This window comes from Carassius carassius, chromosome 45 (assembly GCF_963082965.1).
Source record: "Carassius carassius chromosome 45, fCarCar2.1, whole genome shotgun sequence".
In the NCBI taxonomy this organism is placed as follows: domain Eukaryota; kingdom Metazoa; phylum Chordata; class Actinopteri; order Cypriniformes; family Cyprinidae; genus Carassius; species Carassius carassius.
Window position 1 is genome coordinate 3,533,007 of NC_081799.1, and position 135,894 is coordinate 3,668,900.

The window sequence follows — 135,894 nt, forward strand, 5'->3', positions numbered from 1 at the left end:
TTGGAAAAAGAGGTTGTGGAGTGTTTAAGGAGGAGAGATAAACAGTTGGCGAAACAAATGAAGGACAAAAAGAAACTTCCAGAACCCACTGTTTCCCCTCACACCGAAACATTAAAACCTGTGCCAGTGATTTTGTGTATTATAGAGTTTAAATTGGTTTACATGTTCTTAAGGCCATTTTATGTCTCTTATCTGTTTTAGAGTGTGTGTACGTCTTTAAGAACTGTGTGGTTGGTCTGTTAGGGAGGCCATTCACAGCTTCCACTCACACCCGGACTGTGGAGTTACTTTTATTGGACTTACCTTGCCGGACACTTGCAGCCACTTAGATTTCACTCAGATTGGATTGTATATACACTGCTGGACACTCACATTGGGACACACGGGGATTCTTGGACTGTTTTTAGGGTATGGACAAAATAACTGTATTCTTTTTACAGACTGAGTCTACCAGGTTTTATTGTGTTGTTTTGAAGACTTTTATTATGAACCTATAAATACACCAGTCTTATTAACCGTGTTTCTGTTTTATGTCATTCTTTTAAGACGTTTTAACTCTCACACAGAGAAATCAGACCCCATTCTGCTGGGCTGAGCATTACAAAACAATAAGCTTAAAGCATGTTTAGATGCTACAGTCAAAATTACAACCATGCATACCAGAAAAAGATCATAGTTGTAAAACTGTATGAAAAACGGTCTTGTTAAGACTCACTAGTTTTATCAAAGAGTGATTCTTCAGCATGAATCCAGATGACCCATGAAAAGCTGAACAGTGTTTCAGTTCAGGCAGATTTCCATCAGTTTCTGTTGTCAGAGAGATTCTGGGTTTTGAGCGGAGATGGGCTGCGTTTTCTCTGTGGAGGAATGGCAGGAAGAACTTGAATGTTTCATAAAGGTTCTCCAGTCAGCGGTGGGAAGGAGTCGAGCGACTGGTTTTGAGCAATGATGGCTCGGTGTGGTTTGGATGCAAACGGAGGTGGAAGTACAGCCAGACCTGCTGCTAAAGAGGATTTCGACTTCTTCACTCCCTGAGAGACCTGGTCAGGTGGCAAGGAAACTGTGGACCACATTTGTTAAACTGAAGATGTGAACAATGCTCAGGTTCGGAAAAAAAATACCAGTTCCCTTTCGATACTTCACTCATACTGCGTATGGGAAAAGCTCCTTTTTTCCTCGATACTGAAGCCTTTTCAATAACGCAGTGCAACTGCACTGCCATTGGTTTAATCTGTAAACTTTTTTAAACCAATGACAGCGCTGCGTAGCTGCGCGAGCCTGTGGCGATGCAGCGCGCCAAAGCCTGCCAAAATGGGCGACATGGCCAACCTAGTTGTTCTGGAGCGCCACCTCTGGCTCAACTTAACAGAGATTAAGGAGAGCGACAAAGTGGCCTTTCTCGATGTCCCAGTCTCTCCATCCGGTCTCTTCGGGCCAGCCGTAGAATGGTTTACAGAGCGATTCACTGCAGCACAGAAGTCGTCCCAGGCCATGCGACACTTCCTGCCCAAACGCTCCACCTCTGCCCAGAGTCGCCTCAGGACTCCGCCATATCAGCACCAGAGCAAACCTGTCCCTTCTACCCCCCAGGCGGCGCCCCCTAAGGAGCAGCACCCAGCTCGCCCCACTAGGCACGCTAAACCGCCTAGACGTCAGGGCCCCCAGCAAAGGATTGTGCTGGATCCGACGCCCTCTAAATCCTCCTGATCGTTGGGGAAGAAAGAGGAATGGGCAAAGTCCCGCCATGGCCGGACCACCCCAGAAGCTCTCTCGCCTGCCTGCTATGCGACCTGGGCCCACCGTTGTTGCGTCCACGCAAAGCGCCATTGTTATGGTGAACACAATAAATATTTCACATTTTCAAAAAGAGAGCAGTTTTCCTCTTCCACACTCGTCAGTGTTCAGGCCCCTAATCAGTGGCCTGCCATCCGACACTATCCAGCCTCTTGTCACACGGGCCGAGGCCTGGCAGGCCATCCCCTGAGTGTCCAAGTGGGTGTTGGGGATAATAAAACATGGCTACTCACTGCAGTTTGACCGAAGACCCCCGCGTTTTCGCGGGGTGATTCCCACCTTGGTAGAGCCGGATGACGCTCAGGTCCTCCGCACCGAAGTGATGACGCTGTTAAGGAAGGGAGCCATAGAGATAGTTCCTCCCTCAGAAAGCGGAATGGGGTTCCACAGCTGTTATTTCCTTGTCCCCAAGAAAGATGCCGGTCTCAGACCCATCTTAGACCTCAGACACCTGAACCTCTCCCTCATGAAATGGAAGTTCAGGATGTTGACATTGAAGCAGATCCTCTCGCAGATTTGCCCTGAGGACTGGTTCTTCTCACTGGACCTGAAAGACGCTTTACTTCACTTACTTTCACATCCAGATAGCCCCCCATTACAGACGATTTTTGAGATTTGCGTTCGAGGGTGTTGCTTACCAATATACAGTCCTTCCCTTTGGGCTGTCTCTAGCTCCCCGCACTTTCACGAAGTGCATGAATGAGGCGCTTTCCCCTCTGAGACAAATGGGAATCTGCATTCTGAACTATCTCGACGACTGGCTCATTTTAGCCCAGTCACGAACCGAGCTAGACCACAACAGATCCGTGCTCCTGAGCCACTTAGAGTGCCTAGGACTCAATTTCGCCAAGAGCTCACTGCTCCCCAGCCAACGTATTACGTTCCTGGGAGCGGTTTTCGACTCAGTCAATATGAGGGCGGTCATATCACCAGAGCGTGCTCTGGTTCTTCAGCAGCTCACGGCCTCCGTCAGGAACAAAGCCTGTTTCCCTCTGAAGTTCTTTCAGAGGATGCTAGGGCTGATGGCTTCCGCCTCCCCAGTTTTACAGCTCGGCCTCCTACGAATGCGGCCCCTGCAATACTGGCTGAAACTCCGGGTCCTACCTCCTGCTTGGCGGCACGGCCACTTTCGCATCAGGGTCAACCAGGCCTGTCTAGCAGCCCTGGAGCCTTGGATGAACCCTGTTTGATTCAGTCGTGGAGTGCCCCTACAGGCGGTTTTCAGAAGGACGGTGCTCTCAACAGATGCATCCAACCTGGGTTTTGCGAGGGCAGACCAGCCTTCGGCTAGTGGTCGCATGAGGAAAGCCATCTCCATATCAACTGCCTCGAGATGCTGGCAGTAGAACGAGCCCTTCAATCCTTTCAGGCGATCCTGGAAGGGCGCCACATCCAAGTCCAGTCTGACAGCATGACAGTGGTGTCCTACATAAATCACCAAGACGGCCTTTTGTCCAGCCGCCTCTGCGCACTGGCAAAGCGCCTCTTGGAATGGGCATTACCCAGGTTGCGATCGCTCAAGGCGACACACATACCTGGCAAGACGAATCTGTGAGCAGACATGCTTTTGCGGAGCAATGTCCCCTCGGACGAGTGGATGCTCCATCCCCAGACTGTTGTCAAAATCTGGGAGATTTTCAGGAAGGCAGAGGTCGACCTCTTCGCCTCAGAAAGCAACTCTCATTGCCCAACTTATTTTTCAAAGGACACAGATGCGCTGGCCCACGACTGGCCCAGCCTCCTTCTTTATGCTTTTCCCCTGATCGCTCTGATCCCTCAGGTCATCAGACGAGTCAGGGAAGACAAGCACAGAGTTCATGGGCCTGGTCTAGTGGTGTCTCTATCAAGGACATCTGTGAGGCGGCCGGCTGGTCCTCGCCGTCCACTTTTGTCAGATTCTATAACTTGAATATCCCGACCTTGCACACTCGGGGTCTTTCGGTTTGATACGACGGCATCTATCAGACTCCATCATCATACAACCTCCAGGGAGCTAGCTCCCTCTTAGCAGTGTAGCGTCAAGGGTTCGACGGCTCCGGCCCTCTCACTTATCCTCTGGACCCCAGGGTGTTCAAGATAAGTCTTGTCGTTCCCTACCGTAGCACGGCACGGTTGAATTCGTTCCCCATACGCAGTATGAGTAAAGTATCGAAAGGGAACATACTCGGTTACGAACTTAACCTCGGTTCCCTGAGATTGTCACGTTCGGTGTTACAAGGAAACGAGGAGAGATCCAAGTGCAGGTATGTGACTTTATTAAAGGGCAAATCCAAAGGGTAAACAGTCCAGGCAGGGTCAAAACCAGAGAATCCAAACATAAACCAGAACAGATAAGAACACACAGCAAGGGCAAGCCAACGGGTTAACATGAACATTAAACAAGGACTCCGTGACACAGACTCAGACAGACCGGGTATAAATACACAAAAGGATAATGGGGAAACAGGAGACAGGTGGGGAACAATCAATTAACTCAAACAAGGAGGAAGGTGACTGAATAAGGGAACAGGAAGTGATAAGGTGACAGACACCGTGGAAAAGGAGGACACCTAGTGGAAACCCAGGGAACACAACCCAGACACTGTGACAGTACTCCACCTCTACGGAGCGGCTCCCAGACGCTCCAAGACAGAAACAAAACAGAGACCAGGAGGGAGGCGGACAGATGGAGGCTCAGGGGGAGGGACGGAGGGCCAGAAAAGAAAAACATGGGTAACAGGCACCAGAATGTAAACACAAAACAGGAAGACCAGGAGGGAGGAGGACCGGAGGAGGTTCAGGGGGAGGGACGGAGGGCCAGACTAACAGAGGGGAACAGGGACAGAAGTGAACACATAAAAAAAAAATAACATGAATCCCCCCCCAGGGCGGAGCAGAAGACCACCACGTCCTCGTGGTCAATGCCAGAGTCCCCCAGGGCGGAGCGGAAGCCCACCACAACCGTGTGGTCAGAGCGGAAGCCCCCCAGGGCGGAGCAGAAGACCACCATGTCCTCGTGGTCAATGCCAGAGTGACTTGACCTGACTCTGAAAGGTCCACGATGACTAGCCTTGTCTCTGGAAAGTCCATGGTACCTAGCCCTGGCTCTGGAAGGTCATCGGTGACTGGCCCTGACTCTGGACGGTCATCTGTGATTAGCCCTGACTCTGGAAGGTCATCGGTGACTAGCCCTGACTCTGGAAGGTCATCGGTGACTAGCCCTGACTCTGGAAGGTCAACGGTGACTAACCCTGAATCTGGAGGGTCCACAAGCACCTGACTAGCCTCTGGAAGGTCAACCGGAACCTCACTCAACTCTGAAAATTCAACAGTCACCTGACTTGACTCTGGAAGGTCAACAGGAACTTGACTCGACTCTGGAGGGTCAACAGGAACATGACTTGATTCAAGAGGAACAACTGGAACATGACTCGACTCTGGATGATCAACAGGAGCTAGCCCTAACTCTAGAGGGTCAACGGTAACTAACCCTGACTCTGGAGGGTCCACAAACATCTGACTCGACTCTGGAGGGTCAACTGGAACCTGACTCGACTCTGGAGGGTCAACTGGAACCTGACTCGATTCTGGAGGGTCAACTGGAACCTGACTCGACTCTGGAGGGTCAACTGGAACCTGACTCGACTCTGGAGGGTCAACAGGAACTGGCCCTGACTCTAGATGGTCGACGGTGACTAACCCTGACTCAGGAGGGTCCATGAACACCTGACTTGACTCAGGAGGGTCAACCGGGAACTGACTCAACTCTGGAAAGTCAATGGGCACCTGACTTGACTTAGGACTGCCTGTGGAGACGTGAGACGCCTCGGCTTCGGGCACCGCCTCTGGAACGGCCTCGGGCACTGCCTCGGTAACGGCCTCGGGAGCGGTCTCGGGCACCGCATCGGGAACAGCCTCGGGCACCGCCTCGGCCTCCAGAACGGCAACGGACACTGCCTCGGCATCGGGCACCACCTCGGCCTCCGGAACAGCCTCGGGCACCGCCTCGGCCTCCGGAACAGCATCGGCCTCCGGAACGGCATCGGCAATGCCTCGGCCTTGGGAACGGCTTTGGGCACCGCCTCGGCATCGGGCACCGCCCTGGCCTCCGGAACAGCATCGGGCACCGCCTCGGCCTCCGGAACAGCATCGGGCACCGCCTCGGCATCGGGCAACGCCTCGGCCTCCGGAAAAGCATCGGGCACCGCCTCGGCCTCCGGAACAGCATCGGGCACCGCCTCGGCCTCCGGAAAAGCATCGGCACCGCCTCGGCATCGGGCACCACCTCAGCCTCCGGAACAGCATCGGGCACCGCATCGGCCTCTGGAACAGCATCGGGCACCGCCTCGGCCTCTGGAACAGCATCGGGCACCGCCTCGGGAACGGCGACGGCCTGCTCGGGAACGTCCTCCTGGACGGCAGCGGCCCGCTCGGGAACGTCCTCCGGGCTTTGAGGAATGGTAGACGGCTGTCTCCTCCTCCTCCGCCCTCTATTATGGCGAATCGGTGGCACCTTGTCTGGAGACTCAGGCTTTGAGTCGACCATCTTGTGTTGTGGCGCTGGGCTGGCGGCCATCTTGTGCTGTGGCTCTGGGCTGGCAGCCATTTTGTGCTGTGGTGCTGGGCTGGCGGCCATCTTGTGCTGAGGCCCTGGCTCAGCAGCCATGACGTGAACCATCTTGGGAACCTCTAGGATCCTTGATAACATCTCGAAGTACTCGAGAAAGGTGTCAGCGGCCATCTTGGGCGTTGGTGCTGAGCTGGCAGCCATCTTGCACTGTGGTGTGAGGCTGGCTTCCCTCTTGCCCCATTGTGCGGGGTTGGTGGCCATGCACCGCAGCGGCGCTGGGTTGGCGGCCATCTTGTGCTGTGGTGCTGGACCCGCGGTCATCATGGGCAGTGTCGCTGGCTCTCTCCTTCTGCCCTGGTGAGACGGCGGCTCTGGTTCCTCCCACGTGAGCCCAGAGTCAAGGGGGGGCCATGGAGGAGAGCGATGCTGGGCTTCCTCTCGCCCACCTCCTCGTCGGCGCCCTCCCCTGATCCCACGAAACACGACCAGGCGGGTTCCTTCAAATTGAATGCTTCTCTCCCGCTCGGTGGCTGGGGAAGAAGCATAAATCGACATACCGCTGGATCTCAGTGTGACGGAGTCCTTCTGTCACGTTCGGTGTTACAAGGAAACGAGGAGAGATCCAAGTGCAGGTATGTGACTTTATTAAAGGGCAAATCACAAGGGTAAACAGTCCAGGCAGGGTCAAAACCAGAGAATCCAAACATAAACCAGAACAGATAAGAACACACAGCAAGGGCAAGCCAACGGGTTAACATGAACATTAAACAACGACTCCGTGACACAGACTCAGACAGACCGGGTATAAATACACAAAAGGATAATGGGGAAACAGGAGACAGGAGACAGGTGAGGAACAATCAATTAACTCAAACAAGGAGGAAGGTGACCGAATAAGGGAACAGGAAGTGATAAGGTGACAGACACCGTGGAAAAGGAGGACACCTAGTGGAAACCCAGGGAACACAACCCAGACACTGTGACAGAGATCAGAATGAGTACTGCGTTATATGCCGTGCCACGAGGCTGCGGCTTCAGTGTCGTCACTTCAGTCGTATGACCTGATTTCCTCTGGCGATTGCCTGCTTATATAGCCATTCGCCCTGCCCATTTTGTCGGGCTTTGGTGCGCTGCATCGCCACAGGCTCGCGCAGCTATGCAGCGCTGTCATTGGTTTAAAAAAGTTTAAAGATTAAACCAATGGCAGTGCAGTTGCACTGCGTTATTGAAAAGGCTTCAGTATTGAGGAAAAAAGGAGCTTTTCCCATACGCAGTATGAGTGAAGTATCGAAAGGGAACCGAGGTTACGTTCTTAACCGAGTACGTTTTGAGTGTATCATATTTAATGGATGCTAATATTGTTTTATCATGCAGGGAAGACATGGAAAGTGTTGTAATACATTTCATTTCAATGTCAATAGATTAGACCCATTTTAATACTAAACATAAAGATAAACAATAAATATGAAACCACATAGACAAGTTCTATTATTTCAAATTGCCGTCTTTAGTAAATCTTTTCTTGTCTTGTGAAGCATGAAAGTATTAAATTAGGATATAAAGGTTAAACTTACATCTGTGAGTGCAGTGGTCACGGATCGGAGCCAGACTGTTACGTGTAAAAGCAGATTCTCTGAGCCTCAGAGGAAAAAGATGATTGTGAGCTGTTTGGAGAAGACACAGAATTCTGAATTTTACAAATATACATGTCATACTTGACTAATTCACTGATTTATATCTAGGAGATTCTTCAATTCGAGACTCTTGACTATTTCAAAAAAACAATAATATGAAGCAACTGAAACAAAAATTCACAGTCTGTACTAGCAGCAAATAACAACATTTTAATGAAACTGTGTCTTACCATACTTAAGCAGACTTTAAAAGAAAAATCTACTTTGTCAAATGAATAGTTTTACTTTGAAGTACATTTTAAATCATTATGTTTTAATAATCTTTAAAACATAATGATTTAATAACATAACATTTTTTAACATATAAGAATGATTTATATATATATATATATATATATATATATATATATATATATATATATATATATATATATATATATATATGCTGTAGTGTGTTAAGTTAACTCTACTCTATTTTAACATCATGTTTCAAAGACATCAGAAGTATTGTAATTTTTATGTAATGAAATACAAGTCGCACTTAAGCAGTTGATGAATGTAGGCTGGTCTGGTCACGGGACATCCTGCTTGGAAAAGCCTGTGTCCTGAATGATTCTTGTAAATTGGATACAATGATATGTCGTACCGCTTGAATTTCTCCAAATCAGCTGGGAAAAGAGGAAAAGACATCTGGTCACCTGCATTGCTCCCAAAAACTATTGTATCAATGTTTTGCAACAGCAGACATCCGTTTCACACTTTCACAGCTTCTATAGCAGACCTGTGACTCTGTATCTGTCTCACCGCATTGCATTGGCAATAACGATAAATTATTTGTAAAAAATTACTTTTTGGCACTTGGCCAATGGGATTATAATATTCTGAAAGCATGTCTATTTTTTAAATGCTATACAGGTGCATCTCAATAAATTAGAATGTCATGAAAAGTTACGTTTCAGTAATTTCAATTTAACTCAAATTATGAAACTCATGTATTAAATAAATTCACACAGACTGAAGTAGTTTAAGTCTTTGGTTCTTTTAATTGTGATGATTTTGGCTCACATTTTACAAAAACCCAACAAATTAGAATATGCAGACATGCTAATCAGCTAATCAACAAAGGTTTCCTGAGCCTTAAAAATGGACTCTCAGTTTGGTTTACTAGGCTACACAGCCAAGAAGACTGGGGAAGACTGCTGATCTGACAGTTGTCCAGAAGACAATCATTGACATCCTTCACAAGGAGGGTAAGCCACAAACATTCATTGCCAAAGAAGCTGACTGTTCACAGAGTGCTGTATCCAAGCATGTTAACAGAAAGTTGAGTGGAAGGAAAAGGTGTGGAAGAAAAAGATGCAAAACCAACTGAGAGAACTGCAGCCTTATGAGGATTGTCAAGCAAAATCGATTCAAGAATTTGAGTGAACTTCACAAGGAATGGACTGAGGCTGGGGTCAAGGCATCAAGAGCTGCCACACACAGACGTTTCAAGGAATTTGCTAAACCACAGACAACATCAGAGGCGTCTTACCTGGGCTAAGGAGAAGAAGAACTGGACTGCTATTCATTGCAAAGACACTTGAGCGAGCTGTATTCAACCAGCTTTCTATGTTCCTTGTACAGAACAACCTCCTGGACAGCAACCAATCTGGCTTCAAAAGTGGCAACTCAACTGAGACTGCTCTGCTCTCGGTTACTGAACCCCTGTGACTAGCAAGAGCAGCTTCAAAATCCTCAGTACTCATCTCACTGGACCTGTCTGCTGCTTTTGACACTGTTAATCACCAGATTCTCCTGTCCACCCTCAGAAAGATGGGCATCTCTGGAACCGCACTCCTGTGGGTTAAGTCCTACCTCTCTGACAGATCCTTCAGTGCGTCTTGGAGGGGTGATTTTTTTTTCACAACACCTTGCTACTGGTGTTCCTCAAGGCTCAGTACTTGGACCACTTCTCTTCTTCATCTACATGACGTCATTAGGATCTGTCATTCAGAAGCATGGCTTTTCTTATCACTGCTACGCTGATGACACCCAACTCTACCTCTCACTCCAACCAGATGACCCGACGGTAGCTGCTCGCATTTCAGCCTGTCTGAGTGACATTTCTAGCTGGAAGAATGACCATCACCTTCAGCTTAACCTTACGAAGACAGAACTCCTGGTAATTCCAGCTAACCCATTGCTTCATCACAACTTCTCTATACAGATGGGTTCGTCAACCATAACTCCTTCGAGGACAGCCAGAAACCTAGGAGTTGTGATGGATCATCAGTTAAGCTTCACAGACCACATTGCTACAACAACCCGGTCCTGCAGGTTTGCCTTATACAACATTAGGAAGATTAGACCCTTCCTATCAGAGCAAGCCACCCAACTTCTTGTCCAAGCACTTGTTCTCTCCAGACTCGACTATCGTAATGCTCTCCTGGCGGGCCTTCCTGCATGTACTGTCAAGCCTCTGCAATTGATCCAGAATGCAGCAGCAAGGGGTTGTCTTCAATGAGCCAAAAAAAGCTCACGTTACTCCTCTCCTCATCAGGTTACACTGGCTACCAGTAGCCACTCGCATCAAATTCAAGGTACTGATGCTTGTCTACCACTGGCATGGCACCAACATACCTAAACTCACTAGTTCAATCTTATTTGCCCTCCAGAAGTTTGCACTCTGCAAGTGAACGATGCCTTGTGGTGTTTTTAAAATGTTTACCTAATGCTGTGTTCCAGACAACTCGGATATGAATATAATATTTTTTATATTATATTATATTGCATTATACGTATAATATTATACCTTACATAATAATAATATATATATATATATATATATTAAGGCTATATATATATATATATATATATATATATATATATATATATATAGCCTATAGAGAGAGAGAGAGAGAGAGAGGTTAATAGGTTGCTGGTTTCCGTTCAAGTCAGCAAGTAATTGACAGATTATCAATGTATAATTTTGAAATATAGTTCCTACATTATTTTTTTCATTTTGTTTTTTGTTCAGTCATTTAATTTAGATGTGTATTTCTATTTTCTTCCTTTAATTATTTTTCATTTATAAATTCATTTAAACAACAACAAAAAACGATATAATATATATAAATAATATAAATTACAACTTCTAATTTAAGTAAACTTAAAACAATCCTAAACCCATTATGATAAATGTAGCATATTTAGTTACCTGTGTCCTTCAGCAAGTAGAAAATATATAGAAATTGAATAAAGATATCAAACACTAAACTCTAAATGAAATATAGATGAATCCTTAAAGCTACTAAAGCTATTGAAAGTTACTTTTATTCTGTTGTTCTTTAATGAACAGACATCACAGCAGCTGGTTAGTAGGTTAAATGACTGCTATTACTTTAAGGGCTGCTTCTGCTGAACATGACGTGGATCTGACACGCATCCCAGTAGTTTCATTCACGCTTACAGCTTACAGCGCATGAGAGCACAGAATGATGGCAGACAGGAAAGAAAAGATTAATTTTACTGAAATATGGCCTGAAACATCTCATCTGATCACAGTTCACTGATGTTCTACTGAAGCTCCCCTTTGATGTGCTCGTAAATACATTCTTTGTCTGAATTAATGCAATCCTTGTCAAGAAAACAAGACAGAAGCAGTAATTGTGAGTGGGGTGGCCAACCCCAACATCTGCATAAATTATTTTTAATGCTGTTAAACTGGAATAATGTATAATCTGTGCTATTTTGACAGCACTAGTAAATAAACATGCACAGTTTCCACGTGGACCAGGTAATTAGTAAAAGCTTCAGAAAATAAAGAGCTGGTACCATTTAGTGTGGTGATGGTGACATTGTTAGGGACTCTCTGCCAGTCGACAGACTGTGGGATTTTCACCCACTCCAGGAGGTATTCGGAGAGATGTAAAGTGGGATGAGGAGGCAGGACAGCAGTCCACTTCACCTGCAACTTCGGCTCTGGCTTTTCATCAAGTACCGACCAGCTCATATCTTCCACGCCAGGAAGCTCTGCAAAATCACAAACACTTCACACATTACACCTTCCATATGCCCCTACAAAGCTGTTTACACTAATGTGTACACTTAATGTGTAAACCTATATTTGAAAGATAATTTATTTATACACCACCAATCAAAAGATTTTAAATTTTTACTGTTTTTTAAAGTGTCTTCTGCTCACAAAGCCTGCATTTATTTGATCCAATATTCGGCAAAAGCAGTCATTTTATGAAATATTTTTACTATTCTATTTGAATGAAAACGTGATTGATTCCTGTGATAAAAGTCTGTATTTTCAGCATAATTTCTCCAGTCTTCTGTGTAAACCGCATTCGATTTTTTGCACAGCCCTAATAGATTTACAAAAAAAATAATTTAAAGCCAATGGTAACTGGCTGATTCTTCTAGATATTAAATAGATAAAATTGTATTATTAAAGTCTGATCAACTGATCAGAGGACAAAAAAGGGTTAAAATGTAACATTTACAGCTTTCAAACTCAAAACCACTACAGTCTTTAGCATACCTTTATCTGATCTTGGAATGAACAAAGATGCTTTAGGAGACGCTCCAACTGAATTGAACGCAGTTATTTCAATATTGGCCATTTTTCCTGGTGGCAGCTCCATCAAATACATCTGGCTGAGAGTATTTGCTTTTATACTGTAGCTTTCAAACATTTTGTAATCCTGGTTGATACTCAAGTTATATAACAGTATTTTTCCATTAGCTTTTACAGGATCCTGCAAGAGAATACAATATGAAAACATTCACGATTTAACTTATAAACAGCAACTGAATACTAGATAAATAGTTGGCTTGATAAAGCCTGACCAGAAAGTTTAGAAGGTTTGAAAAGTTTGAAAAGTTGAAGTTTAAGAAGTTTAAGAAGCATATTGCTAGCATTACTAGTAATCAACTAGCATGTCATTAGCATGATTAACAAAGTTCCTAGCATGTTGCTAACATGATTAGCAAGATACAAGCATGTTTCTAGCATGATTAGCATGTCATCAGCAAATCAATAGCATGATAATCAAGATATTAACATGTTGCAAGCACATTTCTAGAATTATTAGCATTTTACTAACATGTTGTTAACATGATTAGCATGTTACTATCATGTTGTTAACATGTTTTTAGTATGATTAGCATGTCGTTATCATGCTAAGCAAGTTACTAACTTGTTGCTAGGATGTTTCTAGCATGATTAGCAAGTGACTAGCAAGTCACTAGTATGTTACTCACGTTTCTAACATTATTATCATGTGACTAGCATGTCGCAAGCATGTTTCTAGCATGATTAACATGTTACTAGCATGTCGCTAACATGTTTCTAGTATGATTAGCATGTGACTAGCATGTCAATATCATGTTTCTGGCATGATTAGCAAGTTAATAGCATGTCACTAGCATGTTCATAGCATGATAAGCATGCTACTAGCATTTTTCTAACATTATTAGCATCTAACATTATTATCATGTTGTGTAGGATTGTGTAGATTGATAGCAAGTGGCTAGCATGTCATTAGCATGAATAGCAAGTGACTAGCATGTAATTAGCATGATAAGCCAGTGACTAGCATGTCTCTAGCATGTTGTAAGAATGATTAGTAAGTGACTAGCATGTCTGTAGCATGTTATTAACATGATTAACAAGTGACTAGTATGTTGTTAGCTTGATTGGCAAGCGACAACCATGTTGTTAGCATGACTAGCAAGTGACTAGCATGTTTTTAGCATGATTAACAAAGTGATTAGCATGCTGTTACATTTACATTTACATTTATTCATTTAGCAGATGCTTTTATCCAAAGCGACTTACAGATGAAGACAGTGGAAGCAATCAAAAACAACAAAAAGAGCAATGATATATAAGTGCTATAACAAGTCTCAGTTAGGTTAACACAGTACACGTAGCATGGGATTTTAAATAATATAATAAATAAAAAGAAAACAGATAGAATAAAAAATAAAATAGAGCAAGCTAGTGTTAGAGGTCTTTACACATACACACACACACACACATATACAATTGCATAACAAATGAAAAGAAAATAGAATACAAAAAGATTAGAAAGGTAGTTAGATTTTTTTTTAAGAATAGAATTAGAATAGTAAGTGTTAAAGTTAGAGGGTCAAATAAAGATGGAAGAGATGTGTTTTAAGCCGATTCTTGAAGATGGCTGAGGGCTCAGCTGTCCGGATTGAGTTGGGGAGGTCATTCCACCAGGAGGGAACATTTAATTTAAAAGTCCAAAGCTGTTAGCATGATTAGTTAGTGACTAGCATGATGTTAACATAATTCTCAAATGCCTAACATGTTGTTAACATGACTACCAAGTGACTAGCATGTTGCTAGTATGACTAGCAAGTGACTAGCATGTTGCTAGTATGACTAGCAAGTGACTAGCATGCTTTAAGCATGATTAGCAAAGTGACTAGCATGTTGCTAGCGTGATTAGCAAACTGACTAGCATGTTGCTAGCATGATTAACAAGTGACTAGCATGTCATTAGCATGATCAGCAAGTGACTACCATGTTGCTAGCATGACTAGCAAGTGACTAGCATGTTTTTAGCATTATTAGCAAAGTAACTAGAATGTTCTTAGCATGATTAGCAAAGTGACTAGCATGTTGTTAACATGATTAGCAAGTGACAAGCATGTTGGTAGCATGACTAGCAAGTGACTAGCATGTTGTTAGCATGATTAGCAGGTGACTAGCATGTTCCTAGCATGTCTACCATGTGTGATGGTTGTCTAAAACCAGTTGATTCAGTAATAAACCAGCTAAGACAAGTGTGACAGTGACCAAAACCACTTTAAAACCATGTTAAAATCATGTTTCTTGCCTGATTAACAAGTTACTAGCATGTTGTTAACATGTTTCTATGCTAATCCAGCTAATACCAGTTGATTCAGTATAAACCCAGCTAAAACCAGCTAGGACCAGCGTGACAGCAGCCAAACCCACTTAAAAACCACCAGCTTGGGAGACCAGCCAAAGCAACCGATCAGCTTAGGCTGGTTTTAGCTGTATTCTCAGTAGGGAGTTTTAAGCTTTGATATGGAATTGACCAGCTAAAATACATCATAAATCTTATTGTATAAAGTTTACACCAAATGAAAGTCTAAGTCTATGGGATTTTAGGTGGTTTTGATATGGTGGATTGGTTTCTGGTTTATGAAAACCATAAGCCGGATCAGCCAGTCTGAAGGTCTGACCTGAGTTTGGTGGTTCTAGCTTGAAAGCTCTAGAAGGACATACATTTTAAAATGTAGTATCAGAAAAAGAAGAACAACCACTAGATAAAAAAAGTTTAGAAAGTTTCAAAAGTTAGAAGTTTCACAATTTTTAAAAATTGAAGAAGTTTTTTAAGCAAGTGATTAGCATATTGCTAGCATTACAATTAAGTGACTACCATTTCATTAGCATTATTAGCATGTTACTAGCATGTTGTTAGCACGATTAGCAAGTTACTATCATGTTGTTACCATTTTTCTAGCTTGATTAGCATGTTGCTTGCATGTTTCTAGCATGATTAACATGTTGCTAGCATGTTTCTAGCATGATTAGCATGTCACTAGCAAAATTATCACTATAGTAAATATGTAACAACATTTATAGACTTATAGACTTTTTTTGCCATGCATTGTTCATAGAGCTCATTTATTGTAGCGGTGCCTCAGGTGTTGAAATATATATGTTATACATTATACCAAGGCTGCCAACTCTCACGCATTCAGCGTGAGACTCACGCAATTGACCCAATTCACACGCTCTCACGCCACACCCCCATATTCTCACGCAATAGTGCAGCAGTGAGGAAAAAATTGCACCGCATGATCTCGCAAAGCAACTTGCAGAGAGACCAGACAGACAGTTTAGTTAGTTTTTTTTGTGACAATTGTGAGGGAGATACACAATTCCCATAAACTGTGTAGTCAGCCGTTCTCCCTCCCATCTGAACCGTGTGAATTGTGAACGCAGGCAGGTCAGTGAGTTACAGGGCGCTTCTTGTCTCCGTCCAGTTTAGGCTAGTAACTAATAAGCCTATGCGGTTATATACTGTAGTTTATATAGAATTAAGTTAGCATTAGTAGAGTTGTTTGTTGCAGCAGCACTGAGCAGTTATTTTACATAACTTTGTCATAACAGTAATCAAACAGTATCTGGACATACCTAGTAACGTTAGGGCTGTCAAAAAAAAAAAAAAAAGATTTTCGAATATTCGTCGAATTTTAAATAAAAAAGGAGGCTGCTTTAAGGCCCTGCCCGGGTATACTTCACATTACAAACTTTCCAAAGAGGATGAGCTCGACACGCAGTACTACTTCTGTCTCATCATTCACCTCGTGCGTGCTCTGTTGTACGTCTCATAAATTGCCTGCACGCGGGCAAAAACATGAAAATGACATATTGCAGACGGTGCATGAATGTGGACGGCCCAAGTATATTTTGGCCTTTATTAGTGCAGCTCGAGATGCGATGACAAGTTTCATTGCATTATAATTTTCTTTTAAGCCTTTCCAGTTAAAGCCACTAGATGCAGTGCTGCAGCGATGTTCTTTCAAAATATTGCGGAAAAAAGAACAACAATGTGGAGAAGACGTTGTTTACATCAAAACCTAAATCAAGCTGTTCACATAGAACGCATTTCGCACACTCGCGTCTCTCACAAGAGAGCCGGATATTTAGAAAGCCATGTAAAATTAAAATGAAATTTTAAAAAACTTATCTCAAAAATTTATGGTGGGTTTTTCCCATCCCACTGCATCTCATGTTTTTAAATATAAAATGGACTCTGTGATTGGCTTTCCGCGCTCTGTATTAAACTATGCATGTATACATGATGCTGTTTTGTTTATAGTTGTTTAAGCAACTTAATTATAATTGGTTTATAAACATTTTTTAAATATTATTCACTTAACACTCATGTATTCTAATGCATTTATTAAACGTGCATTAGTAATATTTTGCTCGATGCGCCCTCTTGTGGCATCAGGATAGAAGCAAAAAGCTTCTCTTCACCCTAACTGAAATTATGCATTTTAAATTCGAATATAATTCGAATTTTGATTATATACAAGTAAAAAATTCGAATTTAGTTTTTCAGCCATTTTGACAGCCCTAATGCCTAGTAGTAAATGTTAATTATTGTTTTCTAAACAGAATGTCAAGTCAGATATTTGATATTTGGCAGTGTCAGTATGGATAAATTTGAATTTTCTGTTATAGGATGTTATCTAAAGTGTCAGGGACAGGCAAGAAAAGAATGCTTGTATCAGCCGTCCACACTTCTGCTAATGCAAGGATTTGTGTTTGTATTTTTTTCCATACCAAACCACGCCCCTCCGTAAGCCCCTCCCCCATAACAAAGCCCCCAGAATCTCACTCTAAGCTGAACTCAAAAGTTGGCAGCCCTGATTATACAGGTTCACATGTACTCCGTCTTCAGTGCGTATACAGTATGTGTAAGCGGTGCAGAAGCAGCAGCGAGAGCGCGTTATTGTAACGCTAAAGCACATTAAAATAACGCACGAGCGCGAATCTCTCTGTTTGCACGCAGATTTCCTTTGCTCTGTCACAAAACCAGACGTGCTTGCTCAGATACACACTGCTCTTGCTCAGAGCTTTCGCTCGCCTGGAGTTAGGCATATGCCCAGTCTGTTCTGTTCTGTCAGGGCCGCAGAAGATCGTGCTATAAAGCGATTTAGAAATCGTGACGCTCAAATTGTGATTTTATGACGATTCCGATTAATTACACAGTACTAGAATGGACTGGAAATTAAAAGAAAATAACTCAGGCTGGCACCGCTCAGCAAAATGGGAAAACCAGGTCCAGGCAGAGCTCGGCAGCAGGTAGAGAGTCGGCGGAGCAATAGTCAGGAGGGAACACGTTGACAGCCATTTATGTTGACCTTGTTGACAGCCGTTTAGGCACGTTTGAATCTGTTGTACTGTAGCATATGCAGCAAAAATATCCAAGATAAATTGGTGGTTTGTTCTTAAACCAATCAGCGAGCTCGAATAGTGGAAGCATAGTAACAGTTTAATATTAATTTTTTGTTATTCAATTATATATATATGAAATGATGTTATTATGTTATGACTTAGGCATTTTTACATATATTAACAATATTATTATTATTATTTTTTTTTATTACAGAGCAAAATAACAAGACAATGCACCCCACCATGCATTCATACCACAACCACAATCATCAACACAGTGTTATGACAAGAAAGCAAAGTAAAACGAAGCACAAAGCAAATAAAAGTTAATAACATAGGAAAATGAAAAATAAAATAAATCAATACTACTAATCAAAAAATCAATAAACAAAAAACACAATAGAATTAGCAAAACATTTATGCCATAACACATGGCGCACCTTTAAGAACGTACACCATATTTATATCTCTAACTCAAATAAGCAGACTTTCCATTTATTTTCATGCTCAGTTATTCTATTGTTATTTGTTGCTATAATTGTTTCTAGCATATACTGATAAAACACTCTATTCTTAAAGTGTTTTATACATACGTTTGATAAAGTTTTAGCTTTAAAAATAAAAATTTTACCCATCAAAATAATCATATTCAAAAAGTGTATGCATTTTCCCTCAAAGACACATAACAAAATGTTCTGAGGTGTAATTTGCAAAACAATATCCATAGACCTTAACCATAACTGTATACTGACCCAAAACTTAGCCACATGTGGGCAAAAATAAAACAAATGCATCAGGTCCTCCTCCTCATCCCCACAGAACCTGCAACAGGGATCCTGTTCTATCTGCCATTTAAACCAAGATTTTTTTTGTTGCGATAATTTTATAAAAGATTTTAAGTTGAAATATTCTGGAATATGAATCGATTGTAGTTCTATAAATTGTTCTAAAGTAATCTTTCCATAAAATTGGATCATTAAATTCATCTTCCCAAAACAGGCATGTTCTGTGTGGAAAAAGTGCAGTGCCTGTAATATTTAAATTCCAAATATATATTATTTTATTTATATATATTTGGAGTTTAAATATTACAGGCACTGCACTTTTTCCACAATATTATTATTTCTTTTAATAGTAATTGGCAGCCCACTTGCAATACCACAGGTTGAAAACCACTGAACTAGTTAATTATAGACCGATCTCGAATCTCCCTTTTCTATCCAAGATACTAGAAAAGGTAGTATCTTCACAATTATAATCCTTCTTAGAGGAAAATGCTATCTTTGAAGATTTCCAGTCAGGATTTAGACCATTTCATAGTACTGAGACTGCTCTCATTAGAGTTACAAATGACCTGCTCTTATCATCTGATCGTGGGTGTATATCTCTATTAGTTTTATTGGATCTTAGTGCTGCGTTTGACACTATTGACAACAACATTCTTTTGCATAGACTAAAACACTTTGTTGGCATTAATGGAAGTGCATTAGCATGGTTTAAATCGTACTTATATGACCGCCATCAATTCGTAGCAGTGAACGAAGAGCTATGATATCGATCACAAGTGCAGTATGGAGTACCTCAAGGCTCAGTACTAGGGCCGCTACTCTTCATGCTTTACGTGTTACCCTTGGGAGTAGTGTTGTCAAAAGACCCGGTACTTCGGTACCAAGTCGGTACTAAAAAAATTTAAATGTGACGGTACCAGGTTTCTTTAAGTACCGGTAGTACCGAGGTCCCGTTCAAACCCGGTTCAGCGCTATGATTTCCGCTAAGCAGAAAACGAGGGCGGAATCTCAAAATCCAGTCATGAAAATGAAACTTACATTTTAATATTGACAGTCATGGAATTTGTCAAAGTTAGCATAAATTAATCAAATCAAATCTCCATGTGGACCAGTATCTGTAAATGTTAAGCTGCAAAAGTTGTTTGAAATATGAATCTGTGTTCTGCGTGTCTCTGTGTGAATTAATGAATGGCAGAGACGTAAGGGTTTGTTTACTACATAGACTGAAGCGCATGACGCTTGCATTAATTTCAGCATCTGAGCTTCAGAGTTCTCTCTCCATCAAGCGATCTGAACTTTTCAATTCACCTCAATGGACGCACAGCGCACCTGTATTTGATGCTCTGTAAACTCTCTGTGAAGGCACACGACTCACCGTCGCTTTACTGATAGAGCTGTTTCTCACACATGCAAAGAGAGAGAGAGCGAGAGTCTTAACACACTGAATCGACACGCTATATGTAAACTATTCTTTGTTGTCTTCTCCTGTCAAAATAATGGAGTTCATTTAGAATTATTCATATTCATTTTCAAACAAGCAGAAGACATACCGGTTTCTCCGGTAGTGGGCGGAGCTAATGCGCAAATGGCAATTTCATTGGCTGGCGCTGATTTAGTACCGTCCCTGTTTTGATTTCAGCAAATCAGTTTGACCTAACGCAGACAACGTGATTAATATTCATGAACCCAGCAGCTCATCCATGCATAGTGCATTGTATATACATTAGTATGATAGTAGAATTAATAGTAGTATTATCTTTTAATAATAATTAATATGATCTATTACTATTTTTTTTACAGAAACCCTCAATGACCAAAAATATCAAGCATCACCACCAGTCTTAAGTTCAGTTAAAATGACAAATATGCATTCATTAGGCCTAAAAGTTAATTTTTACATAAAGACATTGTGCTAGAAATATTAATATCATTTAGTAAAATGTATGTGATACTGCTACTACTGTTGAAAAAATTTATAAAACTTTATTTTTTAAAGAAATAAATCACAATATTTATTCCATGTTTTAATTTTAATAGCAAATCCCCTTTATTTACCAAAAATAAAATGTGTTTAAATTTCATAAATTAAAAGACAAATTAAATTTGGGTGAAACTTGTTTATTGTTTTTCATAATTACATAACTTGTAGAAAAACTTTAAACACAATTGTAAATAAGTATCAAGAATGGCATTGGTTTTATTTTTAGTGCTAAAAAGTTTTTTTTTTTAATTAGCATATTTTTGTGTTTTGCTTTGGTACCGAAATTGGTACCAAGAACCGTGGATTTTCACTGGTATCGGTACCGAATACTGAAATTTTGGTACCGTGACACTACTTGGGAGATATCATCATGAAACATGGTGTTAGCTTTCACTGTTATGCTGATGATACTCAGCTCTATATTTCTTCACAGCCCGGTGAAACACACCAATTTGAAAAAATAATGGAATGCACAGTCGATATAAAAAAACTGGATGACGAGTAATTTCTTACTGCTAAATTCTGAAAAAACTAAGGTGTTAATTATAGGACCTAAAAACTCTGCTTGTAATAACCTAGAACACTGTCTAAGACTTGATGGCTGCTCTGTCAATTCTTCGTCATCAGTTAGGAACCTAGGTGTGCTATTTGATAGCAATCTTTCCTTAGAAAGCCATGTTTCTAGCATTTGTAAAACTGCATTTTTCCATCTCAAAAATATATCTAAATTACGGCCTATGCTCTCAATGTCAAATGCAGAAATGTTAATCCATGCATTTATGACCTCAAGGTTAGATTATTGTAATGCTTTATTGGGTGGTTGTTCTGCACGCTTAGTAAACAAACTACACCTAGTCCAAAATGCAGCAGAAAGAGTTCTTACTAGAACCAGGAAGTATGACCATATTAGCCCGGTCCTGTCAACACTGCACTGGCTCCCTATCAAACATCGTATAGATTTTAAAATATATCTTATTACTTATAAAGTCCTGAATGGTTTAGCACCTCAGTATTTGAATGAGCTCTTGTTACATTATAATCCTCCATGTCCGCTGCGTTCTCAAAACTCAGGCAATTTGATAAGACCTAAGATCTCAAAATCAACTGCGGGCAGCAGATCCTTTTTCTATTTGACACCTAAACTCTGGAATAACCTACCTAACATTGTTCGGGAGGCAGACACACTCTTGCAGTTTATTTCTAGATTTAAGACCCATCTCTTTAACCTTGCTTACACATAGCACACTAATATGCTTCTAATTTCCAAATCCGTTAAAGGATTTTTAGGCTGCATTAATTAGGTAAACCGGAACCGGGAACACTTCCCATAACACCCGATGTACTTGCTATGTCATTAGAAGAATGCCATCTATGCTAATATTTGTCTGTTTCTCTCTTATTCCGGGGTCACCGTAGCCACCAAATCCAGTCTGTATCCAGATCAGCGGGTCACTGCAGTCACCCGGATCCAGTACGTATCCAGACCAGATGCTGGATCAGCACCTAGAAAGGACCTCTACATCCCTGAAAGACAGCGGAGACCAGGACAACTAGAGCCCCAGATACAGATGCCCTGTAAAGACCTTGTCTCAGAGGACCACCAGGACAAGACCACAGGAAACAGATGATTCTTCTGCACAATCTGACTTTGCTGCAGCCTGGAATTGAACTACTGGTTTCGTCTGGTCAGAGGAGAACTGGCCCCCCAACTGAGCCTGGTTTCTCCCAAGGTTTTTTTCTCCATTCTGTCACCGATGGAGTTTCGGTTCCTTGCCGCTGTCGCCTCTGGCTTGCTTAGTTGGGGTCACTTAATTTACAGTGATATCGTTGACTTGATTGAAAAAATGAATGCACAGACACTATTTAAACTGAATTCAATGATGAACTGCTTTTAACTGTCATTTTGCATTATTGACACACTGTTTTATTTTGTTTAAAGTACTATATAAATAAAGGTGACTTGAGATAGATAGATAGATAGATAGATAGATAGATAGATAGATAGATAGATGGCATGGTAGGCTCTCCCGGGCAAGCCAGGAACAATGACGGTGCATAACGATATGCAAAACGTAGTATACTCGTTGCCAATTTTGTTAGATTTTGTATAAGTAATAAACACGATGATTATCTTCCAAACCTCTCACATTATTCCAAACAGTAACTTTACATGTTTTTCACTAAGCATCCTTTTTCTTCTCTCCTTCTATCTGTTGTACACTCTTCTCTTCTTACAATACAACATACGTAGAGGTAGCATTAGGAATTACTATTAGATAGATGAGTTTGAATGAGTTTAAATTGATTAGAAATAAGCGAAGCTTGATTGAGTCTAATGGGCTTTAAAGCTTGGCTCATCTGAACTTTGCATCAATAAAGTCTATGGGATTTTATGATTTTTAATCTTCATTTTTATGAAAACCATAAGTCCGATCAGAAAAGATATAGCAATTAGAGTAAGATTAGTCTGAAGAGCTGGGCTGAGTTTGGAGTCTTTAGAGTCAAAGCTCTAAGAGGAGTAGCAGTCAGAAATTTTAGTCTCAGAAAAAGAATAATAATAAGTTTAAATAGCATTTCAATAAGTTGGCTTTTTCAAGCCAACTTAATTACACTACACAGATTCACACCCTGTACAAATACTATTTTTGTTATTTTAGCACCTATGAGGTGAAAAAAGGAATTTACCTTCCATATTAATGTGACAATTCTATTATCAGAAGTGGGCTGAATGATTCTCCAAAGATCTGGTGCGCTTGCTGGCTCTGAGAAAATAAGAATTAAAAATTGTGTAAAAATTGCCTGATTAGTATTAATGCTGCTATTCGCAATGCTGGGAAGTAATTAAACAGTAATGCTACTAATTAACTACAGTATGTATTTCAGTAGCCTGACAGCTTTTGTACATCACTGTTTTTAATGTTATATTGTTTGCACACACTTTACAGTCAAGCAATTCAAGAGAATAATCAAACTCTCTCTCCTATATACTGTGTTGGAAAGTCTGATTTATTTATGGCATTATTTTTTAGTCAAAAGTTATGAGCGTGTAAGATATGCTCACGAGCACATTATGTTATTTCACACGCGCAAAAATGAACCTTCAGCTGGCATGATAAAATTACTCGCGCACAAATTCAACAACCGAGAGGTGTACAGGTACAGTAGCTGCAAGCGAGCGCCTGGCATACTCTCATAGGTTAACTCTGCTTGTACAGTAGAATCCTGCTCGTGGAGTGCTGTTTTGCTCGCGCAGTGGATTTCTGCTCGCTCAGCTGATTTCTGCTCCCTCGAGTCTACATGACTTTTGACAATTTGGGGGCGGAAACCAAGGAGGGCACTGACCCTCTTATGATTGGTCACTTTCACACAGGGACATCCTTGTACCTTGATTGACAGCTCTCATTACAGGAAGCACGGAGTTGGGTTAAGTTACCACCGAGAGTGGGAATGAATCAGAATGAGTTTTCTAATATACATAAAATGTCTCTGCACGTATAAAATGCTGTGCAGATCATAGTTAAATCAATTACCATCGATGTATATATTTGTCGGGCGATCAGCATCACAAGTGTTGGCTAAGGCGTTAGGTACAGAACGAATAGGCTAGCTAGTTACGTTACTTGTTGCTCAAAAATATGTAACGTTAATGTTAACTTACTTAACAAAACGTAGGCTTCATCCTTCGCAAATATATACATCGATGGTAATTGATTTAACTATGATCTGCGCAGCATTTTATACGTGCAGAGACATTTTATGTATATTAGAAAACTCATTCTAATTCATTCCCACTCTTCTTCGGTGGTAACTTAACCCAACTCCGTGCTTCCTGTAATGAGAGCTGTCAATCAAGGTACAAGGATGTCCCTGTGTGAAAGTGACCAATCATAAGAGGGTCAGTGCCCTCCTTGGTTTCCGCCCCCAAATTGTCAAAAGTCATGCAGACTCGAGGGAGCAGAAATCAGCTGAGCGAGCAGAAATCCACTGCACGAGCAAACAGCACTCCGCGAGCAGGATTCTACTGTACAAGCAGAGTTAACCTATGAGAGTATGCCAGGCGCTCGCTTGCAGCTACTGTACCTGTACACCTCTCGGTTGTTGAATTTGTGCGCGAGTAATTTTATCATGCCAGCTGAAGGTTAATTTTTGCGCGTGTGAAATAACATAATTTGCTCGTGAGCATGTCTTACACGCTCATAACTTTTGACTAAAAAAATAATGCCATATTTATTCAATTGGTTAGTCCAAAATAATTTTTCTCATAAATAAATTCCAATTAATTTGAGAGCGTAGTATAACTAAATGTTTGGTTCCCTTTCAATCAGTCACATTCAACATTACGTCAGTGACTGACGAATTGGAATCTTGCTAGAGAGACAAATCTCCTTTGAGTGTTAACAAAACAAGCCAATGAATGTTGGCGTGCGATATTTGGGTATATAAGGGTATAAAAGGAGAGCGCGTGGACTCCCACATTCAATCAGAGCCAAGCCTTTCAGCTTCCTGAGTAGAGTATCGTCAAGACAGCCTTTTGATGGTCGAGTGTTGGTGTCACGGCACTTCCACTCTGTGGTCACGCTGCAATTCCTCTTGGGCGCTTCAACACTTTTAGACCACACTTGTAAACACCATCACTTCAGCTAGAGCACCCTCTACAAGGTACGCCTACACGCTGAAGTGGAACCTGTTCGTCAATTGGTGTTTTTCCCATCAGAAAGCCCGCCATAGATTCCAGATCACGGTTGTGCTCTCCTTTTTGCAGGATGGGTTGGAGTGAAGGCTGTCTCCCTCCACCCTCCAAGTGTATGTTGCCGCTATTGCCACACATCATGATGCAGTAGACGGTAAGTCGGTTGGGAAGCACGACCTGGTCATCAGGTTCCGTAGGGGGGAAAGGATGCTGAATCCTCCTAACCCTCACCTGGTACCCTCTTGGGATCTCCCCTTGGTCCTGATGGGCTTGAAGCAGGAGCCCTTCGAGCCTCTGCGGTCGGTAGAGCTTAAGTTTCTGTCGCTAAAGACAGAAGGCTATTCTTCTCTCGAGCAAGATCACAATCGAATTTGTCAGTCATTGACGTAACATCTTTGTTCCCTCCTTCAGGGAACACCCTATACATTACTATACATAACCGAGACGATTCAATCTCTGCTTTTTTCTGCATGTTCTCTGTTGTCCTTAAAAGCTTTAACTCCTTAAAAGAACACATTACGTTGTAAAGATACACTAATTTTGTTACTAGTATAAGTGTTAGAGTAGCTAACTAGTTCTTTAAAAGGTTAGCTATAGTTTCAGTGTAGTGTCCCCAACACAGTATTTATTTTATAACCCAATTTTAGAATCCTGGCTTCATCAACGTTTCAGAGGAAATGAGGAATACAGGTCTTACTGGCTTCTGCAGTGCTATTTTTAACATTGAGGCTCCAGTCACTCCAGTAACTTCTTTTACTTTCTTCAATGCATCGCATCTGCACCCCATATTCAGTGTACGGCTCCAGAGACTGCAGTCTGAACGACTCTATGTACCCTCTGGTGAAGCTCTCCGGCACCTAAAACATACACAAATTCATAAAGGAAACTTTTTTTAGAGGTTAAATGCAAGATGAAAATAATTCAAGCTTGTACTGCACTGTCTGAGATAAGAACCTGCTACCAATCCTTGAGCCATACTTGTGCTATCCACACCTGAAATATTTAGCCCTAGGTAAAAAAAATTCAAGCTTATCTTGGTTTACACTGTTCACTAATTAATTCTGGGTCTTTATAAGCTGTTGTTTGTACATTCCTAACCTCTTATTTGCATATATACTACCTGTTTACATAACGGCTCTAGCATAGGCTCTTTACTTCTTACCACGTTTTCTAAAGCAAGTGAATATGAGGCACTTGATTGGTTGTCAATTGTTAAGCATCTAGCTGTAACATCCTAACACCACAAACTTCACGTTATCGTGAGAATCCTTAGAATCACTTTCACAACATTTTTTCTTCCTAGCTGATGAACGATAAAAACACATTGAAACCCAATCAGAATCAATCCTGCTACAACGAGCTGGGGAGTTTGAAGCAGCAGAGAAGTGTGGCTTTACAGATGATATTGTTCGCTTATGTGGATGCTAATATCATTATCTTTATAATTAAAGTTCCTGGTGTGTACACTCACAGTGTAAAAAACCCTACTGTTTCAGTTGGCAAATAAAATGTCTGATAGGAATAAAATTATGTTTTTACTAACAATAAATAAAAATATCCACAGTATTGTAGTCAAAAATACTTATTTCATTGTAGCCAAACACAATCAAATCGGCTTGTTAACAAACAATGGCCAAATCAACTGTGTTTAAGAATCAGTTCAACAATATACCTGAGCCCAGATTGACTCAGTAAGATTTATCCTGGTGCATCTCCTTTGTGCAACAGATGTCACGTCACTTTCTTTCTTTTTGGGGTAGACTTAAATGAGATATCAGACCCTTTATTTATCAGAAGGGTAGGTCTGATTTCTTACACATCTAAGAAATGTATTCTATTAAACAGTAAAAGGGTTCACTCTTCAACATTTGAAATATTTAAAAATATCATTATTAACACACTGCATATGGAATATTTAACATACAGTCTAAAAAACAAAACCCACATCTTCTTAGAGACCTGAACTATTTTTCTGAAAGTATTTTTTTCAGATGCTAGTGGGAAATTAAAATGGAAAAAGTTGTTAAAAATTTAATTGCCAATTGGTGCCGAAGTCATAACTTTTGATAACACTAATTCACAGTAAAAAAAAATGTAGTTTTTGTCCTGACTATTTTTAAATCTGAATTGTTTTTTGTTTTCCTGTACCTCGATCCAAACATCAGATGCTGCTTTGCGGTATCTGATGGCATAAGAGAGTTTCATAATGGTCCTGTCAATGGGATGTTTCCAGGTAACCATGAGAGATGTAGGGATGTTAACTTCAGCGAGGACTTGGACATTCAGTGGAGGATTTGGTTTTGCTACAAAAAAACACACACACAAAAAGCCAGTTGAACGGATGCATTCAAACAGAGTGTAAACTGCATGCTTTTCTAATTCACAACCTGAAATCATACCAAAATAAGATGAATCATTTAGAAGTTCTGACTCCTCTGACCCCAGAGCATTCTTCACTTCAGCCCAGACTTTTAAAATCATATGAATTGGAAAGGTTTCCAGGTTGACGACGCAGGATCTGGCAAGATGCTGATTACAGTCAGCTTTATGTTTTTGAGTGGTCCCAAGTCTAAAATAGAAAAAGAAGAAGTAAATTGATACTGTAGTCTTTCACTTTGAGTCATTTGGAAAAAGACAAAAAAAATAAAAAATGTGTAAAAGCATTTGCAGTGTTATCAGGTCTTCTGTTACTTTAACACATACACGTTGGCATAAACGGTGTAAGTTGTATCGATCAGCGGGTTTCGCGATCCTGGATCCCAACTACAGTTTAAGTTAGGGGAAATATCCTTGTCCTCTTGCACAGCAATGCATGACAGATTCTTTGGTTTCAATGGAGGATCTGGAGAGCATAAACAGAAAAACAATGGATGAATGAAGTCATTTTCTTGAGTGTTTAGTAAATAATGCAAAAGGTTTCAAATAATGAGAAAAGATTTTAGATTCCTATCAGACTGAATTCCCTCCTACAGGTTTATAAACAACTGCATGGAAGATTCTTAAAGGGTCTGTCAGGACACTGGTTTGATCATCAGGCCTTCTGTTGTGTTATGTCTTAAGCGGTTAATTCCACTCACTCTGCCTTCACAGCTGCACCTTATTCTAATTAGTGTTCCAGCTCACACACACCTGTCTCTCAATTTCACATTGATTTTCTTCTATACTTATGCTTCTCTCTTTCTGTGCTTCTCTGTCAGTGTGTCTTGGCTACCATCCGTTTCACTATTGCCCTTAAAACTATCTTTTTCTAGTTGTGCCTAGTTGTCATGCCCTGTTTGTTTATTTAATCTTGTTTTTTTGTCTTTTTGGTGTACCCAGTTCCCGTACACAGTTCAGTTTTGGATTCCTTACCTGGTTGCTGATTGTCAGCGTTTGTTTTGGACTATTGCCTTTGTTTTGGACTATTGTCTTTGTTTTGGACTATTGCCTGTTTTTGTTCAATAAATTTGGCAAACTGCGAATCTGCTCTTGGGTCCCTTTTTCTCCCAGCAACCCTAACAGTACACACTGACCAGGATGGATCCAGCAGATCAATCGCAGTTTCGCTCAGCTTTGGAAGCGCAGGGTGTGCTGCTCGGACAGCATCAGGGGAAGCTGGCGGCGGCTCATCATGCCATGGACACATTAGCCAGTCAAGTCTCTGAGCTAACTGAAACCGTTCGCCGGATGGAGACTGAACGTAACCTACTGTCAACAGCCACTGGATGTTCTTCAGTCACCCCTGAACCACGCATTAACAATCCTCCCAATTACTCCGGTGAGCCTACAGAATGTCGATCATTTATTATCCAATGTGAGGTAATTTTCTCTCTGCAACCCCTCACTTATGCCTCAGATTCAGCCAAGGTGGCGTTTGTCCTCTCCCTTCTTACCGGTCGGGCTCTGGAATGGGCCACTGCTGTATGGGCTGCTAAGGCAGCATGTTGTATGGAGTTCGCCAGCTTTAAAGCAGAGTTTGTCAAGATATTTGACCGCTCAGCACTCGGTAAAGAGGCATCGCGGCTGTTGGCAGCACTTCATCAGGGGAGGCGTTTGGTGGCGGACTTCGCTATCGAGTTTCGCACTCTTGCTGTGTCTAGTAAGTGGAATGATGCAGCACTGGCAGCCAGGTTCACGGAAGGCCTGGAAGATGAGATAAGGGATTAGATGTATGCTCACGATCTTTCTGAACATCTAGATGAACTTGTTGACCTGGCTATCCGTTTGGATAATCGACGGGATCTTCGTCGGAGAGCTCGGGCTTCTACATTCTTGCCTTTTGTAAACCCTGTGTCTGCCTTTTCGGGGTCCGATACTCCTGTTCCCTCATCTGCTCCGGAACCTATGAAGTTGGGCAGGTACCGGTTATCTGCAGAGGAGAAACAGAAACGTCTTTCAAAAGGATTATGCCTCTACTGCGGCCGGCATGGACATTTTGCTTCTTCCTGTCCGGCAAAAGCCAACGCTCGCTAGTAAGCAAGGGGGTACTGGCGAGCGCTACTTCCACCACCCCGTCTACTGGTTCGCGCTCTATGATTCCAGTCTCAGTCACTTATGAAGGTGCAGTTCATCAACTCTCTGCTCTCATCGATTCAGGAGCTGAGGGGAATTTTATAGATTTTTCTTGGGCTTTGAAGAAGGGCATTGTGACGTGATTTTGTGGTCGCCTGCTCAGTCTGTGCCCAAAACAAGTCCTCTAGTTCTGTACCCGTTGGTTTGCTCCAACCTCTTCCTGTCCCATCTCGCCTCTGGTCTCATATTGCGCTGGACTTGCGGTTCACTTTATCCCTCTCCCTAAACTTCCTTCTGCCAGGGAGACTGCTCGGGCGGTCGTGGACCACGTCTTTCGGATCCATGGTCTTCCGGAGGACGTGGTTTCTTACCGGGGACCCCAGTTCGTCTCCCACTTCTGGAGGGAGTTCTGTCGACAGATTGGTGCTACCACTAGCCTGTCGTCAGGATTCCACCCACAGACCAATGGCCAGACCGAGCGTGCGAACCAGGACCTTGGGAGGACCCTTCGTTGTCTGGCTTCACATAATCCCTCATCCTGGTGCCAGCAGCTTACGTGGGTTGAGTATGCACACAATACATTGCCGGTGTCGTCTACTGGATTATCTCCTTTCTTTTGCTATCTCGGATATCAACCCCCTCTGTTTCCTTCACAGAGTTCCGAAGCTGCGGTTCCCTCAGTTCAGGCATTTATCAGTCGATGCCGGGGAACCTGGAGGAGGGCCAGGGAAGCGCTTCTGAGAACTAGGGAACGCACCAAGAGATTTTGCGGATCGTCGTCGGGCTGAGGCACCCAGATACATCTGTGGGCAAAAGGTATGGCTCTCCACCAAGAACCTGCCTCTTAAGGTGTCCTCCAAGAAGTTGGCACCGCAGTTCATTGGGCCATTCCCCATTGTTAAGGTGCTCAGTCCGGTGGCGCTTCAGCTTCGGCTTCCGCATCCTCTTCGTCGAGTGCATCCAGTGTTTCACGTGTCTTGTGTCAAGCCTTTTATTCGTTCTCTCTCTTCATCATCTTCCCCTAAACCCCTACCCCTGCCCCCCTGATGGTTGAGGGTGCTCCCGCTTTTACCGTTAGGAGGATTCTTGATTCCATGCGGCGGGGCAGGGGATACCAGAACCTGGTTGATTGGGAGGGGTACGGTCCAGAGGAGAGATGTTGGGTCCCGACTCGGGACATTCTGGACCGCTCTCTTATTGAGGATTACCATCGATCTGCCCCTCACCCTGGAAAGCCTGGTGGCATTCCTGGGGCGGGGGGTCCTGTCAGGACACTGGTTTGATCATCAGGCCTTCTGTTGTGTTATGTCTTAAGTGGTTAATTCCACTCACTCTGCCTTCACAGCTGCACCTTATTCTAATTAGTGTTCCAGCTCACACACACCTGTCTCTCAATTTCACATTGATTTTCTTCTATACTTATGCTTCTCTCTCTCTGTGCTTCTCTGTCAGTGTGTCTTGGCTACCATCCGTTTCACTACTGCCCTTAAAACTATCTTGCTCTAGTTGTCATGCCCTGTTTATTTAATCTTGTTTTTTTTGTCTTTTTGGTGTACCCAGTTCCCGTACACAGTTCAGTTTTGGATTCCTTACCTGGTTGCTGATTGTCAGCCTTTGTTTTGGACTATTGTCTTTGTTTTGGACAATTGCCTGTTTTTGTTCAATAAATTTGGCAAACTGCGAATCTGCTCTTGGGTCCCTTTTTCTCCCAGCAACCCTAACAGGTCTGCTCATCGAAAACTGAAAGTCATTATTATTAACCAAATGTTCTATACTTAAATATTAATTTTAAGTTAGCATTTTTCCTTTTCTTGTCTTTTCATTTATTAAAAAAAAAACGTGGCTATGTGTTCTATACTAGACTAACTGAGACTTGTCATGGCACTTGTATACTGTTGTTGTTCTCTTGTTGACCTGATTGCTTCTATTGTTCTCATTTGTAAGTCGCTTTGGATAAAAGCATCTGCTAAATGATTAAATGTAAATGTAAGTTATTAAATACTTCAAAAATGTTGGTGTGCCAGATTTGACATCAGAAAAGCAATGATGGTTAACATTATTAAAGAAAAGTACTTAATTTGAATTTTAACTTGAGAATTCATAATTGTTTTAAAAATGTTTCTGAACACTTGGAATAAAGTAGACTGGATATTCTGCAATATTTTGTGGTTTAGAGCAGCAAATGTTCAGCCTGGAGATAGCAATCCCTACTAAAACACAGTTGGAGTTCTGAATAATCCAAGTCTTTTCATTCTAAAGCAACTTGTGTGATTTTGGCACAAAAACACTTACATCCCGTATGGAGTGAGATTCCATAGACACATGGAATTACGTATGACAGGGAATCCTTGGTGGCTGTGCACCGCAACCAACCGTTCATGTCACTGTCGATGTTAACAGTAACACTAACAGCCGTTTCATTTATTCTGTGGTAAAACTGCTTTGGAATGCTGCCGTTCTCCGAAAGCCATTTAATATCATCTGAGGTGTAAGTGGACCCTTCACGCAGGTGACATGTCGCGGTGAAGTTTTTTCCCACCTCAAGAACAATGTTACTGCTGGAGTCTGGATGGATCTTCACACAACTATTAGTGAAACCTGTGTGACACAACACTGAACTGAGTATCACAACAAAACAACAACGACATAAGCGTTAACTGTCTGGGAGGTAATAGAGGAAATGACATGGCTTACCTACTGCAAAGTGCAAAAACATCAAGAGTAGAAGTAAATTACATGAAGTGTCCATTGTGACATCAAGGCAGGTCTCTGAGAAAAGACGGAAATCAAAACATTCTATAGATTGAAAATGTAAATGGTGCATATTAGTACATAAGTGTAGTAAGGTACTACTTCAGCCGAGTTGTTTTTACTGCCATAATGACAAGTTGCACTCTCCGATTAATGATGATTTTGGTCTTTTTTCTGTGTACAAGCAATGGTTTTAGCAACGCAAATGTTTCTTCAATAAATCATCTGGCATGTAAAACCTGCAGCATTTCCAATGTATAACAATAAAAGGTATTGCTGATCTTCTACATGAGAGTTTGGCAGCTGGGTTAAAGTTAGCTAATCTCATCTACATATTCAGCTTTGTATTGCTTGCTACAATGTCGGAAATATTATTTGTGAATAAACACTGTGTACTCTTTCATATGCCTGTTTACAGTGTTGGGGGGTAACGAGTTACAAAGTAACGGATTACAGTAACTATATTACTTTTTGGGGTAACGAAGTAAAGTAACGCATTACACTAATATTATTGGTAACTACACTACTTTACTAGACTATAGGAACGCGCTTTCCTGCGTTACACATACCGTGTTTGCCTGTGTGTAAAGTTCTGGCTGGGGTTTCCCGGTAACGATTGATCTTAGCGCTTAACCCTCAAAGACTCATTATGGATATTCAGAGGCGCCGTAGTGTATGTGATTAAGTCATCGCATTTTGACAACATTGATTCGTCAGAAGAAACCAATGCTTTCGTTCCTCTGAGCCAAACAGAAATGATTGTTGACGCTTAGTCCCACCCCCGTGCGATTGGTATAACTCTCCTATATGAAACCAATAAGTAGTCTTTTGAACTACTACTTAACATAGTCTATTGCTTTGGAAAATGAACGAAAACAAAGTGAAAGTAAAGTCTGTCGTGAGTGCATGAATACAAACACACAATAACACATTTGCATGAGAAAACTCTCAGAAAAAGCACAAAAAACACTCGACAGAGTACTTTGACATAAAACAAAACAAAAACAAGGATGGAACACATATCTGATAAAGCACTGGGATTTATGTCTTGGGTCGTTAGGCGATGTCCCAGTAAAATCGATTCTGACACAGATTACAGCCAACGAATCGATCATTTATAATATGTATATCTAAGAGGTAGGACATTAGGACCCAGTAGATACCAACTCAGAGCGTGTCATTGCTCATCCAGCTATTTAGTGTGACGTAGTCACAGAGCGTTAAGCTAAGCTAGCATTCCAGCATAGTGTGTCGGTACAGCGTGGGGAATGAAAGCACCAGGATCGATGGTTCAAATCAGTGCTGTTGTCATTGCTTGAGGCTGGAGATTGGCCAGTGGACAAAACGGTTGTTCTGGGCAAACTGTTGCAGGTACCAAGTTAGATTATGAAATGTGGTGAATGATCGTAAAAGCTTGGTATATTGATTTTTGTATCTTCTGTCACAGTAACACCGTGAGATTGTGGTGAAGACGCATTTGTTTGCTATTCAGGACGTGTGTCCAGTCACTGTTTTTCCTGTTTAGTTTTAGCTATACAAACTGCCTACCATATTTTATACTACCGTTTGCTGAACGCCCTAGGGGATGAGAGGAGAGGGAGAGTGCGGGTTTTGTGTTTTACATTGTTTGTTTTTGCTCTGTTTTAACTCTCTCTGATAACTTGTATATACAATGGGAGGTTCTCTAATTGAAATAATAGGGTGATGTGTAGTTTTCCATATATTATGTATACTAAGTAAATCATTATATAATTATACAGTTCATAAAGATAGTTGCACTATTTTTTTTCTGTTGCACTCTGAATATTTCTCACTCATTTTGTGTGTAGTTTGTGAATCATTTGCACTGTTATTGCACTGTATTGTTGAAGACAATTTGTGCAATTGTTTTTACTATATGCTGCATAGTTTCTGTTTATTGTTCATACTCAGATTGAAAGTATATTTCTCAGAAGAAGAAAAAAGAAATGCAATTTATCTTTCAAATAAAATCTAAATTTGTTTTGTTTTATGCCCTCATTTGATAACCAGAAAAATGTAAATACACAACAGAATTTCTGAGGGGAAAAAACATTTCATAAGGCTATTTTAAGAAAAAATAATAAATGAAGTTGTTTTTATGCATTTAAATAATTACATATGCTAAAATAAATAAATAAAATAAATATAAATAAATAAAATAAAACATATGGTGAAGAAAAAATAAAACATTTCACAGGGCCCTGAACGTTTAATTTTTGTTAAACTTTTAATAAATTGCTGTGAAAATGTATGTGTTATGAATTAAATGAATCAGACATGCTTTTTGATGAATACAATTAAATGTAACCATTAAAAAGCAGTTGAGAAAAATAAAAAGTAAAGTTATAAGTAGTGAAGTTACTTTTCAAATGCAGTAACTAGTAAAGTAATCTCATTACAATTTACAGAAGTAACTAGTAACTAGTAACTAATTACATTTTTTGAGTAACTACCCCAACACTGCCTGTTTATTTGTTTTGTGAAAAGGGCAGCTCTTTTTCTCATTTTTTTGTTCTAATGATTCTAAAGCTGCAGTTTCCATTTTATTCCCCCTGCTTTTAAAGTGATGTGACATACAGCCAAGTATGGTGACCTATACTCAGAATTCGTGCTCTGCATTTAACCCATCCAAAGTGCACACACACAGTAGTGAACAACACACACCCGGAGCAGTCAAGAGGGTCTGGCTGCAGACTGGCACTTGCACTCTCAGACTTGCACTCTCAGACACTTGTGTTTCCGCTAGTGACATCACTTGCAGTCTTTATTTTTAATTTTGTTTAATTTTTATTACTTTTTGTTTGAATTTCCCACCATTTTATAACAGTAGCCAAGTAGCAATTGCTACTTGCACTCTCCGCTACCTGTGACGTCACTTGCAATCAACACAAATCGTGCGTGTTGCCAATGGAGACAAGATGCTGTGGTGGTGATTAAACGATTAAAACTAATTTAGTACTGTCGTACAGGGTCCTGCAAGAAAAAGAAAAGACCAGCAAATCTGTGGCCAGAACATCAAAATATGAACGCTTGCGCAAAGTCTCTCGCTAAGCGTTTTCCTCCTGTAGAAAAACATAAACACTTAACATGGCTTAATGTATTAAGATGCTATTAAAATATCAAATTAAATATACAGTTCATTATTTTAATGAATATGTATATAGTATTTTCCTCACATACCGCAAAATGTGGCATAATGGACTAAGATGATAAAGGCCAAACTCAATATGCTTCTCTACATTATTAAAATACATAACTAATATGTACAGGCAAGCAGGTGAGCCCAGAATAAACGCAACATGCAAAGTTTCGCGTTAAGCATTTTTCCATATACAATAAACTGTCAAACTCGTTTATATCACTGTCTTTGTCCATTAAGCTACATTATGTGTTTTATTTATAAGGATTTTCTATAAGAGGAAAACGTTTAATGTACAATTTAACGCACTGCGTTCTGTACTCGTCTGCTTGCCTCTACGGCATTGATCCTTTTATAATCACTTAATGCGTTTCAAAATGCACGTTCATATTTGCTGGTCTGTATATGTCACGCTGTCTGGTCTCTGTTTCCCTGAGTCTCCACTAGTGGTCTCACTTCCCCATAGGCACCTCACCGCAGGCACTACAATTGCCACAAAGCCTTGTCCCTTCATCACCGTAATTGCACTCCTGTTAATTGCACTCAGGTGTCTTTACTTGATAGTCATTACCCTGCCTATATTTACCGGTCTGTTTCTGTTTGTTTTCATGGAGTCCTTTCTTTCCGTCACCCAGTTTCCTCGCCTTCCAAGTTCTAGTTCCTATTCCTGTTCCTGCTCCTGCTCCTGTTCCTATGCCTGTTGGTTGGTTGTTTTTGTTTTGCATTGATTTCTGGTTTTGACCCCTGCTTGTTGGATTCTGATTTAGATTACCCATTAAAACCCACACTGCATTTGGATCTCTCGTCTCCTGTGTTTCCCTGGGTTCCCGAAAGTAACAGAAGGACTCCATCATGTTGAGATCCAGCGGTGTGGGACTTCATACCCGTTCCCCAGCCAGTATGGTGGAGCGAAGGGCAAAATACATAAAATTAACCACCCTCCACCAAGAGGGCAATGAGGTGGGTTGTATGGCTCAAGTGTTCTGGACTCTGGCGGATGGTATGGGATATAATGATGCGGCCCTAAAGGACATTTTCAACACCGGTCTGGATGACCAGGTGCCAAGAAGGGAGATGGATCAGATGGAGGTTTTTGATTTCTTGGAATTCGTGTTCTTCCTTCAACATCGATCTCCGTGGGATTCCCCAGCCACACCTGTCTCTTCCGGTGGGATGGCCGATTCTAGACCGAGGTCTACAAACAGGAGGACCGCCAGCCCAGCTGTAAAATAATAGACAGTAAAAGAAATGGACACAGCGACCCCTTTGGAACTCAATTGAGACAAGTGAAGCCCATTTTTTCACTTGATAGTCATTACCCTGCCTATATTTACCGGTCTGTTTCCATGGAGTCTTTTCTTTCCGTCACCCAGTTTCCTCGCCTTCCGAGTTCTAGTTCCTATTCCTGTTGTTTGTTTGTTTGTTTTGGATTGATTTCTGGTTTTGACCCCTGCTTGTTGGATTCTGATTTGGATTACCCATTAAAACCCACACTGCGTTTGGATCTCTCATCTCCTGTGTTTCCCTGGGTTCCCGAACGTAACAGTATATACGTTGAGTCAACAAGACATATAGGCTAGGCCTACTGAATTCTCTTTGTCATCTTAGTCTGTTATTAGGCCACATTAAGCGTTTGTTGTATGGGAGGACAAAGTGTGCATTGTGTTCATAGCCATTTCCTTGCCTTGTAGTACATTAAATAATAACTATATATTGAATTTGGTCTTTTAATCGAACTTAATGTTTCCTAATACATTATGCCATATTAAGTTTGTTTTTTCTACAGGAGGAAAACGCTTAACGAAAGACTTTGTGCAATGCATTTATATTCTGCTGCTCTGTGGCCACGGATTTGCCAGTCTTGTCTTTTACAGGTGGGGGAGAGTGCAAGTAGCGATTGCAAGTGACATTGTAATTTAGTTTCTTTTTTCTTGTCTTCGCAACTTGGCTACTGATATAAAATGTTGGGAAATTCAAACAAAAAAGAAATACAAATTAAACAAAATAAAGACCGCAAGTGATGTCACTAGCAGACGTGCAAGTCTGAGAATGCAAGTGCAAGTCTGCAGCCAGACCCTTCTCGGAGCAGGGTGCAGCCATTTATGCTGCAGCGCCCGGGGAGCAGTTGGGGGTTCAGTGCCTTGCTCAAGGGCACCTCAGTCGTGGTATTGCCAGCCTGAGACTCAAACCCACAACCTTAGGGTTAGGAGTCATACGTTCTAACCACTAGGCCACAACTTCCCCAGAGACAGCAAAGTTTAATTTAGAGCCAATCCTGCCAGCAGTGAAGCACCTCTTTGAGGAGAGGGGTGTGGAATCCTATACAAGCCTAGCAGTTGATTTGTGTAGATAAAATCACAGAAATCAATAAGATATATACACTTCAATACATAGTTACAAATTTTTAATAAACAGCTATTTTTAACTTTAGCTCCTCTTTTCCATCCAGGTCCAGTCTGTTCATTTTCCTGCCATTGTGCAAATTATTTAAATAATGTAAAATGATGAAGGATGTTATAAAAATACTTCCTTAAATTACACCACAAGCACTTTTAATGTTGAATTTGTAAAAAGGCAGGATAATAGGAATGATTATGCAAAAATGACATAAAATATGTATTGGTTTAACAATAAAGATAAATTCTTTTTTTTTTTAAATCTAGTTTACACATTACACATTAAATAAATGCTTTGTATTCATTTTGGTCTCCACTTTCAGAAAATTTCATGTGGTATGAATATCAAATAAAAGTAATTACAATATCTTTGCACCTTGAATAGATGTGAATGTACAGGTCTTAATCATTATTTTTAATATGTAGGCTGAGTTTTTAAAATTAGTTTTCAAGGTAAAACTGTTTTAACTAATGTGTTGTTTTTTCTGATCTTGCAATATTGTCTTTTTTTTAGAGCTGTAGTCAAGACCAGCTTTGTCATTCCAAGTCAAGTCCAAGTCCAGGACTAGTCGAGACAGAGTCAAGACCAAGTCCAAAGAGGTCCGAGTCCAAGTCAAGTCCAAGTCCAAAAGTTTTGAGTCCAAGTCAAGACCAAATGAGAGAAAAAAAGGATCCTCTTCAAGACCACATACTTAACTGCTGATAATGTATGTTATGTGAGAGACAGCATATCTCCTATTGTAAGAAAATAATTGTACATTATTATTTGTAATGATCAAAATTAATGTGCAAAGTAACAACTCTGTTGGACAGGGGTCTCCAAACTAGATCCTGGAGGGCCAATGCCCTGAAAAAGTTTAGCTCCAACTGGCCTTAACACATCTGGAAGTTACTAGTGTGTCTAGTAAGAGCTTGATTAGCTGGTTCAAGTGTGTTTAATTAGGGTTGGAGCTAAACTCTAAAGGACACTGGCCCTCTAGAACCGAGTTTGGAGCTGTAGGGTCAAATTATTTTTATGTACTTAATTTACATTTTATTTACTTTATAATGCTGCTGTTGCTGATATTATGTCTGTGGTCAAAAATTTAAATGACTGATGCCATGGCACAGTGCACACACTCGCAAAGCCCGGGATAGGACAAATGCGCTCAGTTAAGGCTAGAAGGGATACGTTTGGCTCTACTGGACAAGCGTTACATTAATACAGCAAAATATAAAATATGTAGAGAACAGGTTTGGTTTATCTAGAGTAGATTAATAATCAACTGAATGAAAATGAGCACACTGAATGGATTCAGTCATGTTCAAATTATCACCTAACGTTTGTCATGTCATCGCTCTGCTTGCATGATAAATATTATTTTAGAAATTAATAATTATTTTAGTTTAACACAACATACTTGTTAGGTGATAACTACGGAAAAAAAAAGATAAAAAGTCATAATGGTCTTATCAAGTAACTGTATGACGTTGTATCCGAATGCAGATACGAAAAATGTTGTGATTGTTACAGATGCAAATACTGGCTGTTACATGAAAATGTAAATATGTAATGTCATAATTATAATGTTTTTAAAAATGTACATATGTAATTGTTGCATAAGGCTATACATTAATAAGAGTTTATTGATAAAAAACAACAGCTATTTAATGTGTTTTAATTTACAATAGCATGAACCATGAGTAGTCGAATAACTCAAGTAATTTTTAAATAAAAGATCAACTAGAAATCAGTAGTCTTGCAACCCCTATACTGTACAACATTAATTAGTATTTCATTATTGTAAATGGTAAGTTTAAGGCTATCTAGGTGTAGACATAAATAAAACACAATCTAACAGGTAGAAAATTAAATTAGAAACATCTAAACCTTTCAGAGGCAGCAAGTGCACCTCTGGTCATCACATCCTTTCCCGTAACAAAATTGAAAGCTAAGCCAAGATGGAGAAACAGATGATCATGGCTGTACAAGGATAGCCCTTTTTTAATGAATTTATCAGCAGAGCTACTGCGTACCCAGCGTTTTACACACGTTTTCAGTCGCGATATCATGCAAATGTGGTTTTGTTTTGAAGGAGCAAGGTTTTTTTTTTTTTTGCTGGACTCCGTCGAAACCAACAAGAACATTTGGTGAGTCCAATGGCCAAGTCCGAGACAAGTCCGAGAGCAAACGCAACGAGTCCGAGACAAGTCCGAGACGATAGAAAAATGTCTCAAGTCCGGACTCTGGACCGTACTACAGCTCTACTTTTTTTTATACAGTTGAAGTCAAAAGTTAGCATATCTGTCAAATGTAAATTATTTAACCAAAATTATCATTCAAAAAATTATTTAAAAAAATTATATTGTTTATTCAGTACTGACCTGAATAAAATAATTACATATAGTCCACAAATGAAAATAATCATTGAATTTATAAAAATTACCCCTTGTTTCTGCTTTTCCTTCTAGAGCATCAGTGAGCATTTGAACCTTCCGTAATAGTTGCATTTGAGTCAAGTCAAGTCACGTTTATTTATATAGTGCTTTAAACAAAATACATTGCGTCAAAGCAACTGAACAACATTCATTAGGAAAACTGTGTCAATAATGCAAAATGGCAGTTCATCATTGAATTCAGTTTAAATAGTGTCTGTGAATTCATTTGCAATCAAGTCAAACTTATCTGTTTTTTATTTGTTTAACCACAATTAAATTGTTACTCTTGAATTGGTTTTGAACATTTTTTGTATTTTCTAGTTTGGGGAACAGACACAATCTCTATAGTGTGATATCTAGGTGAAAGACTCTCTATGTGCTGAGAAATAACTGACCTTTGTGACGTGAGGCATCTAGCAGAAGGTCGGTTTAGCCAGTCTGTCTGCTTCCTGACCTAGGCCCCAGTTAGTCAAGTATAAACACTAAGACTATTTGCCATATTTCTAGAGAGAAGAGCAGCACCACCCCAGGAGGGATGAAGACCATCTCTTTTCAACAGGTCAGCTCTGCCCCAAAAGCTTGTCCAATTTTCTATGAAACCTATGTTATTCTGTGGGCACCACTTAGACATCCAGCCATCGAGTTATGACAATCTGCTATGCATCTCGTCCACGGTAAGCAGGGAGGGGACCAGAGCATATTACAGTGTCTGACATCATGCTTGCAAGTTCACACACGTCTTTAATGTTATTTTTTGTGATCTCCGACTGGCGAAGTCGAACATCATTAGCGCTGGCATGAATAACAATCTCACTGTATTAACGTTTAGCATTAGCAAGCACTTTTAAATTTGCCAAGATGTCTCTGGCTCCTGGTAAACATTTGACTATGGTGGCTGGTGTCTCTATATTCACGTTCCGTTTAATAGAATCGCCAATAACTAGAGCACTTTCATTAGGTTTTTCAGTGGGTGCATCACTGAGTGGGGAGAACCTGTTTAATGTTTTGATCGGAACAGAAGAGCGGTGTTTTGACCCATGACTACGCTGCCTCACCCTCACCCAGTTTCCCTGCTGCAGGGGCTCTGTTGCCGGAACCGAACAATGTACAGGAATCCCTGAGCTAGACGCATCCAAAGCCGTATCTAAAGTCCTAACATTCTTACTGTCCTAAATTTAAGTTTGGATGCGTGTCTCTAATTCTGAAATCTTCTCTGTCAGCCTAACTATTTCCCTGCATTTATCACATGTGAACCCCTCATCTGCGACAGAGATAGATAAACTGTACATGTGGCAAGAGGTGCAAATAACAATAGCAGGAGAAGCCATTACTCACCATGCTTGATGAAATATTCTTACCATTGTTGTTTGATGAACTTGTGAAAAACTGGAGCGAGAGAGTAGCAAGAGAGAGTAGAGGAGAAAAGAAAACAGCGATAGGTACGAATTGAAAACGCTAATGACAAGCTAATGAGTGCTAACACAGTGCAGGTGCACTACACTCACAGATTTAAAATAAAAGTGAATGATCAAAATTAATCTGATAAGATTGATCGATAATATCAGAAATATGGTGGGAATTAAGTTATATTTTATCACTTTAAACAACAGAGAGTGACAGTAAGATAAATATTCTGCTACATGGAGCGACGATCAAATACAGCAGCAGCAAGGCCAGCAGGAAGCAGAAAAAACACTGTCCAACAGCGACAGACAAATGAGTTCAAATGATTCCTGATTTGTCCTGAAAACTGAGAAAAGATGGATCTCAAAATCATACAGTAATTGTTGGAAAGGGTTCAAATATGCAGAAGATGCTGGAAAACATCTCAGGCTACTTATGTAACCATGGTTCCCTGAATAGGAAATGAGACACTGCATCCTCTAGGAGGTCTCTATGGAGAACACCTCATCGTGAGCCGTTTCTGAAGCATACATTGAAAAACACCAACAACATGTTGGCCGGCGACACAAATGTTAATGATAAATCCCCTGTTATGTTTGTGCTGGCTACTGTATACAGGCCACCAGGGCACCATACAGACTTTATTAAAGAGTTTGGTGATTTTACATCCGAGTTAGTTCTAGCTGCAGATAAAGTTTTAATAGTTGGTGATTTTAATATCCATGTTGATAATGAGAAAGATGCATTGGGATCAGCATTTATAGACATTCTGAACTCTATTGGGGTTAGACAACACGTTTCAGGACCTACTCATTGTCGAAATCATACTCTAGATTTAATACTGTCACATGGAATTGATGTTGATGGTGTTGAAATTATTCAGCCAAGTGATAATATCTCAGATCATTATTTAGTTCTGTGCAAACTTCATATAGCCAAAATTGTAAATTCTACTTCTTGTTACAAGTATGGAAGAACCATCACTTCTAACACAAAAGACTGCTTTTTAAGTTATCTTCCTGATGTAACCAAATTCCTTAGCACATCCAAAACCTCAGAACAACTTGATAATGTAACAGAAACTATGGACTCTCTCTTTTCTAGCACTTTAAATAAAGTTGCTCTTTTACGCTTAAGGAAGGTTAAGGAAAACAGTTTGACACCATGGTATAATGAGCATACTCGCACCCTAAAGAGAGCAGCCCGAAAAATGGAGCGCAGCTGGAGGAAAACAAAACTAGAGGTATTTCGTATTGCTTGGCGGGAAAGTAACATATCCTACAGAAAAGCATTAAAAACTGCTATATCCGATTACTTTTCTTGTCTTTTAGAAGAAAACAAACATAACCCCAGGTATTTATTCAATACAATGGCTAAATTAACGAAAAATAAAGCCTCAACAAGTGTTGACATTTCCCAACACCACAGCAGTAATGACTTTATGAACTACTTTACTTCTAAAATCGATACTATTAGAGATAAAATTGCAACCATTCAGCCGTCAGCTACAGTATCACATCAGACAGTGCACTATAGACCCCCTGAGGAACAGTTCCACTCATTCTCTACTATAGGAGAGGAAGAATTGTATAAACTTGTTAAATCATCTAAACCAACAACATGTATGTTAGACCCTATACCATCTAAGCTCCTAAAAGAGGTGCTTCCAGAAGTCATAGATCCTCTTCTGACTATTATTAATTCCTCATTGTCATTAGGATATGTCCCCAAAACCTTCAAACTGGCTGTTATTAAGCCTCTCATAAAAAAAAACACAACTTGACCCCAAAGAACTAGTTAATTATAGACCAATCTCAAATCTCCCTTTTCTGTCCAAGATACTAGAAAAGGTGGTATCTTCACAATTATATTCCTTCTTAGAGAAAAATGGTATATGTGAGGATTTCCAGTCAGGATTTAGACCGTATCATAGTACTGAGACTGCTCTACTTAGAGGTACAAATGATCTGCTCTTATCATCTGATCGTGATTGTACTGTATCTCTCTATTAGTTCCCTGTCAAGGGAACTTCGAACTGCGTCCTCTGAGGGGACACTATGGGGAACACCTCGTCGTGACCCGTGTCTAAAACATACTTAGAAAAACGCCAACGTGTTGGCCGGCGACAGCCTCTGATATCACTACCAGCGCGACTATAAATACGCGCCCGTAGGACCCGTCACTTATCTTCTTGTCTTCATTGACCATTTTGTTTGAAGCGTGCATCTGAGAAACGACCGAAACGGTAAGAGCGATCTATTATTGTTATCATGGCATCCACTAGCAAGGCGTTTAAACAGTGTGTGCATCCATGTCAGCGTTTTTTGACACCTGATGACACACACACACTTTGTTTGGGCGAAGCCTCTCATCAAAAAACCACAACTTGACCCCAAAGACCTATTTAATTATAGACCAATCTCGAATCTCCCTTTTCTGTCCAAGATACTAGAAAAGGTGGTATCCTCACAATTATATTCCTTCTTAGAGAAAAATGGTATATGTGAGGATTTCCAGTCAGGATTTAGACCGTATCATAGTACTGAGACTGCTCTCCTTAGAGTTACAAATGATCTGCTCTTATCATCTGATCGTGGGTGTATCTCTCTATTAGTTTTATTGGATCTTAGTGCTGCGTTTGACACAATTGACCACAACATTCTTTTGCATAGACTTGAACACTTTGTTGGCATCAGTGGAAGTGCATTAGCATGGTTTAAATCATACTTATATGACCGCCATCAGTTCGTAGCAGTGAATGAAGATGTATCCTATCGATCACAAGTGCAGTATGGAGTACCTCAAGGCTCAGTACTAGGGCCGCTACTCTTCACGCTTTATATGTTACCCTTGGGAGATATCATCAGGAAACATGGTGTTAGCTTTCACTGTTATGCTGATGATACTCAGCTCTATATTTCTTCGCAGCCCGGTGAAACACACCAATTTGAAAAACTAATGGATTGCATAGGCGATATAAAAAACTGGACGACGAGTAATTTCTTACTGCTAAATTCTGAAAAAACAGAGGTGTTAATTATAGGACCTAAAAACTCCGCTTGTAATAACCTAGAACACTGTCTAAGACTTGATGGTTGCTCTGTCAATTCTTCGTCATCAGTTAGGAACCTAGGTGTGATATTTCATCGCAATCTTTCCTTAGAAAGCCACGTTTCTAGCATTTGTAAAACTGCATTTTTCCATCTCAAAAATATATCTAAATTATGGCCTATGCTCTCAATGTCAAATGCAGAAATGTTAATCCATGCATTTATGACCTCAAGGTTAGATTATTGTAATGCTTTATTGGGTGGTTGTTCTGCACGCTTAGTAAACAAACTACAGCAAGTCCAAAATGCAGCAGCAAGAGTTCTTACTAGAACCAGGAAGTATGACCATATTAGCCCGGTCCTGTCAACACTGCACTGGCTTCCTATCAAGCATCGTATAGATTTTAAAATATTGCTTATTACTTATAAAGCCCTGAATGGTTTAGCACCTCAGTATTTGAATGAGCTCCTTTTACATTATAATCCTCTATGTCCACTACGTTCTCAAAACTCAGGCAATTTGATAATACCTAGAATATCAAAATCAACTGCGGGCGGCAGATCCTTTTCCTATTTGGCGCCTAAACTCTGGAATAACCTACCTAACATTGTTCGGGAGGCAGACACACTCTTGCAGTTTAAATCTAGATTAAAGACCCATCTCTTTAACCTGGCATACACATAACATACTAATATGCTTTTATTATCCAAATCCGTTAAAGGATTTTTAGGCTGCATTAATTAGGCAAACCGGAACCGGAAACACTTCCCATAACACCCTATGTACTTGCTACATCATTAGAAGAATGGCATTTACGCTAATATTTGTCTGTTTCTCTCTTGTTCCGAGGTCACCGTGGCCACCAGATCCAGTCTGTGTCCAGATCAGAGGGTCACTGCAGTCACCCGGATCCAGTACGTATCCAGACCAGATGCTGGATCAGCACCTAGAAAGGACCTCTACATCTCTGAAAGACAGCGGAGACCAGGACATCTAGAGCCCCAGATACAGATCCCCTGTAAAGATCTTGTCTCAGAGGACCAGCAGGACAAGACCACAGGAAACAGATGATTCTTCTGCACAATCTGACTTTGCTGCAGCCTGGAATTGAACTACTGGTTTCGTCTGGTCAGAGGAGAACTGGCCCCCCAACTGAGCCTGGTTTCTCCCAAGGTTTTTTTCTCCATTCTGTCACCGATGGAGTTTCGGTTCCTTGCCGCTGTCGCCTCTGGCTTGCTTAGTTGGGGTCACTTCATCTACAGCGATATCGTTGATTTGATTGCAAATAAATGCACAGACACTATTTAACTGAACAGAGATGACATCACTGAATTCAATGATGAACTGCCTTTAACCATCATTTTTGCATTATTTACACTGTTTTCCTAATGAATGTTGTTCAGTTGCTTTGACGCAATGTATTTTGTTTAAAGCGCTATATAAATAAAGGTGACTTTGACTTTGACTTTGACAGCCTATGACATCACTACCGGTGTGACTGTAGTATAAATAGGCACCGGGAGAACACGTCATTCACTTCTTTATCTGAAGCTTGTGTCCAAAGCATGGCAAGAAACCAAGGGGATGCAGTGTCTCGTTCCCTACTCAGGCAACCATGGTTACATAAGTAACCTGAGACATTTCCTTTCAAGGGAACTTTGAACTGCGTCCTCTACGGGTCGCTATGGGGAACAGTATACCCATGCCACCATGCTGAGGGGAGTGCAGACCAGAACCATGGCGAGCACTAAGTACCAACTCTACCATTTCCATGGGAGTTGCCCCAATGAACTTACCACAGTGTGGATACTGTTCAAAGTGGGGGCTCTCGTGGTACTCTGAAAGAGCAGCTCATAGATGGAATGGTGCATCCCAAAACAATATGTTTGAGAGTTATCAACTCGATCTATGGTAATAATGCTGGAGCACTCTGGGGGAAAAAACTGATAAATAAATCTCACGTTAGAAGAGATCTCAGAATTCAGGAATAGAGTAGCGCCTCTTTGGTAAAGTGGAGCACTGCTAAACTTCTACGAGAACTGCCCAAATATCCCTTCATGTTGAGGGGAGATATGCTTAAAGTGTATTAATAAAGACACACTGGCTGAGTGGAGACAAAGGAACCAAGGTCTAACCAACTCAAAGAATGGGAATGAAGCTGAGCATGTAACCCTTACCGTACAGGATTTCAAAAAGTGCGCAGAGTCTTGCATGCACTCTTACCACTTATGTGGATTTTAGAAAAGTGTGCAAAGTGCTAGCGTGCATACTTACCACTTACATGGATTTTAGATAGTGTGCAAAGTTTTCATTGTGCATACTTACAACCATATAGATTTCAGAAAGTCCACAGAGCTTATCGTGTGTACTTAAAACTTCATAAGCATCGCAGAAGTTTCCAAACTGAATGGGAAAGGCAAGTTCAAATACAATCCTCTGAGGAGAGGAGAAGGGAGAACTGCCTGAGACAGCATTATACAAGAAGATTCTTGCAAATGGCACCTATACTTCCCGCTTGATGCATCAGCAAGAAGATGATGTCGAGGTGACCAGGAAGCCCCTCAGGGTGACCCGGCCAGACATCCTTAGTCGTACAACAATGAGGGGAGTGATGCTTGAATGTTTGTTACTAGAGACACACTGGTTGAGTGGAGCCCAAGGTACCAGGGTATAACCAACTCAGAGAAAAGCCGCGTTTCCACCACAGGAACTTTACCCAGGAACTTTACCCAGGAACTAGGGAGTTTGGGCCGGTACCCTGTGTGTTTCCACCAAAGGAACCAGGAGCTAAATAAAAAAAAGAAAGTTCTGGGTAAAAAAATGCCCCTCAGAAAGTCCCTGTTGGCGAGGTAGTACTTTTTCAAAGTTCCGGAACTTTTGGGGGCAGGACTTGTGCGCTAAAAATACTAATTGGTTGAGTTCACGCAGCATTGTGATTTCAACCACCATTTATTCAGCTAATGTTCAAAATATTACTATTATTATGTCATGAAATTTAATTTTAAAAGTATTTCAGGCGAGGCTGTAGTTGTTTAAAACTCAAATCTGTGGTTTATTTATAAAGACAGCACCTATTTAAAAATTTGTTTCACTGATTTCAGAGACGGTCAGCTCCACACGATCAGCGGGAGCTCAGAGCTCATGTATCCGCCGAGAGCAGGCTCAAATCGGCTAGTGCTTCTAATATGTGCTGCTGGCTCTGATGTCTCTTTAGTGGTTAAACATAATAAACATAATAACAATATAATTAAAAAAGCAAATTGATATAATATTTTGTTTCATTGTGATGGCTTTATATATTATTATGTTCAAATGAAAACGAAAGGAGGCAGTGGTATTTGATATCCTATTTCATTTTATTGTAAATATACAATGAGGAAAATTGTGTAGTAGCCAAGGCGAGCTGACTGATGTTATCAAGTACACTGATGGTTGCCGAATAACCAGATTTGCATTGTCGCGGATCACACTCCCGAGTCGAATGCGCAAAGTCTGAACTACAGAGGACACAAGTCCAAAATCAGTGTACTTTGTATTGAGAAATGCGCACAGACCTACGTCACCAGACTATTTGCCTAATCTTCCCGGTACCACGTCAATCTTTCGTTCATTATCTGGCTCGGCTCGGTGTTCATCTTCAGTTCTCTCTTCACAGCAGTTCAGTCTGTTTACTGTTTAAGTAAATGAATTACTCCGGGATATTGGTTTATTTTAACTCAGAGGGAGTGTCAGCCACATTAAAAAAGTTAACAGCTTAAGTCATTTGTGGATTAATGCTTATTGGAGACACGAACCGTTTCAAACTATTCAGTTCGATTTGGTGAACTGGTTCAAAAAGATCCGGTTACATCGAGTGATTCGTCCGCGAACCGGATATCACAAACTGCTTTGTTTTGAAATCTCACAACAGACCCGGAAGAGAAGACAATGCTGAATAAAGTCGTGGTTTTTGCTATTTTTTGACCAAAATGTATTTTTGATACTTTAACAAATTCTAACTGACCCTCTGATGTCACATGGACTACTCTGATTATGTTTTTATTACCTTTCTGGACATGGACAGTAGACCATGCACACGGTTTCAATGGAGGGACAGAGCTCTCTGACTAAATCTAAAATATCTTAAACTGTGTTCTGAAGATGAACGGAGGTCTCATGGGTTTGGAACGACATGAGGGTGAATTATTAATGATTTTGATTATTGGGTGAACTAACCCTTTAAATTTAAATTTCAGCTCAGAGAAGCACATTAAGCACCAACACTTTTTCAGTAAGTTACCTTTCTTGTTGAATTGTGCTTCAAAAAAAAATCTATAAAGTGACCAGATTGTTAGTTAATAGTTTAGGCGACAATTCAATATTGCCTATATGGACAGCGATAAAAAAAAAGTGAACTTGTAAAACTGCTGTGTTAAACACAATGCGGTCGAAATTTTGGGTGCACCTAACTTTTGTGTTGTTGTAACTTTTAGGTGCACAGGTGCAATCAGTGCAAATGTTAGTATAGAGTCCTGTATACACAGTGCATTCAGAAAGTGAAATGCTTCAAATTGTTTGTGTGTGTGTTTTCACTGGGATGGCATTATGCCTGGTTTTCCAGTTATTACACTTGAAATCGACGTTCATCAGAGTTTCTCACAGTCTGAGAGTACTTTAAGAGCTTTATGTGTCTTTATGTGTCTTTACTGAAGTTTTCATCTGGCTACTCTGACTACGTTTACATGCTGTTAAAATTCGGGTTATGGTCGGGTTAAGGTCACTATTCGGGTTTCTGAAACATTCGGGATAACCCGTTTACATGCGTGAGCAGAGAGAGTTACTCCTGTATGCATGGAATGTGTAATCAGTCACCAATCCCGATGTAAACGGCGATGCACGGTTAGCGTCTGGACGTACGGACAACAAGACGCAATATGCGTCATTTCCGATTCTTCTTCCTGTATCCAAAGACAACAACAACAACAGCAGCAGCAGGCGGATAATGAATAGTTTGGGGCAGATAGCGATAGTCTTTGTTTGCGCTTTGGCGCTGGTACTGATCCACCAGCAGCACTTGACACTACTGTGCCTCTATACTGCACGCGGGGTTTTTTTATGCACCGTCTCTACTCAAAAGACCAAGATTCCTTGCGAATAGAACATGCGCAGAACACACATTTTGATGGGGATATGCCGAAACGCGTTTACAAGACCAAATATTCGGGTTAGAAAAGGGGTACCCCAGGGTAAAATGGGATATGAGCTTATCCGGGTTTTTGCCGGTGTTTACATGGCCGTGTGCGACCGGGTTATTGATAATATCCCGGTTTTGAACGGTTTATTGGCTGCATGTAAACGTAGTCACTGTCACGGTTGGTAAACCGGTTGTGGGTGAAGTTCGTGTGTTTCGCGTCAGCACTGATTGTTTCATGTGGGCGTCTCCGCTAATTGTTATCAGCAGCAGCTGTCACTCATTACTTCTCCCTATATATTGCCCTGTCTAACGTCTTGTGTTTGTCAGAGCGTTGTTTCAGTTCCTCGTCTCATGTTCTGCTCTCCTTGTGATGTTTTCTTCGTTGGATTGTCTTGTCTCCCCGGAACCCCGTCCACTCATCTCACCATTGGTTTCTTCACTTACCTTCTCGGCTCGCTTCCCCGCAGTTCCTGTGTCACCCTCTCCTGCTGCCAACTCACCACCGCACTTCGGATCCTCTGCACACCAGAATCTCCCGCGGACTGTGTATCCCCTGCCAAGTATCACCACCTGTGTTCCTGTCTTCATGTACTGTGTAATTCATTCTATTAAAAACCACTAACTCGCACTTGCTTCCTGCCACTCCTTTCACCAGTCGTTACATACTCTGCCATAAAGTCCAGATTGGTGGAGTGAAGTTTTGCGAGAAACTTTCATAAGAACAGCCATCTCCACACGTTAAGAAGTGGAGCTCAACCAGAGTGACCATCAGGCATACTCTTGATTGTGCAGTTTGGGCTTTGACCTCGTGGCTTGGGTTTCACTCTGATATACAATTTCAGCTGTTAGGCCTTATATAAAGAGATGTGTGTCTTTTCAAATCATGTCTAATCAATTAAATCTACCACAGAAACTACTAAATTTCAAGCATGGGGCCTAAATACATTTGTCAATGTATGAAAAATGTCAAATGAACATACATTTAAATACTGAGGAATATTAATCAACTACGTGTACTTAGTTTGGGGTTAGGATTAGGATTACAAATGTAACTATGCATACTTAATTGGTTTTATAATAGTAATTAGGTAAACCCATGTAAAAAGGACACCTTAAAATAGTTACCAATAATGTAAAGCATTTTAACAACCTTGTATTAAAAGGTAAATTTATTATGTGACTTATATACAGGCCTATTTTAATATTTAGTTGCCAATATTTAAATTGTGTCCACAAATCCCTCATTAACAAATAGACAAAAATCTCTGATATTCAACTTAATGTATTCCAGAGGCACAAAATTATCGGTCTGTAAATAGATAATTCAACAAAATAATATCCGGATTTCAAAAGTACTACTCATCAGATATATTGAATATTTTCGTCTGCAGATTATTATAATATTTGCTACTTTATTTCATTTGAAGCTTATAACTAGAATTTATGTTTTTCTTTACCATGATATTATAATATTTTTTTTTATCATTGGCAAGGATACCAGCAATATCTGTACTAACTTTAAAAAATAATGTATATATTAAGTAGATTTATTGACTGGGCTAATGTTACAGGCTCAATACTTTTATTGACGGACATCTCACAGTAACACGATGCCTGAAGTACGTACTAAACGACATTACACAATTACATACATCAATTATAATGTTTATGGCTTTATATATGCGTTAAAATGTTCTCTTACCTTTAGAGTGGCTTCACATCATACGAGTTAATGTAAATTTTAATACTTAAAAAAACATTGCGCATGATCGAGTCGAGATGTCTTTTCTGGTCGCTCTGTAAGTTACTTCCGGTGTTTTTGCACAGAAGCACACAAGCTCCAGCCATAGATATATATCTATGAGCTCCAGCAAGCCAGAAGGTAAATCATCACATAGAATATTTAGCAGTTTGTCACACTTTAATTCTTGTAATTAAGTATGTTTCCCATTATAATCACTTGTCTTGATACTAGTAATCTATAACACATATTTTATTAAAAACCATATTAATAGTTGGCTTATAAATGTTCTAAATAAGTTGTTTATTAGTATATAATATAGATTTATGCTGTAAAATATTAAATTAAATGTCTAGGGAGAGTGGGGTAAGATCAGCCACTTTTTTACTTATGTGGTCCTCAAGATAAGGGAAAATGACGCAGAAGTACAATGAAAGTATTTTTCCTATCCAGATGAAAGTATTCCTATCATTTTAAATGACAATCGGAAGGTATCTATGACAAATGGTTCTATATATATATATATTGCCCCGAGGTATTGCCCCGAGGTGAGTCAGTGGGTAAGATGCACCTTCTGGGTGTAAAATTACCATCTGACTGAATCTGATTCAAACCCATGTGAAATAAATAATAATTTAAAAACTAATTTAATAATTACATTTTACATACAGTCATATTTATTTTCTTTATTTTGTTAACTTTAACAACATAAAACCGACCAAATGAAGTTTAAATATCAATATGTAATTGTTTGCATTTCTGAAACAATATGTTGAACACCAAAAAAAAAACAGACTAAACAGAGTTTGTGACTAGGTGGAAAGTTATTTTTATTGATTACATTTTATTTGTTTTCATAGCAATATCTAGCAACACTGCCAGAACTTAAACCGTAACTGAAAGTAACTGAAAGATCCCACAGACATGTTATTGCTGACAGGATACCACAAATGGTAAGGCAAATACAAAAAAAAAAAAACACCATGATATTATCTGTCAGAAACGTTATAACACTATCAAAAAAAAAAACAGACATATAACACTAGAGCAGAGAGATCTGTATAACAAGTATGTTGCGTCTATGCTATTCCATATTGTAGTTAAATTTTCACAAAGTCGTGCCAACAACATTCATAAAGGCACTAGACATATGCTGTGTTCGAAATGCCATACTATCATACTACTCTTACTATTTCTGCAGTATCCCGTATGTTTGCTGTGAATAGTGTGCAAATTTTCTGTATGCATCAAATACCCAGATGACCTATATTTACCAAAATCTGATAAATATACAGTAACTCAATTACACTGAAATCAGTTCAGAAGCTGTAATCGGAATGGCATATTACCACACAACTTCTACTATATTGCAGGATGCTGCGTGTATACTGTGAATAGTAAGAGAATGTTCTGTATGCATGGAATGCCTGGATTACCTGCTACATTTGGTGAAATTTGATGTATGCATCTGAAGACACTGCATGTGATACTGTTTCCCAGAATGCAACGCGCTCCATGTAATGTTTCATCTTCAAACGCGTTAGTGAACTGGAGGTGGGAAATAGTAATTATGAAATATTTTTATACACACGTTACTGTACACTACAGACTATTGCTGTGTATCTAAAAACAACCAGTAGGACATAAATGGTTCTTTAATCTCTACAGCACATTTCCGATCAACTCAAATGACGTCACCTTTATTTATATAGAGTGCAGATTATTTCAAAGATACTGAATAATACAAATATTGAAGTAATATAATATAAAAATAACATAATTTGTTGGCAGAGACTATTTTTTAACTCCGCCCACCAATGCCTGGCTGTAATGCCCATTGATCTGTAATATAAGTAGCGCAGGGGGTAATAGACGTGTGATAAATGATTTTAACACGGGTTCGAAGCTGCCCTTTACCAAACTTGTTCTAGGCTACTCCTTTTCCCACATATCAGATCAGAAAGGCATTTAATTTCATTAAAAAAAGGAAATATTTGAAAATTGGAAATAAAACATCTAATTAATAATACAGTGTTATTAGGTGGTTAGCTGTATAGGTATAGGGAGGTCTAATTGTCCCAATAAAGTTTCATTCATTTAATAAGGTTTTTTAGAATCATCATTTAAACACAATGTTATTTCATGCTGTTTTATAATGCAGGAGCTGAATGCATGTTGCTCGTTGTGTCGCGGTGAGAACATGGAAAGGACCTGATGGGAAATTTGTTTATATATGAAATGTATAGTGTGGGCCTGTCTGCAGTTTTGACAGATGATTTTACATCATGTCTTTCTCAGATAACCACATTATGCTGCACTCCAGTCTGAAAAATAAAATAAAATCCATTATTGTTTTTCTTAAAGGTGCAGTGCATACCTTTTCTGATTTAACCCAGTGCTTCTCACTGCTTTTTGACTCCAAGACCCCCATTGTCCACATCAATATTCAAAGCCCCATGACTTCTCCACTTGTTCATGATTTACTGGATTGGATTTTTAAAAGAGAATTTTACTGTCAATTTTTACCCAGTAAAATATTTTAGAGTTTAGCACAACTAGAAAAAAATAAATATTTAAAATGCCAGAAATTTGTTGATTTACATGACTTTTCCAGGTCTAGAAATTACATTTTAATATATCACAGGTTACATATATCCAGGGGGAAAACTGATTCTATCAAAAACATAACAAAAAATCTAATCAAATCAAATGTCAAAAAATGAAAATAAAATAAAAAGACTTGTTGAGGAGGTCAATTATAATATTTAGTTGTTGTTTTGAGGTTATGGCTTTGGATTTGGGATTTTAAATCATTTTATTTCATCTTGAGACCCTCTCATGGGCCCAGCTGCCCTGGTTGAGAACCACTGATTTAACCAATGTCGGTATGTTGTGTCTCAGAAACAAAAAGTCGTATGAAAAACTACTATAAGCACTTCAACAAAAACACAACTTGCACATTTCGGCTTTTAAAATTTCCAAAATCAATTACACTATAGACTTGCACTGTATACTAAATATTTGATTGTTTTTTGAAACTAAGTGACAAGTCAAAAGTATTTTCTGTGGTAATAAAGCAGTCGAAAAAGCTTAACTTGTTTTAAACCTGGAACACAAATGTTACAATTTCATATAACAACGAAATACTGTTAGAAGGTCCTAGTAGAAGACCAAGTTTGGTTCCGTACAGCTCACTTTCCACTAAACAGCTCCTTGGCAGGAAGCCCTGTAATCCATTCTTGACAGGTCTTCTCTAAGACTTCCTCCTTGCCATATAAGGCCTTTTATGATACATCTCACTTAAATGGCAGGGAACACACAGCAGGATTAGAGTGATACTTGAGTATCTACTCATTTCCCTTTGGGGGTTGAAAATCTGCCTGATGTCCCCCTGTAAGGCAAGGCAAGTTTATTTATATAGCACATTTCATACACAATGGTAATACAAAGTGCTTTACATAAAAGAAAGTAAAATAATCATGAAGAAAAATAATAACAAAAATAAAACAAGCAATTTTAAAACTTTTAAAATGATTAAAACATTTACTTAAAATGAATTTAAAAACAGTTAGAAAATGATTTTACATTTTTTTTTAAAAACAGTGAAAATATAGTGCAATCAGTTCGGACATAGCACAGTGCTCAATAAATTCAATAAATGTACAGCTAAACAGATGGGTTTTGAGTCTACATTTAATTGTGACTAGTGATTTAGCACATCTGATCTCTTCTGGAAGCTGATTCCAACTGCGGGCGGCATAGTAACTAAAGGCGGACGCCCCTTGTTTTGTGTGAACCCTTGGTATTTCTAACTGACTCAATCCTAGTGATCTGAGTGGTCTGTTAGGTTTATATTCAGTGAACATATCTGCAATATATTTCGGTCCTAGGTCATTTAGTGACTTATAGACGAGTAAAAGTACTTTAAAATCAATCCTAAATGTATCTGGAAATAGTGTAAGGACCTGAGGACTGGTGTGATATGCTTAGATTTTCTGGTTTTAGTCAGTATCCTGGCCGCAGCGTTCTGGATGAGCTGCAGCTGGCTAATGGTCTTTTTGGGAAGGCCTGTGCAATTATTGCAACGTTTTTTAAATGATAGTATGCTGATTTAGTTACTGCTTTGACATGACTACTGAAACTAAGGTCTGTCTCCAGAATCACACCAAGATTCCTGACTTGATTTTTAGTTGTTTGACTCCTAGAGTCAAGGTATGCATTCACCTTAAGAACTTCATCTTTGTTTCCAAATGCAATGACTTCAGTTTTTTCCTTGTTTAACTGAAGAAAGTTCTGGCACATCCAACTATTAATTTCATCAATGCATTGGCAGAGGGAGTCAATGGGGCTATAGTCATTTGGAGATAAGGCTAGGTAAATCTGGGTATCATCAGCATAGCTGTGATAGGCAATTTGGTTCTTTCTTATTATTTGACTTAGTGGAAGCATATACAGGCTAAACAAGAGCGGTGCAATAATTGAGCCTTGTGGGACTCCACATGTCATGGACGTCCACTTAGACTTATGCTCTCCTAGACTCACATAATAGCCTCTCCCTTCTAAGTATGACCTGAACCATTTGAGGACCATCCCAGAAAGCCCGACCCAGTTTTCCAGTCTTTCCTAATAGTATTTTATGATCGACAGTGTCAAATGCAGCACTGAGATCTAGCAATACCAGCACCGATATTTCACCGATATTTAAGCGAATATCATTTATTATCTTAATGAATGCTGTCTCTGTGCTGTGATGCGGTCGAAAACCAGATTGAAAATTGTCCAGGTATCCATTTGAGTTTGAGTATTTGTTCATTTGATTAAAAACTACCTTTTTTGCCTATAAAAGGAAGATTAGATATTGGTCTAAAATTGCTCAAAATGGTGTTATCAAGATTGCTCTTTTTCAGGAGGGGCTTAACAACTGCAGTTTTTAGGGAGTTTGGAAACATCCCAGAAAGAAGTGAGGCATTCACTATGTCTAAAAGATCTGCTTCTAAGCAGTTAAGCACACTTTTGAAAAATGATGTGGGAAGTGTGTCAAGACAGCAGGTTGATGATTTTAGGTGCTGCACTATGTCTTTCAGAATTTTGCTATCAATTGTTTCAAAAGTAGACATAGTATATTTTTGATATTGTGGCCGAATCTGTCTGACCTCTGCATTACTTGAGGATGTGCTAATCGCCTTCCTGATATTGATGATCTTCTCAGAAAAGAAGGATGCAAACTCATTGCATTTTCTGTCTGATAGCATTTCACTGGGAATCTGACTTGAGGGGGTTTGTCAGTCTCTCAACAGCGGCAAAAAGAGTACGAGTGTTATTTAAGTTACTGTTTATAAGGTTTGAGAAGAAATTCTCTCTGTGGCTAGTTTCACATTAAAAGCATGAAGGCTGTCTTTATAGATGCTAAAGTGAATTTCAAGTTTCCTCTTTCTGCCACATCTGCTCAGCTTTTCTGCATTGTCTTTTCATAGTCCGAACTGCTGTTGATCTTCTCCAAACTGATTGTTGTTTGTTTGTTTTCTTACTGACTACTATTGGCGCAATATCATCAATAACATTCTTATCTTTTGAGTTGAAGGAATCAAGGAGAATATCAACAGAGTCTGCAGAAATGCTTGGTGTTAAAGATATAGCTTCCAAAATAGTACACTTGTGTTATTGTTTATGCATCTCCTTCTGACAGAGACAAGATTCAGTGGTAGCAGATATTGTTGGGTCTCGGGGCTAATCACCTGTCTTTTTGGTGTGTGTGTGGGTTTGTGTGTGTTGGGATGGTTTGACAGCTCACCGCGTCTGCCTGTTTGTGTTTTCCCCGCCTCCCTTGTTTCCCCGTTGTTAACCTTAATTGCTCGCCACCTGTTCTCTATGTCCTTCTAATTTTTCCCCTTTATTATTCCCTGTGTTTCTCTGTCTATTGTCAGACTGTTGTTATTCGTACCAATAGCTCCGATCATCTAGAAGCTCTTTGTACTCACCTTGTCATGTCTTGTCCTCAGGCTCCAGTGTGTTTAGCTGATTCCTCTGCCCTTGTTCTTACAAGCCTAGAAATCCTAGTAGCTTCCAGCTGTTCATCCCTCCGGTTCGGCGGTTATACGTACTTCTGTGAAACGTGACTCATCTGCTACTCATCCTGTCACTGCGAGTGAAACCTGTGAAACGTGACTCATCTGCTACTCATCCTGTCACTGCGAGTGAAACCTGTGAAACGTGACTCATCTGCTACTCATCCTGTCACTGCGAGTGAAACCTGTGAACCGTGACTCTTCTTCTCTGACTCCTCTGTTTTGAATAAAGCCTTGAGTTTACCCGCATCTGAATCCAGCCTGCTTTCTCCTGACAGAACAGTCTGACCAAATATGGATTCAGCGGGATCTGATCCGCTTCGCTCGGCTCTCGTTCAACAGGGAGTTTTGTTAGGGCAGCATGCCATCCAGCTCAACACCACCGCGCAGGATGTGGACGTTCTTAGTGCCCGAGTATCCGAACTCCTCACACGGGTGGACGACCTTCAGCGAGAGGCAACGAGCCGGGGGTCCGTTATTCACACCGGTATGTCCCACGAGCCCGAACCCCATGCAAACAACCCGCCGGTCTACGATGGCGATCCTAACGCCTGTCAAGCATTTCTCTCCCAATGCTCGCTGGTGTTTTCTCTGCAGCCCCGGCGTTACGCTAATGAGGAGACCAGAGTGGCTTACGTCCTTACACTTCTCTCGGGCCGTGCCCGCGAATGGGGAATTGCCGTATGGAGATCGCGGGCTTCCTGTTGTGCCTCCTTCGCGGATTTCAGTCAAGAGATGGCCAAATTGTTTGATTACTCTGCTCAGGGGGACGAGGCGGCGGCCCAGTTATCATGACTGTCACAGGGGAGGAGCTCCGTCACTGATTATGCCATCCAGTTCCAGACTTTAGCTGCGGCATGCGGCTGGAATGAGAGCGCGCTGCGCGCTCGTTTTCTTGAGGGGTTGGATTTCGCCATTTCTGATGAACTCGCGGCCATAGAGCTCCCGCGGGAATTGGATCAACTCATTAATCTCGCGCTCCGTATTGAGGGTCGTCTCAGCCGGCGCCGCAAACAACGGCAAACACCCGCCCCGTGGCGCCACCTAGAGTCCTCTTCAGCCAGTTCAGCCAGCCGACAGCCCTCGGAGGAGGAGCCCATGCAGTTGGGTCGTCTACGGCTTACACCACGGCAGAAGCAGGAGCGTCTGTCGTCGGGCGTGTCTATACTGCGGCAAGGGAGGCCACTTCGCCCTTCAGTGCCCGTTAAAGGGCCAGGCTCCACCAGTGAGGTGGAGAGTCCTGGTGGGCATGGTTCTCAGCTCAAGCTCTCCTGCAACACGCACTCAGCTGCCGTTCCAACTCTCCTTCCAGAGTCGTTCACACACTGGACTCGCCCTTGTGGACTCAGGGGCTGAGGGGAACTTCCTTGATGCTGCCTCTGCTCAACGTTGGAGAATACCGCTTCTTCCTTTGGTTAGTCCCATATCAGCATGGTCATTAGCTGGCCGTCCCCTTACCACAATCACCCACGTCACTCCCAAGATAGATCTTCAGATTGCTGGCAGCCATCATGAGCGGATTGAACTGTTTATTATTGATTCCCCTAAGGCTCCTTTAGTTCTTGGACACCCATGGTTGCACAAGCACAATCCCCACATTGATTGGGTCGGTAATTCTGTTTTAGCCTGGAGTCAGTCTTGTCACGTGTCATGTTTGGGTGCTGTTTCTCGTCCTGTCTCTGTGTCTTGTGTTCCTCAGGAGGATCCCTTTGACCTGACTGGTGTTCCGGCGGAGTACCATGATCTTCGGGCGGTCTTCAGTAAGGCCCGGGCCACCTCGCTACCTCCGCATCACCCCTACGACTGTGCCATTGATCTCCTCCCGGGCTCTTCTCCGCCTAAGGGTCGTTTATATTCCCTTTCAGGTCCTGAGAGAGAGGCCATGGACAAGTACATACGTGTGTCACTTCAGGCTGGGCTCATCCGCCATTCCTCCTCTCCCGCTGGTGCAGGTTTTTTCTTTGTTCAGAAGAAGGACGGCTCCCTGCGCCCCTGTATTGATTACAGAGGTTTGAATGACATTACTATCAAGAACAGGTATCCCCTACCTTTAATGTCTTCTGCTTTTGAATTATTGCAGGGAGCTCGGGTCTTCACCAAGTTAGACCTGCGCAACGCCTACCACTTGGTGCGCATTCGGGAGGGGGATGAGTGGAAGACGGCATTTAACACCCCTTCGGGACACTACGAGTACTTGGTTCTTCCGTTTGGTCTTACAAATGCTCCAGCCGTTTTCCAGCGACTCGTCAACAGCGTGTTGGGTGACATGATTAATCAATTTGTCTTTGTGTATTTGGATGATATTTTGATTTTCTCCTCTTCTCTCCAATTACACACCCAGCATGTCAGACGGGTTCTCCAGCGGTTACTAGAGAACCAGTTGTTTGTCAAGGCGGAGAAGTGCGAATTCCATGCTGAGTCAGTTACGTTCCTTGGCCACATTATTTCTACGGAGGGGATCAAGCCTGATCCCGCTGAGATTGAAGCTGTCGCCCAGTGGGCGGTCCCTGACTCCCGGAAGGCTCTGCAGCGCTTCCTGGGTTTTGCCAACTTCTACCGGCGATACATCCGGAATTTTGGCCAGATCGCTGCACCGCTGACAGCCTTAACCTCCACTAAGGTGTCCTTCAGGTGGAACCGGGAGGCACAGGTAGCCTTTGACATTTTAAAGTCACGTTTTGTCTCTGCACCTGTTCTGATGGTTCCAGATCCGGAGGCCCAGTTCATTGTCGAGGTTGATGCTTCGGACGTTGGGGTTGGCGCAGTTCTCTCTCAGCTTTCCCTCCATGATGGGAAGGTTCATCCTTGTGCGTTCTTCTCTCGTCGTCTCAGCCCTGCAGAACGTAACTATGACATCGGCAACAGAGAGCTGCTGGCGGTACGATTGGCCTTGGGTGAGTGGCGTCATTGGTTGGAGGGGTCAGCGCAGCCCTTCTTGGTCTGGACGGATCACAAGAACCTGGAATACATCCATTCGGCCAAGAGGCTGAGCTCGCATCAGGCCCGCTGGGCGCTCTTCTTTGCCAGATTCAACTTCACCCTCTCGTACCGACCGGGATCTAAGAACACCAAGCCCGATGCCCTCTCTCGCCTGTTCGGTGCTCCGGGGGGGGGGTGAGGGGGTGGTGGTCGGGGCTCTTTCGTGGGGTATCGAGCAGCGAGTTGAGGAGCCCGGTCGAGAGGTGCAGGTGCCGGGAGAGTGCCCGGCAGACAGGTTGCCAGTGCCGGCTGCGCTGCGCTCTGAGGTCCTTGAGTGGGGTCACTCATCCAGGTTAGTCTGCTATCCAGGTATTCGGAGAACGTTGTCTGCCATCCGACAGCGTTTTTGGTGGCCTACTATGGCCGCAGATGTTAGACAGTTTGTGTTGGCCTGCCCCACATGTGCCCAAAGTAAGCCTGTCAATCGCCCTCCTGATGGTCAACTGCATCCTCTCCCTATCCCTTCCCGTCCTTGGTCACACATTGCACTTGATTTCGTCTCTGGGCTTCCTCCGTCGAAGGGAAACACTGTAGCTCTCACGGTGGTGGATCGCTTTTCCAAAGCGGTTCATTTTATTCCCCTGCCCAAGCTGCCCTCCGCCCGGGAGACCGCCCAACTGGTGGTGGATCACGTCTTCCGTCTCCACGGGTTACCGGTGGATGTGGTTTCAGATAGGGGTCCCCAGTTCGTCTCCCAGTTCTGGAGGGAATTTTGTAGACTGATTGGGGCCTCTGCAAGTCTGTCTTCTGGTTTTCATCCTTAGACCAATGGGCAGTGTGAGCGGGCCAACCAGGATCTAGGAAGAATGCTCCGCTGTCTAGCATCCAACAATCCGAGTTCTTGGTGTCAGCAGCTCTCCTGGACAGAATATGCTCATAACACCCTTCCTGCGGCCGCGTCAGGTATGTCCCCTTTTGAGTGTGCTGTTGGTTATAATCCACCTCTGTTCCCATCACAGGAACCCGACGCAGCGGTTCCATCCGCCCTGGCTTTCGTCCAGCGCTGCCGTCGCACCTGGGAGAAAGTCAGGAGGATTTTGGTCCAAACCTCTGGCAGAACCAAGGCTGCAGCTGATCGTCGCCGGTCCTCCCCTCCTGCCTATGTGTGTGGTCAACGGGTTTGGCTCTCTACCAAGGATCTGCCTCTCCGGGCGCCTTCTCGTAAGCTGGCACCCAGATTCATTGGGCCATTCCGCATCACCAAGGTGGTTAGTCCGGTGGCGATCAGGCTCAAGCTCCCTCCTACTCTTGGTCGGGTTCACCCGGTGTTTCATGTTTCCAGGGTCAAGCCTGTGTTCTCTTCCCCCCTTAATCCTGCTTGCAGTCGCCCCACCCCCCACCCCCTCGTCTTGTGGATGGATCTCCTACCTATACGGTTAAGAGATTACTCGATGAGCGTCGCCGCGGCAGGGGGTTTCAGTATCTTGTGGACTGGGAGGGGTATGGTCCAGAGGAGAGGTGTTGGGTGCCGTCCCGGGACATTCTGGACCGCTCGTTGATTGAGGACTTCCGGCGACATCGAGGTAGGCCCCTTGCTAGAGCGCCAGGTGACGCTCCTGGGAGGGGGGGTACTGTCGGGTCTCGGGGCTAATCACCTGTCTTTTTGGTGTGTGTGTGTGGGTGTGTTTGTGTTGGGATGGTTTGACAGCTCAACGCGTCTGCCTGTTTGTGTTTTCCCCGCCTCCCTTGTTTCCCCCGTTGTTAACCTTAATTGCTCGCCACCTGTTCTCTATGTCCTTCTAATTTTTTCTCCTTTATTATTCCCTGTGATTCTCTGTCTATTGTCAGACTGTTGTTATTCGTACCAATAGCTCCGATCATCTAGCAGCTCTTTTTACTCACCTTGTCGTGTCTTGTCCTCAGGCTCCAGTGTGTTTAGCTGATTCCTCTGCCCTTGTTCTTACAAGCCTAGAGCTCCTAGTAGCTTCCAGCTGTTCTCACTCTGGTTCGGCGGTTATACGTACTTCTGTGAAACGTGACTCATCTGCTACTCATCCTGTCACTGCGAGTGAAACCTGTGAAACGTGACTCATCTGCTACTCATCCTGTCACTGCGAGTGAAACTTGTGAACCGTGACTCTTCTTCTCTGACTCCTCTGTTTTGAATAAAGCCTTGAGTTTACCCGCATCTGAATCCAGCCTGCTTTCTCCTGACAGATATCAATATATCAAAGAAAATACAGAAATGATCAGATAGTGCTACGTCCTTAGTAACAACGGATGAAATGTTTAGACCCTTACTGATGATTAAGTCTAGAGTGTGTCCACCTTTGTGTGTGGGTCCATGCACATGCTGAATCAGGTCAAAAGTGTTTAGAACTGTTATCATTTTTTTTTTGTAGTTTTGTTTTCTGCATTATCTATGTGAATATTTAAATCCCCTGCAATTGCAAAACAGTCCAACTCTGAAGAAATCATTGATAACATTTCTGTGACCTCTTCAACAAAGGCTGGAGAGTATTTTGGAGGCCTGTAAATAATAATAAACAGAATCCGTGGAGCACCTTTCAGCACAATCCCTAGATATTCAAAAGACAAGTACTGACCAAATGACACTTGCTTGCATTGATAGACATCTTTAAATAGAGCAGCTACACCTCCACCTCTCCTAACAGTCCTGCAGACACTCATGTAAGTGAAGTTAGGAGGGGCTGCTTCATTTAGGACTGTTGCACTGCAGCTGTCTTCTAGCCATGTTTCATTTAGAAACCTAAAATCCAGATTGTTATAAAGTCATTGATTAGAAATGATTTATTTTTTAGTGAGCGAATGTTTCAAAGTGCTAACTTGATGGCAGTGCTTTGTGTCTTTACATCAATCTTAGTTTGATACATAATAGGCCGCAGATTAGATGAGTTTACCCTTCGGCTTGAGGTGGCCTTAGACTTTCTATGGGTGCTGCTATGTGTTGTTTTTGGTTCACCTTCAGCAGATAGAGGGTTTTTCCCCTGGCGTTGTGGCAGCAGCCGGAGAGCTCTCATAGGAACAGGGCCCACAGGCTTTGGTGGTTGGGGGGCCGCCGTTTTTTTGTTGATATCTGAGGGCTAGCAGCGAATGAGTGAGAGAGTTTAGTCCCAGCATACACCAATTCCTCCATTTTCTGTGAGAAGCACAGAAGTTGAGATGCTGGAGAGAGGGATAATGTGTCTGGTGAGATGGGCTGTGTCTGTGGTGTTTCCGATGGCTGTGATATGTTGTCCTGGCTTCCCTGGCTGTTTTCCATAAAGTCGTCATTGGGTGGTGAATCTTGTAGCTGTTTTGATATATTACAGTCTGTCTGTAAGGAGCTCTGTGGGCAGGGCTCAGCCGGGATAGTGTCCATCAGCAGTGCTTGTTTTGGCTGTATGGTGTTATCAGTGTCCTTGTGGGATATGTCAACCACATGATGGCTCGGACCCGGTGTGTGTGTGCTGAATGGATTGACACACTCTGCTGAAGGATGACGGAGGGAGAAGTAGATATTGTGCTTAAGCACTTTAGCACCAAGTTTGTTTGGGTTGAGGCCATCCGGTTTAAACAGTTGTTTATGGCCCCAGAAAAGATTGAAGTTGTCGATGAATTTCACTCCTTTTATACTGCAAGATCTTTGTAGCCATGTGTTCAGTCCAAGCATCCGTGAAAACATATTAACCACCATCTCTCCACCTGACGAGGTTAAATAGAAACTTTCTGCATTAGTCTCCTATGCTGGACCTATGATATTTGGTTGGTTCTATGGAATAACCTACCTAACATTGTTTGGGAGGCAGTCACACTCTTGCAGTTTAAATCTAGATTAAAGACCCATCTCTTTAACCTGGCTTACACATAACACACTAATGTGCTTCTAATATCCAAATCCGTTAAAGGATTTTTAGGCTGCATTAATTAGGTAAACCAGGAACACTTCCCATAACACACAATGTACTTGCTACATCATTAGAAGAATGGCATCTATGCTAATATTAGTCTGTTTCTCTCTTATTCTGAGGTCACCGTAGCCACCAGATCCAGTCTGTATCCAGATCAGAGTTAATTTTGTTAATTTTGGCAGGCATTTTTTATTTAGTCTTAGTCTTAGTCTTGAGACAAAAATGCTTAAATAGTCTTAGTCACATTTTAGACATCTGAGTCTTTTATATGTTAAGTTGAAAAAAAGTCATTGCATTTTAGTCAACTTTTAGTCACTACTTATAGTCAATAGTTGTAGCCAAACTGTAGTTACCAAAATTAATTTTGGTTGCTATTTTATATGTAGGTTTCAAATTAAAATAATCATTAATTCTTCTCTCTTTAGACAAAATCAATTAAGCTTATGAGAACTTTGAATCAAGGATCATTGAATTATTTGGAATAACTTGGATAAATTATGACAATTTTCTTTTTCGGGTGAACTATCCCTTTAACAGAAGTGAAAAAGGACAAACTTATAAAATTACTTTTATTTTATTTATTTATATATATATATATTTGTCTTATTGTGCTTCTTCAAATAAATAATTAATATATATATATATATATATATATATATATATATATATATATATATATATATATATATATATATATATTAATTATTTATTTGAAGAAGCACAATAAGACAAATACAATAGAGATACAAATTAAACCCATTTTTCAGATACTGTATAGGTTTTGCTTAACACGTATACATTTATTTAACATCTTTTGTTGGTTAACATTAATGACAGATAGGTATTTAATTTGGAATACTGTCGTTTTAAGATGGAAGGCATGCGTGAAATACTGACATATGTTCAGTTTTCACCCACCTGCTCACCTTCACTTAATCCATAACCTACTTTATTTACGTGAAATACACTACACGATAAACATTTGGACTGTTGTGTGTGTATTTGAGCACTGAGAACTGAGACTGGGTTGGTATATGAGAACTGAGGAAGTGGAGAGAGAGCACTTCTATCAGCGTGATTTCACCTATCCCGACATCACTAACTTTAAGTTAATCGACAACGAATTGTGAATCCTGGGAAAAACGGGACATCTGGTTACCTTATCCCTACTTCTTCGGGTGCTGAGGCCATTATTTCAGATCGCTAGTTTGTGTTTTATTAGCCTATCCATCCACTGCGGCTACCATACTGAGACTAGATATGCAAACATCCCTTATCCGATCGCAATCCAATGACAGGAACACACATTTTGAAGGACAATAGTATTTTAGGATGCATTTTGAATGTCCTGTAGTCCTCAAATAACATTATAGTCCAGGCTCGTCTAGTTAACGAAAACACGGCATAAATTTCGTCATAATTTTGTCATCAGATATTATTTTTAGATCGTCAACGTCTTGTCTTAGTCACATAAAAAATGTTCATTAACAAATATTTTTCGTCGTTGTCTTCGTTAACGAAATTAACTCTGCAGACCAGATGGTGGATCAGCACCTAGAGAGGACCTCTACAGCCCTGAAAGACAGCAGAGACAAGGACAACTAGAGCCCCAGATACAGATCCCCTGTAAAGACCTTGTCTCAGACGACCACAGGGACAAGACCACAGGAAACAGATGATTCTTCTGCACAATCTGACTTTGCTGCAGCCTGGATTTCAACTACTGGTTTCGTCTGGTCAGAGGAGAACTGGCCCCCCAACTGAGCCTGGTTTCTCCCAAGGTTTTTACTCCATTCTGTCACCGATGGAGTTTCGGTTCCTTGCCGCTGTCGCCTCTGGCTTGCTTAGTTGGGGTCACTTCATCTACAGCGATATCGTTGACTTGATTGCAAATGATTTCACAGATACTATTTAAACTGAACTGAGCTGAAAGATGACATCACAGAATATATATATATATGTGTGTGTGTGTGTGTGTGTGTGTGTGTATGTATATGTGTATTTATTAAGTGTGTATAATCCTTCTGTGAGATTTTTTTAGGTGTTTTTCCAGGACCTGTGAGTTTCTGTCCTTTCTAAGTTAGGTCCACCAGCTGGTACAATATCCCTGGTTCTAGCTTCATGCTTCCTGGATCATGCAGCCAGGTCATAGGCTTCTGGGGGAGACTTCTTGATCATCAGGACCCCGGCACAACACTGCAAAATTTCCTGGATGTCCGGCTAGGTCGCACTGAGGGGCTTCCTGGTCACCAGGATATCCCCTCTTGCTGAAGCATTGAGCTGGAAGCATTGTATAGGAGGCATTTGTGAGAATCTTTTTGTGTAATGCTGTCCCAGGCAGTGCTTCACTTGTCTTAGAGAGTTGTATTTGAGCTTGCCTCTCCCGTTCAGTTCAGCACATTTGGGTATCCAAATAAGTAGTAAGTGTGCACGCAAGACGATAAGGGTTACACATTTAGCTTCGTTCTCTTTCTCTGAGTTTTTTAGACCCCGGTACCTTGGGCTCCACTCAACCAGTGTGTCTATTAACACTAATCTGTGAACAGATGCTTGGGAGGCTTTAAGTTCACATGCTGTGTACTTTCTGAAATCCACACGGAGGTAAGTGTGCACGTTTGTCAATAATCTATTTAAAATGAAATAATCAAATGAAATCGCGATTCTATAATGGTTAACAATGTTAAAAATAAATGTAAACCTTAAATAAGTTGAGTCTTCATAGTCACGTGCACCCTCACAACAGTGGCACGGTTGATTACGTCACTACTCTCTAGTTCGCGCATGTTTATTGTCATTTACACACACGCTGCACTATAGAGGGCAACAAGAAGACATTTTCAAGGCACCAGGTAATATGAAGTCAAAGGTTTGGGAGTACTTCGGATTTCAGATTGATGATGTAACAGAAACTACGGACTCTCTCTTTTCTAGCATTTTAAATACAGTTGCTCCTTTACGCTTAAGGAAGGTTAAGGAAACCAGTATGACACCATGGTATAATGAGCATACTCGCACCCTAAAGAGAGCAGCCCAAAAAATGGAGCGCAGCTGGAGGTATACAAAACTAGAGGTATTTCGTATTGCTTGGCGGGAAAGTAACCTATCCTACAGAAAAGCATTAAAAACTGCAAGATCCGATTACTTTTCTTCTCTTTTAGAAGAAAACAAACATAACCCCAGGTATTTATTCAATACAGTGGCTAAATTAACGAAAAATAAAGCCTCAGCAAGTGTTGAAATTTCCCAACATCACAGCAGTAATGACTTTATGAACTACTTTACTTCTAAAATCAATACTATTAGAGATAAAATTGCAACCATTCAGCCGTCAGCTACAGTATCGCATCAGACAGTGCACTATAGACCCCCTGAGGAACAGTTCCACTCATTCTCTACTATAGGAGAGGAAGAATTGTATAAACTTGTTAAATCATCTAAACCAACAACATGTATGTTAGACCCTATACCATCTAAGCTCCTAAAAGAGGTGCTTCCAGAAGTCATAGATCCTCTTCTGACTATTATTAATTCCTCATTGTCATTAGGATATGTCCCCAAAACCTTCAAACTGGCTGTTATTAAGCCTCTCATCAAAAAACCACAACTTGACCCCAAAGAACTAGTTAATTATAGACCAATCTCAAATCTCCCTTTTCTGTCCAAGATACTAGAAAAGGTGGTATCTTCACAATTATATTCCTTCTTAGAGAAAAATGGTATATGTGAGGATTTCCAGTCAGGATTTAGACCGTATCATAGTACTGAGACTGCTCTACTTAGAGGTACAAATGATCTGCTCTTATCATCTGATCGTGATTGTACTGTATCTCTCTATTAGTTCCCTGTCAAGGGAACTTCGAACTGCGTCCTCTGAGGGGACACTATGGGGAACACCTCATCGTGACCCGTGTCTGAAACATACTTAGAAAAACGCCAACGTGTTGGCCGGCGACAGCCTCTGATATCACTACCAGCGCGACTATAAATACGCGCCCGTAGGACCCGTCACTTATCTTCTTGTCTTCATTGACCATTTTGTTTGAAGCGTGCATCTGAGAAACGACCGAAACGGTAAGAGCGATCTATTATTGTTATCATGGCATCCACTAGCAAGGCGTTTAAACAGTGTGTGCATCCATGTCAGCGTTTTTTGACACCTGATGACACACACACTCTTTGCATCTCTAGTTTGGGCGAAGAGCACGCGCGCGATGTCCTTGAGGGGGCAATCTGCGTGCACTGTGAGCTTTTTTTTTGTGTAAAAGCTCCGCTCTCTTTTGTAACTCTTTTTCGAGGAAAGAGGGACGGCCATCTGGTTCCCGCGGCTCACGTCCCGCCATTGCCGAGGCACGGAGGAGAATGAGCTCATGGGGATCACAGGTGGATCTCGCTGAGGAGTGTAGAGAGGGACTTTTCCTTTCACACTCTCCGGCGGCAAACGAGAATGAACTTCAGCAGGAAGATGCGTTGTCATTAACCCATTCTGATACTGAAGTAAGTGCTCTGCTGGGTTCTACCCAGAAAGAGCAGGAGATGTCTGAGAGTGGCGAAGAAGCTGAGCCTGAGCCTTCTCAATCCTCTTGCCCTGCGTATGGGGAGCTGTTAGAGGTTATGGATCGCGCAACGGCAAAATTAGACTTGCCATGGAAGCGTGCCAGAAATGTGACGTTGCGAGGTCGCCTCGATGAGCGTTATTTGTATGACCATAGCCCTCCAGCCCAGGTGAGCCTTCCATTCTTGCCTGACTTACATGCAGAAGTCGAAAAGGAATGGAAGAGGCCATTTTCCTCTCGCATCTATTGGTTTCAGCATACGAGTTATGCTGATATCGATGGCATGCATGAAAACGGCTATGAGAGGATGCCCCCTGTAGAAGAGATGCTGGCTAGCTATCTCTCTGTGGGGGAAACATCCTCTCTTAAATCTCCCTCTTTGCCATCTAAGCCCTTCCAGGATACATCCCGCTTAAATGGTAAATCATACGCAGCAGCAGGTCAGGCTGTGGCTTCGTTGCACATGATGGCAGTGCTTCAGGCTTACCAGGCTGACCTGCTGAGGGACCTGGATACAGACGAGGGCCTTTCAGTTGACCAGGTAGCCGAGCTGCGCCGCACCACAGACCTCTCTCTCCATGCTACCAAGCAGGCCGCCTCCGCCATGGGTAGGTCTATGGCGGCCATGGTGGTAACGGAGAGACATCTGCGGGTGAACCTGGCAGACATCGGGAAGGAAGAAAGGGGGTTTCTTCTTGATGCTCCGGTTTCGCCTTCTGAGCTTTTCGGTACCTCCATCGAGATGGTGGTCGAAAGGTTCAGGGAGGCAAGGGCGCGCTCAGCTGCCTTTAAATCCTTCATCCCACGAAGGTCCAGGTCCGAGCCCGAAGAACAAAGGGGTCCTGGCCCACCTCGATCTGAGGATTGAAGACAGGCGCAGAAGGCTAGTGTCGCAGCTCGCGCTCCTCCCCCGCCTAAGGGCAGGGGCAAGAGGAATCACGGGTCTCGAAGAGGTAACCAGGGTCTGAGGGATGTGATTCAGACGAGGCAGCGTTCTCGTCCGAATCGGAGCGATACCTAGGAGTTACTCACTTCCTTTGGATGTTTTTAACTTCTGTTTTTATTCTCCCCTGCCTAATTCCCCTGTAACCACCAGCTCTCCACCTGATCGAGGTTAGGTGGAAAGTTTCTCACATAACAGTCTCATATCCTGGACCTGTGATGTTTTGGTTGGTCCTATTTTCATAGTGACCACCTTACTGACGGTCCGGACAAAAAGGGGGCGCCCCGTAAGCTGGACTCCAGTACAGGAGGGTGGGTGAGTATGTAACCCTTTCTTTATCTGCTTATGGGTGTTATGTTGCTGGTGGTTATATGTCTACTAACAAACTCTGTGAGTTTTCCCTTGCAGTGCTCTGGTATTAGGTGGCCAAGATCACAGGCTTTCGGCAGGCGGCCGCGCCGCGTGGGTTCCGCCCCCCTCGGGGCGCGACGCGACGCCCATCGCGAAGTTAGACCCGCACGTGGGAGGCAGGCGCTCTGCGGTTGTCCATCCCACACCCCCTCCCGAGGAGCCTGGCTGATCGTCAGAACTGGCACAGCACTGCAGGGAATTTCATGGATGTCTGGCCAGGTCACCCTGAGGGGCCGGCTGGCCGCTTGGCGCATCCGGGGAGGTGGTAGTTACGGAAGTCTTCTGTATGTACTGCCTCAGGTGATGCTCCCCTCGCTTGAGGGTTGGAGCTTGCCTCTCCCATGCGATCCAGCACCTTTGCGATGTGGTAAGTGTGCACGCAAGATTTTGCGCACTTTCTGAAATCCTGTACGAAAGGGGTTACGCGCTCCGCTTCGTTCCCTTTCTTAAGATGATTAGCCCTGGGTTCCAATGGCTTCATTCAACAAGTGTGTATTTGTTATACACCTCAAGCATCGCTTCCCTCAACATAAGGGGCTGTGTGGACGTACTGTGGTTATCAGCTAGTAGGCCTCACCAGGCCTCCCTGGAGTCGAGTTTCAAATTACTTTCAGTTTCCACTTAAGGTGGTTATCTGGTAACAGGTAGTAGGCCTCTCTAGGCCTCTCTGTAGGTGAACTCCCACATATTGTGGTTATCAGGTAGTAGGCTTTACCAAGCCTCTCTGAAGGTGAGCTCCCACATACTGTGGTTGTCAGGTAGTAGGCCTCAACAGGCCTCCCTGGAGGTTTAGCTCCCACATACTGTGCGTTTACACTAATTAGCATATTGTGGTTATCAGATAGTAGGCTTCACCAGGCCTCTCTGAAGGCGAGCTCCCACATACTGTGGTTGTCAGGTAGTAGGCCTCAACAGGCCTCCCTGGAGGTTTAGCTCCCACATACTGTGCGTTTCAACTAAATAGAATGGTTTTCCAGGTAGTAGGCCCCTCCAGGCCTCTCTGTAAGCGAGCTCCCATGTTTTGTGGTCGTCAGGTAGTAGGCCTCACCAGGCCTCCCTGGAGTTGAGTTCCAAATTACTTTCAGTTTCCACTTAAGGTGGTTATCTGGGAACAGGTAGTAGGCCTCTCTAGGCCTCTCTGTAGGTGAACTCCCACATATTGTGGTTATCAGGTAGTAGGCTTCACCAGGCCTCTCTGAAGGTGAGCTCCCACATACTGTGGTTGTCAGGTAGTCCAGCGCCCCAGCCTGTGTACTTTCTCAAAACCACATGGTGGTCAGTGTGCACGTGAACACTTTGCACACTGTCTGAAATCCACGTAAGTGGTAAGTGTGCACGCAAGACTCTGCACACTTTCTGAAATCCACGTAAGTGGTAAGTGTGCACGCAGGTTTTTGCGCACTTTCTGAAATCCTGTACAGTAGGGGTTACGCGCTCCGCTTCGTTCCCTTTCTTAAGATGATTAGCCCTGGGTTCCTTGGGCTTCATTCAACTAGTGTGTATTTGTTATACACCTCAAGCATCGCTTCCCTCAACATGAGGGGCTGTGTGGAGAGGACAATTCTCGTGGTAGTTTGGCAGCGCTTCCCTTTCCAAAGGAAAAGGGTCGCTTATGAGCGTGCTACTCGGAGTTCGGAGTCCTCCTCTCATAGGAGACTGGATTCTCGGTTTTTTCAACCGAGCGCTCCAGTACTACATACTGTTTTTGAGACGCACTGTGAGAGCAGACATCCTGCTGAGGCAGGATTGAATGGTGAAGTTGAGTTGGAGAGGCCAGACTTGGGTGGATCGGTTTTGCCGCTCGAGAGAGCATTGCACTATCCCCTCTGGCTTCCTCTGACTCATCCAGCTCCATTGGGACTGGACGCCGTGGTACAGACGTGGCCGAGGCTTCATCTGTACATTCCTTCCTCCAATTGCTCTGCTCCCGGGCCATTCCATCTACGAGCTACTCTATCAGAGTGCCACGAGAGCCCCTCCTTAGAACAGTATTTGTAAATCCATGTTATGGTAAGTGTGCACGTGAAGTCTTTGCACACTTTCTGAGATCCACACTGTGGTAAGTTCGCACGCTAGTACTCTGCGTTCTTTCTAAAATCCTATATGGTGAGGGCTTTGCGCGGCTGCTTCGTGCCCTTTCTTAAGTCGGTTAAAGCCCCGTTCATCTTGGGCGCCACTCCACCGAGGTATCCTCTGATACCTATCTAGAACAGGGCATTGCTACTAGAGTACTGTTGGGACAGCTCTTTCGGCAAGTTTTTGCAAAAGCTAGCGGTAGCCCCTGTGTGACAGGCAAGACTTGGTAGAAGAAAGAGCTAGGTTCTTAGCCGTATCCCTTTAAAGGGATCTTTTGTGATTCCAAGCCTTCAGCTCTACCCCGGGCCAAGGCCCTACAGGTAAGTTGGGTATGTAGCTTAGGCCTTTGGCCATAAGGGATAATGTCATGGACAGCCGTCGAACCGTCCCAGGGGCGACTCCTGGTGAAACGGTAGAGTTGGTACTTAGTGTTTGCCATGATTCTGGCCTGCACTCCCCTCAGCATGGCGGCGTGGGTATACTGTTCCCCGCAGAGGACGCAGTTCGAAGTTCTCTTGACAGGGAACGTCTCAGGTTACGAATGTAACCATGGTTCCCTGAGAGAGAATGAGACACTGCGTCCTCTAGCACCTTGCCATGCTTCGGACGCAAGCTTCACGAAGAAGATAAGTGACGCGTCCTACGGGCGCGTATTTATAGTCGTGCTGGTAGTGGTAGGGGTAGGGGTGGTGTTAGCGCAGTGGATAAGACGCATGCCTATGGTGTGGGAGACCCGGGTTCGAATCCACTGTGAACCGCCAGTGTGTCCCTGAGCAAGACACTTAACCCCTAGTTGCTCCAGAGGCGTGCGACCTCTGACATATATATAGCAATTGTAAGTCGCTTTGGATAAAAGCGTCAGCTAAATGAATAAATGTAAATGTAAATGTAATGTAAATGGTAGTGACGTCAGAGGCTGTCGCCGGCCAACACGTTGGCGTTTTTCTAAGTATGCTTCAGACACGGGTCACGACGAGGTGTTCCCCATAGTGTCCCCTCAGAGGATGCAGTGTCTCGTTCCCTCTCAGGAAACCATGGTTACATTCGTAACCTGAGACGTTTTATTGGATCTTAGTCCTGTGTTTGACACAATTGACCACAACATTCTTTTGTATAGACTTGACCACTTTGTTGGCATTAATGGAAGTGCATTAGCATGGTTTAAATCGTACTTATATGACCGCCATCAGTTCGTAGCAGTGAATGAAGATGTATTATATCGATCACAAGTGCAGTATTGAGTACCTCAAGGCTCAGTACTAGGGCCGCTACTCTTCACGCTTTATATGTTACCCTTGGGAGATATCATCAGGAAAGATGGGTTTCATATTTTTTTGAAGCACCCCTGGGTGCCTCCATTGGCTAGCGGACCCCCGCCTGCTGTTAGCATTCCATTGATTCCCATTCATTTTGGAATCACTTTGACAGCGAATAACTAAAGAAACACGAAAATTTATAAAAGGCTCCATAACCTTGAATCTTACATTGTGGCCATGTAGAAGCAGTTTTGTAAAAATAGGCTAACGATTGCGTCATAACATGCGACTCTCTGTCGCACAGTAGAGAAATTACCGTATGGACAGGAGGAGAAGCTCGCAGGCAATCTTTTACTGTCTATGAGGCTATCGGGGGAAGTGGAGGCATGAAGTCAAGGGAGAAGCCCATAGAGAATCCATAAAAGCAACGGGACAAAAAAAATTATTCAACAACGTCTGCAAGATTCGGTTGGGGATTCAGATTTCTCTTGGCACAGCGATTAGAAGACTTACAATTGTCAGACAGGTTGCTCAAGTGACATCTACGTCATCAAGCATCTAGGTCTACTAGTGAGATCAGCAGAGAAGAGGTACTCAAATACAGATCCATGGCTCCACTGCCACTGACTGAAAGTCCACTGGACTGGTGGAAGTCCCATGAGACAGAACTACCAATCTTTGCAAATCTGGCGAGAAGTTATCTTTGCATTCCTGCCACCAGTGTGGCCTCAGAAAAGAGTCTGCAGGTGACATACAGTAGTGTCTTCTCAGAGAAGTAGTTTATGGCCAGATTGTGTTGGTCAGTTAATATTTTTGAAAAAAAAATCTGAAGTAGATTGATAAAAAAACATGTCATAGCCATTTGTTTGTTAAGTTCTCTCTTACTACACTAACTACCATGTTTTAATTGCACTCTGTCTGGTATTGGTGCCTTTTGCACTTTAAGTTTGTTGTATTTCTTCACTTTGTGTATTTCCTAAATCTTCGAGAAATGTATGCAGTGTTTACAATAGAAAAAATAGTGCACTGAATCATAGGCGCCGATACCGTGGGTGCTCCGGGGCTCGAGCACCCACGGAAAATACCGAGCACCCACGGAAAATGAGCACCCACGTGTGCCAGTGCCAGACTGCCAGTAGGCTACATTTATTTAAAATTAAACATTGCAGTTGGCGCTATGAAGCATCTGCCACACTGTGATTGGTTATGTTGTTGTCAGTGACAGTGACATAACCAGTCGCATGCATGTTCCATATCCTATCCACCAATCACAGCGTTTCTGAAAACGTCCCATCCCCCACTATACAGTGCCGTGCGAGTATGTAATCATTTACTGCTTTCCGTAATCACTAATCATTAATCAGACTAAAATGGACAGATTTGTTATAAAAAAACTGCACTGAAGATTTCGGTTTATTTTCTACATTTTGCTTTGGTTAGATTAGGTTTAGATTAAGGATTGTTTTCTTATATTTCGTTCTTTTCCCATTTTATTGTTTGTTTGTTTACATTTTCACCTTGTACATAGCGCACATTATTATTGTTATTTTACTGGATCTAGTGGCTTTGGCTTTTTGTGAATAAACGTCCAGTATTTTTTCTCTTTCAAAGTTTTGTCTGTCATGTTCTTCCACCTCATTTCATACCCAGCAGTACGTTAATATGTAAATGTTACGGTACATTCCCTAGACTCCTTAAAGTTCGTAACAGGGTTTAAATGGGAACATTTTTCTGCTCAAGTATAGGCCTATATACGGTTTAAAAGAGGAAAAACTAATGGACACAAAAGTAGCCTACTTTTGGACAGAATACGAGTTCTTTGTTAAATACATAAAATAAAAAAATATTTTTTTTAGCCTATATGAATAATGGATTCGAAACCTCAAAGAAAAGCCATGCCACTATCAAAAGAAACCTCGAAACATAAATGAGGTAGACATTCCCAGAAACTCATTATTTTAGTCGCAACAATCGGTTAATGGAAACGCTGTCCTTTCGCAATAGTTTTTTAATCAATATTTACAAAACATTAATTTCCCAAGTTCCGAAGTTCCGGGAGTCTCCCGCATATTGAAAGCGGCTCACTGAGACCCGCCAATTAGGTAAAATCTCCCGGAATCTAGACCGAGCGAGCAAAAGCGCGCATGCGAAACAGATAATCCCCTGGTTTCACAGACAGGGCTTAAGACTAGTCCTAGACTAAAATGTAAGTCTGAGCTGTTTCCACTTAAATAAACTTGCACTGACTGATCTTAAAAATATATCAGTGCCTTTTTAGTTTTAAGATGCACATCGGTAATGTTTTTTTCTAAGCATGTTTATAAAAATTACTTAAATGTCCTAATTGATCTATGGTCTAATCCTGGCTTAGTCTAAGCCCTGTCTGTGAAACCGGGCCAATGTGTTTCAAACCGTGTAGCGCACGCACGGCGGAGAGGGAGAGGGAGCGAGAGACCTTGCGTGTGTGTGCTAATGTGCGTGTGTGCGAAGTGCATGTAAGACAGAGAGCATCCTGATTGGCCTGTTTCTGCAAATCAACCAATCAATTGTCAGTGTGGGCGGGCTTTTATCTCTTGTCCTGAACAAAATTAATCAGTTATGTCTATCTAGAAACAGGAGCACCATTGCAGAGGGAGAGTGCCACAAAACAAAAAAAGTATAAGACACATTTTACAGCAGACTACACGAAAGTGTACTACTGTCATATAGGTGTCAAACATAATGACAGTCTTTCTCAAGCATTGCCCATGGAGGATTATATGATTGCAATGGGCATGTTGAGATGAGTTGACAAGTTTAATTTCATCTGCATATTATTCAGGTTAGTTGCCAAAGCTACATGAAAACAACCAACTCCTTAGACCTGTTTAAAGTTGCAATGGAAAATAAATAAAAGCAGTTTACATAAATTTTATAAGCAGATTATATAAATAGTAAAAGTAACATATTTAAACATAATTAAAGAATAATTACATAGGTCTATAGCTTATAGAAATAATATTTTATGCTTTTATATCTGTTAGGGACCACAACATGTTAGGGAGGCTAAGCGCAGGGAAGGATGCGCCAATATATCTCAGTTCTCCCATTCAGATAGGCAAAGTCCCACTAAGAAGGTGACTACAGCTGAGATGTATTTTCTTCCTTTTGGGGGGGGGGAATACCTCCCTGAAATGACTTTTTGCAGGTTGGGATGTCTGGGTTACGTGTCAGTTAAACTTATCATCTCCAATCCTGTTTGTATTTTTGATAAGTGACGCTGTTGTGTTTGTTTGTATCGGCCGCTGTCCATTAGCCTAAAGTTCTGAAATGCAATATTTTTTGAATAGCCTAGTATATTTTTTTTATTTTTTAAATGGCGTGCGCCCTTGAGCACCCACGGAGAAAAACATAAATCGGCGCCTATGCACTGAATATATAGTAGAAGTATTTGTCTTGTTTAAAATACATCAAGTCAAAGTCCTGTGAAGTTAAACTACTGAACTAAAGATCTGGATCAAGTTGCTGCAAAAGTATTAAACTTAATTGTATTTAATTTCCCAAAAACTACATTTATTTGCTCAGTTGCAGATGCTTAAAATATACAGAATCGAATCGTTATAATTGAATCGAATCGAATTTCATTGTGAATCAAATCAAATTGTCTTGAATTTGACAAAATCATTCTTGAATCGAATCGAAAACCTATGAATCGTGAATCGAATCGATTCCGTGTCTACCCAAAGATTCACAGCCCTACTATTAACACACTTTGAAGCATCGCTCGCCTCAGCATTGAAGGTTATTGTGAGCATGGTTCTTCCTTTCAGGCGCTCGAGTTCTCTCCCCATCTGAGAAGTTGAGTTTTTGGCTAGCTTGCTTACCCTTCTGAGTCTAGGGCCCTATGAAATCCATTTTATTTTTTTCCAAATTCCTTTTTTTCCGTTTTAATTTTTCTGGATTAATTTTGTTTTCTTTTTTGATTTAACTCCTAATCATTTTAATTCCAAATAACTCCTTTTTAATGGTTACATGTAATTGTATTAATCAAAAAGCATGTCTTATTAATTATAATCATAACACTTATACATTTTCACAACAATTTATTAAAAGTTTAAGAAAAATTACCTGTTTAGGGCCCTATGACATGATATATTTTCTTCACCATATGTTTTATTATCTAATTCTGTGTTTTAGGATTTCTAATTATTTAAATGCATAAAAACTACTTAATTTGTTCATTTTTTTCTTAAAATAGCCTTATGAAATGTTTTTTTTTCCCCTCAGAAATTCTTTTTTGTATTTACATTTTTCTGGTTATCAAATGAAGGCATAAAACATTCATTTAATTTTTCTTTTAATCATTGAAAATTAAGCAAACTTTATGTTTTGCTAAACAAAGTGGATTTACTAAAAAATAAAACATGGAAGAAATGTTGTGTGATTATTCCTTAAAAAAATAATGTTTGTTTCATTTCTGGCAAGTACTTGTCTTCAAATTAAAACAGATTTTTATTTTGACAGGTTACCATGAATACCTTTACAGTAGGGTTGTCACGATACCATACACAAATGTTACGATACTATACCAGCTGAAGTATCACGATAACAAGTATTATCACGATACCATGCCATATTTTATTAATTCAAAATTCATATCTACAAAATGAAGCAAAATGTCAGAAATACTAAGATATAAATGAAAACAGACCAAATTGTCCTCAGAATTTTTTTTTTATGAGATTGAATAACTGGCTCTTTGAAAAACTCAAGAACAGTCATGAAGCAACTAATTAAAATGTGTCAAGCATGTACTCCATCTGTACAGTAATGAAGTCATGCAAATTGAAACTCTTCTCAGGGTACTAAGCATTAACACTGCATTAAGAATTTAAATTCTTGGATTTCTCAAAGAGGCTGTCGATGGTTGGCTGCGACTTGCTGGTGGCAGGGTTAACTGTGTGGCTTTGGGCACCAGTTAGGGCAGCATTGTTCTGATTCTGAAAAAAATAAAAAAATAAAAATAAAACAATAAGAAACAATATGAAATTAATTACCGTATTTTCCAGACTATAAGTCACACTTCTATTTTATATTTTGGCTGTTCCTGCAACTTATAGTCAGGTGCAACTTATTTATCAAAATTAATTTGACATGAACCAATAGAAAACATTACCGTCTCCAGCCGCGAGAGGGCGCTCTATGCTGCTCTGTGCTTCTGTATTCTACACTGAAAACATAGAGCGCCCTCTCGTGGCTGGAGACGGTAATGTTTTCTCTTGGTTCTTGGTTCTAAATAAATGTGACTTATAGTCCAGTGTGACTTATGTTTTTTTCCTCGTCATGACGTATTTTTAGACTGATGCGACTTATACTTAGGTGAGACTTATAGTCTGCAAAATACGGTACTTGAATTCTGTAAAATTTTGAATATAAAAAATATTTTATATATTCAATTGCCCACTTCATTTTTTTCCCAATACAATAGAATACAGAAAATGTTTACATTTATGTTGTATGTTAGTACTGTACATTTAATAAAATAAAAACAGTTTGATACGACATTTTTTTTATTAATCAAATGAAATCAGTGTAAGCAAAATACATTTTAGAACTCCAGAATTGGCACAGAAGCTGCACTTTAAGTGACACTGCAATTACAACTGCATAAATAATGAGTATTTATTTTATATATGAAGTCTTAAATATGAAATGCCAAATACATGAAATATATATGAAAGGCTGAAAAAAAAATATTTTATGGACTACCTTTAAATGGGAAACAACTACATCCAGTAGGTGGCAGTTTTTCAAAATGATTTATTGACAGAGCCATTCAAAAGAAACGTCTGGTCATTTCAGGAATAAAGCAAGTGATTACTCACACGAAACTTCGTGAATGGCTCATTTAACAACTTACTCACCCAGTTCGTTCAAAACACAAATATTTTTTAGGAACTAAACAAGCTGATTTTAACATTATAAATGAAAAAAGGGCTGACGAGAACACACTGCAGATGTCGTCATGTTAATGAATATAACAACATTCTTCGTTGCAAAGATTGTTGCAAAGAATGAAAACCATTTATCCAGAAGGTGGACAAAGGAGCAACAAAAATATATACAAACTATATAGAAAGATATTATTTTAAAATGCATGAATAATATGCAACACCTTACTGTAATGTTAAACAGGACATCGTCAAAAATTAAGATAAATTATTTAAGGTAAATAAGTTACACTAACCTTTGTGTACTCCGTAAAAGATGTGGGATGTATCCGAAGATGCTTAATGAGGTAGCTTGTGTTTTCCCACTTAAGCTTGAATTCTCTGTAGACATTCACGGCAGTTTGGTTTTCCTTCATCATCAGATAAAAATCTGAAATAATTCCATATTTCCCTATGTGAGTTGCTCTTTTTCAAGAGACTGTTGCGGTCAAACGTTGTATTTAAATCCATTGTATTCACAGGAACATACCATTGCAAATTAAAATGTAATGAACCGAATCAGATGCGTGTCGGAAAAAAACCACAACACCATATATGGTATATAAGGAGCGAATTCTACACAGGTTTTTATGCGCGCTTAAAGGGCACCGCAGAAAGACGACAGGAAGACAAAATACGATATTTTGTTTATTTGCGACACAAGTGTTCAAACGTTTTAGCAACTGCCCCACAAGCCACATACAACAGTACCTACGGTAGAACCGTAATGACGATACTACCGTTTAAAAAATACAGTGGCACCGCCAGTATTTGGAACCCTTAGTATCGCGATACTACCGTAGTACCGGTAAACCGTGCAACCCTACTTTACAGTTCTGTGTATGTGATATGATGCTAGTTTTACTCAAATCAAATGCTCATTAAGTGACTCAGAGCAGTTCTGGAGATGTTGTTCATGTGTTCACGTCCTTATTTAGTGAGACGAAAGATGCTGAAATCACTGTGAGTATCACGTGCACTTCCATGTGTGTAATAAACAAAACCTTGTTTCTGCGCCATTCATTAACACAGACATGCAGAACATGCAGGATTCATATTTCAATAGACTTTTCTGGCTTAATATTTACACTAGTCCATATCGTGATTTGGTGTAAGTGCAATGACCTACTTTTTATTAATTCATTCAAACTGGAAAAATTCTGTGACATTCCGCGTTAAACTGTAAATTCAATTTTTATGACTGGAATCAGTGATTCCGTCTGCGTTTTCTGCAACACGGAAATCATAGGGCCCTATGAGTCTAACGATTATGCTGTAGGTCAAGTCCCTCTCTCATTGAGAGCTGGGTTTATGCTCCCTCAGCTAGGTAACCTACTGCTAAGCCGTTCCAGCATTGGAACATACTGTAGGTTGAGCCCCCTCTCTCATTGAGAACTGTGTGTGTTGCTCCCTCAGCTAAGTAAATTACTGCTAGCTGTTCCAGCCTTGGGACATGTGAGCAAACATAACCCCAGGTATTTATTCAATACAGTGGCTAAATTAACGAAAAATAAAGCCTCAACAAGTGTTGACATTTCCCAACACCACAGCAGTAATGACTTTATGAACTACTTTACTTCTAAAATTGATACTATTAGAGATAAAATTGCAACCATTCAGCCGTCAGCTACAGTATCACATCAGACAGTGCACTATAGACCCCCTGAGGAACAGTTCCACTCATTCTCTACTATAGGAGAGGAAGAATTGTATAAACTTGATAAATCATCTAAACCAACAACATGTATGGTAGACCCCATACCATCTAAGCTCCTAAAAGAGGTGCTTCCAGAAGTCATCGATCCTCTTCTGACTATTATTAATTCCTCATTGTCATTAGGATATGTCCCCAAAACCTTCAAACTGGCTGTTATTAAGCCTCTCATCAAAAAAAAAAAACAACTTGACCCCAAAGAACTAGTTAATTATAGACCAATCTCGAATCTCCCTTTTCTGTCCAAGATACTAGAAAAGGTTGTATCCTCACAATTATATTCCTTCTTAGAGAAAAATGGTATATGTGAGGATTTCCAGTCAGGATTTAGGCCGTACTTAGTACTGAGACTGCTCTCCTTAGAGTTACAAATGATCTGCTCTTATCATCTGATCGTGGGTGTATCTCTCTATTAGTTTTATTGGATCTTAGTGCTGCGTTTGACACAATTGACCACAACATTCTTTTGCATAGACTTGAACACTTTGTTGGCATCAGTGGAAGTGCATTAGCATGGTTTAAATCGTACTTATATGACCGCCATCAGTTCGTAGCAGTGAATGAAGATGTATCCTATCGATCACAAGTGCAGTATGGAGTACCTCAAGGCTCAGTACTAGGGCCGCTACTCTTCACGCTTTATATGTTACCCTTGGGAGATATCATCAGGAAACATGGTGATAGCTTTCACTGTTATGCTGATGATACTCAGCTCTATATCTCTTCGCAGCCCGGTGAAACACACCAATTTGAAAAACTAATGGATTGCATAGTCGATATAAAAAACTGGATGACGAGTAATTTTTTACTGCTAAATTCTGAAAAAACAGAGGTGTTAATTATAGGACCTAAAAACTCTGCTTGTAGTAACCTAGAACACTGTCTAAGACTTGATGGTTGCTCTGTCAATTCTTCGTCATCAGTTAAGAACCTAGGCGTGCTATTTGATCGCAATCTTTCCTTAGAAAGCCACGTTTCTAGCATTTGTAAAACTGCATTTTTCCAATCTCAAAAATATATCTAAATTACGGCCTATGCTCTCAATGTCAAATGCAGAAATGTTAATCCATGCATTTATGACCTCAAGGTTAGATTATTGTAATGCTTTATTGGGTGGTTGTTCTGCACGCTTAGTAAACAAACTACAGCTAGTCCAAAATGCAGCAGCAAGAGTTCTTACTAGAACCAGGAAGTATGACCATATTAGCCCGGTCCTGTCAACACTGCACTGGCTCCCTATCAAGCATCGTATAGATTTTAAAATATTGCTTATTTCTTATAAAGCCCTGAATGGTTTAGCACCTCAGTATTTGAATGAGCTCCTTTTACATTATAATACTCTACGTCCGCTACGTTCTCAAAACTCAGGCAATTTGATAATACCTAGAATATCAAAATCAACTGCGGGCGGCAGATCCTTTTCCTATTTGGCGCCTAAACTCTGGAATAACCTACCTAACATTGTTCGGGAGGCAGACACACTCTTGCAGTTTAAATCTAGATTAAAGACCCATCTCTTTAACCTGGCATACACATAACATACTAATATGCTTTTATTATCCAAATCCGTTAAAGGATTTTTAGGCTGCATTAATTAGGTAAACCGGAACCGGAAACACTTCCCATAACACCCTATGTACTTGCTACATCATTAGAAGAATGGCATCTACGCTAATATTTGCCTGTTTCTCTCTTGTTCCGAGGTCACCGTGGCCACCAGATCCAGTCTGTGTCCAGATCAGAGGGTCACTGTAGTCACCCGGATCCAGTACGTATCCAGACCAGATGCTGGATCAGCACCTAGAAGGACCTCTACATCCCTGAAAGACAGCGGAGACCAGGACAACTAGAGCCCCAGATACAGATCCCCTGTAAAGACCTTGTCTCAGAGGAGCACCAGGACAAGACCACAGGAAACAGATGATTCTTCTGCACAATCTGACTTTGCTGCAGCCTGGAATTGAACTACTGGTTTCGTCTGGTCAGAGGAGAACTGGCCCCCCAACTGAGCCTGGTTTCTCCCAAGGTTTTTTTCTCCATTCTGTCACCGATGGAGTTTCGGTTCCTTGCCGCTGTCGCCTCTGGCTTGCTTAGTTGGGGACACTTCATCTACAGCGATATCGTTGACTTGATTGCAAATAAATGCACAGACACTATTTAACTGAACAGAGATGACATAACTGAATCCAATGATGAACTGCCTTTAACAATTATTTTTGCATTATTGACACACTGTTTTCCTAATGAATGTTGTTCAGTTGCTTTGACGCAATGTATTTTGTTTAAAGCGCTATATAAATAAAGGTGACTTTGACTTTGACTTTGAGCTCCCCTCTCATTTGAGAGCTAGGTGTTTGCCCCTCCCCTCAGCTAGATATTTACTGCTAGCCCCTCCAGCTTTATACCATAAATCGAGTTGATGACTCTTAAACATATTGGTTTTGGTATGTTCCATTCCATCTATTAGCTGCTCTTTCAGAGTGCCACGAGAGCCCCTTAGAGCGTCCTAAAATCCATGTTATGGTAAGTGTGCTCGTGAAGTCTTTTGCGCGTTAGCACTCTGCATTCTTTTCTAAAATCCCATATGGTAACGGCTTCACGAGGTTGCTTCCTGCCCTTTCTTGAGCTGGTAAAAGCCCTGTTCTTCTTGGGCACCACTCCACTTATGTATTCCCAGGATACCTGTTTAAACAGGGTATGCTACTAAGGATCTGTTGAGACAGTTCCTTCAGCAAGCTTATGCCAGAGCAAGCGGTAAGACCTGTGTGGCAGGCCAAGACTTAGTATGATGCTAAGCTCTTGGGCATATTCTCTTTACAGATTCGATTGATGTATTCTTCTTATCTGTACGATCAAAACTGAAAGTGTAATTTAAGTTCTTTTTGGGGTTATCAGGAGAAAATGCCTCACAATGCGTATACGCGTTAATCGACTTCAGAGGGTTAAAGAAATCTATTCTGGATTCCAAGCCTTGAGCTCTACCCCGGGCTCAGAAGTCTTGCCCTAAAAGGGAAGTTTGGGTATGTAGACAAGGCCTTTGGCCGTAAGGGATAATGTCACTGACAGCCATCTAACCAATGGTATACCCACGCCATCATGCTTAGGGTAGTGCAGGCCAGAACCATGGCAATCAATAACTCCCATGAAAATGGTAGAGTTGGTACTTAGTGATCACCATGGTTCTGGCCTGCACTCCCCTCAGCAAAGTGGCGTGGGTGTACCGTTCCCCATAGCGACCCCTAGAGGACGCAGTTTGAAGTTCCCTTGAAAGGAAACTTACTTATGTAACCATGGTTCCCTGAGTAGGGAACGAGAAACTGCGTCCTCTAGCTTCCTGCCATTCTTTGGACGCAAGCTTCAGATGAAGAAGTGGATGACGTGTTCTCCCGGCACCTATTTATACTATAGTCGCACCGGTAGTGACGTCATTGGCCTGTCGCTGGCCAATGTATTGTTGGTGTTTTTCAATATGCTTCAGACATGGTTCACGACAATGCATTCCCCATAGCAACCCCTAGAGGACACAGTGTCTCTTTCCTACTCAGGGAACCATGGTTACATAAGTAACCTGAAACTTTATCATATATATAACAATGGTTATTAAACTATAAACTATAACAGTAATAGCCTTATGTATTGCTGAATTAATAATAAACAACTGATAAAACTGTATACTCCAACCTAAAGTAATGGTGCAATGTGATATCTTTTAACAATGTTCATTCCTCCAGAACAGATAAAACATCTTTCACAAACATCTACTGCACATATCTGTCTCTTTTAAAGTGTTAAGTGTATATAATGAGTGGGGTTTTTATAGCACAATTCATACCCAGGCCACACTAATTTTCAAACCTTGGCTATGGCCATGGTGCTTTCCATTCCCCCAAAGGAGTTGACGGCTGCGATGTGAGCATTTGTTGCTTCATTCTCAGAAGGCTCTCTTTGAGGAGGGAGCCTTCACTGGCATTTCTCGTGGTGCCAGCCCCACTTTTGCCAAGGCAGAGTGGTGGTTGTGTTCGCCGGTTTCGCTTTCGGATCTGGTGGAAGCAATGTAGACGGGCAAGTCCCTCTTCTTTCTTAACCACCAGATCCAGTTCCTGCTCTCTGGGTTTCAGAAGACTTTGTTGCAGTACCGGGCGCGACGGTCTGACTGACTTTCTCTGAAGAGATTAATGTGGAGGGTGTCTATAAACTCACCAGTTGCACAAGCATCAGTTACACTAGCATATTATGCCTGATATTATAATGAGCAGCAATAATGGGGAGTGGAGCTCAAGCAGTCAGTTCTTGGGGGGCTGATTATGCCTTTCTTGCTGTTAAGTGCTATGCTCTCACTGGGCATGCTCTGAGGAGTGTGTCCATGCATGTGATCTTGTTGTTGCAGTCCCGCTACTACTGAGGCACAGCGGCGACCGAGATCGCACATGATCTGGCAGACGAGTTGGATACGGCTTGTCCTATCTCCACTCGTATATCCTAGATCTAGAGCTCGTTCTCGAGGTTTGGAAGCCTGAACTGCGGATTCTTCTCCCTCTGGGTGAGAGCTTGCTGCAGCGTTCATGTTCCTCTAAGGAGATTGATGTTGTTTGTGTGACTGAGTGGGAAAAAAGAAGAAATAAAACGTGTATTACATCATTTCATTTTTGTTCTGAATTTTTCTATCTGATTGTTTGAGTACATTTAATTCTTAGGAATAAAATGAAATATTTATCTGACTCTGAGAAGTTAGATATACAGGGGCTCTCGGGATATAATTTCTCGAGTAAGAACACACAATTACCTTTCTTCCTCTGAGGAAGTTGAGGTGGTCAGCAATGGCTGCTGGGCTGAGCAGTCACAACCCTACCGTGCTCAAGCCCCTCTTGCTGGGGGAGTCACTTCTCTTTCCCATCATTCTTGCTGGATAGTCTTCGTGGTAAATGTTCTGATGCCTAGCTAGCCGCTCTAGGTGCACCCGAGGCCAGTTTCATGATGCTGGTTCTCTTAGGAGGTCACAAGGCGGTGTGGGAGCCCCTGCCAAGTGTGCTTCATTGGGTCCTGCCCCAAGCAGGCTTTGGTCTAGTCTTCCTAGCATACAATGTGGGTCTAAGGACTATCGTTTTTAATAGGAGACTTCAGCTTTGAGAGTCCTGATGCTATGGCTCAGGACCTCAGAGAGCAGGGCCCCTCTGGGGAACAGCACTGTACACCGCCTTACACAGTGCCCGTCTCTCCTCAGTGCCCTCAGGAGGTCTCCGGTGAGTGCTTCTCTCAGTTACTGCCTGGAAATGTAGCAGTGCTAAGAGACTCGTGACCTCCACGGAGGTTTCCATAGCAGATAGCTCGGCCATCTCCTGCCGGTGTACCACTTCAGGGCACTGAGCTAACTACTCTGATGATGCCAAGCGGTGGATCAGGATGCTATCCTAAAAGAGAATATGCTCTGAGAATATACTCTGTTATGCCTGATAAAGTTTGGCCTTTATAAGAGCAATTTTTGATTAATAAAAAATTGCATGTTCTTTGTGAGACAAAATTTAAGTTATCTAGTTATGTGTATTTGAAATGATTAAATCACTGTGCTGCTGCCTTTGCATTTTGCAATTACATATTCTAAATATTAAAATAATGATCAATATAATTAATGCTGATGTATTTAAAGCTGCCGTAACATGGAATTTATTTTTAACAAATAAATATTGTGTAGACAGACATCTACAAGCCATCTGTGCCACTGAAAATCTCCCAGGGAATATAAACATAAATCTTATTGTAAATCTTATTGCAGCTGGATAAATCTGTGTGGCGGTGGAGGCGTGGTTCAGCGAGGTCTGCGACGGGAGAGAGAGCGAAGAGACGAGCGGTGGTAAGTGATTCAAGTGAGAAACAAGTAACACCTGGTTCTCGTTATAGTGATTGGCGTGGGGAAATGCTATTTAAGCCGCCATAGGATCGGCAGAGAGAGAGAGACCTGAGGATATGGGCCGCATGGTTAAAGTGAGGTGTGTGCACGGGGATATCGTGGAATATCCCGTAAAGGCCATAGCTATCAAATTTAGGGGTCAAAAACATTATGTAGAGGTGGCCGTTAGTCCGCGCCTCCGGCACCCACTAATTTTGGATTTTTGGATTTTTTCAATTAGGATTGGAACAATTACTGGGGTATTTGACAGTGGGTGCTTCTGGGAATAAGAATCGGCAGGATAGGGGAGCGTGTGCTCAGGTGGGAGAATCTGTGCCAGGACCCAGTGGGATGGTCTCAGGGGAACTGAGCGGCTTGGCGAGGCTGACCCTTTCCAGTTGCGATGACTTTCCCCTGGAACAGTCCCAGGATGAAACCCTGAAACATGCGTTTGAACAGGTCCGGGCAATCGATGGACAGGTCCTACATCCTGACCGCGCGCTCTGTTATCCATATTTTGCCATTATCAAAGACCGGTTGTATCGAGTGACCCACGACACTCAAACAAAGGAGGATACAACCCAGTTGTTTGTACCACGGAGCCGTCGGGAAATGCTTTTCCAGGCGGCGCATTGTAACCCTATGGCAGGGCATTTGGGAATGACAGCGACACTAAATCACCTAATGACCCATTTTTTTTGGCCGGGCATTCGCGAGAACGTGCGTAGATGGTGTGCGTCGTGTCGTGAATGCCAGTTGGTAAACCCACCGGCCACCCCAAAAGCTGTGAAAACTTGAAAACTCTTCAAGAAGAAAGTAATCACTATGGGACTGTCGAAACCTGTCTGGTTTTGTGTGATTCATCTCAGATAATGCAGTCTGCTCCTTCTGCAGATTTAATCTCAAACCTCAGTAAAATACACCGGAAGCAGCTGATGGCAAAGGTAGATTAGGTTTTGTAATCTATTACTCCTCTATTACTTTTATCTATATCATACAGAAAAGCATTAAAAACTGCTAGATCCGATTACTTTTCTTCTCTTTTAGAAGAAAACAAACATAACCCCAGGTATTTATTCAATACAGTGGCTAAATTAACGAAAAATAAAGCCTCAACAAGTGTTGACATTTCCCAACATCACAGCAGTAATGACTTTATGAACTACTTTACTTCTAAAATCGATACTATTAGAGATAAAATTGCAACCATTCAGCCGTCAGCTACAGTATCGCATCAGACAGTGCACTATAGACCCCCTGAGGAACAGTTCCACTCATTTTCTGCTATAGGAGAGGAAGAATTGTATAAACTTGTTAAATCATCTAAACCAACAACATGTATGTTAGACCCTATACCATCTAAGCTCCTAAAAGAGGTGCTTCCAGAAGCCATAGATCCTCTTCTGACTATAATTAATTCCTCATTGTCATTAGGATATGTACCCAAAACCTTCAAACTGGCTGTAAGCCTCTCATCAAAAAACCACAACTTGACCCCAAAGAACTAGTTAATTATAGACCAATCTCAAATCTCCCTTTTCTGTCCAAGATACTAGAAAAGGTGGTATCCTCACAATTATATTCCTTCTTAGAGAAAAATGGTATATGTGAGGATTTCCAGTCAGGATTTAGACCCTATCATAGTACTGAGACTGCTCTCCTTAGAGTAACAAATGATCTGCTTTTATCATCTGATCTTGGGTGTATCTCTCTATTAGTTTTATTGGATCTTAGTGCTGCGCTTGACACAATTGACCACGACATTCTTTTGTATAGACTTGAACACTTTGTTGGCATTAATGGAAGTGCATTAGCATGGTTTAAATCGTACTTATATGACCGCCATCAGTTCGTAGCAGTGAATGAAGATGTATCATATCGATCACAAGTGCAGTATGGAGTACCTCAAGGCTCAGTACTAGGGCCGCTACTCTTCACGCTTTATATGTTACCCTTGGGAGATATCATCAGGAAACATGGTGTTAGCTTTCACTGTTATGCTGACGATACTCAGCTCTATATTTCTTCGTGGCCCGGTGAAACACACCAATTTGAAAAACTAATGGAATGCATAGTCGATATAAAGAACTGGATGACGAGTAATTTCTTACTGCTAAATTCTGAAAAAACACAGGTGTTAATTATAGGACCTAAAAACTCTGCTTGTAATAACCTAGAACACTGTCTAAGACTTGATGGCTGCTCTGTCAATTCTTCGTCATCAGTTAGGAACCTAGGTGTGCTATTTGATCGCAATCTTTCCTTAGAAAGCCACGTTTCTAGCATTTGTAAAACTGCATTTTTCCATCTCAAAAATATATCTAAATTACGGCCTATGCTCTCAATGTCAAATGCAGAAATGCTAATCCATGCATTTATGACCTCAAGGTTAGATTATTGTAATGCTTTATTGGGTGGTTGTTCTGCACGCTTAGTAAACAAACTACAGCTAGTCCAAAATGCAGCAGCAAGAGTTCTTACTAGAACCAGGAAGTATGACCATATTAGCCCGGTCCTGTCAACACTGCACTGGCTTCCTATCAAACATCGTATAGATTTTAAAATATTGCTTATTACTTATAAAGCCCTGAATGGTTTAGCACCTCAGTATTTGAATGAGCTCCTTTTACATTATAATCCTCAACGTCCGCTACGTTCTCAAAACTCAGGCAATTTGATAATACCTAGAATATCAAAATCAACTGCGGGCGGCAGATCCTTTTCCTATTTGGCGCCTAAACTCTGGAATAACCTACCTAACATTGTTCAGGAGGCAGACACACTCTTGCAGTTTAAATCTAGATTAAAGACCCATCTCTTTAACCTGGCTTACACATAACATACTAATATGCTTTTAATATCCAAATCCGTTAAAGGATTTTTAGGCTGCATTAATTAGGTAAACCGGAACCGGAAACACTTCCCATAACACCCTATGTACTTGCTACATCATTAGAAGAATGGCATCTACGCTAATATTTGTCTGTTTCTCTCTTATTCCGAGGTCACCGTAGCCACCAGATCCAGTCTGTATCCAGATCAGAGGGTCACTTCAGTCACCCGGATCCAGTACGTATCCAGACCAGATGGTGGATCAGCACCTAGAAAGGACCTCTACATCCCTGGAAGACAGCGGAGACCAGGACAACTAGAGCCCCAGATACAGATGCCCTGTAAAGACCTTGTCTCAGAGGAGCACCAGGACAAGACCACAGGAAACAGATGATTCTTCTGCACTATCTGACTTTGCTGCAGCCTGGATTTGAACTACTGGTTTCGTCTGGTCAGAGGAGAACTGGCCCCCCAACTGAGCCTGGTTTCTCCCAAGGTTTTTTTCTCCATTCTGTCACCGATGGAGTTTCGGTTCCTTGCCGCTGTCGCCTCTGGCTTGCTTAGTTGGGGTCACTTCATCTACAGCGATATCGTTGACTTGATTGCAAATAAATGCACAGACACTATTTAACTGAACAGAGATGACATCACTGAATTCAATCATTTTGCATTATAGACACACTGTTTTCCTAATGAATGTTGTTCAGCTGCTTTGACGCAATGTATTTTGTTTAAAGCGCTATATAAATAAAGGTGACTTGACTTGATCTAAAAAGCAACTGTGTAGCTGTGTGTATTTTTGTGACTTGGCGCCCCCTACAGTTAAGTGAGTTAAATTCACAATCATAACTATGATTACTCTCATAATTACAGTGGAAAGTGCCACATGAGTATTTGTTACTTACACACTCCCAGAACAGACATTTGAGGGAGACTGGGAAAGAAACAAAGCCTTTCTCCTTGTTATAAGTCAGTGTACCATCAGAATGATTTGGAAACTGATATTTCAAGGTAAAAATAAATTACATACAGTTGCTTTCAGTTATTTTAAGGTAAAGATTCCCTCTTACAACATTTAAGTTAATGTTTTGACTTTAGGACTCTATTATCATAACAGTAAGATATCACTATTCCATACTTCAACAATTTACTTTATTAATAGTAACAGTAAACAATCAGCTTAAAGTGTGTTTAAATGCTACAGTCAAAATTTCAACCATGCATACCATAAAAAGATCATAGTTGTAAAACTGTATGTAAAATGGTCTAGTTAAAACTCAGTAGTTTTATCAAACAAGTGATTCTTCAGCATAAATCCAGATAACCCATGAAAAGCTGAACAGTGTTTCAGTTCAAATCTCCATCAGTTTCTGTTGTCAGAGAGATTCTGGGTTTTGAGCGGAGATGGGCTGCGTTTTCTCTGTGGAGGAATGGCAGGAAGAACTTGAATGTTTCGTAAAGGTTCTCCAGTCAGCGGTGGGAAGGAGCCGAGCGACTGGCTTTGAGGAATGATGGCTCGGTGCGGTTTGGATGCAAACGCAGGTGGAAGTACAGCCAGACCTGCTGCTAAAGAGGATTTTGACTTCTTCACTCCCTGAGAGACCTGGTCGGGTGGCAAGGAAACTGTGGACCACATTTGTTAAACCGAAGATGTGAAAAATAATCAGGTTCGGAAAAAAAATACCAGTTTTGAGTGTATCATATTAAATGGATGCTAATATTGTTTTATCATGCAGAGAAGACATGGGAAGTGTTGTAATACATTTAATTTTAATGTCAATAGATTAGACCCACTTTAATTATAAACATAAAGACAGCAAAACAATAAATATGAAACCACATAGACAAGTTCTATCATTTCAAATTGCCATCTTTAGTAAATCTTTTATTGAGCATTATGTACAGGGGATTGCATAGCATAGTCTTATGAAGCATGAAAGTATTAAAGTAGGATATAAAGGTTAAACTTACATCTGTGAGTGCAGTGGTCACGGATCGGAGCCAGACTGTTACGTGTAAAAGCAGATTCTCTGAGCCTCAGAGGGAAAAGATGATTGTGAGCTGTTTGGAGAAGACACAGAATTCTGAATTTTACAAATGTCATACTTGACTAATTCACTGATTTATATCTAGGAGATTCTTCAGTTCGAGACTCTTGACTATTTAAAAAAAACCAATCATATGAAGCAACTGAAACAAAAATTTACAGTCTGTACTAGCAGCAAATAACATCATTTTAATCAAACAGTGTCTTACCATACTTAAGCAGACTTTTAAAAAATCTACTTTGTCAAATGAATAGTTTTACTTTGAAGTACATTTTAAATCATTATGTTTTAATAATCCTTTGATGTGGCTTAAAGAATATTTTTTTTTTTTTTATAATTTGACCTGTAGTGTGTTATGTCTTAACTCTACTATATTGCAACATCACTATAACCATGTTTCAAAGACGTCAGAAGTATTGTAATTTATGTGGAATGAAATACAAGTCGCACTTAAGCTCTTGCACTTTAGCACAAATTAGTGAAATTCTGCCAATGCCTAAAAACTTGGCAAAAGTAACAGATGTGGTAAACAGTTCAGAGCCATTAGCTATTATAATAATTGGATAATCTTTTAAAACTTAGGTGATTGTTAAATTGAATGAATTAAAATAATCCTATGAGTCAAAAATGTTCACCTGACTTGCAGAATTAGATATCTCACCTGGGTCACTTCTGTGTATGTATGGCGTGGGATTTGAGCAAAGCACGTCTAAAGGGCTTGAGGATCCATGCAGCAGCTTGTCAAGCAGCCGTTCAGATGGACTTGAGATCCATGCTTTGTGAGTCAGTATCTGACTGGATCCTGCAGCTTTCTGGTCTTTACTTTTGCTATCTAATAGGTCATGCTCGCTCTTGCTCTTCTGCGACCTGTGTGCTAAGTGTCCTGCCACATGACCTCCGCTGGTCCTGTGGGCCAAAGTCTGAGAGTTTAGCAGCAGGGACTTCCCTAGAGTGATTGGAGGAAGACTCTGTGTGCGTATGGGTGGGAGACTTTGGAGGTCCTTGCTGGATGTGTCCTCAGCGAGGTGGACTTTCTCAGAGTCATTATTTCGTTTTCTGACAGCAGAGCTGTTTTCGCTCTCATCTCTGGGTTCATTGACACAATCGAACATAGTGATGATGTCGTCCACCTCAGACGACTCTTCTTTCAGCTGACATTCTTGATTCAAGTCTGTCTGCTGAGAAGGATGCAGTTCTTTCTTCTTCTTACTGAAGATGTGGTTCAGCATGCGAAATTTCCCCTCTTTGCGTATAGAAGGGTCACTGTTTTGGGCATGCAGTGGCCTGCTTGACTCAGACCTGAGAAAAATAAGGCCATCTTTAGTTAAAAAAATACTTAATGGGATATATTCCTGCATTTTACATCTGATTAATACAAGAACTATAAGTATGCTTTATTTTAATGTTACATATTTTACATAACCACAGATTCCAAACACTTTGCTGCAGCTCCCCAACAGTGCATTGCTTGTCACCTTAAAGGGGTCATGAACTGAGAAATCAAAATTTTCTTGATCTTTTGACATATAAGAGGTAATTTTACTATAAAAACATCTTGAAAGTTTCAAACTCTTCAAAAACTTTCTCATAAATTTAAAAACAGCTTATATTTAAGCCCATCAGCCAAAACAACAGCTTGTGGAATGTGCAAAATTGTGATGTAATAGTGTTGGTAAACACCGCCTCTGCACAGGAAGGATCAACGCCTGCTTCTACATCACTGCCTGTTCAGCCCTGCCCACCGATTCTACATCACTCCCATTTAAGCCCCACCCACCAATTCTACATCACTCCTGTTAAGCCCCACCCACCGATTCTACATTACTGCCTGATTAGCCCCGCCCACCGATTCTACATCACTGCCTGATTAGCCCCGCCCACCGATTCTACATCACTCCTGTTAAGCCCCACCCACCTATTCTATATCACTCCTGTTTAGCCCCACCCACCGATTCTACATTACTGCCTGATTAGCCCCAACCTCAGATTAACGCGCATTGTAGGTAAATGACAAGAACGGCAAAAGCAGGTCTTTGAACATTATTTTTTAATGAAGTGCCCGAAATTTGGTCCTTTGTTCACTTCATTTTACAGTGGATTAATTTACAAACAAGGCACAATTTGATGCAGGATTTTCAGAAAGATTGAAACTAAAAGACAATGCTGCATCAACGATATTGGATTCGACGGTATAATGTTGCAACACACAAGTGTGAGTAGCTGTTTTTATCACATGATCACTATCGCTTTCTCTGTTAATCATTTTGTTCTGATGAGGGGGTCAAAAACAGAACAGAAAATAGCCTTTTACCTCTAAATTATGCGGTTTTTTGATGTACAAAAGACAAAGACAATCCATGAACACACCGGTGTTGCTGCACTTGGGAGGGGTATGGCCCACTCTCTATTCACCTGCTCTTTGTTGTCAAAAGTGCCAACTTAAATATACGTTTTTGCTTTCTAACAAACAACAACAAACCTGTTTTCAGTGGAGAGGAGTTTGATGCATGCAGTATGACCGCAGTACATGGCGTATGTGAGTGGCGTATTCTCATTAATATCTCGCGGGTTGGGCTCCACTCCCAGCTCCAACAATACCTGAACACATTCATCTTTCCCTGCTGCAGCGGCCCAGTGAAGGGGGGTCCTGACAGAAAAACAGATATAACGTACAATAATGAGAAACGAAACTTGAAAACACAAATTTAGAATTCAGTAATGCGTGAAGTATAAGTTCAATAATGCCTATTAATCACTACTGTACGTTTTGTTCTATTTGACCCTCTGGTGAACAAAATAATGATTAGCACTCCACATGCTGACAAACTAATGTAAGTATCACAAAGTTACTGTACCGTTCATCCACGTCTAAAGCTTGCAGGTTGGTCTCAGGAATGCGAGACAGTTCATAGAGGATGTCGCTGAAGCCTGCAGCGGCGGCAATGTGAACGCAGGTCTTCCCGTTCTCATCATCGTAATTGATCACAGAGGAGCCCAGGTGATGGTCAAGAATGAGAGAACACATTAACCGGCTGCCGCTCTGCCAAAGAGTTGAAAACAATGAGACGTAAACTGTAAATTAATAACTAACTTGCAATGTATGTACATGTTTCACAAAATTTTTTTAAGGGGAAATTGTATTACATGATAAAATATGAAAATTGTCTAGCTTACAAGATAAATTAAAATACTGATACTGATATGATTATATATATATATATATATATATATATATATATATATATAGTATTTCTGAATTAGTATAATATAGTCAGGGGTGTGACCCATTAAATATAAATATAAAAAATAATAGTGATAACAATAATATTTCACTTTTTTTTATTAAAATAAAGTGTGATAATACTAATACATTTTAAAATTAAAAAGGGAGTATTGAAAATATTTTTTGTAAATTTAACCATTACATGCTAATTTTTACTCTTTTTTTAAATATAAATTTTCATAATTTGCTAACTTACAATCAGTATGCAAATGAGCAGTCTGATCTTATTTACACAGCTCATTTTTTATTTCAGTCATGCATGCTCAACAGCGCACCACATATGTGTGCCCCTGACTATAATATACCTATACAATTCAGCGTGGCCTAGACAAACACTACAGAGAGATTGCATTTTAGGAGAATTTTCTCTCTGGCTTGGTATGATGTTATAATACAGTATGTGTTCAGTGGAAGTAAGAGTATTAGACACTTAATAATAACTGAAAGTATAATTACTGTAAAATGCCAAGATTACATGTAAGGGGTGTTTGAATTCTGTGGAGCTTTCAAAGCATGTAAAGCACAATAATAAATGTGTTTCATTATCAATTTGTTACTGAAAATTAACGTAATTGTGGTTCAGATTAAGTCAAGCTATTCCAAAAAAGCAAAGGACCATCTTTAGAAATGTTACAATGTGTGATTTTTACTAGTAATTTTGTATGACTGATAAACTGTACATATGATCATTGTCAACGGCAATGTCCTGGTAATTCATACTTATTCAATTATTCTCTATTATCTCTTTTTTTCTCATATCAACACATGTTATAGAACAGCTCGTTGGTGCTAATTTACAGTAAAGACTATAGAAAAGGTGTGACTTTTTAACTGAACAGAAGCAGAGTCATCACAGAAAATAAAAACGTGTATTGTTGTAGAAAATGTTTTATATAATGATTTTTTATTAATGATTTGTTTTTTTGTGATGTGTACCTGCACAGCCCAGTGAAGAGCCGTTTTGAAGTCTTTGTCCACCAGCGTGGGGTCGGATCCTCTCTGCAGCAGGGCCTGCACATGCTCGGGCCGGTTATGGAAAGAAGCCCAGTGAAGAGCCGTCATTCCCTGCCAATCACAGTCTGAGACTTAACCCTACCCTACCAACTTTTGATGACTGTTACTTCCTATTAGGGTTGCAGAATTCTGGAATTTTTCAAAATTTTCATGGGAATCAATGGCAATACATGGGAATTAATAAATAATAAATAAGTATTATTATTTATTAATAAATATAAAAATAATTAATGAATAATGTGAAAAAAACTAGAAATTTGCTAAATTGCAGGTTAGCCTATAAGAAGGAACTTAAATGTAGTTAAAACCCCAGATTTAATGCAAATTCAGTAGAATTTCTACTCTGTCCATTCCCTGTACACAACTACATTTAAATTTATTCATTCAGCAGACATTTTTATCCAAAGAGACTTACAATTTAGGAAAAGAACAAGTGATTCATTATAAAGGGTCAAAACACAATACAAAGTTTTTTCATTGTTCAGATTAGTACAAGCTTGTGTAACGGATATGCAGGTCATCGATTCATGGGTTCTGAACTAATGAATCACGGTTCGTTGAATCTAAAACAATGCAAACCTAACACTTTTAGATTTTGATTTCAGGCATATAAAATGAAACCTTTTTACACTAAATGCCTGGCCTGGCGCCAGCCTGGCTGGATTTAAATTATTTACGACACAGGATGAGACATTCCAAAGTCACGTGAGCAGCCTCAAAGGAGAAATTAACTCTCCTTACAACTTACACACACCCACGCACACACACACCCACAAATGTTTTATCTTACACTCATCATGTAAAGTCCTTAATAATATGTATTTTGAGTATGTTTGTGCGTTGCATAAATGGTTAATCCTTGTTATGTGAAGAGTATAAGTGCTAACTTATTAATTGGAAGTGTTTATCCTAATTCTAATGTTCTCAAAAAAGAGTCATGATCCTGTAACCCTACCCCTGACCAGCCATAAAACTTTATGACCCCACTGGGAAACAGGACAGGAAAAAGCTAGTTCACCGGTACCTTTTTCAATGTATCCTAAACTATTACTTTTTTTATGAATTCTAAATGTATTGTAAGTATTGCTTTTTGGTGCATTAGATGTTCCCCATATAAATTGGAGTATCTGCAGTTTTATCGTGTGTTAATCAAACTTTAAATATGTGTAATTCTGCATTTGAATGTAACTTCATGTTTTGATCATTTATATATGTTATTTTTGGTATCTGTTTAATCGTCATGCTTTGACGGACTCACTTATATAAAGGAAATAACAGTAAAATGTATTATTCTGGAATTACCAACTTGCTGGAATAAAACTGCTGAACTCGACTGTACCATAACTCACTCGAAGTGGGTGTTGCCCCAGAGACAAAGGAACTTTTTCCCGCTTCAGATCGCGTACGTTCATTGGTTGTTCACGCGAACAGAGGCGTGAACCAGTCGAGCTATAAAGGACTGACCCAGGAAGCACCTCCTGCTTTTTACCCTCTTACTCTTGGCTCTTGCCCTTTTTCTCTGCCCCTGCTGGTCCTTCTGCGCGGCCTTGGGCCGCCCTCCTATCACCGTCCCTCTTAGCACGGCGGCTGATAGGACAGCCTTTTCATGGCTCCTCCGGGAGCGTTTATTTCTTTTGTTTTTGTTTATTTTCCTTACTAAGTTTATTCAACTATTCGCCTCTCCACACAAGGAAGACGAATTCTGAAACATTGCTTTGTTGGACCTTTCAAATATCGCGCAATTCCGCAGCAGCCCGGAAAACACGAAAGAACACACCTAGCTACGGGACCACGCTCATGCTGCTCCAGCACACAAAGAGACACAGAGACACTTGCAAGTATCATTCTCTATGGAGATTTAATGCTGCTTAAAGTTTGTCTATGATTTGATTTCTATGTTGCCTTTCAAGGGTTACTGTCTGTGAGTTTGCATAACTGAGCGCGTGATTCTTTGATCACGCCTATTCTCTCCCTCTCTCTCTCCCTCTCCCTCTTTTTGGATTCCGTTATGTCTTGTACAAAGTTTACTGTCTATATTGTCGTATGCATATTTATGCAAATCGTAGTTTGATGTATTATTAGTTCAATTATTAAATTTCATATACTCCAGATTGTCTAAGTTGCTCATGTTACAAAGTCAATGAAATGCCGATCTTAGCTACAAAGCTCATTTGATACTTTTAAGTAATATAAATTTTATAAGGACAGGAGAATGGTTTCATGGCCAGAAACTATTTGTCCTGGAATTATAAGAAGTGATAGCGTTACTGAGAATTAATAAGTAAATCTTACGGCCGTTTGCTGGACGAACCACGTTTGATTTACATTAATTTCTAGTAAAAGATATCACAATAATTGATATGAAGAATAGAATATTGAAATATTAATGAGTAAATTACAGTGCCTTGTGATGAGTTAATAATATATACAATTGACCTATTTTTCATCTTCAATAATCTTAATGCAACTGTAATATAATATATATATTAATCATATTCCTGATTAATTATTCAAATTCCCTATATATCATTTGAGTTAATTATTATGTACAACCCAGTGTGGCTACACTAGACAGAGAGATTAAAGGGTTACTTCACCCAAATAACAAAATTATGTCATTAATAACTCACCCTCATGTCGTTCCACACCCGTAAGACCTCCGTTTATCTTCTGAACACAGTTTAAGATATTTTAGATTTAGTCCGAGAGCTCTCAGTCCCTCCATTGAAGCTGTGTGTATGGTCTACTGTCCATGTCCAGAAAGGTAAGAAAAACATCATCAAAGTAGTCCATGTGACATCAGAGGGTCAGTTAGAATATTTTGAAGCATCGAAAATACATTTTGGTCCAAAAATAGCAAAAACTACGACTTTATTCATCATTGTCTTCTCTTCCGTGTCTGTTGTGAGAGAGTTCAAAACAAAGCAGTTTGTGATATCCGGTTCACGAACGAATCATTCGATGTAACCGGATCTTTTTGAACCAGTTCACCAAATCGAACTGAATCGTTTTAAACGGTTCACGTCTCCAATACGCATTAATCCACAAATGACTTAAGCTGTTAACTTTTTTAATGTGGCTGACACTCCCTCTGAGTTCAAACAAACCAATATCCCGGAGTAATTCATTACAGTACACTGACTGAACTGCTGTGAAGAGAGAACTGAAGATGAACACCGAGCCGAGCCAGATAATGACTCATTCTCGAGTCAAGAACCATTTCTGTCAGACGTGTCCGATTCGAGAACCGAGGAGCTGATGATACTGTGCATGTGTGATTCAGTGTGAAGCAGACTGACACACAGAGCATCTGAACCGAACTGATTCTTTTGGTGATTGATTCTGAACTGATTCTGTGCTAATGTTATGAGCGCCGGTAAACCGAAGGCTTGAATCAAGGGCAATCATCGCAAATGACGTCATTACGTCGAGGGCAAAAGAACCGGTGAACCGTTTTCTTCAACCGGTTTATTGAATTGAACTGCCCGGAAAAACTACTGGTGATCCGAAAACTGATGCAACCGGTTCTTGTTTTGTTTGTTATCTGGCTCGGCTCGGTGTTCATCTTCAGTTCTCTCTTCACAGCAGTTCAGTCAGTGTACTGTTTGAGTAAATGAATAACTCCGGGATATTGGTTTGTTTGAACTCAGAGGGAGTGTCAGCCACGTTAAAAAAGTTAACAGCTTAAGTCATTTGTTGATTAATGCGTATTGGAGACGCGAACCGTTTAAAACGATTCAGTTCGATTTGGTGAACTGGTTCAAAAAGATCCGGTTACATCGAATGATTCGTTCGTGAACCGGATATCACAAACTGCTTTGTTTTGAACTCTCTCACAACAGACACGGAAGAGAAGACAATGATGAATAAAGTCGTAGTTTTTGCTATTTTTGGACCAAAATGTATTTTCGATGCTTCAACAAATTCTAACTGACACTCTGATGTCACATGGACTGCTTTGATGATGTTTTTCTTACCTTTCTGGACATGGACAGTAGACCGTACACACAGCTTCAATGGAGGGACTGAGAGCTCTCGGACTAAATCTAAGATATCTTGAACTGTGTTCAGAAGATGAACGGAGGTCTCACGGGTTTGGAACGACATGAGGGTGAGTTATTAATGACATAATTTTGCTATTTGGCTGAAACTAACCCTTTAAAGAAAGAGAAACACTATTAAAGCCATTCTACACTTGAGCCCAGGGACTTCATGCTAATAACCTTTGAACCTTAAGGGCTAGAAATAGTTTTCTGATTTATTCTGATTACTTGGCTCATGCCAAATAGATTGCACCTAAAATTTCATAAAAAATTTTCAGCCAATGTGAATTTTCAGAATAATATACCTTTCAAAAATAAATAAAATATTTTTGTACTCTTTTAAACTAAAGAAGAGGCTATCATCTCATAAACCTCTCACACAAGCACCTAGACTAGCTACTGCTAGTACATCCATGCACAGACATGCTGCTGTGAGCATGTAAGAAATACTGCCGCTGCACATACTGTATAACATATACTATAAAATATCCCCATATGTAACATACATCCGATCTATACAGGTGGAGCTGGGGAAGGAGGAGGGTTTCTGAAGCGCACTGCTACAGCAAACACTGGCTGAGTATTTGAATGTTAAGCAGCAATCTCATTGGTTGGCGGTGTTAAAAAAAACCATTCAGGTGCACCATGTACAGTAAATAATGATGCCATTATATCAGAGTTAGAACATCATCTTTTATAACAGTGTATAGCATTTAAAATATACTTTTAAGATTTGAATTGCACTACACATGCACAATTATTACTATAATCATTCTTCTTATTTAAAGGGTTTTACCAAGCTGAAACTCAAATGACTGAGTACATCTGCTCTGACTCACCTCATTGTCTTGATGGTTGATTTCACACAGTGTCGACTGCTGTAGCAGCACAGCCATAAGCCTTAAACAAACAATCTATTAGCATATTTACTTACATATCATTTGAGACTTAAATAAAAATGATAATTAAACTTTATTTAGCATACTACTTGTGCACAATGCATATTTGTTAATATTAAGCCTAAAATGTATTTTTATGTCACTATTGATGAGGATTGTGTGATCTTTATCTTCCCCATTACCTGAAGTCAGTTTCAGCGGTAGCAGCATGAATTGGCAAGCGTCCGTTCTTATCGGGAACATTCTGTTTCGCCCCGTTGCGAAGCAAACACACACAGCCTTCCAGCCAGCCCTGCACAGGATAAAACCACCAGACTAAACTAACTAAAGAAGCATTTAATCCATTCAAAGCTTGGAAGGTCACTTCAACTTCATACATGTGGGTTATAAACACAATCCACTGACATCACACAATGTGCATTTTAAAGGGATCCAGCTCATCAATGATCCTCAGAGAGTTTCGTTACCAGGTATGTTGCCAGAGAGAGGGATGTCCGTCCACAGGCGTCTTGTGTATTGATAGAAGCTCCCATCTTCAGCAGCAGTTTGACAGTATCCACCTGCCTCCCAGACACAGCATGCATCAGTGGTGTGGAGCCTGTCATCAAGACATCCGCAGTCAGAAATGCTTAACAGCAGCTCTTGTTCAAATTAAACTGTAGACCAGCTCTACTGTAACCTGTTATAATGATGTCTTATTTCTGGCTCAGATTTGCTGAATGTGTGAATTGCATGACAATGATTATAGGTTTTCTTTAGCTTGCATGTTCGTGCAAAACTCAAAACCTTAGTGCTAGGGTTGTGGATGGATGCTGGGCCTACCTAAGTGGCTCTTAAGCACATTTTGTAAAGCGCACTTCTTCTTAACATGCTGAATGATATGATGTAATACTCATGTGAGTAGGATAGAGAAGTTAGGGTCGAGGGTTTGTTCTCACTGGTTACCCAAACTGTAAGTTACAGTAATAATTGCCTTGACAGCACCACTAATAACACAATAATTCTCATCAACTTGAAACACCACACCTTTATTATCAGGACAGGTGTGATGATTCAACAGAAGGCCCATCCTTGTGAAAACAGATGTAAACCTAACCATACTTTAAAAAGGAGAGTACTTACTAGGGAAATAATATGCTTTAAAAGAATAGACGGAAAGGGATAGTGCATCCAAAAAAGATTGAAGTCAGTGGTTACCAGAAACTGTTTGGTTACACGTCCATAATCTTGAGTCCAATATATGAATCCTTATTCCGTAATAATGCTTTCTCCAGTGAAAAATCCATCTCCTGTTGTCTCTCACATCAAAATCCAGCTACATATTCATTTAGGGCTGTTTTCTTTTGTAAACAGCGTTTGATCCGTGCAGATTTTTCTCTTGATTCAGACCAGATGACAGTTTTCTTGTGGAAGTGTTGTAAAGAATTATGGACTTGTGTTATAGACAGAAGATCAAAACATCTTAATGATGAAGTTGTTTCTTGCAAACATGCAGCTTTTCACTTCTCCAGACATTAACTGATGGACTGGAGTGCTGTGGATTATTGTGATGTTTTTATCAGAGTTTGGACTCTCATTCTGACGGCACCCATTCACTGCAGAGCATCCATTGATGACACACTGATGCAATGCTACATTTCTCCAAATCTGATGAAGAAACAAACTCATCTACAACAGGGACGGCCTGAGGGTGAACAAATTTTCAGGAAGTTTTTATTTTGGGGTTTTCCCTTTAAACTCACAAAGTGCTTTTTATTTAAGTGAACTCAAGTTTCAAGAAAGTGTACTTTTTTTTAAGTCTGTACATAATATTATAAAATTCTCAAGTACAGATACTTTTTTACATATACTTTGAAGAACACTACCCTACACACTGACCTCAATTAAGTGCAGTGAAGTTTTTCACAAAGATAAAACTAGCATCAAAATGAGCTTCATGAAGAGCGTAAAAGTGCAGTATGTGATATGAAGATCACCTTCACTATCGCAGCACTCGAGGATGGACGGGTCCTCTCGTATCGTGGAGGTCAGCGTGTTCACATCTCCGTTTGCTGCTGCCTGGTACACCACATTCAGATCAAGCTCCTCAGCAGCTTCTGAGAGGAACATGAATCATTCAACAACATCTGCTCTGCTGGGTGTTAGATGAACTGAGTTTAGAAGAATAAAGGCAAACAGTATCTGCTTATCACTGACTTGTCAGCTTCAGATTAATCAACATATGATCATCGATCTTTCAAGGCATGCTAATTGTTTGAAATTAAACAGTGATTCATAATCAGGTCAAAAGAAGCAGGTGTTCAAGATGTTTTTTATTCCCATAAAAATGTAAAAAATCTCAAACATAAACAGAGCAAAGGGTGAGATTTGCATCTCAAATGTTTCTGATGAAGATCCTAGTATTCTCATGTGTCTCCTTTTAGAGATCTCAAACTACTACTTTTACTGTAGGTCTGCAAGCAAAAAGTGAGAAATCTCAATATGAACTCCAAAATATCTCACCAAGTTCTTGTCAAGCAAAATGATCTGCAGTGCTGTTCAAACGTTTGGGATCAGTAAGATTTGTATTTTTTTTTTTTTATGCATTCTTATACTTGTCAGGGCTGCATTTATTTGATCACCAATACAGAAAATAAATGAAATTTTGTGAAATATTGCTTACATATTAAATAACAATTTTCTATTTTAATATACTTTAAAGTATAAGCTATTTCTGTGATGCACATCTGTATTTTCAGCATCATTACTCCAGTTTTTTTTAGTGTCACATGTTCTTCAGAAATCATGAAAATATGCTGATTTATTATCAATGTTGGAAACAGTTGTGCTGCTATTTTTATTGGGACCTGTGATACTTTTATTCAGGATTCTTTGATGAATAAAAATGGAAAAAGAACAATGTTTATTAATTTATTTATTTATTTTTAAAGAAATTAATATTTTTATTCAGCATAGTGATAGTAAAAACTTATATTGTTAGAAAATATTGAATAAATGCTGTACTTTTTAACATTTTATTCATCAAAGAATCAAAGAAAAAATATCACAGGTTCCAATCACAGGTTTCAATACTGATAATAAATCATCATATTTTCATGATTTCTGAAGATCAAGTGACACTGAAGACTGGAGGAATTATGCTGAAAATTAACTGCATCATCACAGCAATAAATTATATTTCAAAGTATAATAAAATAGAAAATTTGTATTTTAAATAATATTTCATAAAATTACTATTCCTTTTAATTACTATTAAAATTACTAATGTATATTCAAATGCATACAGCCTTGATGAGCAAAGGAGATGGAATAAAAAAAAATACAAAATCTTACTGACCCCAACCTTAAGGCAGTATATAATATTAGAGTTCATATTAAGTTTTCATTGTTCAATATTCTTACTTCATGTCAACAACTGGATCCCCCAAATTAATTAACTCCTACCTAAAGAGATATGAAAACAAGATGATGAAATTAACAGCTTGAGCAGCCAGTGAGCAATCAGATATTCCTTTGGGCTTATGAATGTATTGTGTAGGGTGTGTGTAGAGTGTATTACATCCATAATAACACAGAAGATTTGCTGACAGAGCTGCTATCACACACCTCATCCACAACAACAGAAAACCCCAGAATTACTCATCAAACCCTGTGATTGATGGTGACCCTCACTTCATGGTTTACAAATAATCCGTCGTGGGCACCCTCCTCTTCATTCACAAACAGATGGCAGCTCTCACATCACGCAGGCAAATGATGGGCAAAACCAGTAGATACGCATTACTATGGCAACAGTGGCAGCAGCACTTACCCCTCCTGGTTATCAGTGTGTGTGTGTGTGTGTGTGTGTGTGTGTGTGTCTGTGTGTGGTGCTTTACCTTTATGCTGCTCAAACACAGATGAAGAGTTGAACTCCATAGCAGATTAGATGCAGTCTTCAGAGGAATCCCTCTGGTGTCCATGACATGATGTCTCGTCCACTCAGAGCGATCGCACGGGGAAGAGAGAAGGAACAGGAGAGCAGCAGACACGGGGAGAGAGAGAGAGAGAGAGAGAGAGACGAGTGAGCATCAGCTCCTGGAGGAGGAGGCTCTGTGTGACTGTGTGTGATGTGATGGGAAACACACTGAGCATGTGCAGAAGCTGCTCTTCAACCTGTGTTCACATCACAGCACTGTGTGTGTGTGTGTGTGTGTGTGTGTGTGTGTGTGTGTGTGTGTGTGTGTGTGTGTGTGTGTGTGTGTGTGTGTGTGTGTGTGTGTGTGTGTGTGTGTGTGTGTTCTCAACTCTAGCGGTTATTCCTTCAATCAGTGATTCCCAACCAAGGGGAACGTCAACTTCTTTCTTTCTTTTTCCTTTTCTTTCTTTCTTTTTCTTTCTTTCTTTCTTTCTTTCTTTCTTTCTTTCTTTCTTTCTTTCTTTCTTTCTCTTAACTACAGAAATGACCTAAATTATTTTTTATTATTTTATTATACCTCCTAACATTTACTTTATTTTCATTACTCTTTTCTGTTCTGTTCTATTCAATATTCTTTCGTTATGTTCCATAATATTTGTTTTTAGATTTTCTGTTCTGTTCTATCGTTTTTGTTCTTGTCTATTCTATTCTTTTCTATTCTATTCTATATCATATAATTATTTACACTATTTTGTTCTACATTCTATATGATCTTATCCTAATTTTTACATTCTTCTGTTCTATTCTGTTTTGTTCTTCTCCATTCTATTCTGTTTTCATTATGTCCCAAAATATTTGTGTATATTTTTCTGTTCTATTCTGTTTTGTTTTTGTTAATTCTATTCTGTTCTCTTCCAAATTATTATGTCACATCCTACACTATTCTATTCTATTATTATGTGTCATAATTATTTCCATTATTATATTCTACATTCTATATAAAGTCTCCTAATTTTTACATTCTTCTGTTCTATTCTGTTTTGTTCTCGTCTATTCTATTCTATTCTATATTACTTAAAACGATCAAAGACTACTTATAAGTAGTAGTAGTAATAATAATAAGAAGAAGAAGAATAAAAAAATCTATCTCTCAAACAGCCATAAGATCAGATATCAGATCAGATGATTGTGTAATATGACACAATTATTTTGAACTATTTTTATTGTAATATCAGTTTGATTATTTTGATGGTACCCTTTAGACAGCTGATGATAAGTAACTCTACATCTATATCAACTAGTGGTCATTAGAGTATTAGCATGTCTGCTACTGTAAATATATGCTAACACTTTATTTTGATGGTCAACCAAAAGATAAACTGACTATTAGTGTCTTTACAAGTATGTCAGTTTATTCTAGCATAGATTCTGCCATTCTTGAGCATACTAATACTCTAATGAGAGTTAGTGGGCATGTAGTTGAAAAGTTGCTTATAGTCGATTGATTAAGGGGAACGTGCAGAAAAAAAAATTACCATATAAAACATTGCATTTTTTTTCAATTGGAGTATTACAGTTTTTTTTCGATTGCTAAAGGACAGTGAGCACAACTGGAGTCACATGTGCAAAACTCTAACTACAGTCTGCACAGCAGCAGTTCATGTGGACCAAACTCTAGTTCGTTTTTCATTGCTTGAACACAGTTTTCAAAACTCTACACACTTATCCCATGACTTTAAACACAACCTGCACAACACTGTGGATTTACAGCACTTTGTTCAAATGCTAACACACTGCTGTCAAAACTGTGAAGCACACATTCAAAACAGAAGAGATTTCAAACACTGCTGATTGCAATTTCAGGATTAGCCCCTCACTTATTTGTTTGAATTACAGTATGTAGTTTTAGTTTCTACCTTTTTTTCTCATTACTGTAATTCCATAAATTACTACAGACTATTGAAGCAAACTTCTAATTTTCATTTACCTTAAAGAATTGTTATGTTCTAAAAATGTAAATAAATCATGTGAATCTCACTCTTTTCTTTGAAGACAATATTACTTTGTATGAAGTCACTGAAACTGTTCAAACTGTAAAGATCAAAAGCTTGTATTTTCTGTATTGGTGTTTGATGCGAGTGTTGTGTTCTCGGCGTGTTCTGAGTGACGTTGTGTGTTATCTCAGTGAGGGTTGTGTGTGGTGTTTCTCCTCTCGGTGTGTTCTGAGTGACGGTGTGTGTTATCTCAGTGAGGGTTGTGTGTAGTGTTTCTCCTCTCTGTGTGTTCCGAGTGACGGTGTGTGTTATCTCAGTGAGGGTTGTGTGTAGTGTGTAGCCGCACTGGGTTGTATATTATAATTAACTCCAATTGTTGGTATGATGTTTATTTGAGGGCAAATCCAAAGAGGTAAACAGTCCAGGCAGGCTCAAAACCAGAATATCCAAACAAACAAGAAAACAGAACAGAACACACGGCAAGGGCAAGACTACGGATAGTATCAAACACTAGACAAGGACTCCGTGACACAGACTCAGACAGACCGGGTATAAATACACAGAAGGATGATGAGGGAACAGGAGACAGGTGGGGAACAATCAATTAACTCAAACAAGGAGGAAGGTGACCAAATAAGGGAACAGGAAGTGATAAGGTGACAGACACCGTGGAAAAGGAGGACACCTAGTGGAAACCCAGGGAACACAACCCAGACACTGTGACAAATATATATATCTCATATGACAGTTACATTAAAATTATTGAAGATGAAAAATAGGTCAATTGTATATATCAATAACTCATTACAAGGCACTGTAATTTACTCATTAATATGTCAATATTCCATTCTTCATATCAATTATAGTGATATCTCTTACTGTAAATTACCGCAAATCAAACAGTGGTTTGTCCAGCAAACGACCGTAAGATTAACTTATCAACTTTCAATAAAGTTATCACTTCTTATAATTCAAGGAAAAATATTCTCTGGCCATGAAAACATTATCCTATCATTATGAAATTTCAGTTACTAAAAAGTAAAGAGCTTGTAGCTAAAGATCAGACATTTCATTGACTCGTGATGTGAGCGTTTAGACAGAGGCAATCATGAATATATATTGGTTTTTAATAATTCAAGTTTATTTGTATAGCGCTTTTTACAATACAAATCGTTACAAAGCAACTTTACAGAAAATTAAAAATAATAATAATAATACAAGACGTAGTCAGCTAGATGATGAACTATCAATATTATTAATTAATAGTAATTATATGATGCAGTCACACATGTAGCAATAATTGTTAGTTCTGTTTGTTGATTCAAGGTTAGGATCATCTGGGGTCCTCTGAGGGTCAGCATCATCTCTTCTCAGGTGTTCTGGATCCAGACTGGAGCTTGTGTAAATCCTAGTTACCACGGGATGTAAATCCCGTGGCAAAACATAGAAACAAGATAGAGACATCATTAGCATAGCTGCTGATCCAACAAAGTAAAATTAGTTTAACCCAAGCTAAAGAATAAAAATGCAGATGCAACTACACTCACAATTTAAGAGATACATTATTCGAATGCTTGGCGAAAGAGATGCGTTTTTAATCTAGATTTAAACAGAGAGAGTGTGTCTGAACCCCGAACATTATCAGGAAGGCTATTCCAGAGTTTGGGAGCCAAATGTGAAAAAGCTCTACCTCCTTTAGTGGACTTTGCTATCCTAGGAACTACCAAAAGTCCAGCGTTTTGTGACCTTAGGGTGCGTGATGGGTTGTAGCGTGGTAGAAGGCTAGTTAGGTACGCAGGAGCTAAACCATTTAGGGCCTTATAGGTAAGTAATGATAATTTGTAACAGATACGGAACTTAATAGGTAGCCAGTGCAGAGACTGTAAAATTGGGGTAATATGATCATATTTTCTTGACCTGGTAAGGACTCTAGCTGCTGCATTTTGGACTACCTGTAGCTTGTTTATTGACGAAGCAGGACAACCACCTAGAAGTGCATTACAATAGTCCAGTCTAGAGGTCATGAATGCATGAACTAGCTTTTCTGCATCAGAAACAGATAACATGTTTCGTAGCTTGGCAATGTTTCTAAGATGGAAGAATGCAGTTTTTGTAACATTGGAAATATGATACATCAAACTACAAATCACACAGAGTAAATACGCGTACGACAATACAGACAGTAAACTTTGTACAAGACATAACGGAATCCAAATAAGGGAGAGAGAGAAAGAGAGAGAGAATGAGTGAGAGAGGATGAGAGAGAGAGAGATGAGAGAATAGGCGCGATCACAGAATAAGCTCAGTTATGCAAACTCACAGACAGTAACCCTTGAAAGACAACAACGAATCAAATCACCTTGAAAAAGTAATAGACAAACTTTAAGCAGCATTTAAATCTCCATAGAGAATGATACTTGCATGTGGTCTCTTTGTGACTTGCCAGACCAGCGTGCGTGTGTGCGTGGTCCTTTGTAGCTAGGTGTGTTCTTTCGTGTCTTCCGGGGCTGCTGTGGATTCGCGAGATATTTGAAAGGTCCAACAAACGTAATGATTCAGAATTCGTCTTCCTCGTGTAGAGAGGAACTTAGTAAGTAAAAGAAATGAAAACAACGGAGATGATAGCTCCCGAAGGAGCCATGAGAACGGCTATTCTCTCAGCCGCCGTGCTGAGAGGGACCAGACAGGGACAAGAGAGCGAAGAAGAGCAAGAACGGCAAGACAGGGAGGAACTTCCTGGGTCAGTTCTACTTATAGAGTGACTGGTTCATGCCTCTGTTTTCGCGAACAACCAATGAACGTCCGCGATCTGAAGCGGGAAAAAGTTCCTTTGTCTCTGGGGAACTACCCACTCTAATAAGTTATGGCTTATCGGATCTCAGCAGTGATATTCTAGCAAGTTCGTAATTCCAGATTAATACATTTTTCATTAATTTCCTTTACATAAGTGAGTCCGTCAAAGCATGACGATTAAACTGATACCAAAAATAAAATATATAACTGATAGAAACACGACGTTACATTCATATGCAGAATTACACACATTTAAAGTTTGATTAACACACGATAAACATTATACTCCAATTTGATTATAGAAAACATCTAATGCACCAAAAAGGCAACACAGTCAATATGTTTAGAAATACGTTTTAAAAAGGTACCAGTGATCTGGCTTTGCTGTTCTGTCAGTTAGGTCATAAAGTTTTACGACCTGGTCAGAATAGGTCAGTAACCTATTCAAAATACATATTATTAAGGACTTACATAAAGAGCGTAAATTGTGTGTGTGCTTATGTGTGTGTGTGTGTGTGTGTGTGTTGTGGAATGTGTTTCGTTTCTCCTTTGAGGCTGCCCACGTGACTGTGGAATTTCTCGTCCAGAGTGTCGTAAATAATTTAAATCCAGCCAGGCTGGCGCCAGGCCAGGCATTTAGTTTAGAGAGAGTTGGGTTTATATGCCTGAATTCAAAATCTACAAGCTTTGGGTTTGCATTGTTTTAGATTCAACGAACCGTGATTCATTAGTTCAGAACCAATGAATCGATGAACTGCATATCCGTTACAAGTGTTTCTCCTCTCTGTGTGTTCTGAGTGACAGTGTGTGTTATCTCAGTGAGGGTTGTGTGTAGTGTTTTTCCTCTTGGTGTGTTCTGAGTGACGGTGTGTGTTATCTCAGTGAGGGTTGTGTGTAGTGTTTTTCTTCTCAGTGTGTTCTGAGTGACAGTGTGTGTTATCTCAGTGAGAGTTGTGTGTAGTGTTTGGCTGCATTGTGTCACGGTGTCTGGTCTGTGTTTCCCTGAGTCTCCACTAGTGGTCTCACTTCCCCATAGGTACCTCACCGCAGGCACTACAATTCCCACAAGGCCTTTCCCTTCATCACAGTAATTGCACACCTGTTAATTGCACTCAGGTGTCTTCACTTCATAGTCATTATCCTGCCTATTTAAACCGGTCTGTTTCTGTTTGTTTCATGGAGTCCTTACTTTCCGTCACCTGGTTTCCTTGCGTTCCTTGTATTTCTAGTTCTTGTTTGTTTGTTTGTTTTTTGGACTGATATTTGGTTCTGACCCCTGCTTGTTTTGATTCTGATATTTGGATTACCCATTAAACTCATACTGGTCTTGGATCTCTCATCTCCTGTGTCCAGATCGTTACAGAAGGACTCCATCATGTCTAGATCCAGCGGTGTGGGACTTCGTGTCTGTTCCCCAGCAAGTGTGGAGGAGTGGAATGCGAAATTCCTCAAATTAACCACCCTCCGTCAAGAGGGGAATGAGGTGGGTGGTGTGGACCCTGGCGGTAGGAATGGGATATAATGATGCGGCCCTGAAAGACCTTTTCAACGCCGGTCTGGATAACCCTGTGCCAGAAAAGGGAAATGGATAAGCTGGACTCCTTTGATTTTTGGGGGTTCATTCTGTACCTACAACATCGGTCTCAGTGGGATACCCCAGACACACCTGTCTCTCCCGGTGGGATGGCCGACTCTAGACAGGGGTCTACAGACAGGAGGACTGCCAGCCCAGCACCACTGCACAATATGGCCGCCAGCCCAGCGCCACTGCACAAGATGGCCACCTGTCCAGCGCCTCTGCACAAGATGACAGCCATGGGCAAAGGCAAGTCACCGACTATCTTCATGGGCAAATGGAATTCACCAATGATCTTCATGAGCAGAGTCAGGTCACCAATGATCTTCATGAGCAGAGTCAGGTCACCAATGATCTTCATGAGCAGAGTCAAGTCACCATTGATCTTCCTGAATCCAGTCAAAACACCACGGATCTACCAGAGCCTCCCCACATCTCTGCTGAACTACCAGAGCCTTCCCACATCTCTGCTGAACTACCAGAGCCTCTCCTCGTCTCTGCAGAACTTCCAGAGCCTCGTCACATCTCAGCCGAACTCTCTGAGCACTCGACTTATCCTGTCGTGGCCACGGAGGCCACCCTTAACCTGTTCATGTTCTCTGTTTCAGACATGCCTAACCAGACTTGCTCTCCTGTGTCATCAATCCCACTGTGGTGGTCTTTGGCGCTGTCCTGGTGGGCTCCTGTCCCGACCGCACGGCTGTGGTGGTCTTCTGCGCTGCCCTGGTGGGCTTATGTCAAAGTCAAAGTCACCTTTATTTATATAGCGCTTTAAACAAAATACATTGCCTCAAAGCAACTGAACAACATTCATTAGGAAAACAGTGTCAATAATGCAAAAATGATAGTTAAAGGCAGTTCATCATTGGATTCAGTTATGTCATCTCTGTTCAGTAAAATAGTGTCTGTGCATTTAAGACCATGGTGGTCTTCTGTGCATTCAAGTCAACGATATCGCTGTTGATGAAGTGTCCCCAACTAAGCAAGCCAGAGGCGACAGCAGCAAGGAACCGAAACTCCATCGGTGACAGAATGGAGAAAAAAACCTTGGGAGAAACCAGGCTCAGTTGGGGGGCCAGTTCTCCTCTGACCAGACGAAACCAGCAGTTCAATTCCAGGCTGCAGCAAAGTCAGATTGTGCAGAAGAATCATCTGTTTCCTGTGGTCTTGTCCTGGTGCTCCTCTGAGACAAGGTCTTTACAGGGGATCTGTATCTGGGGCTCTAGTTGTCCTGGTTTCCGCTGTCTTTCAGGGATGTAGAGGTCCTTTCTAGGTGCTGATCCACCATCTGGTCTGGATACGTACTGGATCCGGGTGACTGCAGTGACCCTCTGATCTGGACACAGACTGGATCTGGTGGCCACGGTGACCTCGGAACAAGAGAGATACAGACAAATATTAGCATAGATGCCATTCTTCTAATGATGTAGCAAGTACATAGGGTGTTATGGGAAGTGTTTCCGGTTCCGGTTTACCTAATTCATGCAGCCTAAAAATCCTTTAATGGATTTGGATATTAAAAGCATATTAGTATGTTATGTGTATGCCAGGTTAAAGAGATGGGTCTTTAATCTAGATTTAAACTGCAAGAGTGTGTCTGCCTCCCGAACAATGTTAGGTAGGTTATTCCAGAGTTTAGGCGCCAAATAGGAAAAGGATCTGCCGCCCGCAGTTGATTTTGATATTCTAGGTATTATCAAATTGCCTGAGTTTTGAGAACGTAGCGGACGTAGAGGATTATAATGTAAAAGGAGCTCATTCAAATACTGAGGTGCTAAACCATTCAGGGCTTTATAAGTAATAAGCAATATTTTAAAATCTATACGATGTTTGATAGGGAGCCAGTGCAGTGTTGACAGGACCGGGCTAATATGGTCATACTTCCTGGTTCTAGTAAGAACTCTTGCTGCTGCATTTTGGACTAGTTGTAGTTTGTTTACTAAGCGTGCAGAACAACCACCCAATAAAGCATTACAATAATCTAACCTTGAGGTCATAAATGCATGGATTAACATTTCTGCATTTGACATTGAGAGCATAGAACGTAATTTAGATATATTTTGAGATGGAAAAATGCAGTTTTACAAATGCTAGAAACGTGGCTTTCTAAGGAAAGATTGCGATCAAATAGCACACCTAGGTTCCTAACTGATGACGAAGAATTGACAGAGCAACCATCAAGTCTTAGACAGTGTTCTAGGTTATTACAAGCAGAGTTTTTAGGTCCTTTAATTAACACCTCTGTTTTTTAAGAATTTAGCAGTAAGAAATTACTCGTCATCCAGTTTTTTATATCGACTATGCAATCCATTAGTTTTTCAAATTGGTGTGTTTCACCGGGCTGCGAAGAAATATAGAGCTGAGTATCATCAGCATAACAGTGAAAGCTAACACCATGTTTCCTGATGATATCTCCCAAGGGTAACATATAAAGCGTGAAGAGTAGCGGCCCTAGTACTGAGCCTTGAGGTACTCCATACTGCACTTGTGATCGATAGGATACATCTTCATTCACTGCTACGAACTGATGGCGGTCATATAAGTACGATTTAAACCATGCTAATGCACTTCCACTGATGCCAACAAAGTGTTCAAGTCTATGCAAAAGAATGTTGTGGTCAATTGTGTCAAATGCAGCACTAAGATCCAATAAAACTAATAGAGAGATACACCCACGATCAGATGATAAGAGCAGATCATTTGTAACTCTAAGGAGAGCAGTCTCAGTACTATGATACGGTCTAAATCCTGACTGGAAATCCTCACATATACCATTTTTCTCTAATGTCTCTCTTTCGCATATGTCTCGACCACACGGCTGTGGTGGTCTTCTGCACCGCCCTGGTGGGCTTATGTCTCGACCGCACGGCTGTGGTGGTCTTCTGCGCTGCCCTGGTGGGCTTATGTCTCGACCGCACGGCTGTGGTGGTCTTCTGCGCCGCCCTGGTGGGATTCTGTCTCGACCGCACAGCTGTGGTGGTCTTCTGTGCCGCCCTGGTGGGCTTATGTCTCAACCGCACGGCTGTGGTGGTCTTCTACACCGCCCTGGTGGGCTTATGTCTCGACCGCATGGCTGTGGTGGTCTTCCGCACCGCCCTGGTGGGCTTCAGTCTCGACCGCATGGCTGTGGTGGGCTTCTGTGCTGCCCTGGTGGGTTTCTGTCTCGACCGCATGGCTCCAGTTCCACCTTGCTCCACCCTGGATTCCTTCCCTGTCGGCTCGGCCCTGGGCCCCTGAACTTTGTTCTCTCCTGGCCTTGTGTTTTGTTGTTGTTTTGTTTTTTGCACTTCCTGTCTCTGTAACCCTCTATTACCTGGCCCTCCGTCCCTCGCCCTGGTCCTCCGCCGGTCCACCTCCCTCTTGGTCTCCTTGTTTTTGTTTTTTGCACTTCCTGTCTCTGTTTCCCTCTGGTGCCTGGCCCTCCGTCCCTCCCCCTGGTCCTCCGCCAGTCCACCTCCCTCCTGGTCTCTGTGTTCCTTGGTTTGTTCTTGTGTTTGGGTGGAGCATCTGGTAGCTGCTCCGTAGAGGAGGGGATAATGTCACGGTGTCTGGTCTGTGTTTCCCTGGGTCTCCACTAGTGGTCTCATGTCCCCATAGGCACCTCACCGCAGGCACTACAATTCCCACAAGGCCTTGTCCCTTCATCACAGTAATTGCACACCTGTTAATTGCACTCAGGTGTCTTCACTTCATAGTCATTATCCTGCCTATTTAAACCGGTCTGTTTCTGTTTGTTTCATGGAGTCCTTACTTTCCGTCACCTGGTTTCCTCGCGTTCCTTGTATTTCTAGTTCCTGTTTGTTTGTTTGTTTTTTGGACTGATTTTTGGTTTTGACCCCTGCTTGTTTTGATTCTGATATTTGGATTACTCATTAAACTCACACTGCTCTTGGATCTCTCGTCTCCTGTGTCCCTATCGTTACACACTGAGTTTGTTTTGAGCCATGTGTTGAGAGCAGTGGTGTCAAAAGTATTGGCATTCATTACTCAAGTAGAAGTATAGATACTAGGGTTTAAAAAGACTTTTGTAGAAGTTGAAGTATCAACTCAAGCTTTTTACTCAAGTAAAAGTGTAAAAGTACTGGTTTAAAAAACTACTTAAAGCAGTGGTTCTCAACCTTTTTTTTCCAGCGGGCCGCACTATGGTCCAGTGTAAGTCTCGTGGGCCGCACGCATGTAATTTACATATTACGTCACCAATACAAACCAACCTGATTTATAATATTATAGACTAAATATTATGATATCTAATCTATTACATTCATTGAAATAAATAATTCTACTCCCCATAAATAAAGCACCTGATGCTGTCGGGAGCTAACCAATTATGTGAGATTCAGATCGAAAGGAGTAACAGCACAACGAAGTTGCGATTGTAAAGCCTGTGTTATACTTTTTGGCAATCCGGACGCTTTCATGACCAACGCGAACGCAGACTTCAATTTATACTTCTGAATGTGCAGGCTGATGGTTCGCTCTGCAACAAACATGTTAAGAAACAATTGCCCAGAATTATTGCACATCGCTGTCTTTATATTAATTTATTGACGGATTGCACAGGTTCGAGTAGCAATGAGCTTCTTCTCACTGCCTGCACATGTGCAATTGTGCTTTTGAAGTCTACTGACCACGCGCACCTGTCCGCGAGGTCATCTGTTCAGAGCCTCGGCACACACTCTCCGATGACGATTTTTACGTCATGCCTACATAGTGGTCCATAGTGGATTCGCGGACGCAGGGGCGTGTCCAAGATGGCCACTTGAACTGACGCTTTTTATTGAGCTCTTCATCACGAAAGTTATATGTTAGCCTAACTTGGTTTTAGAAACTAGACTTTTTGATTTATAGTATTGTCTTGCTAGCTTTCCATCTTAAGTGAATTTTAACGTCACTTTGGATGGGTGGGAAGAAAAGAAATCGCCATTTAAATTATTCTTCAAAAGACAGCACTAGTGATAGCACTTGCGACAGCATGCAGCTTGGCTGTGATGACGACTACAGTCAAAGCTGTACTGAAGGGAATGTGCTAGAAGAGATGATCATGGATGAGAAGGAATTTCCGATGTTACCGATGACCCTGAGCGAATCACCTGTTGATGTAAATAACTTTACATCTGAGGCGTTTAAATACTCCATTTGTCCATTATTTATTTCTAAAGATACACGACAATGTATAAAGTGATCCATTACCTTCTATGTTACATTATGGCCCCGTAGAAACAGTTTTTGTAAAAATAGGCAAACGATTGCGTCATAACCACTCGACTCTCTGTCGCACAGTAGAGAAATTACCGTACAGACAGGAGGAGAAGCTCACAGGCAATCGGGGAGATGTCAAGAGAGAAGCCCATTTTAAAATACTATACAAAATAATTAATCCGCCAAAGAACTCCCCGCTCAAGCTCGCCGTCTCTGCAAGATTAACGATGGCAGTTTGCACGCACAGCTACTAGAAGATTTACATCTGTCAGACAGGTTGCTGACATCATCAAGCTTAGTTTGAGTCTGCGCGTCAGAAACGGAAGTGCTAAAAATCGCTAAAAATGGGCTTCACTTGTGTCAATTGAGTTCCAATGGGGTCGCTGTGTCCATTTCTTTTACTGTCTATGCTCCGATGCTGATGTCATCGGCACACTGTCCCAACTTATCAACGAAAGGTCCGATTGTATTGAAAATTTGGTGAGTGGCAACACTGAAAGAATTGATGAGCTGAGTAAGAAAGTTGATACTGCTTTTGTTGAAATTAAAGAGATGGAGAATAAGATGTGCAAGATGGAGGGTCGCATGCTTGCCTTGGAAAAGCCAGTCAAAATGCTTGAACAGCGAATGGATGAGATGGAGTCTTACTCCAGACGATGGAATCTAAGGCTATGTGGTGTTTCAGAAGATAAGGATGAGAATGTGCGTCTGCAGGCCATCAAGATCTGCAAAGCTGTTTTACCTGAAGATACAGGGCGGCTCTCGGAAACGATTGACGATTGACTTTTCAAAAGGTGATCGTGAAAGGCGCTCGAAGCTGTGGCCATTGGTGAAACAGGCTCGGGATGCGGGGAAAACGGCTTTCTTCGCGGAAGCTTATGCATTTATTCATGGTGAAGGATAAATTAAGATATGAATCTGTTTGTTTTTAACATCCTTTTTTAGTCAAAAGATGGTTCCCGAAAATGTTTTCTTCCCCTTTAAACTAAAAGACTTTCCAGTAATGTTTTAAGTTGCTGTTTACTTGAAGTTGCTGGTTGCAGTGCACAGAGGTTGACCCGGGGGTTGGAAGCGACACATGCGCTTTGGTTGCCCGGCTCTCCCGCTGCAACCTTCTGCACTTGTGCAGCAAATGTGTTAAACGGCCCCTCGGGCCACTTTTCGGTGCTTTTTTCGACAAATCTCTCATCGGCCCACGACTGTCAACCGCTCAGTCTCTCATTTTATGCATTTTTATCAATATTTGCCATTTTTCAGTTTTTGTGCAGCGACCGTGCTGCACGAACGCATTACAAAGGCTGCTGCGCCCACTGCTCTCATTTTCCAAGTCCTTGAACGGTGAGCCCACTTTCACGTCGTTCGGTACGCCGTTAGTCTCTAATAAATGTAAATTGAGGACACATATTTCATAATTTGCATATTTCCTCAACTTAGTGCAGCATATCTGTTGGGCGGCTCCCTTTTAGGGTAACGTTTTCATATTAAAGGGTGAGTTCCCTCTCATCTTTCTTGTCAACGCGTTAGTCTGCGAACGTGTGCACAGCTGTGTCCAAAAATGGCCTGCACAAGTCTGACCACTGGACATGCCGCACATATGCTGCAGTATATTTTCAACCTTTTTTTTTTGGGTTGGAACCTGAATAAAACTATAAATTAAACCCAGATAAAACTATAAAACATGTTTTACACAGTTTGTTTTAAAGTATGCGGTTAGAAGAGGGTAAGATTCCCATGGTGAGAAGCCCATGGAGATTCTCCTAAGATTCTCCCCTGGTGATGCCGTTTAACCAAAAATCAATTTCACATAGTTTATTGTAAAGTATCAATTGTAAACCACCTAACTGCTTATTGCTTTTATTCTTTATTTTATTTTATTTCTTAAAGGGGTCATGCACATTTTAGTCTTCAGATAAGTCATTAAAATGTCATTTACCACATTTTCTGCCAAACGATCTGATCTAAAGTCTAAGATCATATTGTAATGACAGATGTTTTACACCGACTATTTTAAAGTATAGCAATATTTCATTGCTTTTCTTTTAAAGTTATTTTGACTGGTTATTTGTGTTCAGTTTAGTATTTGTGTTTGCAGCCTGCAAACATATACCTGTCCACCGTATGGCGATGTGGATCTAGAATCCTGAAAGCCCATGGAGATTCTCCTAAGATTCTCCCCTGGTGATGCCGTTTAACCAAAAATCAATTTCACATAGTTTATTGTAAAGTATCAATTGTAAACCACCTAACTGCTCATTGCTTTTATTCTTTATTTTATTTTATTTCTTAAAGGGGTCATGCACATTTTAGTCTTCAGATAAGTCATTAAAATGTCATTTACCAAATTTTCTGCCAAACGATCTGATCTAAAGTCTAAGATCATATTGTAATGACAGATGTTTTACACCGATTATTTTAAAGTATAGCAATATTTCATTGCTTTTATTTTAAAGTTATTTTGACTGGTTATTTGTGTTCAGTTTAGTATTTGTGTTTGCAGCCTGCAAACATATACCTGTCCACCGTATGGCGATGTGGATCTAGAATCCTGAAAGCCCATGGAGATTCTCCTAAGATTCTCCCCTGGTGATGCCGTTTAACCAAAAATCAATTTCACATAGTTTATTGTAAAGTATCAATTGTAAACCACCTAACTGCTCATTGCTTTTATTCTTTATTTTATTTTATTTCTTAAAGGGGTCATGCACATTTTAGTCTTCAGATAAGTCATTAAAATGTCATTTACCAAATTTTCTGCCAAACGATCTGATCTAAAGTCTAAGATCATATTGTAATGACAGATGTTTTACACCGATTATTTTAAAGTATAGCAATATTTCATTGCTTTTCTTTTAAAGTTATTTTGACTGGTTATTTGTGTTCAGTTTAGTATTTGTGTTTGCAGCCTGCAAACATATACCTGTCCACCGTATGGCGATGTGGATCTAGAATCCTGAAAGCCCATGGAGATTCTCCTAAGATTCTCCCCTGGTGATGCCGTTTAACCAAAAATCAATTTCACATAGTTTATTGTAAAGTATCAATTGTAAACCACCTAACTACTCATTGCTTTTATTCTTTATTTTATTTTATTTCTTAAAGGGGTCATGCACATTTTAGTCTTCAGATAAGTCATTAAAATGTCATTTTCCAAATTTTCTGCCAAACGATCTGATCTAAAGTCTAAGATCATATTGTAAAGACAGATGTTTTACACGGATTATTTTAAAGTATAAAAAGATTCATTGCTTTTATTTTAAAGAAGGGAGTGGGGGTTTATAAGAGGATAAGTTTCTCCCCTGGAAATGCAGTTAACACAGTTTCCCTTATTAGTCTTCAGATAAGTCTTACAGATAAAATTTGTATAATTTTCAACAAAATACAAAATGAGAACGATGTCCGAAAGGTTTTTTTTATTTCTTTATTTAACAGATACATGGTACACATGCAAATGGATCTGTATAGGCACGTATCTCAGGCCTGATTGTTGAGAAATACAGCTCCAAGTACTATGAAAAAAGACCAAAGAGTTATTAAATGTAAATCAATGTCAGTTGGCAGTCATCAGTTTGCATATCCCTTTTTATGCGGGCCACTGCTCTGTCACCCACTCTGTCACTGGTGCTCAGCCACTCTGCATCCTGAAAAATATTGAAAAGATGTTATTTACTAAGGCATACGTGTGCAAATATTAAAGCATATCACAAGTGTGAACTCGTTAAAATAGATTTCTAAATACATTTTGGAAACGCTTTACTTAACGGTCTCTTTGTTCTACATGCTACATGTACTTAGAACCTAGTAATGACTGTAAATAAAGCAAAATCAAATGTAAATAAACCTCAACCAATTCCTACCCTTGTAACCTATTTATTTCTCTTAAAAATGTACTGATTTGTTTTTCTCTCTGTGTGTGTGTGTGTGTGTGTGTGTGTGTGCTCTTGTTTTTGTGACATATCAGAAATCAACTTGTATAATGGGTATGACACAGGTATAACAAGGAGAGGGTGACTTATGAGGACATAACCCATGTCCCCATTTTTAAAAATGCTTATAAATCATACAGAATGAGTTTTTTTGAGAAAGTAAAAATGCACAAAATTTCCTTTGAGGGTTAGGGTTTGGTGTAGGGCCATAGAATATACAGTTTGTACAGTATAAAAACCATTACGCCTATGGGATGAACCCACTTTTCACAAAAACAAATGTGTGTTTGTGTGTGTTTGAGACATTTAAGGTATCTTTTTTTCTTGTCTAAAAATCAACCAATCTCTGCATATGCCTTCTGTGAAGAGAGATTTGACACTTTATTTCTAATAAGACTCACCAGACCGCTTTCCAGATGCAGGCTCTGTTTCTGGTTCAGAATGTGACTTGCTGTCAGCATCTCGAGGAGCTCTGAGGAACACACTTCAGGAAGAAGTGGAGCTATGTTCCTCACCACCAAGCCCATCCTAATCATTTCCAATAACAACATAAGAAAAGAAACAGTGAATACAAACACATTTGATGGAATTTTGAGTATTGTACTGCAACAGAAAATGACAAAGCAGTGAGACACATGCACACATGTTCTCAGATGCCCAGGAAGAGAGCTCACACCTTCCTGCAGTGAGGCCAGAGGATTAGCAGGGCCCAACTCATTAGCATTTCAATGGATTCTCTCTGTGTGTGTGTCTGTGTGTGTGTGTGTGTGTGTGTGTGTGTGTGTGTATGTGAGTGTGTGAGAGTGTTTGAAAGAGAGAGACAGAGAGAGAGATGTTTGAGCTTGAGAGAGAGCTTGTTTATGTAATAGAATTGTTTATTTAGAGCTAAGCTTTAAATGTGTGTACCATTAACCATATGCCTATATTTGTAAATGCTGGGCAGAAATACATAATGAGACCTTTAAGAGGTCTGACCTCTGACCCCAGCATACAGGCCTGTCAAACTGATACAGTGTTTCATAAGAAAAGAAACAGTGAATAAAAAGACATTTGATGGAATTTTGAGTATTGTACTGCAACAGAAAATGACAAAGCAGTGAGACACACACCTGAAACTTGGATCATCATCTCCAAATATATCCAGAATCTCCCTTCCACAGATGCACAGACGTTCTCAGATGCCCAGGAAGAGAGCTCACGCCTTCCTGCAGTGAGGCCAGAGGGTATGATTCCTGCTGTTAAAGATTATAAATGAAAAATATACAAAAACATGGTTAATGTACATACTTTGCAAAAAAACAGTCACAAACATGTTTTACAAACTATTAGCTCCAGTATTAAAGTTTACTTAGTGGTGCAGACAGGATGGATGTTGTCCACTCAAATGAATTTTAAACTAACAGCAGGTTTAGCAGGGCCCAACTCATTAGCAGTTCAATGGATTCACTCTGTGTGTGTGTCTGTGTGTGTGTGAGTGTGTGAGAGTGTTTGAAAGAGAGAGACAGAGAGAGAGATGTTTGAATTTCTGCAAGACTGCAAGCTTGTTTATTTAATTGAATTGTTTATTTAGAGCTAAGCTTTAAATGTGTGTACCATTAACCATATGCCTATATTTGTAAATGCTGGGCAGAAATACATAATGAGACCTTTAAGAGGTCTGACCTCTGACCCCAGCATACAGGCCTGTCAAACTGATACAGTGTTTCATAAGAAAAGAAACAGTGAATAAAAAGACATTTGATGGAATTTTGAGTATTGTACTGCAACAGGAAATGACAAAGCAGTGAGACACACACCTGAAACTTGGATCATCATCTCCAAATATATCCAGAATCTCCCTTCCACACATGCACAGACGTTCTCAGATGCCCAGGAAGAGAGCTCACGCCTTCCTGCAGTGAGGCCAGAGGGTATGATTCCTGCTGTTAAAGATTATAAATGAAAAATATACAAAAACATGGTTAATGTACATACTTTGCAAAAAGATACACACACACACACACACACACACACACACACACACACACACACCACACACACACACACACACTAACTATAACTATTAAATTAAAGATCTTATTTTGAGCTAAATGGCAATGACGCAAGCACAAATAATACATATTGCATGTTATGTCTCTCTATATATGCATGTCTCATCAGGCCGGTTCTCTTTGGCTACGTGTCATCATCATCTGTATAACCTAGATGTTTTCAGTTATTAATGTTAATAACAAAAATGAAAACAAAAGCCCTCACCTTCTCCGTGGCTCGGCCTGGACGCGACGGTAACCCGCGGCGAAATCCGTCGTATCCGTCGTTTGTTTAGCTCTTTGTAAACGTCTAATCTAGCTGAAAAGAACGCCACATTGTTTATGTTTTTAGGTGCTGTTTTCGCGGAGATATTTGTCGAAAACCAGCGGGCCAGATTAAAAATGGCGGCCGCGCTTCAGAACGCGAGAGTGCTGCCTTTCTGTGTAATATTTCTAATTCAACAGAAATAGTACATAGAACGCCGCATGCCGGAACTCGAGATTCCCAGCATGCCTTGCATACGAAAAGGTTCATTACTGCCACCACTGGTATGGAGTGTGCATCTGAATTGACTACAGGATTGATAATATTTGAGTCTTAATCGGTTTAGTTTTACTTTGTTTGTAATAAAATAAGTAGTTGATTATTCTAAGATAATGAAAAACGACAAATTATATAACTTTGCATACGCAATGGTATGTACATCAGTGTGTAGTATTGTGTGTGTGTGTGTGTGGTGCACTGCAGGATTTACTTGAAATACAGAAATAAATCATATAGTTTTTTAGGATATGAAGATTCAAGATTTAAGATTCAAGATTTTTATTCGTCACATACAAAATTATATATAGCATATATAACCAGCAGGACAGTGCAGTTATTAAAGAAAACAACACAGATGAAAATATACATAAATATAGCTATGTAAGAATGAAATAAAAGTGAACAATAAAAATATTAGAATAAAATTTAAAAAATATGTATATTGTAGAATTAAATATAGAATGTGAAATAATGTGCATGAAAGTAAACTGTAGTCTTAAATATCAAGACACACAGGAAGGTACAAGAAGCAAAGATTTGGCCAAATGCTAAAGCATTTTGAAAAAATATTATTTCTTCTTATCAAACTCCCACTTCCACAGGAAGTGTCTACCTGTCACTGGTTGCTCTGTTTCCCATCTTGTCATATGAAAAAATAAATAAATAAACAATAATAATAAATATATATATTTTCTACAGCCTAATGGTCAATCTGTTGGACAACATGGCTACACAAGTGCAGCAGTTGGACATTGGAGCTCTCTGACTGAAAAAGATCAGACCAAGCAGGTTCTGGAGTTTCTAAGGAGCTGAACAGAGGGACGCTATGTCCAATTTGACCTTTTTGGGCTAATGAAGCAGATGATGGTGAGATGAATATATGCATGGAATAAATAAAAAACCACGGGAAGATGATCTGGCCTCCTGGATACAGACAGCCCGGCTCTGCGGAGAGAATAGCAGCGCAACCACGCTGTCATTGCTTAATTTTTGTTCTTGTTTAAAGTTCTGTGGTTGACATATTCTTTTAACTTCTGCTATTTTAATTTCTTTCTTTTTTCAGTCTCTGCCAGTTGAATTCACAGCCAGAATCGAGGGGGACGTGATCGTGAGGGACTGCTGGGGGCATTTATATTGTGAGGAAATTCTTGGACTGGCGCAAGATGTGCCAAAGCTTTTGCCATGAAGGTAAAGCAGCGCTTTGGAGGCTGTGATGATGATGCACGGCCTAACCCTTTCATTATTTGCAAAGATTTTTAAATGTCAAAAAACACAAAAAAAATAAACACACATGAAAATGTATACAGTTTGTACAGTATAAAAACCATTACGCCTATGGGATGAACCCACTTTTCACAAAAACAAATGTGTGTGTTTGTGTGTGTTAGAGACATTTAAGGTATCTTTTTTTCTTGTCTAAAAATCAACCAATCTCTGCATATGCCTTCTGTGAAGAGAGATGTGACTTGCTGTCAGCATCTCGAGGAGCTCTGAGGAACACACTTCAGGAAGAAATGGAGGTATGTTCCTCACCACCAAGCCCATCCTAATCATTTCCAATAACAACATAAGAAAAGAAACAGTGAATACAAACACATTTGATGGAATTTTGAGTATTGTACTGCAACAGAAAATGACAAAGCAGTGAGACACATGCACACATGTTCTCAGATGCCCAGGAAGAGAGCTCACACCTTCCTGCAGTGAGGCCAGAGGATTAGCAGGGCCCAACTCATTAGCATTTCAATGGATTCTCTCTGTGTGTGTGTGTCTGTGTGTGTGTGTGTGTGTGTGTATGTGTGAGTGTTTGAAAGAGACAGAGACAGAGAGTTGTATGAGTATCCCTGCAGCAGATGAATTTCTGCAAGACTGCAAGCCTGTATATTTAATTGAATTGTTTCTTTAGAGCTAAGATGTCTGACCTCTGACCCCAGCATACAGGCCTGTCAAACTGACACAGTGTTTCATAAGAAAAGAAACAGTGAATAAAAACACATTTGATGGAATTTTGAGTATTGTACTGCAACAGAAAATGACAAAGCAGTGAGACACACACCTGAAACTTGGATCATCATCTCCAAATATATCCAGAATCTCCCTTCCACACATGCACAGACGTTCTCAGATGCCCAGGAAGAGAGCTCACGCCTTCCTGCAGTGAGGCCAGAGGGTATGATTCCTGCTGTTAAAGATTATAAATGAAAAATATACAAAAACATGGTTAATGTACATACTTTGCAAAAAAAACCCATCACAAACATGTTTTACAAACTATTAGCTCCAGTATTAAATTTTACTTAGTGGTGCAGACAGGATGGATGTTGTCCACTCAAATGAATTTTAAACTAACAGCACGTTTAGCAGGGCCCAACTCATTAGCAGTTCAATGGATTCTCTCTGTGTGTGTGTGTGTGTGTGAGTGTGTGAGAGTGTTTGAAAGAGAGAGACAGAGAGAGAGAGAGAGATGTTTGAGCTTGAGAGAGAGCTTGTTTATTTAATTGAATTGTTTATTTAGAGCTAAGCTTTAAATGTGTGTACCATTAACCATATGCCTATATTTGAAATACATAATGAGACCAGAGAGCAAAAGCTGGGTTCCCCACCGACAGAGCTCTGCAGTACAGCAAGCGGGAGCAACATCTTTTGTGTTTAAGTTTAGATACTTTCTTGGCCAATGATAAGATCTGCTCTGACAGAAACATTTAAACTTTGTGTGAACCTGCATCTTAATTTAAATATTCTCTCTTTGACAGCAAAATGCTCAAGATGTGCCCCGACTGCATCGAAGGTGGCTAAAATCATAGAGGCCGAGGGGTGGACGGCCAATCATCCCCGCCCAGAGGACATCATGGCAAAGTGGAGGCCACTCAGCAGAGCACAGGCGCAGAGTGACCCGGCCATCATCAGGGGGGTGACCAGTCAGAAATGGCCGGGTCTGGCTGTGAAGGATTTTGGGGAGAAGAAAGGTATGCACCAATGTCTTATGAGCACAGTAAAATCCTTAAAAAATTAATATAATAACATCATAAACATCACATGAAAAAAAAATGTTGTTTTTTTTTACCACAGGAGTTGTTGCAACCAAGGCCTTCAGGAAGGGCTCCATCCTGTGTGATTTCCACGGAAAGGTGATCGCAGGTGCTGAGGGCAGGGAGATGGCAGAGAGGCAGGACGAGCTGGGCCACCTGTTTTTCATTAAACATGGCAGTGAGGACGTCTGCATCGATGCGGAGACTTTCCCCTGTGAGTGCCACCCGTCTCTGGAAACCATAGGGAGATGGATTACACACTCCAAGAAGAAATTCAATGTGCAGCCTCGCCACTGCATTGTAAAACTTCAAGATTGAGACAGGCACGTACTGCTCTTTCAGGCCACAAAAGAAATTCTCAAAGATGAGAAGATCCGCTTTGACCACAGCATAAAGAAGAGGTCTTTGCATTAACCATGTTTTCTTATATTTTTCATTTATAATCTTTAACAGCAGGAATCATACCCTCTGGCCTCACTGCAGGAAGGCGTGAGCTCTCTTCCTGGGCATCTGAGAACGTCTGTGCATGTGTGGAAGGGAGATTCTGGATATATTTGGAGATGATGATCCAAGTTTCAGGTGTGTGTCTCACTGCTTTGTCATTTTCTGTTGCAGTACAATACTCAAAATTCCATCAAATGTGTTTGTATTCACTGTTTCTTTTCAATACAGTGATGTCTGACAACCTACCCAGACAGACTCGATTACATTTTGTTTGTATTTTATTGTACAAATATATATATATAGTTTTTGTATTTCCTAAATACAATTTCCCTAATTCTATTTCATCTCAATCTTTCTTTCATTAGTTTTGGTGCAATTACAGTCAGTTCCAGATATTTGGATCATTTATTTTTTTCCCTTTACTTACTGGGCAGAAATATACTGAAAACTTTAAGATTTAACTTCATTGTTTTTTTTTTTCTTTTATTAGGAGGTATATATCATTAACCATATATTTAAAAATGCCGGGCAGAAATACATACCAAAAACTTAGATCTGACCTCTGACCCCAGGCCGACAGGCCTGCAAAATGTAATACACTGTGATGCTGATCAAAAGCTGATAGGGTTGGCCTGAATGGTTGAGCCTGGACTTGTGGGGCAGAGGAAATGGGTAACATATAGCCCAGATTCAGGACTTTCACTGGTGTTTTGTGTTGCAATAAATTCAAAAATCATATTAAAGGTTTATAAACCTTATTTAAATTTATAAACTACAAATGTTAAGCAACAAAGCTCTGAATGACCTCAACAAGGCCTACTTGACCCTTGTTCTCTCGGCCTGCAAACAACACACAACACTGAACTTGGGCTCATTTGAAACTGCACAACACATTTGGTCCAAATTTTTATTGAACCCCATACTTATTTTGTAAATTACCATTCAGTATGTTTATTGTATATATTTTTGTGTATTTCTAGATATGTTGTCCACTCAAATGAATTTTAAACTAACAGCAGGTTTAGCAGGGCCCAACTCATTAGCAGTTCAATGGATTCTCTCTGTGGGTGTGTGTGTGTGTGTGTGTGTGTGTGTGTGTGGGGGTGTGTGTGTTTCTGTGTGTGTGGGTGTTTGGGTGTGTGGGTGTGTGTGTGTGTGTGTGTGTGTGTGAGTGTGTGAGTGTGAGAGAGAGATGTATGAGTAATCCTGCAGCAGTTGAATTTCTGCCTATATTTGTAAATGCTGGGCAGAAATACATACTGAAACCTTTAAGAGGTCTGACCTCTGACCCCAGCATACAGGCCTGTCAAACTAATACACTGTGATACATACACACAAACACAAACATCCATATATTTGAAAATGCCGGGCAGAAATACATACCAAAAACTTAGATCTGACCTCTGACCCCAGGCACTCTGTGATGCTGATCAAAAGCTGATAGTGTGCAGTAACATATAGCCCAGATTCAGGCATGTCACTGGTGTTTTGTATTGCAATAAAGTCAAAAAACACATTAAAGGTAAGGATGAAATATTTATTTATATATTTAAAAAAAGGTAAAAAAAATAAAAAAATCAGTCCTCCTCCTCTTCGTCATCGGCAAAGTACTGGAGATTAAAAAAAACAAACAAACAAATAATTAACACCAGAATTGCTACTAGACAGTTTGACAGACTACACTGAATATATCCAATACCTCCACAGCATCATCCTCTGGCCCTTGGAGGGGGAGATTGGGGACGTCCTGGATACAGACAGCCCGGCTCTGCGGAGAGAAAAGCAGCGCAACCACGCTGTCATTGCTTAATTTTTGTTCTTGTTTAAAGTTCTGTGGTTGACATATTCTTTTAACTTCTGCTATTTTAGCAGTATTAAATTTTACTTAGTGGTGCAGACAGGATGGAGGCTGTCCACTCAAATGAATTTTAAACTAACAGCAGGTTTAGCAGGGCCCAACTCATTAGCATTTCAATGGATTCTCTCTGTGGGTGTGAGTGTGTGTGAGTGTTTGAAAGAGAGAGACAGAGAGAGAGAGATGTATGAGCTTGAGAGAGAGCTTGTTTATTTAATTGAATTGTTTATTTAGAGCTAAGCTTTAAATGTGTGTACCATTAACCATATGCCTATATTTGAAATACATAATGAGACCAGAGAGCAAAAGCTGGGTTCCCCACCGACAGAGCTCTGCAGTACAGCAAGCGGGAGCAACATCTTTTGTGTTTAAGTTTAGATACTTTCTTGGCCAATGATAAGATCTGCTCTGACAGAAACATTTAAACTTTGTGTGAACCTGCATCTTAATTTAAATATTCTCTCTTTGACAGCAAAATGCTCAAGATGTGCCCCGACTGCATCGAAGGTGGCTAAAATCATAGAGGCCGAGGGGTGGACGGCCAATCATCCCCGCCCAGAGGACATCATGGCAAAGTGGAGGCCACTCAGCAGAGCACAGGCGCAGAGTGACCCGGCCATCATCAGGGGGGTGACCAGTCAGAAATGGCCGGGTCTGGCTGTGAAGGATTTTGGGGAGAAGAAAGGTATGCACCAATGTCTTATGAGCACAGTAAAATCCTTAAAAAATTAATATAATAACATCATAAACATCACATGAAAAAAAAATGTTTTTTTTTTTACCACAGGAGTTGTTGCAACCAAGGCCTTCAGGAAGGGCTCCATCCTGTGTGATTTCCACGGAAAGGTGATCACAGGTGCTGAGGGCAGGGAGATGGCAGAGAGGCAGGACGAGCTGGGCCACCTGTTTTTCATTAAACATGGCAGTGAGGACGTCTGCATCGATGCGGAGACTTTCCCCTGTGAGTGCCACCCGTCTCTGGAAACCATAGGGAGATGGATTACACACTCCAAGAAGAAATTCAATGTGCAGCCTCGCCACTGCATTGTAAAACTTCAAGATTGAGACAGGCACGTACTGCTCTTTCAGGCCACAAAAGAAATTTATATATATATATATATATATAGTTTTTGTATTTCCTAAATACAATTTCCCTAATTCTATTTCATCTCAATCTTTCTTTCATTAGTTTTGGTGCAATTACAGTCAGTTCCAGATATTTGGATCATTTATTTTTTTCCCTTTACTTGCTGGGCAGAAATATACTGAAAACTTTAAGATTTAACTTCATTGTTTTTTTTTTTTTCTTTTATTAGGAGGTATATATCATTAACCATATATTTAAAAATGCCGGGCAGAAATACATACCAAAAACTTAGATCTGACCTCTGACCCCAGGCCGACAGGCCTGCAAAATGTAATACACTGTGATGCTGATCAAAAGCTGATAGGGTTGGCCTGAATGGTTGAGCCTGGACTTGTGGGGCAGAGGAAATGGGTAACATATAGCCCAGATTCAGGACTTTCACTGGTGTTTTGTGTTGCAATAAATTCAAAAATCATATTAAAGGTTTATAAACCTTATTTAAATTTATAAACTACAAATGTTAAGCAACAAAGCTCTGAATGACCTCAACAAGGCCTACTTGACCCTTGTTCTCTCGGCCTGCAAACAACACACAACACTGAACTTGGGCTCATTTGAAACTGCACAACACATTTGGTCCAAATTTTTATTGAACCCCATACTTATTTTGTAAATTATCATTCAGTATGTTTATTGTATATATTTTTGTGTATTTCTAGATATGTTGTCCACTCAAATGCATTTTAAACTAACAGCAGGTTTAGCAGGGCCCAACTCATTAGCATTTCAATGGATTCTCTCTGTGGGTGTGTGTGTGTGGGTGTGTGTGTTTCTGTGTGTGTGGGTGTTTGGGTGTGTGGGTGTTTGGGTGTGTGTGTGTGAGTGTGTGAGTGTGAGAGAGAGATGTATGAGTAATCCTGCAGCAGTTGAATTTCTGCCTATATTTGTAAATGCTGGGCAGAAATACATACTGAAACCTTTAAGAGGTCTGACCTCTGACCCCAGCATACAGGCCTGTCAAACTAATACACTGTGATACATACACACAAACACAAACATCCATATATTTGAAAATGCCGGGCAGAAATACATACCAAAAACTTAGATCTGACCTCTGACCCCAGGCACTCTGTGATGCTGATCAAAAGCTGATAGTGTGCAGTAACATATAGCCCAGATTCAGGCATGTCACTGGTGTTTTGTATTGCAATAAAGTCAAAAAACACATTAAAGGTAAGGATGAAATATTTATTTATATATTTAAAAAAAGGTAAAAAAAAAAATAAAAAAATCAGTCCTCCTCCTCTTCATCATCGGCAAAGTACTGGAGATTAAAAAAAACAAACAAACAAATAATTAACACCAGAATTGCTACTAGACAGTTTGACAGACTACACTGAATATATCCAATACCTCCACAGCATCATCCTCTGGCCCTTGGAGGGGGAGATTGGGGACGTCCTGGATACAGACAGCCCGGCTCTGCGGAGAGAAAAGCAGCGCAACCACGCTGTCATTGCTTAATTTTTGTTCTTGTTTAAAGTTCTGTGGTAGACATATTCTTTTAACTTCTGCTATTTTAGCAGAAGTTAACTTGTCCACTCAAATGAATTTTAAACTAACAGCAGGTTTAGCAGGGCCCAACTCATTAGCATTTCAATGGATTCTCTCTGTGTGTGTGAGTGTGTGTGAGTGTTTGAAAGAGAGAGACAGAGAGAGAGAGATGTTTGAGCTTGAGAGAGAGCTTGTTTATTTAATTGAATTGTTTATTTAGAGCTAAGCTTTAAATGTGTGTACCATTAACCATATGCCTATATTTGAAATACATAATGAGACCAGAGAGCAAAAGCTGGGTTCCCCACCGACAGAGCTCTGCAGTACAGCAAGCGGGAGCAACATCTTTTGTGTTTAAGTTTAGATACTTTCTTGGCCAATGATAAGATCTGCTCTGACAGAAACATTTTTTTGTGTGCATGTATTTTACCCATAAGGAAGGTGACACCAGTGACAGTAACACTAGTGACAATTTTCATGAAAATAATAAAAATCAAATATTGCCACATTGATGGCTCAAGAAAGTGTAATTGTTCAAATAAGATATTGGTTCATGTTAAAATATAAAAAAAAATGTAATCCTAAAGTGTTTTTCAATTGTAATATTTCTGTAAGGGACAGAAAAATGGACATTTCCGTACAATGACCCACAAGTTGAAGTTTAACACCTTGCCAGGGTGGAGCTAACACTCTTTACAGGGTCAAGGTGTTTTTGTGATTGGCTAGTTTGATTACCAACTCAAGGATGACCCAATTTGCAGGTCAACTCTTTAAAGATTTTTTCTTTAACTTTTTTGTTTTTCTTTTAGTCATTTTCAAACAATATTATTTCTACTCACCAAACTCCCACTTCCACAGGATGTGTCTACCCCACTGTCACTGGTGCAGTGAGAGGAGCAGGAGCAGTGAGAGGAGCAGTGAGAGGAGCAGTGAGAGGAGCAGGAGCAGTGAGAGGAGCAGTGAGAGGAGCAGGAGCAGTGAGAGGAGCAGTGAGAGGAGCAGTGAGAGGAGCAGTGAGAGGAGCAGTGAGAGGAGCAGGAGCAGTGAGAGGAGCAGTGAGAGGAGCAGGAGCAGTGAGAGGAGCAGTGAGAGGAGCAGTGAGAGGAGCAGTGAGAGGAGCAGGAGCAGTGAGAGGAGCAGGAGCAGTGAGAGGAGCAGTGAGAGGAGCAGGAGCAGTGAGAGGAGCAGTGAGAGGAGCAGGAGCAGTGAGAGGAGCAGTGAGAGGAGCAGGAGCAGTGAGAGGAGCAGTGAGAGGAGCAGGAGCAGTGAGAGGAGCAGGAGCAGTGAGAGGAGCAGTGAGAGGAGCAGTGAGAGGAGCAGTGAGAGGAGCAGGAGCAGTGAGAGGAGCAGGAGCAGTGAGAGGAGCAGTGAGAGGAGCAGGAGCAGTGAGAGGAGCAGGAGCAGTGAGAGGAGCAGGAGCAGTGAGAGGAGCAGGAGCAGTGAGAGGAGCAGTGAGAGGAGCAGTGAGAGGAGCAGTGAGAGGAGCAGGAGCAGTGAGAGGAGCAGGAGCAGTGAGAGGAGCAGTGAGAGGAGCACGCTGACATGGGCCCAGCCACCATACTGAACTACATAAAGAACATGATCAGGTTTGTTCAGTATCTGAAGACCCACCTCAACTTGTCTGCATCAGATGCTGACTTCTACAGGAAGTGCCAAGCCTACATCGACAGTGGCCTAGTCGAACAGCAAGGTCACTTGTAAAACCAGGTCAGTTTCCATTTTGTTTTCTTTCATGACTTCCTGCATGTTGATAGTACTTATATGCTGGCTGTAAATCTGCTGTTATGTGCTACAGACATGGGTGTAATTCTCCGCAACATTGTTGTCTTGTATGTCATCCTAGGTATGACCGGTTCCTTGAGGGTGAGAAGAGCCTTCAGGAGTGCCAGGCACCACACACGAAAACCCTGGCAGATAGCTAATATGTGCCTGATGAAGAAGCCCATCTGACACACATGCAGGAAAAGCAACAATTTTACTCTTTTCGCTCCACTGAACAAAACTAGGTTCAAGGCGGACGCTTGAGATTGTACCGAGATGCAGAGATGACCCAGTCGTACGCCTTCAGTCTGATAATCTCCATCCCACTTTGTTATGTCTTGGGTCTGTTGATAAAAGTTCTCTACTATTGCTGTTTTCACCCCAAACTGTGGCGGCCTGCAGATTCAGGAAAAGCTATGTATGATGTAACGGATGGAGTAGAGCCTCCTGTGGATGATCAGGCCGACAGTGCTTCTGTTCACACCTTTAACAAGAGGATGGGCCGACATGCTGCTACCTTCTACACAACAAACACCTCATCAACAGTTAAAACAAAGGAAAGTGAAACAACTAATGCATCAGTACTTTAAAAATCAATGGTATTTAGCTTGTTTTACTGTTACAGAAATGTTATTATATTTGTAAATTGGTGTATATCTTGTTATTGCATATATTTTGTTCCTTTTCTTAAAAGTAGCACATAATTAGAATTGTTGAGCCAGGACTGGTGGGGCAGAGGCAATTCTACTCTGTAATTCATGTAATTTAGCCTTTACCTTTTGGTTGATCCCAGGGCAAATTTCTCCCCCGGTGCTTTATTGTTAACCTGGTCTCACCAAAGAGGGCAGATTTACTCATAGGCCTGGATAAAATGTATTTATTTACTTTATGTTACCCTGGTTACCAAAGGCCTCCAAGTTGGATGGTTCCTCCACTGTTTTTGTGAAATACAGCTTCACCATCTGTTGGCTTTGTCTTTATTGGCCTTATCCAAGTTGTTCCATTCGCTTTACCGGGAAAAACTGCTTGTTTGAGCGAGCGCCAGCTATCCTGAGGGAAACTTCGGAGCTAACCAGCTACTGTTCGATTAGTCTAAAGTCAGGATTAGATAATCCTTATCATTCTCTCCCCGTTCTGTGGTTTGTTTTCCATCCAGTTCCTTCACTAAACCTCCATTTTCAACGTTCTCTGAGCTCTCATCTGGTCTCATCTGTGTTAGTGAGGTGAAATATTTTATCTTTCTTCATCATCTTGCTCTGCTTGTGGAAGAACTCCACCTTGATGTCTCCGCACACAGGCAGTGGCTGTGGAAAGTCAAAGTACATGTACTTCTCCTCTCGCCTTGTGTGCACTGGATTTGATGTGTGGATTTTTACCTTCAGCTGGTACACCACGAACTGAGGATCCCAATGTCAGTTGGTTTTTCTGAACCTATGTGGAATCTGCTCACTCTTGCTTTTTACAGCAGAATCCCTGCAAGTCCCTCCACTGAACATAGGCACGGTCTCAAACACCATCTTGTGAAAGAGCGAGGCCACAGATTTGTACTCCAGCTTATTCTTCAGAAAGTAGCTATAGTAGTACACATATCGCCTCTGGCTGGGAATAGTTACTCCCTTCTTGTCCCTGGTTCTAACTTCACCATAGAAGTCCAGAGCCTCTTGTGCTTTTTTGAATTTGCCTCGGTGTAACAGGCAGCCTTTCATTATTTGCAAAGATTTTTAAACCTTTCTGTGAAGATTTGGATAAGTGGCTCAGTGAAAATGACAATCATGTGAATAAGTTCTAACTGAGGAGGATTGTGATCCTCAAATGGATACTGTGCAACTCTGCAGTTAAATTTGGCAATATCATAATGTCTTTCTGCACATAGATTATATATCTTGTAATAATTGTTATGCTTCAAATCCAAGAATCGCACTACATCATCTATGTTGTTTCTGTAAACACCTTCAAGTCTTTCAGCTGGAAAGCCCATAGCTATGATGTTCGGATAAATTTAGGTCAAGTCCAAGTCGAATCCATCTTCCTGGTATCTATTTTTGCTTCGGCTGACAATTTCTTTTATGATCATAGCCATGGCTGTGACAGGAGTCTTAAAGTTTTTTAGTGTGTGAGAGACATAATAGGCCAGAGGAAATTCTACTCTGTAATTCATGTAACTCATGCCTTTACATTTTTGGGTGATCCCAGGGTAAAATCTATGTATTTACTTTATGTTGTTATTGCACTACCTGTGTATGTAAATGTATATTTTGTTCCTGTTCATATGAATCATGTTTGATAAAATCTATTTTCGTCAACCGTATCTTGTTATTGCATATATTTTGTTCCTTTTCTTAAAAGTAGCACATAATTAGAATTGTTGAGCCAGGACTGGTGGGGCAGAGGCAATTCTACTC

General features: G+C 40.8%; 2 protein-coding genes and 1 pseudogene across 8 annotated transcripts; 1 reads left to right on the plus strand and 2 right to left on the minus strand.

Moving 5' to 3' along the window:
* Positions 1 to 455: 455 nt before the first annotated feature.
* LOC132127402 (ankyrin repeat domain-containing protein 55-like) lies at positions 456 to 105,823 on the minus strand. 7 transcript variants are annotated; one of them, XM_059539254.1, is made up of 13 exons: positions 51,947 to 52,046; positions 32,586 to 32,660; positions 32,184 to 32,489; positions 28,104 to 28,242; positions 27,800 to 27,969; positions 27,549 to 27,703; positions 26,098 to 26,257; positions 23,396 to 23,472; positions 12,509 to 12,725; positions 11,794 to 11,991; positions 8,519 to 8,645; positions 7,918 to 8,007; positions 456 to 857 (listed from the first exon to the last, which is right to left on the minus strand). In XM_059539254.1, the coding sequence occupies exons 2-12, from the start codon at positions 32,638 to 32,640 to the stop codon at positions 7,956 to 7,958; spliced, it is 1,656 nt and encodes a 551-aa protein (XP_059395237.1). In that variant the 5' UTR covers positions 32,641 to 32,660; positions 51,947 to 52,046; the 3' UTR covers positions 456 to 857; positions 7,918 to 7,955. The 7 variants fall into 7 exon arrangements, with proteins under 7 accessions (XP_059395237.1, XP_059395236.1, XP_059395235.1 ...); XM_059539253.1 differs by having other exon boundaries at positions 456 to 880; XM_059539255.1 differs by lacking the exon at positions 456 to 857 and adding an exon at positions 937 to 1,060.
* Positions 105,824 to 129,657: 23,834 nt separating this feature from the next.
* LOC132126958 (N-lysine methyltransferase KMT5A-like) lies at positions 129,658 to 130,155 on the plus strand. Its single transcript, XM_059538583.1, has 2 exons — positions 129,658 to 129,775; positions 129,878 to 130,155. Exons 1-2 carry the CDS (start codon positions 129,658 to 129,660, stop codon positions 130,153 to 130,155), a joined length of 396 nt encoding a protein of 131 aa, XP_059394566.1.
* A 3,741-nt stretch (positions 130,156 to 133,896) lies between these two features.
* LOC132126959 (phosphatidylinositol 3,4,5-trisphosphate 3-phosphatase and dual-specificity protein phosphatase PTEN-like) lies at positions 133,897 to 135,572 on the minus strand (annotated as a pseudogene).
* Positions 135,573 to 135,894: the final 322 nt, after the last annotated feature.

What these genes read in the sequence shown, in the direction of transcription:
- LOC132127402 (XM_059539249.1), bottom strand. Translation starts at nt 105,723, where the DNA reads ATGGAGTTCAACTCTTCATCTGTGTTTGAGCAGCATAAAG. An exon ending in CGAGTGCTGCGATAGTGAAG is followed by an intron (nt 102,404 to 103,781) that starts GTGATCTTCATA and finishes TCTTGATGACAG; the next exon opens with GCTCCACACCACTGATGCAT. An exon ending in CTCTTCACTGGGCTGTGCAG is followed by an intron (nt 95,607 to 96,785) that starts GTACACATCACA and finishes ACTCTTTGGCAG; the next exon opens with AGCGGCAGCCGGTTAATGTG.
- LOC132126958 (XM_059538583.1), top strand. Translation starts at nt 129,658, where the DNA reads ATGGCAAAGTGGAGGCCACTCAGCAGAGCACAGGCGCAGAGTGACCCG. An exon ending in GGATTTTGGGGAGAAGAAAG is followed by an intron (nt 129,776 to 129,877) that starts GTATGCACCAAT and finishes TTTTTACCACAG; the next exon opens with GAGTTGTTGCAACCAAGGCC.